Here is a 144,179-nt window from a genome sequence, read left to right as displayed (position 1 = left end):
TCAGAGAATGTACTAGGTGATACAAGGTCACTTAAAGAAATCTTGAACTGATGTGGATATTTCAAGAGTTCAACCGGGCCATAGATTTCGTAATCAGTATTGTCCCATGCTACACCACCAGGTATAGGAATGGCTGTGATGTTCACTGACGATAGTTATCTTTTTTCAATGTGAGAGGATCTGTGAGGTTTTAGAACCAAGTTGATGTTCTGACTTGCTGTGTCCATTGTACTGTATTTTCCATCAATCATTCTTCCCAAGCTTAAAACTGAAATCAGCCAGAGCAGGTGGAAAAGTACACCTAACACAATCCACAGTTCAATCCATGGTGAAATCAGATATGTTTCTTCAAGTTGATGAAAGAGTTCTGTAATTTTGTCTTTGAAAGTTTTGTTTGCTGGCTTGTCTCCATTTTCACTTGGATCATCAGAAAAGTCATCGAAGTTGATAAAGTAGCCAGATGCAGTTCTGTCAATTGTTGGAATTTCTTCCGGATTTTCATTAATCTTTTGATTTGCTTCTTCCTTTGCGATATTATTATAGTCAGAGGCTACATCATTGTAGACAGGTGTTTCTTGACAAACTGTTGCAATTTGGGTTTCAAGAGGCACAAGTTCCATGGCTTTGTTGCATAGTCCTTTTTTATTCACTGCAGGTTTATCAAATGTGATTAGTCTTTTAGTTTGAACCTCTTGGATTGTAGCAAGGTTTGGTCTTCTGCTACTTCTTGGGAGTCTACTGGGCCTACTACTTATTATCGGCCGCATGGTTGTGGTTTTACCAGGTCGATTGATACAACTCGGTTCTCCTTTTTACCAGCAAGGGCCGGTAGTACTACTGATCTTGTTCCACTGATAGCTAAGACAGGTACTGCTTTCTGTAAGAAGGCCCAAATTCCTTCTTCACCACGATCTTTTCTCTGACCAGATCCCCAATCTTTGGAATCCAGACAGGTCTTGCTGGGACAGGTGGTTTTTCTTCAGTGGCCGTTGACTTTAGCTTTGTGTTACTTAGACTTCTTCTTGTTTCATTCAAGTCCTGTAAAACAGCCAAACGATCTTTGAAATCAAAAGCTTTTTGTTCCACCACTGACGTCTGACAATTGAGATTTTCGATTATCATTCTTGTACCAAACAAAAGTTCATACGGAGTGATTCCACCCAGAGAATTTTTTGGCAGATTGTTAAGACTACGTTGGACACTTATTAGATGTTTGACCCACCCATCACCCAAACCTAATACCCTCGCTGTTATAGATTGCTTTATGTCACGTTTTTTTCTCTCCACTACCGCATTTCCCTCAGGATGGAATGGACTAGAGTACCGCAATGCAATGCCCAAGCTGGCCATGGCCTCCTTGTAAGCTCGAGAGCTAAACGCAGGACCCTGGTCAGAATGTAGCATGCCAATTTCATATGTGCCGATAAAGACTCGCAAATCTTTTATAACAGTTCTGGCGTCAGCCGAGCGCTGGGGCCACATCCAAATGAATCTCGTCTTAATATTTATGGGATCGCATTTGTCTGGTCGGACGCCTGCGTGTAGATAGTCTAATGCTGTCTAATAGAGGTGTCTGGGCTAGTCTTACTGTGCTATGGTCAGAAATCTGGTACGGTTCATAACTGCGATCTCTATTGCAGTCCTGACCATTCATTGCAAAGTTATAAACTTGCACGCTCATTCCCGGCCACCAGTATTTTGATTGCAATTCTATTAGAGATTTCAGGATCTCTTGGTGCCTCAGACCCATTCCCATGTGTGCTTCTTGAATCAAGTAAGCCCTCCGGTTCGTGTTTGGAATTACTCTATCCCCCACTCCAGGGATTTGAGCAAACGGAACGGAGTTTGCATCAATTATGTATGTCTTTCAGAGTGGACAGTTTAGAGGTGACGCCGCATAATTGCCTTCCATTGAGGCTCTTACTGCTAGTAGCGTTTCTCCATCTATTTGTTTTTTAGAACGCTTTTTTGTAGCTACGGAAGCCGGTTGACCAGGTGCTGCTGTGGCTCTGTAAGCCAATGAATTCCCTGCAACGTGAACGCCATCACGCTGATGATTCAGTGTATGTATCATGTGAGTCTTTTGTAGTTCTTTCTGCAAAAGAACTACTTGTTCCCATAGTTTTTTATATTTTATTGTGCCACCTGTCTCATCTTCGTAACCGTTTTCAATCCAGGTCTGCATGAAATTATTGTAAGATTCGACGCAGTAATGCGAATCGCACACTATTAGTGTGGGGAATTCGCGATCTGCATTTTCAAGCGCCATCTTCAAATTTTGTAGTTCAGCTCGCTGAGCTGTACATTTTCTGGGTGATTCAGTCTTAGTGACCATCGGTCTGAATTTACCTAAGCGCCAGCGACCTTTAACAATCGCGCACACTGCATTGTAAACTTTTTATCCACAACGTAGGGTTGTGCAAATCTGTCTGTGTAGATTACACAGCTGTACTGTTCAAGAGGTAGAATTTCGTTCAACAGAGGACATTCTTTTTCGTATTCTAGATGTTCTAGCTTTTTCATTTTGGGATCAAATGCGTGTATCACGTCAGTTGCAGCAAGAGAATTAACCCATTGTATCCATTTTGGATCTAATGCCATTGCATTTGTAATGCTCGGTCTTGTTACTGCCTCCAGGGCTGATACTGCTGTTAAAACAGATATCCTCTTCCTATGAGCTAGGGCTTTTTCTTTTGCTACAGGCGTTTGAACCGCAGTCTGAATTTTTTCAGTAGAACTGAATTTCATTTCAGCTTGTGTGTACAAGTGCGATTTATAAGCTATTGGTACCGTTTCTCCCTCATTAGAGGTCAGGTATGTAAATCCGCATCTTCCTGGGATGACTCGGATTACAAGGTTGCGTTCGTTTGCGCATGTTTGTAGTTTTGTTTTAGTTAACATATCTGTCTGTAATGATCTTAAAATTTCTGTGTGTTTTTGAGTCCAATTAATTGGTTTGAAATCAGGTTTTATTAATTCGTAGTGTGGTTTAACCCTCTCTGCATAATTTAGAATGTAAGTTCTTCTGAAGTTCAGGAAACCTAGAATTGATTGTAAGTTTTTCAGCGTTTTGGAGCTTGGAGTACTGCACACTTCTCTAAGAAGTTGTCTGCTAGGCTTTTGCCTTTACTTGATAATTCATTTCCTAAAAATAGGACAGTTAGATGGGCAATTCGTGATTTTTTAAAGTTAGATTTGTACCCTTCAGATGCGAACCCAAGTATAATGGTATTCACTCTTTTCAAGTGGGTCTCCAGGTCATTGTCTTTAAGATAGATGTCATCGACGTAAGATAATGCCTCATCATCATACATCTGTAGTAACTCTGTTACCCTGGCTGAAAATAATCCTGGGCTATTCTTGAATCCCTGTGGGAGATGACAAAATTGCTTTTGGCCCCCATGCTGGAGGAAGCGGTTAAATACCTGCTTTCTGGTGCAATGTTTTGACAGAAAAAAACATTTGAAATATCTAATGTCGTTTTATATTTTTTGCGCACGATATTATTCATTAGTGCTGCACTGTGTGAGTTTTGTACTGCAAATGTTTTGCAACAAGAGTTTAAGTGTCTGTAGTCCAATACTAGACGATATGAATTGTCTGGTTTGGAGACAGGAACCAAAGGATTGTTCATTTGTGAGGTGCATGTTTCAATCACCCCCTGATATTCAAGTTGATCTAAGATCTCTCTGACTTGTTTTTTAGCTTCTTGCTTAACAGGATACTGCCTCTGTGCAGTAGGTTGATTTTTTAACTGGATTTTATGGTGAGGAGAACCCTCATCCCATCCTACATGATTTTTATATAATGCAGGGGCTTGGGCCATTGCCCATTGTCTTGCATATGTGTATTTTTTATGAATTTGAATGTAAATAGAGTAGGCAGGCATAATCATCTCTTCGCCATGTGGGCACTCCCTAACAAACTCTGGTGGCCAGTCTTTCTCTGCTAGAAGGATATCATAGCCTTTAGATAGATTCTCCCAAAAGAGACCTCTTATTTTCCTAGTTTTGCCCCCTTCTATACGCAATGTTATTTAATATAATTTGTGGGGCACGCTATCTCTGGTGTCTGCAGTTTCCACTTGAATGTATTCATTCGTGTCGACTGTCTCTAGAAGATTCATTAGGATCTTGCGAGCTATGGTCACTTCTGCTGTGCTGTCTAGCATTGTTTGGGCCCACTCTCCGTTCTTGCGTTGTGTCCTCAGGATCCTCGGCATGTTTTACTTTAATGCTTGCTACCTTCTTTTTTGGAAATTGTAATTTTTTTCTTTGATGAGCAGGTTCTTTGTCTTTGGACTTGACGCGCTCTTCTTTATGTTCTGACCGTCCTCTTCTTTCCGATTTCTGTGAGGAAGTCTGAAAAGATCGAGAGGGACGTGTATCAATATCTTGATATCTGTCAGGTTTTCTCAAATTGTCCCTATTTCTAAGGTTATATCTTTTTTCAGAGGGCTCCCGTTGTGGAGACTTGCCCCTCCTTTCTGGAGATCTATTTCTTTGTTGGGGAGACCTTCCTCTGGTCTGAAAATGTTTTTCTCTGGGAGTGGTTTGCTTATTAACCTCCCACTTCTTCTTTTGAGAATTGCGATTATTTTTAATAAATGCTTTTTCAGGATTTTCAGTTAGTTGGGGTTTTAGTGGTTTTCCACCCTAACTATCTCTACCTAATTCTTCATTGGATTTTTCAATTATTCTGGCGAGTTCAAAAGGTTGATCTGCTATATCTGTCTCTTTTAATTTTTGGCGGATCGCCACGGATGCTGCTTCTCCTTTTATGTTGGCTAGTAGTATAGCCGAGACTTGCTTAAAGTCTTTCAGTAATTTCATACCTAGAGTTAAAGCAAGTTCTGGAACGTATTAATTTTGAATCTGTCTTAGTACATCTGGTATAACGCCATAGACGGAACACCATGTGTTTTTTGTGTAGATTGAAGCAAAGACTGTTCCCCAAGTGTCACAGTACTCCACATGTGGTGCAATCCCCATTGATAGGCAGATTGTCAGAATTCTGTGTTTTTCATGAGGGGTAATATCAGGAAATACTGCCTCTATCTGAGTAATTTTTTGAGCTAACCAGAATGGAATTTGTTCCCGTTTTGCGGGTATTTTACCAATGCGTGATTGTATATTCTGCGGTGTTATTTTATTTGTGTTCCCCTGGTGAGGGGTGTGTTGTGGAATTTTTATTGCTGGTTGGACTGTTAGAGTCCGCATGACATATTGTACCAATTGTCTATGTATTTTAATTAATTGTTTTAGTTGAACTAAAAGTTCTCTGTCTGACATTTTTTCAATGTCAGGATGTGGTATATAGCTGGCTAGAACCGGCCATGTGGCTCCTGGTCTACCTAGTGGACCGAGCCTGGTAACGTGATTTTGATGTTTTAGGGCGCCATTAAACCAGAGCTCATGCTCCTGGTAAGTTAGTGGAATTTCAACGTCCTCAAAAGGAACGTATTCCTCTGGAGGTTCCTCTATTTTGTAGTAGTGGAAATCGCGTGTCACAGCATTTGCTGCTGGAAAATGTATCCATGAATAGAATACCGTTGTCTGCCGATATTCATGTGTTTCGACAACAAATATGACTGTACCACCTCTCGATGATACTCTATTTTCTATAGGTTTTATAGTTATGGTTTTCCTTACATTTACCGGGATTAGTATTGCACCCGGTCATTTTGTTGGAGACTTGTGTCTTCCGCCAAAGGTTGAGTTGCTAATCTAGCTCTCTCCCTTTCTTCGTCACTTTCCGACATTTTACTGACTGAAAGTTTGCAGATCAAGTTTCAAGAAAACAAAGATTAGGTGCACAATATTTTGGAACACTGTATCCTTCAACGTTGACTAAACCAAAAACTAATACATAGGAATCTTTTCCTACTAAGTTTTGACGGATATTAACCTTTTACCCACTCCAGACGTCTATTGGAGTTTTTACGGGAAAAGGGGTCTGTGTGAAAAGCACGACTGAGTTACTCTAGTATCTAGCGTTAAATTATCGCCTTACCAAACGTTGGGTGCCATGTAGTGTAGTTCCTATATTCCCAATAGGCTCTGCGCATTGGAATAACATAAACGATAGTGTAGACGTAGGACTGAGGTCGACTAGGTCTCTATTGAATATGTTAGACTTAATTGTGTGTGTGCCAGCTAGCTCAGAGGTCACTAGAAACTTTCTCGAGTAAACAAGAAGGTGTTAACTTTCCTGAATGGACAAGAAGGGATTAGCTTCTGACAACCATATAACATGACAACTTTGTTCCCCCTGAAATAAGGAATATCTCCTGAGTCGCGAAACAATAGATATCAATTTTACTCAGTCAATCGTGCATGCTTCGTTTCACCAGAAATGCAGAGAAATAGAGAGACGGGCTTTTTCAATAAAAGGGTTATTTATTGAGCAGTCTTCTTTCTCATGCAAGAGAAATGAATTGCCACAATTACAATACTTGTCATAAAGTAAAGTGCGTACAGTAAAAGGAGTATTATGAAATAATACTGTAAAAGCATTTATATGGTGTCTAAGCCATAAGATACTTAAAATGGATAAAATACATACAATGATAAAATAATGACTAAACGTACTCAACTGGTGTTTCTAAGATACGCCTACCCCAGTGTACCTAACCTAAGCCTAGTACAGGAAGGAGTAGATGAGTTACAGTTTTTGCCAAGAATCTGAATCAAGATTTCTCTACGGGTCTAATCAGCTCCGTACCTTGGCTATAGAATGAAGGAGGTCTTGTATCTCTCTCTCAGGACTCGATCTCCCAGCAACACGCGAGGGTGACAGGGAAACACTGAAGCTGGATTTCTCGGCAGGAGAAAAGACAGCGTCTCTCTCAGTGCATCAACAGGGAGGGTCGGCTTCCTTCGGCACTTGCATCAGCAGGGCGTCAGGCAAGTAGATAGCCGATCTGCTCCAAACCACCGTGTGTTGCTTAAGGCAGATGTTGGTATATTTATACCTGGAAGGTGCCGAGTTTGACGTAAAGTTGGACATAAGACGTCACTAGGAACTGGCAGTTCTTTCAGGACTCCAGGAGTTCTTGGACAAATCAAAACAGAAGCAGGGGGAATTCCCGGGCTGCTGGAGGCTTGGTTTGTTTAAAGAACGCGTTGTACTTTCTAGGAGTCTATGGGAGTAGCTTTGCCGTATTTGGAGTGCATTGGCTATGACTTAATATGGATATGATTCTTATGCCTTTATAAGGATATGATTTGTTATAACCACATAAGGGCATAAATCGGGAATATCTAATTAGAGTCCTAGATACATTCACAACAGCTCTAGAGAGCCATCTGTGCAATTGAACAGTGTTTGGTGCATTAAACTGACTTCAATCACCCGACTGTACTGTAGCTTTCAATGCATCACGTTATTGAGGAGACTGTGCCGATCCTTGAGTGAGGAATGCTGTGCAGTGCTTTAGTGAGGGACACTAGGCAGTGCTTTACTGAGGAGGCATTGTGAAGTGCTTGTGCTTTCGTGAGAGCCGCTCTGTGCAGTGCTTTAGTGAGAGACAGTTCTTGCAGTGATTTAGTGAGGGACACTGTGCAGTGCTTTAATGAGGGACAGTGAGCAGAAATTTAGTGAAGGACACTGTGTGGTGCTTGACTGAGGAACACCGTGCAAAAGTGTGCAGTGCTTTAGTGAGGGACACTGTGCAGTGCTTTAGTGAGACTCGCTGCGTGCAGTGCTTTAGTGAGGGACAATGTGTAGTGCTTTATCGACAGATGCTTTTTTAACATTTTTAAAGCATTTTGGGGATGCTCAGCAGCTGTTGCACATTTATTTGAACTTTTACATGCTTCGTGTGATATTACATTTATTTATTTTTTACATTTATGAGATGCTCAGTGCGGTGCCGGGTTTATTTGAGGTCTCAGTGCGGGTGCATTGAACATGGCTCTAGCGAGCCGCCTGTGCAATTGGACAGTGTTTGGTGCATAAAACTGACTTTAGCCAATGGGGATGTACTCTAGCTTTGAATATGTCACTGCTCGGATGCCATCAGGGAAGTGACGCCTCAACTTCAGAGGACTATCCTTTTCCTTTCAACTGCACTCCTGGTCTGAACCCCCTACGTATAAGGTCAGAGTTCAAACCTTCACTAAACTTGTTTGCAGCTTTTATTTTTTATTCTTATGTCACATTTATTTTTGCGGAGTTTTATATAGCGCGAAGTAGACCTGAAGGTATTAGAGCGCTTTGCATGAGCACCGGTTATGTTACAGACGGACACATTTATTTTAGTAAGGCATGGGGAGATTAACTGATTTGCCCAGAATCACTGAATGTTGACTGTCCCTGTCGAGACTCAAACATGTTTCCCCAGCTCTGAGGTCGACTGCCCTAGTCGTTAGGCCATTTTCTCTACCCTAAGTCAGATAAGTCTAAATGTGCATTAGAGCCACAAACAAAATGTGAGGCATACCCCTGGAATAATTTTTAGTCATGGCTAATGCTGCTAAATGACTTGGACTCTCTGTTTAAACCACCACGGAAAAAACAAGATCATTTACAACAACACTAGCTCTAACTTTCACAAATGTGAGACCGATTGCATTGCAAATGCTTGTTCTGAAACGCTGCTTGACTTGTTTCAGGAATTCTTTGGGGTCAGGTGAGGGCTCACCAGTCCCAAATTTGGGTTTCTCCCTTACTGGGGTAGAAGGCGCTTGGCTCACTGGATCTCATTTAAGATTGACTTCCTTTTCTTTTCTCATTTCTTTTGGGACCTCAGTCTCCTAACTGTAGGGACTGGATCCCCAAGATCTTTGGGTTGCGCGACCACCCAGTCTGGGATCAGACTAACCTCTGAGAGGTCATTGTCTAGGATGCAATCTATGGGGGGCAGAAATGACTACAACCAATGCCAGCTAAGGATACCCTCTCTTTCTAGGGCACTAAGGCTATAGGCCTGACTGTGACTTCCTCTGGGACTTCCTTTACTCTTCTTATTTACCCTGGCACATACTGATCTGAGGACACCAAATGTCAACCCCTTTGGTATGATTGGCACCTGTGTCTCTCAGGCCGATGGTAGGATCCCATTCACCTGAACGGAGTGGAAGCATTTACTGTCACCCTCAGGGATCACAGCTTACCATCTGGAGCCTTCTCCCAGTTAAATGCTAAGAAAACCTCCTCATCTGAGGAGTCCTTCTCTATTGATACACTAGACAGCCCAGTGCTAACCACCTTTTTGGAACAGGCTGGATCACCTCTGTAGTAGCCACACTGTTGGCAATCAAAACACAGCCTGTTCTCTATGAGTTGTTTTAGCCCTGGAACCATGATCCTCAGGGCTGGAATGATTACCAGGTTGAGATTCTGACCAGCCTCTATTGTGCCTAACTGTCACTAGTTGGGACCTTTACAAAAATCTAGAAAAACGTTTAAGACTTTTCCTAAGTCACCTAAGCCTTTTAAAACATACTAATGGATAGTGAGGGGGGGGGGGGGGGGGGGGGGTTTACACAGGCCTCAATCCAATTAGAGAAATCGAAAAAATTCAGAACAAAATATTTTTGATGCTAAAGTCAATGAAGTGGAATTATTGTGTAAAATCAATTATGACCAAGCAGTACTGTGAAACACAGGTTCAGGATCCCACCGCTGCCACCAGTGTAGGAAAGTAGAGTATCATGTGAAGTCCTCACCATGTAATACTACCACAATACCCTAAAAATGGTCCTTGTATTCACGCTAATAAATACTTAGCTCAGTCCTGGTAGAGTGGCAAAGAGCAGTCAGGCTTTACTAGAGGAACATGTGTTAAGCATTTCAGAGTACCAACATGGACAATAAGTAATTGACACAAGGCAAGAGAAATCTAACACCAATTTATAAAAATAGAGTGTATTTTTATCTTTGTTTAGACACCATAACAAACATAATAGCATACATATAACTGGAGTTTTAGATTTTTGAAGCAATATTAAATTGGTGCATGAAAATGATACTATTGTAGTCAATGAAAAAGCCACGAGTGACAATCGGTCACTTGCAGGTCGAGCTGCATTGTACTCTTGCAGGGTAAAGGTGATGCGGTTCCCAGGACCAAGCCACGACAGTCAGTTCAATTTTACTTGGCCCATGGAGCCCGGGTACAGAGTTGTCCTGGCTGTCCGTGGTGCTGAACTTGAGCCGCAGGAGAGCCCGATGGGCAACAATTTTTTGGAACCTGTGAGTGTTTTTACCTGCAGTTTGCAAGGGACTACTGGCACTAGTCCAGGGGAGTCTGAGGGTGCTTCTGTCTTTCACAAGGGTCCCTCTCTTTGGGAGTGCAGGGATTTAGCCAAGGACGAGGGTCGTTCACTCATTTCCAAGCCTGTTGCCACAGGTACAAAGTATCCCTCTTTTGCTTTGGTGCCGTGGGCATAGTCCTGTTGTCTGTGACATGGGTCTCCTCTTGATCCTTCCTTGATGCAAGTTATTCTGAGGTTCTGGTGTCAGGCTGTAGTGTAGTTCCTATATCCCTGATAGGCTCTGCACATTGGAATAATCTACACTATAGTTATGGCTTAGGACTGAGGTCAGTATGCCTCTATCGAGTACATTAAACTTAATTACTTGTGTGTGCCTGCTAACTCAGAGGTCACTAGAAACTTCTCGAATAAACAAGAAGGGATTCGTTTCTGAAAAACCGCATAAACATGACAACTTTGTTTCCCTTAGAATCGGAACAGTCTCAGAATCGTGGAAACAATAGATAACAGTTTCGCTCAGTCAGTCGTGCATGCTTCGTTTCTACAGAGTTTACACAGAAATAGGTAGACGGGCGTTTCAATAAAAAGGGTTTATTGAACAGTCTTATTTCTCGTGCAAGAGATATGAACTGCTACAATCGTAAGACAGAATGCGAAGTATAATACATAAAGCGTTAGCAGTAAGATAAAATAATACTGCAATAGGATGGTTTGTAGCTATGACATATATTCATAAAAATACATACATAAATAACACAGGTTAAAATGTGAAGACTCATCTGGTGCTTCAAGCTAGTTCTACCCCAGTGTACCTAACCTAAGTGTAGTACAAGGTAAGAAGTAGGTGCTGTTTTTCTATAGTCTAGTTTAGCTATAGTTAGGATTGGTGTTGCCAAGATTTGTCAAAAGTTTCTCTACGTTCTAGTCTGCTCCATGCCTTAGAATGAGAGAAGTTGGAATCTCTTTCTGGGTCTCGTCTCGATCTCTAACACCCCACAAGGGGAGTCAGAAACACTGGAGCTGGATACTCTGCGAGGAAGATGACAGGGTCTGGTCAGTGTGTCAGGCGGGGACTCAACTTCTTTCCGAACTTGCCGTGGTGAGCCGTGCAAGAATTCAGCCGTGACTTGCCATGGCAAGTGAGGGTATATTTATACCTTGGTGTTTAGAAATGCCAGTATTGACGTAAAAGTCAGGCAGAAGAACCTCATGAAGGAACCCCTAAGGAATAGATGTTCATGCATAGTAAATGAGTTCTTGGAGAAATCAGTAATCCAAGCAAGGGGAAGTCCTAAAGGCATAGGAGTCTGGTTTTCCAAGAACTCGTTGTGACGTGTATGGACTAGGGTGACCAACTGGCATTGGTGCAAATTCAGGACGGTGAGTGTAAAAATTCAGGACAAAGGGTCAAAATTCAGGACACAAATTCAGGACAGGAGGTCAAAATTCAGGACAAAACTTCAGGACAATAGGTACGTTTTACAGACACATCAGAGGTCGCGCAATAGTATATAAGTAAGCCCAGCCATTTCCAAACATATTCAACCGTTTGCAAACCTATCCATCATGTATCCTTCCATCTATCATTTCACTCATCCATCCCTTCATCCATCCCCTCATCCATCCTTTCACTCATCTCCATTATCCATCCATCCACCATTTCACCCTATCCATCTGTACACTTATCCATCCACTCTTTATCCCATCCATCCATTCACTAATCCATTCAGCCATTTACCCTTTCACCAATCCAGCCATCCTTTCACTTACTAATCCTTCCACCCATCCACTATTTTAGTCATCCATCCATCCTCCCTTTCTCTCTCCATCGACCCTTTCACTTAGCATCCTTCCTTCCTTCCATCCATCCACCCACCCATCCATCCATCCATCTACTCATCCACTCATGAATCCATCCATTGATCCTATCACTCATCCATCTATCATTTCACTCCTTCACACATCTATTCATCCTTTTGTCCATCTACCCTCCCTTTCACTCACTCATCCATCCTTACATCCACCCTTTCACTTGTGGTAAATATTTAATTACCGTCCTAATTTCTATGCAGGTAAGTACTTAAAATAAAATAACTCAATCGGAAAGAAAGACGCAGAGTCCGTGGTGTTAGAGTTCTTAGGGGTTTTATTCCTTCAAAAGGAATGGTTCTAGAACCGGATATCGGATTCCTGACACCACTGGGGTTCAGGAAGGGATAGAGCATACTTTATTGACAATACATAACTTTTATACTTAATACACATAATGAAAATCAATGCAGAAGGCGTAACAGCTGAGAGAAACAAGATAAGAACACACACGTGTTAGCAATACGTAATCAGAAGGCGTGAACTAGGGCGTGTACAGAGGTGTGTGCTAGAAGACGTCATATGAAAGTATCACAAGTGGGTGGGTACATAGCAGAATCTTGCAATGTCAGCAGAAATCTGAAGTCTAGATGCGCGCGCAGCTGCATGACGTGTGACTGACGTAAAGCTGGAGGGTGCAGGGGACTTGACATTTACACTAGAGGAAAGAGACAGAAGTCTGGCATGTCAGATCAACTCGTACCTATATCATATCTGATATCTGATGTTTGGGAACCATATTATCTAGAGGGAAAGGTCTCTTGGGCAGAGGCTATCCTATACTGACTATGAATGCGTGCATATGTGCCTACGTGTCTGTGTGTAGAGCGAGGGGGTCATGGGCCTACCATGATGACGGGAGCTATGAATTACTTGCATGGAGACAGAGAGGCCGGGCCCTTTGCTCTGCAGCCGGGGATTTGTTATCTATTCTGCTGGACTGGAATGTGTTTTCGGGGAGCTGAGCTTGGCTATACTGATAGCATGAAGGTAAAACACTGTCTTTGGCAGGCAGGCAGGCCGAGCCAGGCTCCGCTCGCCTCGCAGGGAGTAGGACAGAGTTCACGGGTGGGGGCATCCCACGTTGCAGTTTCAGGAGGCAGAGATGCTTTTGAAAAGAGGCTCGATGACAGAAAACAGGGCCTAGCTCGCACAGAGCCAGGAATACGTGAAAGTGCACCATACAAAGACGGTGGCAAGGCATATTTAGGAACGGAATATCCGACCCATTCAGGGTGGGTCTGAAAGAGGACATGTTAACGTTGGACGCAAATGTATTTGCGTCTTCATAGCTGGCACAGGAGGGAAGTTACATGCACTTTAAACTCGTGCATGGAGACGGTGGGGTACACGTTAGGGAACATTTCTTGACCATAAAATTTATATTTCCTCATTCTCTCCTTGTTCCCTACGGACCCTTCATGATATATCAATCGTCATTAATCTATTTATTTGAGTGGTTAGCATCATCTGCTCATCTTTTTTCACATGGGATTTAGAACGTTGACTTGAATGGGGAGTGCAGGATGTGGCGCACAAGCCGCAAATCGCTGGCCCACATTGTAAACATAGACAGCAACTGAACACTATAAGTAGTATTGTTCCAAGGAGTGACAGTATTTTCCAACCCCAGGCTGAAATAGTAGTCCAGAGCCAACCGGACCAAGTCCAAGTGCCTGGATTCTGATGTATCTGACTAGCTATCTTATGGAGACGGGTAATAGCCTTATATACGGACGGAGCATTATCTGGGATGAAAACGCAACAAGCTGACCCGAGGACCTTACAGGCTCCTCCGCGATCGGCTAGTATGACGTCAATAACAAGACGATTTTGAAGAACGACAAGTCTCATAGCAGACTGTTCCTCAGTCAAGTTACCTAGGGCGGAAGTAGTCTCTTTTACTACTGCTTCGAGAGTTCTGGTTAAGTGACGTATAGACTTACTATTAAAGATAGCACCTAAGTAGGGAAAGAAACCTTTATTGAAATGTGTGAATTTTTCCCATGCCGTTTCCGTATAGTCGACAATTGGGAGATCTCTTTTGGGTCTGTGAACTAGGCGGGAATTTCTATGATAATCTGGTGGAGCTAGGAAAACAGGTGGCAGTAAGAATCCAATGTAACAGGTCCCATCCCAGTCTAGGGGCAAACGTACATATGCTGTCTGACCACAAATGAAATAGGAATGACGTGTAGTTTTGAATGTGGACTTGCCCTTATCGTTAAATTCGACCACAGTAGTACATTTACTATGACCCAGGTGTATTGAACCCTTCTTTCTGATACATAATTCACCCTTGACTGGTAGTACTGACATAGTGGGCAAGTCTGGCTCGGTTTCGGATTTAACATTCAGAATCATGAGGTTAAGTGTAAAATTTCCTAATCCATATACTTCATTTTCTAGATCAGTTCCTGTTCTTATGGGAAGTCCCTCCTTGTCAGGATAACATACTCTATGGAGAACTGTATTCAGGTTTCCCCATACCCAGTTACCCTGATACACTACGGAATTTGAATCTAAGGAATTAATTAAACTGAACCAAGCTCCACATGACCCATTGTGAGTGAACGGGTACGGGAAGAGGGGCAGAACTCCCTTGTATTTCTGGTAGGGAGGGAGTCGGCCACATATCCAACAATTTGTAGCGTTGCTGGTCTGATGCGAGTGGTGTAACATACTAATGAATGTATTGTTGCGCAGCGCAAGTCGGTAGGACAATTCATGAAGGGGTAACTCACTAAAAGAATGCTCGGCAGTGTCATTAGAAGAAGAATGTGCACGCGTAGCAATAGGAAAATATATATGTAGAATTACACTTGTGACAATAATCGTAAGACTTAAAGAAAACATAATCCATAAGGTAACAATACAGTAACTTTTGAGAGATTTGCAATACCGTTGCTTCTTGATCTGTTTCTCTCTATCTCTCTCTCTATTGGGGTCTAGGGGATACATGTCAGAGACTATTTAACTGATTCACCTAGGGGAGGACTTAAACAATTAAACTGTCTGACTCGCTAGACCGCAATTTCAACTTGTACTCCTCTTGCGGAGTTTTCTCTACCATGGGAGGTTTAAAGTCACTAGAATCTGGGCAGTCCTTTGAGGGGGTGGAAGAGTCAGTTTCTGGCAGCAGTAGTTCATTACATTTTTTGACGTGACTTGTATGTATCCACCCTTTTCTGCCCTCCACCTTGATTGCAGTCCTCGTGGTTAGAAGGACGAGCTTCGGCTCCTGCCAACGGGGCTCCAGCGGACTCCTCCTGTCGAAATTTCGTATCAGCACAGTGTCTCCAGGACGGACATCGTGTGGCTTCACATCAGTGTTGTCGGGAAAAGCTGCGGCAACCTGTGAACGACATGATTGGAGTGCAGACATCAAGGAGGCAAGGTAATCTGTCAGCATGTTACAGTCGACATCGGTTATTTTCTTAGGCATGGGCGTCCCCCACATATTTGGTGGCCTGCCGAAGACCACCTCATACGGGGATAGCCCTGATCTCGAATGAGGAACCATCCTCATATAGAACAGTGCAACTGGCAAGGCGACTATCCAGTCGACCCCTTTCTCTTTACAAACTTTAGCAAGACGGGTTTTCAGTGTCTGATTGTGTCTCTCTACAAGGCCAGCTGCCTCGGGGTGTCGGACGCAATGGAATTTCCACTGATATCCTAGCAAGAGGGAAACATGTTTCATGAGCTCGGACGAGAATGGCTGGCCGTTATCTGAGTACACGATACGAGGCAAGCCGTACCGTGGGAAGAATTCTCGAACCAGCTGCTTGGCAGTGGTCGGGGCAGTGTAATCTGGGACTGGATATGCTTCTGTCCAACGGGAAAGTGCACAAACAACTACGAGGACGTACTTGAATCCTCGACAACGTTCCATCTGGATATAATCCATCTGGAGGACTTCAAAAGGGTGATCGGGAGGATGAAATCCACCTTGCTCTACAGGGACGCTTTTACCTGGATTGAACTGACAACAGATCATGCAAGTACGCACTTTCTGTTTTGCTGCTGCTCGTAAATGTTTGTTGAACCAGAGATTCTGTAAACTGTCTAACATGGCTTTTTCTCCCAGGTGGGCTGGGCTATGTGCTGTATTTATTATGACTTGAACCATAGAGTCGGGGAGAAACCATGTAGATTTTCCCTTCGTCATCCATCCCTGATCTGTCTGGATCCCTCCTAGCTCAGTCCATTTCTTGATTTCGTCTGGAGTAGCATGTGTCTGAATATCGATTACATCTAGTGTGGGATCCCTAACTGTCATACAATGTGTCGGTACTATTGTCTTTGTCACATCAGTTGTCTGGGTGTGAGTCAATGCGGTATGTTTTGCGGTTTGGTCTGCCAGGTCGTTACCCTGGGAAATAGAGTCAGTAACTTTAGTATGCGCTTTACACTTCATGATGGATATGCCTGAAGGCAGATGTATTGCTTCTAACAGTGCTTGAATGAGCGGACCGTGTTGGATCTTGGCACCGTGAGAGGTCAAGAAACCTCGTTCTTGCCATAACGTTCCGAAGTCGTGTACAACTCCGAAAGCATAACGTGAATCTGTGTATATGTTAACATTTCTGTTCTTGGCCAGTATACAGGCTCGAGTCAGAGCGATAAGCTCTGCGGCTTGAGCGGACAGTGTATCAATACGGTGTGTTTCTTTGACTTCAGTTTCGGTGGTCACTGCATATGCGGCCACTAATTCTCCTGTACTTGTTCTCAGACATGAACCGTCCACGTAAAGTGTCAGGCCGGGATTTGTCAGTGCAACATCTGTTAAGTCTCGTCGGGGCTTTGTTACTGCATTAATGATTTCCATACAATCATGCGGGGCTGAATCCGTCATAACCGAGGGTAACAACGTGGCAGGATTTAGAATGTTACAACGTCTGATTTCTATGTGTGGCTGGAATAGTGTCAGTTCATAACCTGTCAGTCGTGCTATAGTCAGGTGTTGAGTCTGTGTTCGGTTTAGAAGAACTTCTACAGAATGTGGAACTTGTACTGTCAACTGGTGTCCTAATACTATTGAATCGCTTTGTCTGATTGCTAAGGCTGCCGCTGCAACTGATTTTAAGCACGCAGGCAAAGCCTGGGCTACTGGGTCTAATGTACTTGAAAAATAAGCACAAGGCTTATGTGAACCTGCTTGATCTTGTGTGAGGACAGACAACGCTGTACCATCACGTTCTGTAACAAAAAGTGTGAAAGGTTTGCTGTAACATGGTGTCGCTAGAACTGGTGCTTGACATAAAGCTTTCTTTAATTCCTCAAAAGCCTGTGTATGTTCCTGAGTCCAAGGGAGGACAGTCGAAGTCGCTGCCTCCTGTGTTGTCAACTGTATCAGTGGTTTAGCTAGAAATGCATACTGAGGAATCCATTATCTGCAGTACGAGGTGAGGCCTATAAAGGCCCGCACTTCCTTTTGTGTCTTGGGTTGTGGTAACTGTACGATTAACTGAATGCGATCAGGTGTGAGCTGTCTCCCCCACTTGTTCAGCAAGTGCCCAAGGTACACTACTTGCTGAACACAGAATTGCAGCTTCGAAGGAGACACCTTGTGTCCCTTGTCAGCCAGAAAGTGTAAAACTGTCAGCGATGCTTGTTCACATTCGGGTTCACTTCGTGCGGTGATCAGCAGATCATCGACGTACTGGAGTAAGGCAGTGTTAACTGGCATTTGGATACAGTCAAGTTGTCTTTTCAGTGCTTGGCTATAGATGCTGGGGCTTTCTGTGAATCCTTGAGGTGCGCGTGAAAATTTGAAGCTTCGGCCATTTAAACTGAATCCGAAGAGATATTGGCTCTCTGGATCAATGGGTACACTGAAGAAGGCGTTCTTCAGGTCAATTACAGTAAAGAACGTCGCTTCTGAATCAATAGCAGTCAATAAGGATGAGATATCGGGAACCACAGGATACTGTGGTACAATGCATTTGTTCAGTTCTCGTAAATCAATCACCAGCCGATATACTGGCGGTGCATTGGGATCGGTACGTTTAAGAATCGGAATGATAGGGGAATTACAGATATTGGAGTCGGTTTCTACGACCACTCCTTGGGCAATGAGCTCTTCAATGATTTCCAGTAAAGCCACTACAGCATCGGGTGGTAACTTGTATTGTCTGATTCGGGGTAAAACAACTCCTGGTTTGAGTGTGACACGGTATGGTGTAATGTGCATACATCCTACATCGGTTGGGCCTTGTGCCCACAGGTGTTTCGGTACATTTTTCAATCTGACATCAAACTCTCGTAATACATAGTGACCCTTAAAGTCACGTAGGAAAAGTCTAACTCCCTCCGGAGAACAACATATCACTGCTCCTAGAGCCTTCAGTGTCTTGATACCTAATAAGTTTTCTGGACATGACTTCGTCAGTAACAGGTCTGTAACACGTGATAATGGACCTACTGCTAGGGGAACGGGTTCTGATACTTCATTTACAATAGGCTGTCCTGAAAAACCAAGGGAAACGTTCTGTGAGCCTGAGAGGGGTGCCCCTGGAACTTCGTCGTGACTGATTGTGGTGCGACTTGCCCCTGTGTCAATTAGAAACTTTCTGTCTTTTCCTAATACTTGACTATGTACATAAGGACCCTCTTGATCTACAGGAATCTCAATAAGAGGCAAGCCAACCTCCCTCTCTAGGCTATTTCATGTGTATCGCTGATAATCGGGATAATCAGATTGGGCATACTGGTACATCTGCTGCGAGACTTGCTGGGTCGCGGCAATGGGCTGTGGCTGTGATACCGCTACGGTCTGCGCTGTATGTGGGGAAGCATGCATAGGCTGTATATTCTGTGTAGTCTGTTGCTGGACCTGGTCTGGTCTAGGCTGACGCGGTCTTTCTTTAGTTTTACCTGTTGCTATATTGTGTTTCAGGACTGGACATTCGTTTACGTAGTGACCTGGTTGTTTGCAATAGTTGCATGTCCCCTTTACAGGAGCTGCTGAATTACTTGTCTGGGTCACACCCTTTTTCTGACCGTCAGCTGGGACTGACTGGGCAACTAGCATTTTCATTTTCGTGTCTTTCATACGTCTATGTTCATGTTCTTGCTCTTCTCTAATTCTGTTCTGGTGATATTGTAACATTTGTAACATCTGAGATGGCGTATTGGCTTGCCATGTACTTTCGACTTTATATACACGATTCTTAACCTGTGTCAGGGAATTCTCGACTAATTTGCTTACAAAAAGGTGTGGGTATGACTCGCTGCTTGGTTTCAGGCCACTATTAATAATAAAACATTTCTCGAATCTTGAATAGAAGTCACTAGTATCTTCATCGTGTTTCTGTTTACAAGCTGAGATTGCGTCCCAGTCTTCCTTTTTAGTTGTCAGTAATCTTGGCAGAACCTGTACTATTAAACCTGGTAATGCTTTAGCTTTGTCCCCAAGGCCCAGCCCTGGAGTACGACCGTTTTCCTCGGCTTCTATTTCAGTCCATATAATCTTTTTGTCTCCCACCTCCCATTCTTTTTCCTTCAGTTTCTCGTAAATGCCCGTGGGCAGCAGTACTTTTAACAATTTCATAATATCCGTATACGTGTACTCTCCCATCAGTAACATGTCCTTAAGTTCTCGGTGAAAACCTGCCGGGTCTTTATCGTGACAGGGCACTAGTTTCTTCATTTCTAATAACTCCAATTTTGTTAAAGGTGTGTACACAAACACACGTCGTAGGGTATTATCGGCATTCATAACTGGGTGTACTTCTCGTAAAGGATTCTGCCTGTCAAAATGAAACATTTCTTTTCTTTCTGGGGGCGGAGCTGGAACGTATTGTGGGCCTAAGAAAGCGTTATATCTGTGCCGTTGTTCTAGAATTATTTGAATTAACTTGGTACTTAGGCCTCTCCATCTATTCATAAGTAATGCTTCTAATGTATCAGGTAAAGGACCTGGATCAGAATGTTGATGTCTGTATAACGTGATGAGATGCTGAATCATGTACATACCAGCTAATTTCTGCTCGTCTGGGGAAAGGTTCAAAAATGTCTGTGCTACCGTATCATCATTATATGTGCTAGTATTGTCAGCCCATAGTACTGCTGACCGGGCTAGTTCTTGTTCATCCATAGAATTGAGCACATGGTACCCCATTCGTTCTTGAAGAATTTTATCAGTAGCCTGAAACAGATATTCAGGAGAACTCGTTTTCGAGATGCCAGAGAGAAAAACTCTCTTGCTTTCTGGACGAATGCCTTTCTTAAGGTAATTTCCCTTACCTACATATGCTATTATTCCTTTAGCCGAGTCTTGTTCCTCTGGTTCGTCCTCCTCGGAGGAGTTATTCCTGTCACTATCTCTTTCCTTTTCTTGTTCCTTTCTTTCGTGTATTTCTATTACTTCTTTCCTGATCTTTTTATACATACTTGCTATACAATTCTGTTTATCGTGTTTTCCATCGGCTATATTCTGACCCCACTTGTTTAGTGCATCCATCTCGTCCTGGTCTACCCCAGGCCTGTCTCGTTCTCTTATTAAACAGTTTATAAAGAAGCGTAATATACAACCTTGAGTGTCAACTTTCTGGTGAGCCAGGGCCTCTTTAATACTTTCAGGATCTTCCCCAGTCTGGATAAAATGGTATATTCTATCTAGGTATTCAGTCATTCCTGGGAATAACACTAAATAGTCTGTAACTTTTCGTAAGCGTAGAGATGCTAACAACATCCTGTCGTCTTTACCGGGTACTGGATCGTATCTGCAAATTGGAAGGGGTTCTTTAAGCATGTCGAAACTTGGTGTTCGGGGTGTACGGTTCTTTAATATGTCCCTTATGTTTAACCTATGTGTTTGTGGCGGGGTCTGGTGACCTCCTGTCGCACCTCCTGAGGCGGAGGCTTGAGCATGACTTGTCTGTGGAGTCTGTGTAAGTAACTGAACTGGTGTTTTACCAGGATCAGGCCCAAACGGATTCAGTGTATTCATCTTAGGTGTAGGAAGTGGTGGAGGAACAGGTGGAACAGGATTTCGGGCAGGTGAACTTTGTTGCGGTATGGGCTGGGCATTGTCTCGGGGTGGGTTGCCACCACCGTCACCGTCAGTAGGCGGTACATTAGTACGTGAATTGGTGTAAGCGGGAGCTACATCGTCTAGATAGGAGGCAAGGAATATGTCTTTTGTGGTCCTGTGGCTTACTTTAGTCGGAACCAATGGTGGCGGCAGATCATTCGGTATTTCTAGAGTGGCCTGAGGCGAACCCTCGGTCACTAAATACATGCCATTGGCAAGAGTGTTTCGCATGCGGTCTACTTGTTCTGCTTTTACTCGGATACCTTCAATAACTAAGTCGTTCTCTCGGACTTCATCTGACTCTTCTCTATGTTTCTCAGCTTTTCGGAGTGCTTTTTCTGTACGCTTATGTGACTCTTTACGCCACAACTCTATGGCATCTTTCTGGGATTGTCTGGCTTTCTTTTTCCATAGCGCTTCCTCTACTCTCATGATGCACTCGGCATCCCATGTTCCTGTAGCAGATCACCTGTGTCTCTCTTCTAGGTGCTTGGTATAATCGGCCCATAAATCTAGATACAGTATGGCATCTATGCCATGCTTATGGTACATAAAATTTCCAGGAGTATCCCTAGGGGGAATAGGAATTTCTTCCTCTAGTATCCCTTTCCTAGTTCCTATCTGTCTTAATTTATTGAAAAACGGCATTTTGTTACGTAGTGCTGGTCACTCGATACTTGTTACTTATTCTGAACACAGCTAGTTACACAAAAACACAGTAATGTACGTCAAACAGTCACTCATACCACGACATTTATCACATGAAACATTTTGAACACATATGGCCTACCCTTGAGTTTCAGAAAAACAAGAACAAAAATTGAAATCTTGAATACTTTATGTACTGCTAAACAGCACAGATACACTGTCTAAAACAGTGCAGACCGTGTTTGTGTACCCAAACCCGTCTTTACCGGATAAATAATAATGCACCCGTCTAGATGCGTCCCCAGCAACGGTACTCACCGGGAAGCACGGAACAGAAGGCCTCGGAAAACTCGACTGGACTGGACCGGACTGGACTGGACTCGACTCGATACGTGAATACTTCGGAACTGGTGGGCCTCTTGACACCTCGGACCTTGCTTCTTTCGGCTAGGCTCTGGTCGGGATCCTCCGCACTTCTCACCGCCTCGTCTGGGTGCTGATCGCAGTCTCCGTCACCTCCGTAGGCCTGAGGGAGATACAGGAAATCCTGCGGGTACGCGTAGTTGTCGGTCTAGACTGTGGCAGGGGGCACAGGCTGCAACGCACCAACCGGCGCGTGGGGTGGGGGAGGGGTCCCTGTTCGGGCGCCAGATTAATGTGGTAAATATTTAATTACCGTCCTAATTTCTATGCAGGTAAGTACTTAAAATAAAATAACTCAATCGGAAAGAAAGACGCAGAGTCCGTGGTGTTAGAGTTCTTAGGGGTTTTATTCCTTCAAAAGGAATGGTTCTAGAACCGGATATCGGATTCCTGACACCACTGGGGTTCAGGAAGGGATAGAGCATACTTTATTGACAATACATAACTTTTATACTTAATACACATAATGAAAATCAATGCAGAAGGCGTAACAGCTGAGAGAAACAAGATAAGAACACACACGTGTTAGCAATACGTAATCAGAAGGCGTGAACTAGGGCGTGTACAGAGGTGTGTGCTAGAAGACGTCATATGAAAGTATCACAAGTGGGTGGGTACATAGCAGAATCTTGCAATGTCAGCAGAAATCTGAAGTCTAGATGCGCGCGCAGCTGCATGACGTGTGACTGACGTAAAGCTGGAGGGTGCAGGGGACTTGACATTTACACTAGAGGAAAGAGACAGAAGTCTGGCATGTCAGATCAACTCGTACCTATATCATATCTGATATCTGATGTTTGGGAACCATATTATCTAGAGGGAAAGGTCTCTTGGGCAGAGGCTATCCTATACTGACTATGAATGCGTGCATATGTGCCTACGTGTCTGTGTGTAGAGCAAGGGGGTCATGGGCCTACCATGATGACGGGAGCTATGAATTACTTGCATGGAGACAGAGAGGCCGGGCCCTTTGCTCTGCAGCCGGGGATTTGTTATCTATTCTGCTGGACTGGAATGTGTTTTCAGGGAGCTGAGCTTGGCTATACTGATAGCATGAAGGTAAAACACTGTCTTTGGCAGGCAGGCAGGCCGAGCCAGGCTCCGCTCGCCTCGCAGGGAGTAGGACAGAGTTCACGGGTGGGGGCATCCCACGTTGCAGTTTCAGGAGGCAGAGATGCTTTTGAAAAGAGGCTCGATGACAGAAAACAGGACCTAGCTCGCACAGAGCCAGGAATACGTGAAAGTGCACCATACAAAGACGGTGGCAAGGCATATTTAGGAACGGAATATCCGACCCATTCAGGGTGGGTCTGAAAGAGGACATGTTAACGTTGGACGCAAATGTATTTGCGTCTTCATAGCTGGCACAGGAGGGAAGTTACATGCACTTTAAACTCGTGCATGGAGACGGTGGGGTACACGTTAGGGAACATTTCTTGACCATAAAATTTATATTTCCTCACACTCATATGTCCATTCATTCACACTTGCACTTATCAATCCATCAATCCATCCATCATTTCACTCATCCACCTACCCACCCATCATCCACCCAACCACCCGCCCACCCACCATCCACCCACCCACTCATCCATCCTTTCACCCACCCACCATCCAATCCACTTATCCATCCTTTCACCCACCCACTATCCACCCACCCACTCATCCATCCATCCATCCTTTCACCCACCCACTCATCCATCCATCCATCCTTTCACCCACCCACTCATCATCCATCCATCCTGTCACCCACCCACTCATCATCCATCCATCCTTTCACCCACCGACTCTCCATCCATCCATCCTTTCACCCACCCATCATCCATCCATCCATGCTTCTACCCACCCACTCATCATCCATCCATCCTTCCCCTCATCATCCATCCATCCTTCCCCTCATCATCCATCCATCCTTTTACCCACCCCCTCATCATCCATCCATTCCCTAATCATCCATCTTTTCACGCACCCCCTCATCATCCATCCATCCACCCTTCCCCTCATCATCCATCCATCGACCCTTTCCCTCATCATCCATCCTTTCACCCACCCCCTCATCATCCATCCATCCATCCATCCCCTCATCATCCATCCATCCATCCTTCCCCTCATCATCCATCCTTCCTCTCATCATCCATCCATCCATCCTTTCACCCACCCATCCATCCTTCGCCTCTATCCATCCCCTCATCCATCCATCCATTCCCTAATCCATCCATCCATTCATCCCCTCACCCATCCCCTCATCCATCCATCCCCTCACCCATCCATCCATCCTTCCCCTCATCCATCCATCCCTTCATCCTTCCCCTCATCCATCCATCCTTCCCCTCATCCATCCATCCTTCCCCTCATCCATCCATCCTTCCCCTCATCCATCCTTCCTTTCATCCATCATCCATCCTTCCCCTCACCCATCCATCCATCCCATCCATTTATCCTTCTCCTCATCCATCCATCCATCCATCTCCTGATCCATCCATCCTTCCCCTCCATCCATCCACTCCATCCATCCATCCATCCATCCATCCATCCATCCATCCTTCCTCTGATCCATCCATCCTTCCCCTCCATCCATCCATCCATCCTTCCCCTCCATCCATCCATCCATCCATCCTTCTCCTCATCCATTATCCTTCCCCTCATCCATTGTTCCTCTCATCCATCATCCAGCTACCCTTCCACCCATACATCCAGCTATTTACATTTTCTCTCCATCCTTCCCCTCACTCATCAATCCATCCATCCTCTCTCATTAGCCATTTATTCAATCTTTCATTCATCCATTCACCCTTTCACTAATTCATCTAGCCATCCACCCATCCCTTCACTTACTTACTCGCCGACCTTTCCATATTAATTTTGAGCTGAGCCCTTTTGAGAAGAGGCCCATCATGAACTTCACCCTCGCTGCAGGGGTCGTTCCAGGACTGGGACAGAAGCCACCCAGGGAGGAGACAGGATCCACCACAGGTGGGGGTGGACTGGAGCCACAACATGGGGGGACAGGAGCCATCCCAGGCGTGGGGTGGACTGGAGCCACCACATCGGGGGACAGGTGCCATCACTGAGGGGAGGGCAGGAGCCATCACAGGAGAGGGAACACAGGGGTGGGCATGCAGTATTCTAGTATCATCTTGGGCTCCTCTCCTGCACAAGACAACGAGAAGACAGGCTCTCTGTCCAAAATGCCATACCCCACTGTGATGTACAGTACTTACAGGAGATACTCTAAGAGAACTGATTGAACTGATTGTCCTCCATACTTTGTTAATCAGTGTGGGTGCGATTGTGCCATTTCTTTATTTTCTTACATTATAGACTGCATGTTTGAAGAATCGAGGTATGCTTACAATTTAGTGACAGCAATTAAGCTCTGTGAAGAGAACCACGTGCTGCCTCGGTGTAATCAGGGGTGTAATCTGGATGTTTGGGGCCCTGGGTAGAAATGGAATGTGTGAGCCCCCCTCTAAATAGCAGAGACATGACACATTCAGGGCTGTTTGCATGTGAATAGATGTCGCAGCTCCTGAACCGGCATCCCCCCCCCCTCTCAGTCACCTTCGAAGCACCTCTTAACAGGTCATCAAGGGCTGGAGGTGTGAGGGTTGCCATCCCACTGTGCCTCTCCAATGCTGCGGCAAAAACAACAAGTGATGGACCGAATGTGGATCAATGTCACACATTCCCCCAGTCAAAAGATCTGGGCCCAAATCCATTGTCCGGTCCTCGGATGCTTGATTCCGTTCTGGGAAGGACATGGCTTTTGTAGTTCAGACTGGACTGTTCCCATGGGGCAACAGGGTCAGAGCTGATTTGCATATGGAGTGCAAAAAAACGATGGATTTGGGCCCAGATCTTTTGACTGGGGGAATGTGTGATATTGATCCACATTCAGTCCATCACTTGTTGTTTTTGCAATTGCCGCCCTAAGTGCGCTGGGGATGCCCAGACGTGGGTCCCAGGCACTCCACACCACTTGGAGTCAAGCTAGCCGGGCTGATGAGAGGTGTTACTTCGAAACCGGTCCGGTCCTCGGAAGCTCGATTCCGTTCTGGGAAGGACATGGCTTTTGTAGTTCAGACTGGACTGTTCCCATGGGGCAACAGGGTCAGAGCTGATTTGCATATCGCCATTCTCTAACCCAGGGTGGTGTGGAGTGCAAAAAAACGATGGATTTGGGCCCAGATCTTTTGACTGGGGGAATGTGTGACATTGATCCACATTCAGTCCATCACTTGTTGTTTTTGCAATTGCCGCCCTAAGTGCGCTAGGGATGCCCAGACGTGGGTCCCAGGCACTCCACACCACTTGGAGTCAAGCTAGCCGGGCTGATGAGAGGTGTTACCTCGAAACCGGTCCGGTCCTCGGATGCTTGATTCCGTTCTGGGAAGGACATGGCTTTTGTAGTTCAGACTGGACTGTTCCCATGGGGCAACAGGGTCAGAGCTGATTTGCATATCGCCATTGTCTAACCCAGGGTGGTGTGGAGTGCAAAAAAACGATGGATTTGGGCCCAGATCTTTTGACTGGGGGAATGTGTGACATTGATCCACATTCAGTCCATCACTTGTTGTTTTTGCAATCTCCAATGCTGCGGGGCATCTGAGGAGCTTTGGTGCAGCATCGGAGTGAAGAAAAGAGGTGGTTGCAAGCTGTGCCGGCTTTAGGGTGGAGCAACAGGTGCCTTGTTAAAATGACGGACAAATGGCGTCCGTTAAAGATTCCTTCACAGACAACGGACAGACGGACGAAATTACGGACTGTCCGTGAAATTTACGGACGGTTGGTCACCCTAGTATGGACGGATGTAGGTGGCAATGCCTGTATTTGGTTAGCATGGATAATGCCTAAATAAGGGTAGGATTTCTATGCCTAAATAAGGGCAATGCGAATTTTGCCTATATAAGGGCGTAAATCGGGAAACCTATATACGGTATCTAAATCGACACACAACACCCACTCCAGTTTTGTATTAATGACATTACTAAATTCTAAACATGCTAAACATATCTAAAATATAGCTACACATGAATTGCTAAAAACATGTCTAAAACACATTTATCAAAAATGCATTAAAATTGTTGCTTATGCATAAAAATGCAATGTGCTGTACATATTAAAGCAATGTTTCATTCTAAGCATTATTTGGCATTGAATGCTAAATGAATGAACATGAGTGTATACATTATTATGAAATGACTCGTAAATACAGAAGAAAAAAGCAGAAACTATTTCATGGCAATTTACATGAAATAATTGTTATTGACAAGGTGACATATTGTCTCTGGAAGTGTTTCAAAGAATTCTGTTCTCTATGAATAGTTCTACTATAAGCAGATTACTTTGCCAAAAAAGAAACATACAAATTTGGACAAAAAAATTAATCATAGGAAAAAGTTCCAAGTTTATTCTTTGTTTTGAAACATGAAGGCCAAATTCAGAGTCTTCCCGGTACACTGTGTGCTGAATCAAAAGTCAGTGTATGGGGATGGAGAAAACATGAAATCTTCTAATCCTGTAGACAAAAAGTCGTCTACCGTTGTAGGTGAAAGTTGGATTACCTCGTTTAGAAGACTTACCGCACATAGATGAGAAGCATCGCCTTCAGCATTGATCGTATCAGCAGTGTTCTTATCAGATGTTACCTGCGTGCCTGTTGTTTCCTCTTGTATCTCAGCAGTAGCAATTTGGGTCTGTGAGATCTCAATGAATGCCGTCATCGGGATTTGTAGCTGCTGGGGACAACACAGAGCATCGGCCGTTACGGGGTCCAGCAGAGTATCAACATCAGTTGGCATGACTGATGGGAGTGTTAGACAGATGTCTAGCACGCATTCTTTACCACAAAGCTGGCAGCGTAGAACAGGTAAGATGCAATCTTGCCTGATTGGTCTGAATGATAGAAACCATGTGGTATTTAATTCTCATAGATGAGGTAACCCTAAAATTTGGACGATGCCCACACAACACTTCATCTCTAGTCGAGCTCTCTCTATGGTGCTTGGAGTGACACTGGTGATTTGGCTTGCCATATCGTAGCAGTAGGAGCAAAAACAGGATCCCAGCAACGAGTGCTAAAAGTAGTGGCAGTCCGCCAAACACAGAGTGCATGAAGTTGGGAATTATTCAGAGGAATGCCTGAAAAGGTGCTAACAGTCCTGAACACCTGCAACACAAAATAATAAGTTAGTGCAACACCCCCCCCTGCCTGTACGCTGGGTACGCGGCGGGGAGGGAAACAGTGTCAGGGCAGCAGAGAAAGAGGGAGCTCAGAGGGCGGGAGAGGTATAAGTACCTCTCCCCCGCCCTCTCCTGCCCGAAGTGACGTTGGCCTCGGGAACCCGCGAGGATCCCAAACACTGGGAGGCTGACTCGTCGTGTGCCATCCTGTGGCACTAAGTGGGGCCGCCTTCTTAGGAGGGCCCCCTGTGTGGGCCCGGGGGCAGCCCTACATAGTGCCAATATCGGCACACTCCCCATCCCTCCCACAGCAATACTTCAGAGAAATAATCAGACACAACTCATTTTTAGTGGAGAAAATTGCTGCAGGTTTATTTGCATAACAAATATGCCAACATGGTGGGTTATCTTACGGGCGATCCCAGGGCAGGCAGCCCCTCGCCACCTGCCCACCTGATGAGCCAATCTGCCCGGTGGCCCTTGCCAACCGGTGTTTGTCGATTTGCGGGAGGGTCTAGCCCCTCCCACCGGCGGACCGCCAGTCCACCTCTTACTCACGCCCCTCCCAGCTCAGGGGGGGCAGAGAGTTGCAGGCAACCCCGGTTGCTCAGGTCCACAACCGCCCGAAGGACTAACGGGGCGCCGTCGCTCCTTCAGGGTCCAACGTGAGAACCTCCCTGTGGATTTTGGATTTTGCACCCTTACTGTGCTCCTGCAGAGGGTACCCTTACTGTACCTTACAGCCTCTGGATCGCCCTGTAACTCCGCCACAGCACTGGGTGTGGCCACCGTCACCCCAGGGCCCCCCACCACTGTAGACCTAGTTACCTACAGCCTGTTCATTCAAAGGCCTCCCTCAGATCGAGCAAGGACATGTCCTTTCCTCCTCTGGACATCGTGCTGACCAGCAACCAAAAGCCCCTATCGGTTCTGCTGCTCTACAGGCCTGTGAACTGTATCAGTAATGTCCCTGATCCTCCCAACTATGACCGCAAACTGTGCGCTGGAGTTGACCCTATTAGTGCTCCATCCCCTCCATTTCAGCACTGCCAAGGCCAATCGCACCCTCCTGGGCATGACTCACTCGCGCCCCCTGCACACAGAAAGGCCTAATTATGTGTAGCTCAAAACCTTGCATTTATTCCCGACAGTATATCAGGGTTCTGTTGAAACTTAGCTTGCTTGACTGCCTAGTGCGCACTGCTCCTTCCCAGATATGATTTTTCTACTCCGTTTCCGGCCGCCAAGCTGATGGCCTTGCCAGCCCCAACCCTGGGCAAACTAAAAGAAGCTATACTGTTACCCATGTGCGCAGCTGCTGTTGCTAATGCTGGTCCCATACAGAAACAGTAAACTAGATGCTGTACTATATAATTTACTCATGGTGAGGCACCCATTGGCCATCATGCGCTTACGGAAGTCCAGACTTGACAATACCGTTGCCCCTGACCACCTGGACAGGCCCTCTCCCCTGCTGTGTGCAAACCCTATAGTGTGTCACAAGTACTGATCTTCAGATAACTTCTGGAAATGACCCCTGGGCACCCCCACAAGGAGTACCATACAAGTCTTCTGCCCATCTACCATTGTGGTTACCCCTCCTGTCACCTATGAGCTGAGGTCAGTAGTTGCATAAGGTAATTGAGCACAACGGCGGAGTCTCGGGCTCCCGCCACGGGTTTTCTTGGTAGGCTACAGCGTCTGTGGGCCGTTACTTAGCTGGTGTTGTAGGGGGTTAAAAAGTTTGTGTACAAGTTTGCGAATTTGGTGCCCGAGCCCCCACCCCTCAGGGCCACGAGCATGGGACAAATGGCACCCACGTGAATGAGGATCCGTCCCCCCTCCCCTAAGTGCCACAAGCGGTTTAAATGGCACCTAATTTAATTGGAATGCCCGGAATAGACACCATGCGTGTTGGTGGCAGCATGTTAGAAGAGCTTATGTAGATATTAAACAATAGTTTGTAGTATTGACCGCGCCGCAGGGTTCTTAATGGCGGTTTTTCACCGATGCTGTGTGTGCAGGAAAATAGGTTTACGTTTGTTCTGGCATGTCGATTCTTAAAGGAGAATGCTACTCTTGCGATGACGCAGATTACATCATTCAACCGTTCTAGGTCCACACGTAGCGCGCTAACCGCGACCGTCCGCAAGGGTCCCTTGGATGGCACGTTATAATATACCTAGGTTTTGGCCCGCTTGTAGTTCCCCGATGTGCATGATTTTCTGTTACATATAGCGTGTTCACCGCGCCCCCGCTATGGTTTCTCATATGGGTATGGAACTCGCAGGGTGGGCGATTCCCTCCTCTGCCCCCGGGGGCTGGGATCGGAGCGTCGCGGCAGGCCGGTGGGTCTGACCGCGTGGTTGCTGACAGGTATGGGGATGAGGCAGTCACGGAGGCCCCGGTTTTGAATTGTGTGGCGGGAGTGGGGCCGGGCCGGTGCCAGCGGCTACAGTGGTGCTTAGTTGCAAGGGAGGCAAGTCATTAAATGTATTTCTAGGCCGCAAGCTTGTGTTCGGGAGGCTACCTGGACAGGCATGGCAGCGTTTTAGGCTCACGTATGATAATCGGTAACGGTGGCTCCCCGTTGATAAAAATTGTCATTTCCCGTTACACTCATGTACTGAAGCACGATCAGTTAATAACTTGGCACTAAACCCACTGTTTATGGTGAAGGGCTTGAACTGATGATCATAATAATGTATGACCTTGATTGTCTAACCTGTTAATATGTTCTTTTCCTTCGCAGCAAACGGGCCCCAGTAAATACTGTGAGTGCCCCCACGGGTAATATCGTGAGTAAGAAAACAAGTATATTTCACTTTTTCACATTGATATCTTCACGGACGGGTGCGCCTTAGCGTGTGTACACTGCCGGAAGATTTATTAGAAGGTCCTGACGAATGCAGAGCGATTTTTTGGCTCATATGCAGAAACATGTTGACCGTCTCACTTAGGACTATTGGTTCTCAATAAAAGAACCACTGTATAGTCCTATTTTCATTTCCTTTTTAACCAATGCGAGTTGGACTCTTAATAAAGTTGTTGATAGTCATAACTCGGAATTTTTTAACTTCTGCACACTTTCACACTCCTTTGGTTGGCACTATTCAACACACATTAAACCCGCATCCTGTTGCTGAACTTAGGCCCGGAAGGGCTGAGGGTTTACAAAAGCTTAGTACCAAAGCAGAGAGCAAGCACGGACGACGACGTGTACGCCCATGCAATCGACGACCTCAACGAACATTTCAGACCGGCGGTATGTGTGTCAGTGGATAGATTCAACTTCCAACAAAGGAAGCAGCGCCCGGGAGAGACGGTAGAAGAATATGTGGCAGCACTTAAACGACTCGCGGCCACATGCAAGTACGACAACTGGGAGGAAGAGTTCATCAAGGACCAGGTGGTAATGCACACCACATGCACATCTGTGCAAGACAAACTATGGGCCAGCGGAGACACCACCCTAAAAGACGTGATGGTCATCGTCAAAAGGGCAGAGTTGGCAAGGAGGTGCGCGGATGCGACGAAAAAGGAGACAGGCGTCCAGCACCATGGTAAACAAAGTGGACGATGAAGAGCCCCGTAAGGATCACCAGAATAAGAAGGCAGCAGACAAGGGACACACCAGGTGGCACAACAACATTGGTCCCCCGGGGAAGCGAGTGGGAAGCAACAGGAAGTCTTGCTATAGGTGCGGAAGCTGGTCACATGAAGCCCACGACAGAAAATGCCCGGCGTTTCGCGCCAAATGCATGTACTGTGGAATAATCGGCCACTATGAAAAGGTGTGCAGGAAAAAGGCCTCCAAGCGCACGGTAAGATTTGTAGGCCAAGACAACGACGACCAGGAAGAAACAACGGAGGAGGATGTGGTCACAGTACTATGTATATACGACCAGGTACTGGGCGTAGATGGACAAGTCCTAAGCATCGACGGCAAAAGAACAATGAAACCCATCCTGGAAATGACAATAGGCGGCATCACGATCAGCGTGGTGGCGGACACCGGCTCACCATACACCATTGTCCAGAGAGCAGTATGGGAGGAGAAATTTGCACCGCACTTAGGCCCGGAGTTGGAAAAGCTAGACATCCGCCCAGTCACATACAACGGGGACCGTATACCTATGGCGGGTTTCAGACCGCTAAACTTTGAGTTCCGTGGCCGATCCGCCTACTGCAAGCTCTACGTGTCGGAGAAAGGCCCCTCGGTCCTGGGAACGCTGGACCAGGGCGACCTAGGCATCAAGTTGGACCCTGGAGGCAAAGAACAGATATTACTAGCGGAACCAGGAATATCGCCAGACCTGGAAAAGTGGAGGAGTGCATTCCCCAAGGTATTTGGAGGCACGATGGGGAAGTTAGGAAGATTCTCACACAAAATAATCCTGAAAGACAACGTGGTGCCAGTGGTGCACAAGGCCAGGAATATTCCTTTGGCAGTACGTTTTGCAGTCCGGGAAGAACTCTAGGACCTGGAGAGGAAAGGGATCATCGAGCCCATCACGTGCGCCGAGTGGCTGGCGCCCTTGGTGGTAGTCAAGAAACCCAGTGGCAAGGTCAGGCTGTGCGTCGATTTACGGGAGCTGAACAAGAACATTGTGGTGGAAAGGTTCCCCCTACCCAGAATAGAGGAGATGCTGGCCAGCACCAGGGGCATCAAATGGTATTCCACCATCGATTTGACCTCCGCCTACCACCAAATTGCCCTACACCCGGAAAGCCGCCACCTCACATCGTTCATTACCCCATTCGGTTGTTATCAATTCCGCCGCATGCCGTTCGGGCTGGCCTCGGCGGCAGCAGTCTTTCAGAAGTTAATGCACCAACTCTTCCAGAAGACCTTCGGAGTCCAATACTTCCAGGACGACATCCTTGTGATGGGTCGAGATAAACCAGACCACGACGCAAAACTCGAGAAGGTGTTACAAATCCTAGAAGGGAAGGGCCTCACGGCAGAATGGTCCAAGTGCCGGATAGGAATGGAATCGGTGACATACCTGGGGCATGAAATTGGAGTACGAGGAGTGACCCCAAAAGCTGAAAATGTGAAAGCGATATGTGAGGCACCTCCACCAGCCAACAAAGATGAAGTCAGATCTTTTATCGGCATGGCAGAATATTACAGCAAATTTGTGCAACACTTCGCATCAAAGACTCATCACATGAGGCAACTGACACAAGAAAACACAGAATTCTACTGGTCAGAGGAGGCACAAGGAGAATTTGAGGTGGTCAAGAAGAAAATAGCGGAGGCTATTCCACTCCAAGGCTACGACCCTCAAGGGAGGACAGTGCTGACCACGGACGCCAGCGACAAAGGACTGGGTGCCGTCCTCATGCAGGACAGGGGACATGGACAAATGGACACCATAAGCTTCGCATCGCGCACACTGACCGACACGGAGAAGAGGTACAGCGTGATAGAAAAGGAGATGTTGGCAGTGGTGTGGGCTACTACCAGATTCAGGCAGTTCCTGTGGGGCACACGGTTCCAATTAAGAACGGATCACAAGCCCTTGCTGAAGGTGCTAACGTTGAGTGTGCATGCCGATGCAACACCCCGGATCTCCAAGATGTCACTGAAACTACTCGAGTTCAGGTACGACGTGGAGCACATACCAGGAAGCAAGAATAGAGTGGCAGACTATCTTAGCAGGGCGGCTGCAATGGAACCGAGTGAGGAAGACTATGCAGGAATAGAAGAATGGGTGGCGCTTACAGAAGACCAAGAGACGTCCATCAGCCTCCACGAGTGGAGACAAGCATATGAGGAGGACCAGGCCCTGAAGGAAGTAAAGGCGCATATCACCCAAGGATGGCCCGATAAGAGGCTGATCAGCGGAGAACTTAAACCATATTTCGAAATCAGAGAAGAACTGTCAATGGACGACAAGGGAATATTTGTGCACAGGGGGGAAAAGGTGATTCCTCTGACGAACCTCATCAACAAGCTGTTGGACACACTCCATGAGGGGCACCTCGGAATATGCAAACTGAAATTGAGGGCCAGACAAGATTACTGGTGGCCAGGAATGGACATAAGAGCTGAGAGACATGTCAGAAACTGCACTCGATGCCAGGGGGCCGACAAAGCCCTCAAGCCCTTACGTCCAGCACTGGGACAATTTGATCTCCCGAAGAACCCATGGGAGGAGTTGTCTGTGGATATCCTGGGCCCGATTCTGGACATACGGGGGATCCAAAAGTATGTTTGCGTCATGGTGGACAGGTACTCAAAGTGGCCAGAACTGAAGATTGAAGAAACCATGGACGCAGAAACTATCATTAAATTTTTGGCTGATACGTTTGTGAGGAAAGGAATTCCAAAGACGATTCTCAGTGACAATGGGCCCCAATTCAGGTCGGAGAAGTGGAACAACTTCATGCACAGGAACGGCATCCTAGCCCGACACACATCCATATACCACCCCGCCGGGAACGGCCTAGTGGAACGGTTTAATAGAGTGGTGATGGGGTCGATCCAAGCTGCCATATCTGATAACAAGGACTGGGAAGTAGAGATCTGGCACATGGTGTGGGCATACCGGATTACCCCCACAAGCACGGGATATAGCCCATTCCAGATACTGAGAAGACGTGAGCCGTTCACCCAAGACAACAGAGTGTGGAAAGAGAAAACAGTAATGAGTGAATGGTCCCCAGCAGTAGTACGATCCAACCTTGAGAAAGCCCAAGCAGTCTACACCAAGCACTACGACAACAGGAGGAATGTGAAGAACACATGTCTAGAGAAAGGAGAATGGGTACGAGTAAAGTTGGCCACGATGCAGAGGAAGGGAGAAAGTAAATATAGCAAGCCCATGCAGGTGAAAGAAGTTCTGGGCAGAGCTGCCCTGCTGAGTGACGGGAACGTATGGTCGCAGGACCGCATGGCGAGATGCAACAAGATTCTAAATTGGGACCAAGGTGTAACAGACTTGGAAGATGAAAGGAACGAAACAGCTGAGCAGGAACCTCCAGAGACAGTACCTGAGGAGAACGGAGAAGACCGAAAAGGACAAGAGACAGGAATGAGTGAGCAGGAGCAGATGGCTGGAGAAGGATTGAACGAGAGAGATGGAGGCGCAGCTGTGCCAGTGAGTAGAGGAAGAGGTGAAAGAGAGACCCACAACACCCCGGTAAGACTGACCCGCAGGGGTAGAGGGGTGGTCAAGCCAGCCAGGTTCAGAGACTATGAGATGAACAGTGGAATGTAATGTTATTGTTGCTGTATTGGAAAAAAGGGGAGATATGTAGTAGCGCGCTCTAGTGTATGCACGTCACGTAGGTTACGTGACGTGCCGGCGGCCATCTTAGGATGCGCGTGCATCGCGTTTCATTGGCGCGATGAGCCGGTACGGGCAGTAGAGACTCGGCGCTCTTTAGGGACGTTAATTACCGGAATAAATGGTTAACTAACAACGTGGCTGCAGTGTCATCTTTGGGGGCAAAGAGGAACATTACAGCCTGCAGCCGGTACAGAACCTTCTCCTGTACTGGTGTGTTGTATCCTGATATTACAATTAAAAGTTGAGTAAAGAAGTAAAAGAGTTTTGCTTCCTCCTTAACAGAAGGTTGCTCATGTTAAGCGCTCTAATACCTTCGAGTCGAGTTTGCGCTATGTAAATCTGCCCAAAAAAATAGACAAAGTATCACCCTGGGTTCATTGGAGTACATGGTGGGAGAATTCCGATTTTATGTAGGTGATGGATTTTCGAAATATTTGTGTTGGCTAGCTAGTGTTGAGGAAGAAGAAAAATAAAAGGAGCTTTTTCACACAACGAGAAATACTTTATCTGTGATCCCTGATTGTGCTCCCAGAGATTCAACACTGACTTTGGGGACTCACCTGGAGGGCACTGGTGTGGCACCCGCCCCTATTTTCAGTTTTGAGCTCTCTCAGTTTATTGCGACTGTTACTTAAATGTGGGAGAGGGTGTGGTGTGTTTTGCCAATAAGCTCTGGGCTCCCTATAAAAGCTTATAATGTCATCACTTCCTTCTTAGTTGGCTTCATATAAGCATTAATAAAACCAGTACGATTAAGAGCCAATTTTTGATAATTTAGTGCAGCCTAACCCCTTGAAAATACAGTGAATATTTTAGCAACATGGCGCCCACAGCTGTGTCTTCTGTCTCCATGGTGATTGTCAGCAGTCTAGTTCTTAATGAGAACGCTGTGTCTGAGGATCTCGTCCTCTTTCTATTGCCATGGCGAGGAAGTAATTGTAAACACGCCTAAATTGAGAATGCAAGAACGCTCTGCGGGCTTGTAGTAGGGACAGGCACTGCACAAGAGCTCAGCCTGTGAAGATCTGACAGAACATCGATTCCCTGTTTGTAGCTTGACTGCAGGTAGGTCTAGCCGGCGAAGTGACGCTCACACAGTAGAAGTATGAACACAGGACCATTGGGTTGTAGGGACGCCAACTGCTATGGATCTCTAGATATGCACTTCGAGGGTATGGCTGCATATCTTCTGGGTCTCACGTATTTTGCCTAAGCTGCTATCAAAGGGAGACCCCCCTCCAACTCGAAATACCTTGTTCTTTTAAATACTATGTTCTTTAAAGTGTTTGGTACCACCGTTTTGTTGTTTCTAAGCGCTTAAGTAAACACTGTTAAAGCAATTATAGCGGTTCTTTATCGAACTTGGAATAATTAAAAGGCGGGTTGTCGTTGGAGGTCGCTAACTGATGTCGGAGGCAAGCCGCAAGAGCGTGACAATTCGGGCTATGTTTCTTGCCCATCTGGTCTCGAACGTCCTTCTGCAAGTAGACCACAAGGACAGACCTGCTGGCGCGGTAGCCTCCTTCCTGGGTTTATTGATGCAGATGGCCTCTGAAGACTGAAAAGTGTGCTTCAGAGGTAGTGACGTAAAACAATATGATGTAGTTCCTGAAACTTCCGTATCTCAGTAATATTCATAGGCGTTAGTGTGAATTAGATGCCCCGGAAGAGCGAACCCTTACATACACCCTGTCCCCACCGGCCTTTGTTTTGCCCCTTAACAGACGATTCACCTCTAGGAGTCCCTCTGGACTGCCAGGTTGCGGATGCCTAATACTAATTATTTTGACATATCATGCCCACTTTTTTTTAGGATTAAAGTTTATTTATTATTATTGATGGCAATTTTGTGACGAGCTAGTTTCGCATTTCGGCTTCTCTCCTGCCCATCTTTCATGTCCTTCCATCCCAGTCCCCGCAAACCATTGTTTTGTCGGCGTTGCCACCAAACGTTCTTTTAAACTGCTTTTTTGATAATCAGTACTTCTTGTAAAACCATACATCCTGCCTCCAGAAATCTGTCGGTCTCAGATGTTTCTTCTGAAAGCTAGCACCAAGCCAATAATTTGAGAGCAGACTGCCGGCTTTTGTCACCAACAACCCCTAAACCCCTCTTTCTGTAGAAACTAATTGGGAGGGGGAGTGTAGTCCAAAGAAAGTGACATTATCCCAAATGTTATTTTGTATCGCAACTCTAAGTCAGAGTGACTGCTTCCTTTTGGGCTGCTTGGGAGACGGCACAAGTGATGTGATTTGAGCTTTAGCTGGGAGAAGAGGGCGCTGAGAAATGTCTTTCGAAAAACATGATTTAGGAGTTTTTGAGCAAATTGACCGGTTTCACAGATTAGGTAAACATCTTCCCAAGCCGAGTGAGTGTTTGTCCAACAGATTACGGGCACGAATGTTTGGCTAAATGTAAAGAAAAGATTTTCCTTTGATTTAGCAAAATCGCTTTCAGTGGAGAGGTGGTCTGGAGGGACGAAACTCCAGGCTATAGTGCCCCAGAAGTAACCTTCACCAATTGTCCACTTCCACCCTGCGAAGGCTTGCATTTACCATGGTAATGACAATTTGTTTCACGAACTCTAATTAAACAAGCATTTGCAATGCAATAGGTCTCGCATTACTGAAAGAGAGCTGTTGGCGGTGCTAATAATAATAGTGCAGCGCAAATAGCTCAAACTTTCAGTAATGCAAGACCTATTGATTTGCAAATGCTTGTTGTAGAATATGAAGGATAGCAGGAGAATGTAGCCTCATAGGCTACTATTATGTGAGTTTTAAACAATGTATGTGTCTTTAAGAACTTAGAGACCACTAGTATCCCATCATGCCTAGCAGAAGCCAGCTGCCTCAATTCTTTTTTTTCCCGGCTCCTGGTGACAGGATCTTGGAGCACTGAGCTCGGCCTTTTTAGTCCTTTCCTCTTCAAAATTCACCATTGGTTTTTGTTTCAACTACTTCATTTGATGTCTTTGATTCCTTTGCAGTTTCTGCCTTTTTCTGATAGAAAATTGGGGTATTTTGTCAAATAAAATGCCTTTTTATTTGACCAAGTGACCTGCCTGGGGGAGCAAGAAGACCAAATCAGATGTCTACTTTCTCTGCCTTCTGGGCAACATTTCAGTGAAGATTTTCAGCATACAAGAAGTTTTCAAGCGTACCCTGGGGAAAAGGGAGAAGCAAATATCGTCTGAAGGTGGGACCTCAGAGCAAGGAGAGGGTCCGTTCTGTACCAGGGCCCTGTCATTTACCTTTGAAGAGCGAGGTGCGGGTCAGTCCTCTACCAGGGCTGTGCTGTTTACCTATGAAGAGCGAGGAGAGGGTCGGTCCTCTATCAGGGCTCGACCATTTACCTCTAAAGGACGTGGAAGGTCCAAAATGTTGGTTTCTGCCCCAAAGCAACTTTTCTGGTTGACGTCGAGAGGTTCGACGTCGACACATGGTAACTCTATGACCATTACGCTGTTGCTGCACAGATCGACGTCAAGGAATGGGTCGACGTTGAGGAGTATATCGACATGGTGTCAATGCGTTGTTATAGGAGGTTGACGTAGAGGAGCATGTCGCTGTGTAAGCGCATGTCACCGTCTAGGCATCAACAAGGGCTGACATTGAAGCATTTCGGTGTTGAGGCGTCCCAGAAGGTTGAGATCGAGGACCATATCGTCTTTTAGGCAGCGAGGATGGTCGGAGTAGAGGCATAACAACATCGTAGCGTCTATGAGGTCGGCATCAATAACCTTATTGACGTCGAAGACATTTTAAAAAAAATAATCTGAAGTCGCCTCGTTCACCTCTGCCACTACCATCTGCTTTCAACGCCACGCCAATACCTCTGCCTGGGAAGGTACTTCTCCCAAGAAGATGCTTCATTATTTGCACCATCATATCTTATAGGTGTTTTCACCACTGAAGTCATGTCTGTCGATCAAAACCAGATCATGCACAGGATCTAGGCTTCGGTCACAATAAACGTCCTCCTTTTCTACAGGGAGATGTATGCTGACTTTATCGGCTTCTGTACATCTCAAATTTCTTCGGTGGATGGCATTAAAGATATAAGTTCTGTTGTCTTTTGCTTCAGTAATGTTTTGAGGTGCTTTTCCTTCCAGGCAGTTCTGGTAAGAGGTGCTGCGATGCTCAACATACTAGGTCAGCACAGACACCATACGTTCTTTAGTCCCGGTCCTCTTAAACTACCACTGGAATTATGTGGCATTCTGGCCTCTGCTATCTTTGTTCCAACAGGGCGGGATTCTCTTGTCCTCCGCTCCGAAATGTCTCATGGTTCATATTGGCCATCATGCACCTACTTCTGCCTCCTCTTTACCACCTGATAAGGAGAGCAAGTAGCTAGAACCTGTCGGCCGTAAAGTTGGTAGCATGGTTGCAACCACCACGAAAGCTACCAGTGCAGCTCCTTTCCTAGACTGTTATGAGACCGCACTCTAGTAATCTATTCAGAAGTTGGCTGTTGATTTTCATATGGTTCAATGAGAATTCTTCCTAGATCTAGTCAATACTGGCTTCATGGTACTTAATCAGGTAATCTCTGCCAAATCTTATTCTTCGTTGGCGGCACAAGAATATTGCTATTACATAGCCTTACGAAGACTATCATGGCTCCGTTTTACGACTCCTAATCCAGAATCTCAGCAGATGATACTGAATTTTTGAAATTCAGATTCATCCCTCTTCAGCAGCCATACTGTCGACAAGTTGGTGCGGATAGAATATAAAATGGAGATTCGTATGGCTCTCAGCCTGGAAAGGCCCAATGAACAATAATGTTCCTTCAAGCCCTACCAGCGCCAGTTTTATCCTCATAGGGTTTATCTCCCTCAGTAGTAGCAAGGTTCATAGCATCCGCAGTAATAACACAGGGGTAAACAGACAACAGGCGCTAAGCCGTGATCTTTTTGTTCCTTCTCTTCTGTTACTGTCTCCGATTGGGGGTAGCATCTCTCAATTTTTCAACATGTACTTCAACGGTTGTGAACGATTTGCTCGAAAGTCAACATCCAGCTGCAAAAGCTTATGGTGGAAGCCCCATCTCACACATTTGCTCCACATATAAAAAAAAACATTCTAGGCTAGACACGGGTCAACAAATGGATTTGTTGAGACACTTTTCAGAGGCGAGCAGTGCATCAGGTCTATCCCCTTTTACACCAGTGAGATTGGCTCTGCTCTGTAGACCTCCAAGACGCGTACTTCATGTAGCAATCACCAAGAAACATTGCAAATTCTGGAGGTTTGTCATGGGGCAGGACCTCTGAGTATTGAGTGCTTCCATTTTGCCTCCAGTCCGCACCCAGTATTTTCTCAAAGTGCAAGCATTTGGGGCTGTCCTCCTCAAGATACACTGAATCTTCATCTACCTCTACCTAGACGATTGGTTATCCAAGGTGTCTACTCCGCATGAAGCCTAGATGCAGAAAAAAACCTTCACAAAAAGACTCTTGGGTTTTGAATATTATTTAATAGGTATCGTCTTAGACTTACGAGTCCTCCACCGACCATGCCACCGAAACATGCTCTCATGAAGTCACTAATCCCACAGTGACATCCATGTCGCCTCTTCTCTGCTCCATAGCCTGGCGCATCTTCCTCACTCCGAATGCATGACTTCCCAGCGTCTTCTTCAGAAGTGTCTCAAGGAGCGGTGGGACAAATTGTCCAGCATCTAGAAGGACAACATCATCTTTCCTCATGCACAGGTCCTTATAAGGTTGTTGCTCTCCGGACTACCTGCTTTGAGGAATGCCTTTTCACCAATTGGTTCCCTCTCAGACTAATGTTAGCTGCATCAGAGCTGGGCTGGGGAATTCACAATTATCTCCAGATTCTGGGCATGTGGTCTCCGAGAGAAATTACCTATTGTATCAATCTCTTTGGGCTCCTAGCGGTCCACCTAGCGCTACAAGTCTTTTGCCCATACATTCACATACCGATCCCGGCTTGTTCACACGGACAGTTCTACCACCATATTGTACCCCTACAGACAGAGAATGAGCTCCACACCGCTATTCCACGAAGTGTAGACAAGGTGGCAACGGCTCATAGCAGGACTAGGCACCTCTCAGCAACTCACCTCACAGGTGTACAAAAGGGTTGGGCAGACACCATCAGCAGAGTGCTACAAGAAAACAACTTATGGGTCTTTCACAACATTGTAGTGCAAGGTGTCTTCAGGCTGTGGGGCTCTCTGCACTGTGATTTGTTTGCCACCTCAGGACTTTAAAAATGCTAAGGCTTCGCCTCCAGATATTCCCAACAAGAAATTCACTGGAATGCCCTGGGGGTTGACTGGTCTGCAAGATTCCTCGAGGCCTTTCCCGCAGTCCCACTAATCCTGTCAGTACTCGTACTCGCGAGCCAGAATTATTTTAGTAGCTCTGTAGTTGCTGCCTCATTGTTGGTTCACACATCTCCTTAACCGGTCATGGCGTCCACATCTCAAGCTCCCTTGCAGGCCAGATCTACTAATTAGATTCAGAGACCAGATAGTTCAACAAAGTCTCTCTTCTTTGATTTTGGTATATCAGTTCCTGAGCTGGTGCACTATGGACACTTTCATCTGCCACAAACCGACTTGGACATCTTCAAGGAGCTAAAAAGCCCTTTCTCCTGTTCAGTATATGCCTTGAAGTGAATGTTGCATCTGGGGCTCGTCCAAGAACGTACACCCTAAAGTGTGCCAGGAAGATGTAATTCCTCCCTACCTTCTCCTTTTGGTGATATATAGCTTACAATTCTCTTCCATAATGGTTCACTTGGCAGCCTTACTGCCTACAGAAAATGTCTTTCACAAGCCTCTTTTTTCAAAATCTCCATTATCAAGGATTCTTTAGAAGGGTTGTAGTAGGGTTTTTCTTCCTATTAGATGTCCTTTTCCCTCCCGGAGAGCTTAACATAGTCCATTTTCCTCATCTTATGCAGAATTCTTTTGAGACCATTGATAAGTCATCCCTGAAGCATTTCTCGTGGAAGAACATTTTCCTCATAGCAATTGCACCAGCTTGCAGGGTTCATGAAATGCAGGCATTATGTTCTTAGACAACCTAAATTCCTATTTACGGAGGCAGCTCATAGAAACTGAGGGCACCTTCAAGAATAATAAATCATAAATCCAAGGCCGCTACAGATTAGTTAAGTAGCTAACATCAATTTATTTACGCCAAGTAGTCTTTCATAAATTGAACCATATATGCAAAGCACAATATGCAGCATTAAACACGGTTATTGACCAAGGGAGAAAGATAAAGTGTGGAAAAGAGTGCTCATGTGAAGACTGAGGGAGGAAAAGTAATTCAGAGGCATAGGGTAACAATTTCAATCATGTTATGGCAAAAGGGAACCAAAAAGTCTATCAGAACTGGTATCCCTAATATATGGGGCCTCCCCTTACGAACAAAATCAATTATAGAATTTTTCAAAAGTTCTCATCACAGTGTAACTTCATCTGTGGTTGGGGGATAGATATTGGGTGCAGTCCCATCCAGGGGGTGTCGACGTTTCGACCCTAATGCACAAAGGTGAGTAGATTCCTCTGCTGCAGGTCTTCCTCAGGACAGGGTGGAGGGGGAGAACCCAGACGAAGGTCGCAGTGAGAGACCATAAGAATTAATGGTTTTTACGGATCGAATCCAGTACAATCTTCAAGGTTGGGGTTGAATCCCACAAAGCCGCTGGGTTGAAGTGGCAGGAGTCCTTTAAGTAGAGGGCGCAGTAGCGAAGTTGTTTCTCAATGCTAGATCATCTCGCTGGGGGAGAGAGGGAGAGAACAGCCGCATCCGTCGGCGTCTCAGGGAACTGCACCTCTCTGACCTACTGGGTTCTTGTAAAAAGGTCTCTGCTTATTCCATAAAGCGCGCTCCACTTTCCTGCTTTCCACACCAAGCTCAGTGGAACCAGTCTTATCCACCTAGTGGGTAAGACTGGTTCCACTGAGGTTGGCGTGTTGGGAGCATTCATCTTTCCTTGACACGATCAGAGTAAACAAACAAGGACTGCATTTACCAAAAGATGGCCATCTAAGAAGAGTTGTTTGTCAGCGCACATGCTCACACTGGAAGCTGCAGTGTGTAAAAAAAAAAAGTGAGTTATGTGATGCTGCAACACATTAAAAGGAGAAGGAAAAGAAATACATTTTTTTGTCCAAAATTGATGCAATCTATGAATATGACCTAAGGAGGACCTCTAATGACCATCTCCATCACCAACACAAGAGATCCCACCTTCAAAGTACACTATGCCGGAAATGTGTTTGAGAATTTATAAAACTACAAACCCTCTTGAATAACAAATTAGAAAGTAAAGTGAATCAAATTGAAAAAGGTGCACGGATCAGCCCAAGACATGTTAAAAACCTTCACCTGAAGGCCAAAGTATGCAGAATAGCAGATAGTCAATTATGAAACAGCAATGCACAATCTACAATTAGAAATCATAAAAAATAGGCAGAGAGCAACCATAATAAGTAAATTTTCTGTGGACATAGGAGACTTGAGAAAGTAAGCATAGGTGTTACAGGCTCAGTCATCATCTAGAATTGACATAAAAAGTTTTTAAAGCGCGTTGTATTGACACAAGACCTGTTATCAGATGCTGCCAGTAAACAAGGTAAAGTAACAATAAGAGGCTGAGTGATACTTTTCCTCTTTCACACAGGGTGTGGCCTGCCAAATAATAAAAAGATTGCCACAATTGACGTGACTCTCAGAAATTGGGGCTGGGGAAGGAAAATATTACTGACTAGACTTTGTTTTCTGCTAATGTGAGTCTTATGGCAAACGCTAACCGTGATGTACAAACAACAGCAATCATATCTAAGTTAAAAAAAAAATGAATGGTAGAAGATCGATTGGCAGGGATTGTCATGGCAGTGATTGGGCAGAGAGATTCTGTCATATAATTATATTTAGGATTTTTGCAGTGCATTTCTCCAATTTTTAATACTCTAGCATAGAAAATCCACTGTCTCAGTGACCCTTTTAATCTGGATTTCTCATTGACTGTAGGTGTTATGGGGAGGTTTTGTTCGGTTTGGTAGGTGCAACAATAGCTCTGTATGATGATAGGTTTAGTGATGCATCCCATCGCTTGAAAGGAATACCACGCTGCACTGCATTGTGGAGGCATGGTTTTGTGTCCGGTTAAGTCATTTATCACAATTCAGGATGGTGTATGGTTGTTTATTGCCTGGCCAGATATGTTCGGTTGGCCATTTTTTAAGGCTTTGTTGCCATGCTGTGCACGTGAAGGTACAGGTAGGGTCTAACGTGTTCTGTTGCTAATGTAGTTGTTGGAGCATCTATCAGAAAAATGTGTTGATGAGCTAAGGGGTATGTGGATCAGGATGGTCAGATGAGTTGTTCGCTTGGTTGGTGCTCTCTGGGATGAGGACTGAAGCAGCTGTTCATGTGGGAATGCTTTGCCAAGGTATGAGGTTTGTTGCTGGCATGGTCATGGTATGTTATGTTGTCAATAATCAATGTAATTATGTGTGAATAATTTGATGTAACTTTTAGCCAGCATGGCTGTGATAACTACATTGTTTTTTAGCGCCATGTTGTGTCCAGGAGGGTGTACCTAATCGGCTTAATGTGCGCTGCTGTTACTGTGGGTATTGATGAATCCTGAGTTGTATTGTTAAGGAGCATTGCTTTACCAATTTGATGAGGACATAGAAGGGTCTTTCTGGTGTGTTCTGGTGGGGTTGACAGTTATGTGTGTGACTAAAATGCTGGCGCACATGAGGTAAATAGAGTTAGTGAGTTACACAATATGTATAGGTAAGGTTTTACAATACATAGTATATTATGGTACATCATAGGCAATGCTTTACACATTATTAGTTATCACAGTATAATATGTTCTAACATATTCTGTAACATCATAATACACTATACTTAATGGAGGCGATGTATTTTGTTGGGACGAAAGAGATGGGTAGGATACAGAATCTGCTTATATAATCCAGGCTCCACTGCTGCTTTAGTGTTTTGCCAGTGTTTGTTCTTTGTGGAATTCATCTTATAAGGACCTACATTTCCGAAAAGCTATGAATTAGGATGTGTAAAAGAGCTCTTTACCTCCTAATAGGAAGAGGAAAATGGCACTCAGATGTAAGAGACAGTAACTTGACCATGCATTGGAGTTACTGCCCCTAGGAAAAAAGGGAGGTGACTGCTGTGAGTGGGCAGGGCATAAGGGATGGTTTTGTTGTAATTGAACAAAGAGGCTTTTGGTAGTAGAGTTTAGACCAGTATGAATGAGCAAAGACTCATGCTGGGAATGTTGATGCATTGCAGTGTATGGGCAGAAAAGCTTATAGTGACAAACTTATTTTGGTGGACGAGGTGGCGTAGGACATGACACTGCTCCCAATGTTCTTTTGGGCTCATAGTGGAGGGTGTCCTACTGCTGTTAATGGGTGGACATGCAGGTTGGCAATCCGTGACATTGCTGTTTATGGAAAAAAATTCTATTGATCGCAGGAGATTTATGTTATGCAGATTTGTAGAGCTCACCATCACCAGGGAGGGTATCCTGGCACTGAGCAGGTGTGTGCCTAGCCAAACCTATGGCCTAGTGTACTACTTGAAAAGCTGTGTCATCAGCTTCTTACAGAATTTTAGACGTGAGGAACGGGCTATGTAGGACAAGGCTCGGCTGTCGGATCTTGCTTTCCTTACGCATGGGATGTATGCAAGTAAGAGTCCAGATGAGCGGAGGTGTCCAGAAAGTTTGTGAAAGCAGATGCGCATGTTGAAGTATGCAGGACCAGTGTTATGTAGTGCCTTGAAGGTGTGGGTGAAGAATTTGAATTATGCTTGTTTGTGAAAGGGGTACCAGGGTAACTTCTTCAGGTGTGGTGTGATGTGAGTTTGGTGTGGGAAGTTGAGTGATTCTGGCTCCCTATTTCTGAATGGGTTGCAGCCATCTGTTTTTTTTAAATGTTGACTCTGTGTGTATGAAATAGTGGCCCAGAGTGGAAGTAGGTGTCTCTGCTCTGAATGTTATGAGGGCTTGTTTGACAGAGGGCGGCACTGCAAATTGACAGAGGCTCAATGTCTGTGTGAGAGAAAGTTTCCTAATTAGGGAGAGATGCTCTAAACTTGTAAACAGGCTCAGGCCAGCTCAGCTGTTTTGCCAGCCCAAACATACTTTCTAAACCCTGTCAGTGTAACCAACACACTGATCTCATTCACTAAGATTTTTCTTAGTAGGTTTAACTTACTCTCTATTTTCCAGGAGTAAGTCACATCTGATCATAAAAAGAAATCTGTGTGAATCAGACCTATTGGATTTCAGCCTTGCATGTGAAATTATTTTGTCCACTGTTTTATAAACAGCACACCCTTCAGTCACGTCAAGTTTTATTACACCCAGTTGAATGAATCTGACTATGCGTCCTGTGTCATGCACCCTAACTTGAGCATTTCTGCCCATCAACACTATTGCCACATCTGACACTCTCTGCCTCTCACCAAACTAACCCACATTAACAACACCCTCTTCCTCCATGTCTTCACTCAACTACCATATGCCAACTAGGCTAAAAACATCAGTTTGTAATCACTTTTCAATCTCCCTGTACCTCGCTCATATACCCAGTCTGCTCAGTCAGCCTATTTACCTTCACAACCACACCTGTCCCCTATCCAAAGTTAACTTTAAGGACTCACTGATTGGCATCTTGTAAGCATATGCGTAATAAAGCTTTGCTTCACAATGGAAACCAAACCCTCCGGTTCTTAGTACACCTAAGAACTCACTGACAGCAAATAAACTATATGACAAAAAGAAAGGAATTGGCACAAATCCAAATGACTGGAAGGCATATTTTCACAACTGTAGACTTCTAGTCCATTTGCAGAAACTTCATTGCCAAGGCAATTTACTACAAAGCTATTATCGCTGAAAGCTCCAAAGCAAATGAGGTATACAGAAAAGTAATTGACGGAGTGCTATTTTAGTCTAGACCACTGGTAACTATGCAGGGCCACATCGCAGTCCATCGTTATTTTGGACACCATGCCACCTCAGTTTGGACCCAGCCGTATGCAAAAGAGTCCTGACCCTGATCCAATGGGAACAACCCAACTTCACAAGGAAGTGAGACGTTTATAAAAATAAAGGGACATGCAACTTAAAGAGAAGTTACAATTGAAAGCTGTTTGCACGAAGGTGAAAGAGAAACAAAACTCTTCTGCTGGAGTAGCACAAAGGATGAGCCACGATAGTTAAGGGCTTTTTAAGAATGGCCATCTACCAGATGTCAGAATTTGGCATCATCCGGCATGTGCCAGTGGTGTCTACCATGGAACATTTATCTTCTATTTTGAAAATGCATTTGTTATTTATTATTTTTGTTAGAAATTTGCAGTAAAGCAATGTCATAATTAAGTCTCTGGTCTTGCAGTAGAATTGGCACTGAAATATCACAAGGTTCACATTCAACTTCTACACAGAGCCTCTGACTCTCGCCAACCATTCCCTCAAAATGTCCCACTGAGGAGATGATGCACTATTCAGTCTGAAAGTCTCTTCAGACAAGGGGGCTGATAGTTGGAAAACATAACATTGCCCATTCGTGGGGAGTGGAAAAACCGCCACAATTAAGAGACTGGGCATGATCGCTGAGAAAGTAGTTGTGGGGAGGGGCTGTCATCAAAAGTGGGCAAAAATATGGGGACGATTGAATGAATATAGAGGCAGCCCCTGTACAGCTATTACAATACCAAATGTCGATTTACTGTTTGTTAACCAGCCCGTTGTGCCTGTTGTGCCTGTGAATGTTGAATGACCGGGAGAAGAAGCTGGAGGGTGCTTTTACGAAGGAATACTATGAAGGCCTATCGTCCTTACTGGGCTGAACCATGCAATAGTAGATTTTTGATTACTTTGATTTCTTTTTGCTTTATTGATTTGATGTCTCTAACAATAAACAGATTTGTGTAAAAAAAAAAAAAAGTGAGGGTGTTAAGTACCTATTTAAAAATTTGCCTAACTAAAACAGAATTGCCATAGTCGACCACTAGAAACTAGCGCAGATCCAGGAATGGCCTGCTAATCATATTCTAGGCTTATTCACTTGAAGTCTTCACAAATCACCTGGGTTCATTATCGGACAGTTACCACGTTTTCCTCCAACATTGCCACAAAAGGCACAGAAAGCCTTGCACATTATTCTTGGCAGAATAATACCTTGCATTACAGATTCAGACTTCGCAAGCGCTGTTGAAGCTGTAGCTTTCTCACCACATGAATTGTGGCAGCTTGCTTCTTGCTGACATCCTAGATACCACACAGACTAGATGGGAAGGTTCATCCTGTGTGATGCAGACACCTCAATGTTGTGGCTTATGCATTGGCCTAGTCAAGTCAAGTCAAAATTTATATAGCGCACTACATACCCAGAGGGTCTCAAGGCGCTTGAGGAGGAGGGGGGGAAGGGGGGGGGGTAGGAGGGGGGGGGTTACTTATCGAATATCCAGGTTTTAAGCTGTTTTCTGAAGGCTAGGTGGTTTTGGGTAAGGCGGAGGTGGATGGGAAGGGAATTCCAGGTTTTGGCCGCTAAGTAGGAGAAGGATCTTCCCCCCCATGGTGGCTTTGTGGATGCGCGGAGCAGCGGCGAGGGCTTGGTTGGACGAACGCAGTTGGCGGGTGGGAGTGTAGAAGGAAAGGCGCGTGTTGAGGCAGTCAGGTCCAAGTTCGTAGAGGGCTTTGTGTGCGTGCGTGAGGAGACGGAACGTTATCCTTTTTGTTGACGGGGAGCCAGTGAAGGTCTTTCAGGTGACCGGAAATGTGGTCTGTGCGGGGGATGTCTAGTATGAGTCTGGCTGAGGCGTTTTGAATGCGTTGGAGTTTTTTCAGCAGTTTTGCGGTGGTGCCGGCGTAAAGGGTGTTTCCGTAGTCCAGACGGCTTGTAACCAGTGCGTGGGTGACCGTTTTTCTTGATTCGGTGGGGATCCAGCGAAATATTTTTTGGAGCATGCGTAAGATGTTGAAGCATGATGATGAGACGGCGTTGACTTGTCTGGTCATCGAGAGAGAGGAGTCCAGGATTATGCCCAGGTTCCGTGCGTGGTCCGTCGGTATGGGAGCTTTTCCTAGGGCGGTTGGCCACCAAGAGTCATCCCAGGCGGAAGGGGATGCACCTAAGATGAGGACTTCCGTTTTGTCCGAGTTCAGTTTCAGACGGCTGTGCTTCATCCACTCGGCTACTTCTTTCATCCCTTCATGTAGGTTGGTTTTGGCGGTGATTGGGTCTGTGGTGAGTGAGAGGATCAGCTGAGTGTCATCAGCGTAGTAGATAATGTTGAGGTTGTGTTGACGTGCGATGGGGCTCATGTAGACATTAAAGAGGGTAGGGCTGAGAGAAGATCCTTGTGGAACGCCGCAGATGACTTCGGTGGCCTCTGACTTAAAAGGGGGAGGCGGACTCTATGAGTTCTTCCAGCGAGGAACGAGATGATCCAGTTCAATGCTTTTCCTTGAATTCCGATGTTGCTGAGGCGTTGTATTAGGGTGCTATGACAGACTGTGTCGAAGGCTGCGGCGAGGTCGAGGAGGATGAGGGCGACTGTGTCTCCGTTGTCCAGTAGAGTTCGAATGTCGTCTGTTGCTGCGAAGAGGGCGGTCTCGGTGCTGTGTTTGGCTCGGAAGCCAGACTGTGAGGAGTCGAGTGATTTGTTGGTTTCGAGGAAGGCGGCGAGCTTATTGTTGACAGCTTTCTCCATGACTTTGGCAGGGAATGGGAGGAGCGAGATGGGGCGGTAGTTTTTGAGTTCGGTGGGGTCAGCTGTGAGGTTTCTTCAGAAGGGCGCTGAGTTAGGCGTGTTTCCATTTTTCTGGGAATGTGCCGGAGTTGAGGGAGCAGTTGATAACGTCTCGGAGATGGGGTGCGATAATGGAGTCTGCTTTGTTGAAGATGTGAGGGGGGCATGGGTCTGTAGGGTATCCTGAGTGGATGGAGTTCATTATGCGAATGGTGTCTTCTGTGGTGATTGGGTTCCAGTTGAGAAGGTTATTCGGAGGAGGTACAGGTTCGGAGGTGAGAGGGGTTGACTGGTTTACGGGTTGGTTGTCAAAGCTGTTATGAATGTCGGCGATTTTGTCATGGAAGAATGAGGCGAGGGAGTCGCAGAGGACTTGAGGGGGTGATGTCGTTGGAGCTGGCGGTGGGGTTGGTGAATTCTTTGATGATGTTGAAAAGTTCCTTGCTGTTGTGGGCGTTGTTGTCTAGTCGGTCTTTGAGTGCTGATTTCTTGGCTGTCCGGATTAGTTGGTGGTGTTTGCGGGTGGCATTTTTGAAGGTGGCTTGGGTGATTGTGTTTGGGTCTTTTTTCCAAGTTTTTTCAAGGGAGCAAAAGTTTCTTGGATTTCTTAAGGTCATCATTGAACCAGGGGGCGTTCTTGCTTCCTTGCTTGATTTGATGTTTTTTCAAGGGTGCTAGTTTGTCGGCGGTTTGGGTTAACCATTGTGTGAGGTTGATGGCGGCTTGGTTAGGGTTCGTCGAATAGGCAGGGTTTTTTTGAAGAAGTGATGTGGAGATCTGGTCGATTGTGATTTTGTTCCAATTTCTTCGCAGAGTTGGTTGAGGGTGGTTGTGGATCGTGGTCTTATTGTAAATGAAGTGGATGCAACTATGGTCCGTCCAGTGGAGGGCTGTGGTGTGAGTGAAGGAGATATGCTTGCTGGAGGTGAAGATAGGGTCGAGTGTGTGTCCTGCGTAGTGGGTGGGGGTGTTAACAAGTTGTTTGAGTCCGAGGTTGGAAAGATTGTCCAGGAGGGTGATAGTGTTCCTGTCGTTGTTCTTTTCCAGATGGAAATTGAGGTCTCCCAGTAGAATGTATTCTTCTGAGGGGAGGGCGTGTGGGGTGATGAAGTCAGTGATGTCTTCGCTGAATTGTGTACGGGGTCCTGGGGGTCTGTAGAGGAGGGTGCCTCTGAGTGTGGTCTTGGGGTCGGTGTGGATCTGGAAGTGGAGGTGTTCGGCGATAGCGAGGTTGTCTTCTGAGCTGGTTGAGACGCGGATGGTGTTCTTATGGACGATGGCGATGCCTCCTTCTGTTTGCTTGGTGCGGTCCTTACGGATGATCTTGTAGCCGTCCGGGATGGCTATGGCGATGTCTGGAGCTGATGAGGCATTCATCCAGGTTTCTGTTAGGAAGGCGATGTCCGGGGAAATGGTGTCGAGTAGGTTCCAAAGGTCGATGGCGTGTTTGTGAACCGAGCGGGTGTTGAGAAGGATGCATTTAAGGTGGTTGGTGTTGGATCTCTGTTTGGTGTTTGTGGATTTGGTGTGGGTCTTGATGGAGTCGTACTTGCAGGAGTGGCAGGTGAAGGGTCCATGGGTGTGTCCCGGTGCGGCTTGGGCACAGTTAGGGAGTCGGTCGGGGTTAAGTGCTAGGAGGGTGGATGAGTCGTATGTAATGCGGGAGGGGTGGGTGATACGGGGACCAGGGGGTCTGGCGCTGGGCGCGGTCCAGGCGCGGATGGGCGTAGACGGGCTTACCTTTGGCGCACCTTCGGCGCGCTTAGGGCACGATCGCTGCGCGTGGACGCTGCGCGTAGGTCCATCTGTCAAAAATGGATAATGGAGGGGGGCGGGGCGAGGGAGGGTCGGCGGGGGGCGGGGTAGGATGGCCAGTAGGAGCTGGAGGGAGCGGGGTGGGGCCGCGGGGGAGCAGTGGCGGCGTGGACGGGCTCAAGGCACAACAACAATGCTGGGAGGTCGTGGGCGCGATCGCTGGCACCGTCAGGGGCACACAAAGCGGTAGCAGGCACAAATTAGCTGGCACACAATTACAATAAAATTAAAATTAAATTCACTGGCACACAATCACAATTAAATTAAATTCAATGCGGTCGCAGGCGCAATTCTCTGGCACAAAATGCAGTCGCAGGCGCAATGCAGGCAACGATACCAGGCACAGTGGCAGGGTGCAAGATGGCAGGGCAGGAAGGCAGGGCAGGATGCAGGTCGCTGGCACCAAATGGCTGGGGCAAGCTGCTAGAGGAGCGACCAGTTCTGACTTTTAGGCCAGCAACATATTCAAGACTGGTGCCATCACTTTCAAGGCAGCAGCTAACCAATGTCTAGTTGCCCAGTGGAAAAAGTAACCACCTGAAGAGGCCAATATGACACAGGGCCGGACTCAAAAGGCAAGGAGACCAGAACAGGGGCCAAAATGTGCCCATGATTTGCAATAAACACTCTCTGAAACTCAGGCTTGCTGATCTCATCTGAAAGTAGGGTGGGAGCACTCATATCCCAGCACCTGCACTCAGTGAGTGGGACAGAGACCTGAGAAGACTTTAGGCAGAATTTCCAGCACCTCAAAAATGACTTGTTCCTCTCTACTGATGAAGGCATGAATCCAGAAACACATGTCTATAGTTACACAGCACAGGCTGCACCAACAAGGGTGTAAAATTAAAGACCACTACTGAAGTAAGTGTCATCATGCACTGCATTTACCATGATGCATTTGAGGCAAAGTGAGTGCTAGGATGTGAGGCGGTGTGCTCCGACCCTCCTGTTCTCCTGATCTCGTCTGACGTTTGCAAAAGAAGCAAGGACTCCTCGTATGAAGGATCACTTCATCATCCTACGGTGAGGATCTCCCTGCACCTCCACTTATGAGCCAAGCAACAAATTAACAGCGATGATCAGCAATAGGAAGGGTGTGAGGCATCTAAACCACTGTTGGCCCCAACTGTAAGTCGTCAGAAAGTAACCAAACAAATTGATAACTAAAGTCTACATCATCATGCCAATAGCTGCAGAAGCGCCATATAAGTGTTTGGGAGGAGCCCTCATAAGAAATGAGGGGATAGCATGAGTAGACAATACTAGTAGAGCTTCCTTGGCAGAGGAAGTATTCAGTCAAAAAGCTGTAATGCTTTAAGTTTTGGGGTGTTGAAGCAGGTGAAGTTAAGGCGGTACAATAGGTAAGTATGGTTTGCCAGATATGCAAGAACTTGACAGCAGTGTGAGCCAAGTTGTGCAAGATTTCTTCCATTGCCATCACGGCCAACGTTGCTGAACCCAGAGGGCAGCGGGGGGGGGGCGGGGGCAATACTGATTTCTTCCAGGCTAACGCTATGAGCTGCTGTGCAGCATTTAGCATATGGCTAATGAGTCTTCAATCTGCGTGGATTATAGCTTCTAATAAAAGGGGCCGGATGCCCAGTATAACAGTGGTATACATGTAGGTTAATACACAAAATAGCCCAGCACACTTTATACACGGAATGTAGCAATTATACAATCAAGACATTGCTGAGGATCGTTTGGACTGGAACTTTACTATCTGGGATACTCTCTGTACTAAAATAAAAGTCACTTGTCAAAACTACATGGAATGTAAACCTATGGGGAAGCGTACAAACTGACTCTAAAAAACTACCCTTCCCTAAACATACACGGCACGGAAACTGCTCTGTTGGCTGTGGTTTGAGGAATCCAAATGTACCATTGATCAGGGGGGAGCAGTGGCTATCATCCTCTTTCTATTGCAACTGAGCCGAACGCCGAACCTGCCAGTGTAGGGGCCGGGGGCAAGCGCTTTCTTCTGCACTTTTGGGATTCCCCCCCCCTGGCGAGCTGAGCCGAGCACCCCTGCTGCAGCAAACCCCTCCAAAGGGGGCCACTACTAGAGAGAGGAGAGCTGCGAGTTGCAAGCCCTGCATCGCGGCGGGTGGAGCCGTTGGGAGCCGCATATATGTTTTCAGTGCGGCAGGAGCCGCAAACCCTTTTACTGGGCAGGAGCCGCAAATCGCTTTCTGGTGCGGCGGGAGCTCCCCGGCGCTCCCAGTGCCCCAGGGTGCCCCTGGTCACAGCAGGTGCCTAATTGACGCTGCAGGTTGCCGCTCGCTATTTGGAGTTGCTTAGAGCCCACAGGTGCCCTAGGAGCGGCAGGGCAGTGCAATGCTCAGGTGTGGCAAACTTGGCTGGGTGGCACTGGGCTGAGAGTTGATAGAAGATACATGCACTGACTGACTGACGGAGTCCACACCGGGTCCTGCAGTCAGCCGAACGCGGAAACTGCGTGCAAGGAGCGGGGGATCAGAGCCGAACGTGAGGTAGGCGGTGCCCAGAACCCAGAGCTGGTGCCCCGTGTGCGGAGAAAACAACTCCACTTTCAAGTCACCAATCACCGCAGGAGAAACCACAGCGAACAGGAGTGAGCAACCGGGGAACAGCAGAGGCGCGGGTCGGGCCGAGCTGCATCCGGGCTATAAAAGGTAAGCCGGGGATTGAGATTGGCCGGGACCTGTTGGTTTGGTCTCCTGCGCGGCTCTCTGGCTTCCTCCCACCCCAGCCGCTTTACCCTGCCTCGCCCGCCCACCGACCCCCCCTTAATACTCAATACTGATCCACCAAAGCAGCTAGTGGGAAAACTTTCAGTGTGGTTTCTCGCAACACTGCCACACAGCCCCAGGCATTTGTGGACTCTCCGCACTCCGATTTCACACTAGAGTTTGCTCCAATCCTCTCTGACAGTGTACAGTGGACGCAGTTGCAATTGCAAAACCATTCACACGCGGCAATCAGGAGACGCAAGGCAGAACTTAAAACGAGGTCAAAGCCTCACGCAGCAAGTGCACACAACCAGGAGGACAAGAAATTCAAACCTAGTCCAACATCAAGAGAAGTCACGCCCCCACAAATCAGCAAGGCGGCAAAAAGCAAAGCTGCTCTATCCCCTAGGAAGAGGGAGCTGCAAATCTGGACCAGGCCCCAAGGAGGACCAGCAAATAGGAGACACACAAATAGTATCAGCACCCGCAACCTCACCAGGAAAGGCTTCCAGCTTAGACGAACCTAAGGCCAACAGGATCAGTCTCAGCACTATAAAGAGAACATCTTACACAGACAGCAACAGAGATATAAGAGACTTCCTGTACCACATAGTACCTGACGAATCCAGGGGGGCGGCGTGCCCACCATGCCTATCACGCATGGGAGAGACCATTAGACCCGCCAGCATACCAACGGACGCTGAAAGATTGGTAAGACCCCACTTACCAAGACGCCCAGCCACCCCACTTTCGCCTGAAATAATTATTTCTCGAGGGGACAAGAATACCAGAAACAAGAGATTTAGGACCCCATTTACCAAGACGCCCAGCCACCCCACTTTTGCCAGAAATAATTATTTCTCGAGGGGATAGAATACCAGAAACAACAGGTTTAAATACGGTACTAGCTATGCCAATCCATAATAGTCCACTTAGCTTAGCCCCTCAAAGACTAGGGGATACGCAATCGGCCCCCGCAGCTAATGGAACCAACGGAGCTAATGGAGCCAACGGAACAAAAGCAAATACAATTAGCAAAACAATACAAACACTAGAATCAAATTCCTTAAATCTCAGTGATTTCGCACAAGATAAAGACTCTTGGATTCTTAGCCCTCGAAGTGGGGAAGTGGAAAAAGAACAGAAACCGCAATAATAGAAAATCACTTAGCGCTAATTAATGAAGCTTTGATTTCAACGGCAAATGCGGCAATAATGCACACAGACAAACTTGACGCTCAAATAAACATACTACAAACAGTTGCAGGCCTAATTTCAGGGATAGACTCCAAATTGGAACACTTGAACGCATTAATACATGGAGCCCAGGCTAACACCATATCAATAACCAAACCGGAGAGCTGCGGCTGCAGCCCTATATTGCTCAATTTAGAAAAACTTCCAGATATAATGAACACGCTAATCGACCACCTTAAGACTGAAGTCAGCAGGCAACGGAACAACTCACATGCCCAGCAAAACACCAAGGAGCCTCACAATATAAAAGAGATACAAATTAGCGACATAGAATCCGCGCAAGAAACAAGAAGGTCTGTGACCGAGCTTTTAGGTAGGGCTGAAGACACTGGAATAAAAACCAGCTCCAACCCGGATAATAACCATGGTCATCAGAACAACCCAAAGCTGGTAAGCCCGGACACTCGTCATCTTTCCCGGAAAAAGAAGAAGAAATTAAAAAAGCTTAACAAACAGAAAAAAACATCCATCGACAATGGCTCCATTCGGAAATGGCTGCTGCCTGAAAAACAGGAGACCATCGTACACATCGATGATCAATATGAGACCAACCTCAACCAATACCGAAATCATAGACAAAAACATAGTACGCCCGGGCAAAACTATGCCTGAAATCAACCCGATCATCGTGGACTACTTATCAGACCATCAGTTGGATCTTATGGACCCGTGCCCACATAAAAAAAGTCGGCACGCCCACCAAATTCAAGGACAACAAGTCGGGGAAGAACAGCAGGACTCTCGGGGAGCCTGGGAAGCCAACCAAAAAAGCCCCCTACTCACTAAACCATTGAATATAAGAACGAGTAGCAGGAACCAAGAAACCCCAAAAATATATAAACCAATTACTACGACAGTACAAGATCTTAGGGCACCCCAAGACAACATGGAGCGTATCGAGATTAGTGAGATGAAATTTAGGCCTCCGAGACCAGGCTCTGAGACGACAGTGCAGCAGATGGTGGTTACATCAAACCAGGTAGAAGCTTGTTCGGACATCCGGGCACAGGCAACCACAAACTCTACAAAGGCCCAGGTCCTGCAGGAGAAAAACACCTTACAAAATTTGACATCTACAAACCACTACGACCGGAAAATACTAATGTACCCTGAATATGTTTCACAGGGCAAGTGGGACATTCTTAACCGCAGCAATTTGCTAAAACTCTTTTCAAACATCCCCGGTATAGAAAAGACAAAAACAACGGACATTGAGAGGGTTTCTTTTCTCACCCCAGGCCCAAACGAGACAAATGAGACCATAGAGCTAACTTTTACCAGCCTAGCCATGGCTGAGGCCTTGAAAAGAAACCAAAACCTACTGGAAAGCTGGGGTATAAAAATGGTGACCCAGCCTGTGTCAAAATATCCAATGATCTTAAAAAACAGCGACTTGAAGTACCCATTAGCCCGCCAGGAACAGAATATTCAAATGAAGCCAGCCATGAACGCCTTGTCCTATTCAACGTCACAAGTCGAGTCCATTCTGCATGGGACTAAAGGAGGCACTAGTACAAGTTTTACCAACGAAAGTTTCATCAAAATAACAACAAGTCTGGGACAGGGCACCCGCTCTTGCTCAATTAGGGGGAACATCAGCAAAGACTGGTCTTGGCTGCCTCAAGCTTTAAACCCCAGCCCCTAACACTGATCGTCCTGCAAGCAATGAGATTTCTCAGTACCAACCGAAAATTGACTCAGCTAAGCACACCAACTCTGTGCTCACCACTCGCAGTTTGCACATCATGACCTGGAATGTTGCAGGGATTACAAAGCTTATGCAAAATCAAGCGGCATTGGCATTCTTGGAAGGAGCGGATTTAATTTGCACCCAAGAAACATGGGCAATAAAGCCAATATCAATAAGGGGGTACGTAGAGTATTGGAAACCAGCCATCAAAGACAACATATTTGGAAGGCCCTCAGGAGGGATATCCATTTACATCAAGCATTCATTAAAAATTCATTTCACAGAATTAAAATCTACATCAAACATGCTTCTGGCGGGCATTGTAAAAGGCCTCTCCACGACCACCGGCCCACTTCCAATACTTCTAATCAACGTCTACTTTAACTCTTATGGGCCGGGCGCCAAGGATAAACTAACCCTGCTGATAAGCCAGATAGAATGTTTGATCTTACAGTTTGCATCAATGGAAGCTATCATCCTTGGGGACCTGAATACACACAATATAGTGGTCATTACAACAAAAAGCAACCACTCTGGGGCCACAGATGCTTATAATGCCCTGATGCAGACCTACAACCTGTTAACAGCACACTCTCTGTTTTTAAGGATCAAGCCTACATACAACAATCAAACAACAATAGACTATATCATACTAAGTAAAAAAAAATACAAAATCTAATGACTAACTACACAGTGCACCCGCGAAACGAAAGTGACCACACTGCCTTAACAATTAAATTGAACCTCACGGCAGACACCAGTCACACGCTACGCTGCATTGGGGAATCTAATGGAGAAGAATTGCAAAAGCTATCCAGGAGAATTAAATGGGGGCCAGCGCCAACCAATAAGTTTGATGAATGAAAAAAAACATGGGCTGGCTGGCCATTTAGCGCGAATAACAAGGGTGCCATCGAAAAATGGGATTGGCTAGCCAGCAAATTAGCCTCACTGCTTCGAGGAGATACAACAAGCATAACCCCTGACATTTACCATATACTTTTGGAATTATTCCAGCAATTAAAGAGAGCGCTAAACGCCAAACGCAGAGCTTACTGGAAAACCGGCACAGTATCGGCCAAAAGGCAACTTAAAGAAGCCGGAAAAAGTCACTCAAAGACGGTGTGGGCCGTGAAATGCGAATGTATTGAGGCAAAATGGCTGAAAATCTTTGATCTGCTAAGACCCTGCAAATCCCAAGAGTTTTGGAGATACCTAAACACCTTAACTCAAGGAGACAATCACAGAGAGAATTCACTTGATGCACGCTCCTGGGTCGGTCACGTAAAAACACTGTATATAGAAGATCAAAGTAGATCTTCCTCAAATAAAGGCCTTAACGCGAGTGAAGAACTAGACATCGCCACCGACACTTTGGAAACATTGGACGATGACGCCCCCAGGAAAAACTCTAGTCTGTACAATCCTAAAAAAAGTTAGACATAACGGGGCACCGGGCCTCAATGGCCTGCCCGGCTCCCTCTTTAGGGCAGACATAGATTTCCGGACAAAAAAGTTGACCCAGCTATACACAGAATGTCGGTTCTTGGGAGACGTTCCAGATTCCTGGAGAGGGTCGCTTCTGCACCCAATACATAAGAAAGGGCCCAAATCCGATCCCAAAAATTACCGCATGATTGCCCTGTTGGACATCGAGGGGAAGGATTCGCAAGTCCCCTCCTGGCGGAACTATCAAGTTGGGTCAGCACAGATGGGCTTTTGCCCTTCTTCCAAACAGGGTTTAGATCCGGCGCATCAACGGTGGACAACATAACTGCTCTCTCATACCTTATCCAACAAGCTGTGTCTCGCAAAAGCCTCCTTCTCTTCGCCTGCTTTATTGACTATTCTACAGCGTTCGACGACGTAGATCGCTCCATCCTCTGGCAGAAGCTGGCACGCTGCAACATCAACCCAGCTCTACTAAAAGCTATTCAATCCCTGTATCTAAGAACGTGGGTCAGAATTAAACTCTCATGCGATTCTGCTACAGAAAAAATCTAAACGGACCGCGGCTTAAAGCAAGGTTGCGTCTTAGCACCGTTGCTTTTCAACTTATACACTGCAGACATGGGCCAAGCTTTGACCGGAGCCACTCTAGCAACACCTAGGATTGGGGGCGCTAAGATCCAACTAATGCAATATGCCGATGACTTGGTACTCCTAGATCATACCAAAACAGGCTTACAAAAAGCACTCACGGCACTGGCAACTTACAATGTCAAAAATAAGCTGGTGGCCAACCCGTCCAAATCCAAAATAGTAATTTTCGGGCATTATCCCCCAAAAGAACTAGTAAAATGGAGGCTTGGACAACTGACTCCAGACTTCACAAAAGATTACAACTACTTGGGAGTCTGATTCAGCGAAACAGGCCGCCCAGGAATCCACCTCCACAAAATTCAAACAAAAGGGAAAAGCATCACCTACGCCCTCTGTAAGCTACACGCCTCTCTACACAGCCCCACAACAACGGCCACCCAAAGAGTTTTGAGGGCAAAATTAATGCCATCCCTTAATTACGCACAGCAGGCGTTTCCAGGAAAACTAGCTAAAGACCTGGAAAAAATAACTGTACGGCATACAAAAAGTTATTCCGCCTGCACCAGGAACACTCTAGTGCGACTAGAATTCAACTTGAACCAACAAAAACTGGAAGAGATGTCCTCGCTGAGTAAATACTTCTACCTTACAACAGCGGCACAAGAAAATACAATGAAGGCAGTGTTCAAAAGCATCTTCTTGGAACTTGGCAACCCATGGTCTGCTACTCTCGCCGCGGCCAAAGACTTACTGAAATTAGCACTGGAGAATTGGGACCCTGAGACAATCAAATACTCTGCCATCAAAAGTACAATAAAAACGCAAGTTTGTCTGTGCTCTCGTACCCTGGATTTGGAATCGCTGGCAGAAAGAGGCCTCCACGAGTCCCAAACCCTCCCACACACAGAGCATAACCCCAAACTCCATCTCATGCAGGCAGTGGGTCGACCAGCTTTACACAGGATTTTAGCGTTCAGACTGCACCCTCTACCTCTCAAAGAATTATATATCACGGAGTCTACCAGAACGGCTCTGCAAATATAAGCGTCCTTGGCTCACCTCCTACTTTGCTGCCCGGCCCTGCGCTCAGACCGCAGAGTTTATCTTAGGTCCATTTTGCTACAACTGGGCACACGACTGTAAAGGAGGCAGTCCACCAACTGTACACACTGAACATAGTCAAGCAGATGGCCATGTTCGGTAAATTCGTCCAACAGATTCGCATGAAACTAATGTCTACTCCCTGTCAAACGACTAGATAAGAATCTGCGATGAGGCATATAACACCTTGCACCTAGACTAACACAGCCATCTGCTCAGCTTAAAAAAAAAAATGCTGGACTGAAAGACCATGGACTTTAGCCCTTTAGATTTTCATTGCATCGTTTCTCTTTTAAATTGTTTATTTTTTGTATTATGTTTTTAATGCAATGGTTTTGAGTAACCACACAATAAATTATTAATTAATTCATTCATTCATTCATCCTCCTTGATATAAGCTCAGCGTTTGATATGGTGAACTTTAACATACTAGGGGAGAGACTCAGGAGGAGAGGCGTTTCTGGGGTGGCTCTCAAGTGGATTCAATCTTACCTAGAGAATAGGACCTTTCAGGTCTTCTCAGGGGAAGCTACTTCTAGCGCTCTGGGACTCAATTGTGGTGTCCCCCAGGGTTCCTCCTTGAGGCCCACTTTATTCAATGTGTATATGCAGCCTCTGGCTGACATCATTATGCCATACGAGATAAAAATCATCACCTACGCAGATGATACCCAACTGGTAATCTCCCTCAATGGCCCCCTAACCACTTCTCTGACTTGGAATCCTGTATGGAAGAAGTGGCGTCTTGGATGGAACACTCCTGCCTTAAGCTAAATGGGGGAAAGACTGAACTGATGCTACTGGGTAACACCTCTGGCGTTGATCTTAAAAAGATCTGGCCAAACTGTCCGGGACCAGCCCCTTCTCCAGTCTGGCTTGATAGTTCCCTTAGATTTGAAGACCAGGCGATAAGAGTAACTGGAGCGTCCTTCGGTGCTATGAGATTGTTGGGCAAGATCCTCCCCCTCCTACCAATAAGTGCAAGGAGATCCCTAATTCAGGGCCTGGTCCTCTCACGTCTGGTCTATGGGAACTCTTTATACCTTGGAGCACCTGCTGCAACGCTAAGGACACTCCAAGTGGCGCAGAACTGTGTAGCCACATTATTGCTTGGGGTACCGAAAAAGAAATCAGCCCTAAGAAAGCTACACTGGCTTCCGGTTGCCAATAGAGTCAAATTTAAGGCCTTGTGCATAGCACATAGGACTTTCTGGAGCAGTGGCCCAGCTATTAACATAACTCTGATCACCCCCTATCTCCCTCGAAGGTGCCTTCGCTCTGCCCATCTCCACCTAGCAGTGACCCCGAAAATAATTAGAGCCAGAAGTGGAGGTAGGTCATTTGTCTATAATGTGGCCAGACTGTGGAATACAATGCCCCCCTCCCTTCTTGCTGAATCCCATTTGCTACCCTTTCGAAAACTCCTTAAGACCTGGCTCTTCAGGCAACTTGGTGCATAGTCCGTTGTAAACCCCTGTCTAGCTCCGGGATGCCTTCGGGTGGCTGCGCGCTATATAAAAGCGAACAATAATAATAATTTAGTCATGTTAACTTTAATCCCTGAGACGGCTCCAAACGCAGAGAGGCCTTTAACAACCTCTGGTAGGGAGGTCGCTGGTACAGTGATGGTAAGTAAGAGGTCATCCACAAAGAGGCTTATCTTTTGATCTCCACCATCAAAAGGAATCCAAACTATTTCTGTGGTTCTCAGAATGGTGATTGTCAAGGGGTCAACCACCAAGGGGAAAAGGAGGGGTGATAGCGGGCACCCCTGACAAGTGCCCCTGGCATTGTGGATGGGCGCTGTATACTGACCGACAATGCTGATGGAAGCTGTTGGGCTACTTAGGAAGCCATGATCTTGGTAATCCTATCTGGACCCAGGCCAATCTTGCCCAGGACCGCTCAAAGGAAAGTCCAACTCACCCGGTCAAATGTCTTCTCCACATCAAGCGAGAGGTGACATGCTGGAATGTTATGGTGGTGGGACATTTTGACTAGGTGGGCAACCAGACGAATGTTGTCCACACCCTGTCTGTTGAGTATAAATCCTACTTGAACAGGATTGATAAAGCCAGAGAGGAATCGTTCCAACCGAGTGGCCAGGATCTTTGTAAAACATTTTGCATCGGTGTTCAGGAGGACAATGGGGCGATAAGAAGAACAGTATGTGGGGTCTTTTCTAGGCTTGGGTACAAGTGCAATTTCACCCGTTGCCAAGGTTGGTGTGAGACCTGTGACACGGCTGAAGGAGTTAAAGAACGTCAACAGTTGGTCCTGCAAGTGTGGAAGAAATAGCCAGTAGAATGTGACAGGGAACCCATCAAGAAATGGTGCCTTTCCACGTGGCAGGTTCCAAACTGCCCAGCGCAGCTCCTCCAGAGTAATGGGAGCATCAAGGAGTTCCCTTTGTTTAGGATCAATGGGATCCCAATCACAGGCCTGTAAATAAGTGCAATCAAGTCCTGGGGAATGTTTTCCTGCTTATATAGGGTCTGCTAAGTCATGTTTTGCCCTTTGGTTATATCGTTCAGTAGTAGCCCAAGTTATTGCCCCAGTCTGGAATTAAGCTATGTGCATCCTAGCTGGGTGCTGGTGTAGTTTACAAGCAAGCATTCACCCTAATATGTTCCCCTCCTCGTTAAAACTTTTGTTTCAGGGCTGGGAAAGAGCGTTCAGCCTTGTTAGTCCTATACGCCTTCAGCTGGCCACGCAGGATTGCTAGCTTGGCGTTTGTTGTGCCTAGTTGGGGTCGTATGATCACGGGTCTCCAAGGCCTTGATCTCAGTTGTCAAGTCTGCCTTCACTAGTCTAGATTCCTGCACCCTGGTAATAGCAATAGTGGCCATCCCCCCTGAATAGTTGCCTTTATCTCATCCCAGAGCGTGTGTGGAAAGGTGTCTGGTAGAGCGTTTAGGTCAAAATAGTTCACAAGGCCCTTATGGATTTCCGCTACATCTACTAGGTCTCTAAGGATGTGTGGAGGAAGGCACTATTGCGGGACTGCGTGTTGCTGGTCCACACCAACTCTACATGGGCATGATCTGAAATGGAAATGTCTGAGTTGGCTGCAGTATCTAAGTCCCTGAGTAGGGAGTGAGTGAGGAAGATGTAATTGATGCAGGAGTATGAGGCATGCACATGAGTAGATCGAGTAGTCCCACTACTCCGGGTGTCTTTAGAGCCAGGCATCTACCAACCCCAGGTCCAGGATGTTGCGTTTAAGCTGAGCAGACAACGCTCCAGTACTCTGATCTGTTGCTGTGCTTCTGTCCAATTCTGAATCCCATACCAGGTTGAGATCATCACCCACTGTAGTGTCCCCCTCCACCCCAGACAGTTGGTCCCGCAAAACATGCTGGATTTAGGCATCCTGTGCCTGATTAGGAGCGTAGCTATTGAGCAGCGTGAGTGGGTGCTTACCCCTTAAGATATGTAGCGTTAAGAAACGACCTTCCTTCAGGACACTAGTATAGTAGCCTGCCTTGCATAAGATGTCCAACCCCAGTGTTTTAGTGGTGCATGCACCCAGTATCAATGCAGATATTTCAGATATGCCATGTGGCGACTATCCACCCTCAGGAGATGAGTTTCCTGGAGGAGACCAGCTTCTGGTTCCTGCTGTAAGAGGTACCTCCACACTTGCTTGCGCTTACTAGGTGAACTTAAACCCCCAGATGTTTAAAGAAAGTAACTTAGTGTGTGATGTTGTCCCCATATAACAAAGGAAGCTCTGACGCCATCGGTGCCCAGGGCTGACAAGGGATGCGGTTATTAATCTGATGAGGCAGTGTATGGAGCATAAGCGCAGGACCCGGGTGCAATCCCCCATGAAGTGCTTGCCCTGAAAAGGAAAAATAAACCGCAAAACCAAACCATAATGGTCCAACGGGCCACAACATAGTCCTCTGCATCCCGTGGAGATCAGTGTGTATGCGCACAGATCCCGTCAGATATCACCCTACTGCAGTGCGAAGTGGGATGGGCGGGCTGCAGGGAATTCATTGCATGTCAACATGTTATGAAGTGTGGCATGGACCCCCACTTCCAGCTTAACCAAGATGCAGGCCCACAGGGCCCACAGCAGTGGAGAGAATGTCAGTCTGTGCTAAGAGCGCATGTTCTTTGCCAAATCGTGAGGGTCCAGTGTCAGAGGTAGACGGAAAAGGGTGTCTCGCAATGCTTTGGAGGTTGGTAATGATGTCCTGCTTGGTCTCCTGAGATTCAGTCTATTTTTGCTGCTTGTCCTAGTAGGTACACTGTACTCCACATAGGGCATAGGCTGTCCCCAGTGGTCTTACCGGCCAGTGAAGAGACTGGGTGTGAGTGTTTGATTGGTTCAGATGCTCCGTCCATTACCACCCCCTTTTGTACCGCTTTTGACCGCCATAAGTGTGGCAGGGTATGCTCAGACGTGAGTCCCTTGCTCACTTTGCCACTGGATTCAAGCAAGCCGGGCTGAAGACGGCTGGAATGCCAGAAACCGGTCCTCGGAAGCTTGTTTCCGGTCCAGGGAAGGCATGGCTTGGCAGTTCGGGCTGGACTGTTCCCATGAGGCACAGGGTCAGACTGATTTGCTTATAGCCATGTCTGAACTGGGGTGGCAGAGTGGGCTAAAGAACGGTGATGCATTAAACCCAGATCTTTTGACTGGGTGTGAGTGTTTGATTGGTTCAGATGCTCCGTCCATTACCACCCCCTTTTGTACCGCAGTGAAGAGACTCCACCAGAGGGGGCATCCTTGATCCCCCATCAAGTGCTTAGCTCCGGACAAGGAGCGCATGGATCACTGTACAAGAGACCGAAGGGGTGCCCCCATTGATAGCGAATGGCCAGTTCCCTCACTCTGTCTGTGATTGGTGTAAAGTTTGCCTCTTGCACAGAGTGACCGTGGAGAGATCTTGATAAGCGGGACCGTATGGCCTCGAAACACCAAGTCTGGATTACCTCTGGTGGCCCGCAGGATGAATTCTTTTTCAGTGACAAAGTGGACCCACGTCAAGATGTCTGGAGCCGAGTTGGGGCGACCAGTCACTGGTGTCACTTGATGTGCCCTGTTGAAGGCCGGTGAAGAAGCATTCTCCTCTCCCTGGATCACGTGTAGAAGTTCGTCGGTGAAGGCCATAATGTAATCTCTCTCTCTCTCTGCTCCGCAAGGTACACCTTGTATGCTTCTATTTTTGAGATCCTCATGCTTGCCCTGCAATTTGACCTGCTGTCCATGAGGGCCGCCTCTCTAAGCCAGAGCATCGCCTGATCTTTTGCGCGTGCATCTACTGTCCGCTCCAAGTCATTCTCGCCCCTTCAATTTCAAAGACTTCTCGGGGAATAACCTGGACGCAAGACTTAAAGTCCACCTTGAACGGTCAGATTCTAGAACGAATTTCCTTGAGAAAATTATCCATATAATACAGGGATAAGGGCACTGTTGCAGAGTCTCCAGGAGCGGCCGAAGGCATGCTCTCTGCAGGTGCTCCATCAGCTGCATACAATTTGCTCCATAGCTGTGGTTTTTTTGGGGGGGTTTAAGGTAAGGCATGGTGTTAAGTTGTGGTTGTGCAGTTGCTGGGACTCTGAGTAAAGTCTATGCAGTATCTGCACCCCGCAACTTCACAGATGGCACGCAGCAGGTGCAGGTAGGGCTGTGTAGCATGCCCCTTATCCTAGGCCTCTAATGGAGGAGAGCAGATGTTGATGCACCATTCCCGTGATGGCAAAGCCCCTCATTACATTTATATTATGACGCAGTGCTCGCTGCAACTTATTCTCACCATTACAACTGACCCCTACATTACCCATTTTTCGTCATAAACCTTTTCCTGCCTAGCACCTTCATAGGGTTTATGACCAATTTAGAAAGTACAAATTTCTCCTCTTTGGGTTTGCGCTCTGAGTATTAGCACGTCCCAGAACTATCTGATTTGTAATTCGCATTCCGAACCTCCCCATTTTGCCTTTCTAAGTGTCCCAGGCGTGTAGAGTTGAATAGCTTTGGCTCCCAAACATCAATGACTGATATATAATTTGAATTCCAATCCTTCATTTTGTAAACGGTACAAAGACTGACAACAGCTCGGTTTGTTTTAATAGCTTTGAATACATATCACCAGCAACATATTCGGAATCCTATCCTCTGTTTTCAGAATCCAGTTGACATCGCTCTATAAGGTCACCGTTTTTGTTGTCGCAGTCATAGGGGATGGGTTGAGCTGAATCATGGTGTCAGGATGTAAAGTAGGTCGATCTTTGAAGACGACATTAGCAGATGCGTTACTTGTGCGTCATCTCTCCAGCTGTTGACTTTCTTGACAGCTGGCCTTGCTGTCCTCCCTGGAAAGTAACACTTTAATATTGCATATGCCGTCAACAGAATTGTCGCTAGGCATTCATACAACAATTATCCTCATTTGACTGCGCAATTGTCCTCATTTTGTCAAGCTTAGAAGTGTGAAGAGCTAAGCCCTGCCAGGAAACAGAGTTACTCTGTGCACGTGCTCAGCCCTTGAGTCATCGTCACACTGGCTCACGTGGCACTGCCTTGCAACGTCACTAACACGTCAAATAGCTGGTGGAACGAGTGCAGACTGCCGGTTTGTGTAACCTGCAGGTGAGAAGTTCGAGTTCCGAGGCCGATAAAATAAAAACCTTTATTTCACCTAATTTCCATTTGCTTGTTCATGGCTTATAACTTTGCAGTACATAGGGGATGAAAATGTGCAAGTATCGCCCAGAACTTAAAAAAAACAAATTCATTGTTTCCCTAAAGCACATCGTCAAAGATCTGTTTTCAGTTTTGTGTTAAAACCCAGGTGATTGAATACGAAAGTCAGTGCATTCTTAATAACTGACCCTAAGGCGTCCTAAAGGTCTGTTTCCTAGAGTTGATTACCTACGTTTTGGGACACAGGTCAGCGGCCCAAAAAACAGGCCAATGCTTCCTGAAAAGTACACCTGATATGATTTGAATATTGAGGGGCTGATTGTGCATTTGGGGACTCGAATTTGACTTCACATCGTCCGGGGTTAGGCCAGTTCCTGTCGCAGGTGAATTGTTGCTCGGAGAAATGTGAGGGCTCTTGCTGGTAGGAATTTTGTTCCAAAGCATCCCTTCACACGTATGAGGAAAATTTGTGCTGTTAGCCAAAATATGAAGGTTCACAAGGCATTCTGGATAAGGACACAAGTGAGATCCTCACAAGTCACACCACCCTGAAACTCCCTGGCTGTCTAGTTCTCATAAATGTCAACATTTGGTAGGTTTCCCTGGTTGGTAGCCAAGCCTGGTCCAAATACTGCAGATACCTTCATTCACAGAATGGGTCGATTTTGAAACGTTGGTGCTTCCTTATTGTGTTTTTGGGGCTTTCTTGTGGTATGCAATAGGTTCATCCATTGAAATGTGGTAATTTTTTATTCCAGGAAGTGTGGGTACACAGAATAGTTCAGAATCTGTTAATGATCAACTGAATTTCTTTCCAGTTTCGGCTTTAAGACGTAAGCCAATGTGCAAGAAAGAACACATTTTGCAAAATACCCTCTGAAATATATGATTATATGGGTAACTCAAAGTCAGAGCTATACAAATAACTAATCCTAAAACCCCAACATTTTGTATATTTTACCTATTTTTTGGTTCCCTTTAGGGGAGGCCACAAATACCTTTTAGAATTACCTACGGGGGTGGGGGGAGCAAATGTGGCCTGGGTACATTTTGTGAATTTTTTTAATGAAGTCTTACTTAAGCAAACTGCCCTAGACATCAAGTATGGCTCCGTGGCAGTGGGGCAGGGGGCTTGATGGGGTGTTTTCGCACTTAAGGGGTTAATTACAGCTCATTTCACAATTGGCAGCCAATGGTACCATCTCAAAATGAAGGAATTAAGAGATGGCCGCCGTATTTTTTATCACTGTTCTTATCAAGAGTGATTTTGTGGCCTCTCCTTAAGTCCCTTGTTTGTGAAAATATTGCAATAATTGTACCGGGGTTCTGCTCTGCTTTTTACAATGCTTATCTGCCTTACTCAAAGATGGCTACTTTGTTGTGAGTAGTTATTGAAGAAGAATAGTTTTTTCAGATCTCTTGATTTTATTCCCAGTAGGTCGTGTAGGACCTATCAGACCTGCAAGAATATTACTTTTAGGAAGATAGGGAGATTTACATCCTTAAGCATAATGTATTTGTGTCAAGGGAAGGAGATGTGCTTCAACCTGTTTTGAACCTCCAGGCATGAGCTCTGTTTTACTCTGTTCAGGCACACCAATTTGTCATCCATTGACATTCAAATTGCTTTACAGTGATGTTTAAAAGCTCTGAGTCATTTTGGTCGTTTCCTGAAATGTGGATTAATAATTGGGCATCATGAGTCTACGTAGGACTACTGTGTTGCATGAGTGAATGTTCTTAATTTTTATTACTGATAAGATGCCTCGGTGCGTGGAGAGCCTGCTACAGAGAGCTGTCTGAGATTGCATCCTGACTCTGCCTCCCAATTCATCCATCCTAGTCTCCGAGGTCGGTAAAAAGCCTACGATTGGGGGAAGTGTGAACAGTGGCCATTTTATTTTAAGAGCGAGGAGATCCTTCAGTGTGTGGTGTGCGTATTATGTACTCCCCATATTTTGATCTCTCTCTCTCTCTCTCTCTCTCTCTCTCTCTCGATATATATATATATATCTAATAGCTCCCTAGCTCCCACAGTGAGGTGGCTTATGTAAGAGTTAGAGGAATTGGGGTACAGTAAGGGACAATGGAAAATGTATGGGTAGGTGGTGAGAGGTCTGTCTTGGAAGTGGAGGTTTCCTTTCTACGTTTGGGTCTATGTTGGTATTTGTAGAGAGCCAAATTAGCTTAAGACCAAAGGAGTGCCGGACAGGCCCCCGGGAAGATAGAATTATTGGTTGGAGGTACAGGATTGCTATACAATGGTATATGTTGTACGTGCTTTGTGTCACTCTCTGCCTTGTCTTATTTGTTGATCCTAAAACCTCAATAAAGCTCACTAAAAATAATTTACAAAGAGAGAGACCTGTTTAACCGAGGGTCCAAGAAAGTGTGAGTTGGGTGCACTAGATGGGTATTTGGAAAGGAAGTCTGCAAGAGAGAAGAACTAATTTGGCCTTTGGTCCTAGAACATCATATCTTTAATTGAACAAGCATTGGCTAAGTCAATAGGTCTTGCCTATGCAAGATCTATTTGGCTTTGCCAATGTGTTTTAGTCATGTTATACACCAGCATGAATACTCTTCAGTGTGGATAAATGTTAGTGATGTGATGTGGAGTGGTGTAGAGTGGAGTGGATTGTTGTGAAATGTCATGGAGTGGCATGGAGGTAGTAGAGTCAATTGAAAAAACAGGTAATTAGGAACAGAGATAATTGGTGGACATGAACTGACATCAGACAGTAATAACTATATCTGAAAGAAACACGTTAGTGTTAGATTCCTTACCTTAGAATATCCCCAGGCGTCAGTCTGGATCCGGAAACTTTTGCGTAGCAGTACCCTTGCGCGTCGGTAGGCGTCGTCTGCAGGAGTCCCCTGCGGCTCCGCGTCCGTCGTTGGCGTCGTGTGCCGTGATGACGTCGCTGGAGTATATAGACACCGCCTCCGCGCGCTGACGTCAGTTCTTCTTTTTTCCGCGCCAGTGGACGCAGATCTGAAGAGCGGTACCCGGTCTTTTGACCAAGTTATTTCTATCTTTGTGCCTGGTATGGATGCCCGGTTTCAAAAATTGTGACGGTTGTGACCGCACGATGTCGGTCACGGACCATCACCGACTCTGTCTCCGGTGCCTGGGCCCCGACCACGACGTCGACGCCTGCGTCGATTGCCGGGCTCTGACTAACAAAGCTAGGCGGGAGCGGTCCCGCAAGCTACTCGAGCTCCGGGTGTCGGCCCCGCGTCGAGAGCGGTCTCGGTCCGTCCGGAGGTCCAGGGAGCGTTCGAGGGAGCGGTCGCGGAACCGCGCCGGGCGCTCCGGAAGTCGACATCACTCGTCGAGTTCATCAGGTAAGAAACACAAGAAGTGGGGCGTCGTCATCGTACCCCCGACTCCCCCCGACGCTCGAGCGATGCGGCCGGGGGTTCGGGTGACCCCAACCCCGCGGCTCCGCGAGAGTCGCCGGCGCGGCCTGCCCCATACCCTCAGGTCCCTGGGCAAGGTGCGACGCCTGAGGAGATAGAGGCGTTCCTCGTGGCCATGAGGGCCCTATCTCCTCCGGCGGGTTCCACGGCGCCTAAGGGCCCAGTGAACCCGTCCGGAGGCCCTAGCGGTTCAGCTGACCCTACCTCGACGCCGTCGGATGCTCCGACACCGGCACCGCCGGCGGCTCCGACACCGGCGCCGCCGGCGGCGCCGATCCCGGCGCCGCTAGGGCCTTCGGGGTCGACGCCGGATGGACGTCCATCCAATCCGACGCCGATTCCATCGGGGTTACCCCCGACGCCGCCCCCGCGCGACGCCGGTTCCTCGGTGCCGGCTTCAGGCGGCACCGGTGCTCCGGCGCCGGCGTCCCCATACCCTCACCGGACGCGGAGTCGGACCGGCGTCGCTCGACGCCGGGCTCGACGCCGATGGGGCCTGTCGACCTTGTGGAGCCGGTCTACATGGTTGACACCGACTATGGTGATGATGTGGAGTACGGTGAGGGCTGGGAGGGGTCTGAGGACCCTCTGTCACGTGAGTGTCAGTATGACATGGACTGGACAGGTGATTTGGGGGACGCCAGTGGTTTGGATGACTCTCCTAACCCTGGTTTTGTCTCTCCTCCTTCCGTGGCATCGGAGGAGGGAGCTGCCTATTCAGTGGTGTTGATGAGGGCTGCCAAGGCCTTAAACCTTGAGCTCCCCGTCGCGGCCGTGAAGCCTAACATCCTCACTGAGGTCTTCAAACCGCGGTCATGCCCACAGGAGCCTCTGCTGCCGTTTAACGAAGCCTTATCAGACGTTCTGTTGGGCACTTGGTCCAGGCCCTCTTCAGGTGCGCCTGTTGATCGGAACGTGGCCAGACGCCACCGTCCTTGTCCGGACGACCCCAAGTTCCTGTCCACCCACCCCACCCCTGAGAGTCTGGTGATCCAGGCCTCTACCTCCCAGTCCGCATTCCCGTCGGCCCCGCCCGATCGGGAATCCAAGAGGTATGACCAATATGGCAAGAAGGTCTTCTCGTCCCTGAGTTTAGGACTGCGGTCTTGCAACACCGCTTGCCTCTTGGGCCGCTACACCCACTGTGTGTGGGATACGGTCGCGGAGCTGCTGCCAGAAGGCTCCATGGAGGTGCGGGCAAAACTCGGCAAAGCTGTAGCTGAGGGCCGAGATGCAGCTAGATATTCTATTCGATGTGGTCTTGATACGACCGACTCGCTAGGCAGAGCGATGTCCACGACGGTGGCGATTCGTCGCCACGCCTGGTTGAGATCCGCCAACTTCTCGGCAGATGTCCAGAATACTTTGATGGACATGCCGTTCGATGGCTGTCATCTGTTTGGTGACAAGGCGGACCACGCGCTGGAACGCTTCAAGGACTCCAGGGTCACGGCAAAGTCCTTGGGTCTCTCGACCCAGCGCCAGCAAACGGGTTCGTTTCGCTCCTTTCGTGGCCACGGAAGGGGCGCCCCCACACGTGCTGCCAGCCACGCACCGCAACAATCACTTCAATGCGGTGGCGGCCATGGAAACCGCCGTGGAGGCGGTCGGGGTCAACGGTGGGGTCAGGCCACATCTCCCCCCGCAGCATCTGCCTCAAAATCCTCCTAGTCCGTGCTTTCAGGCCCACGTGACGCCAGTGGGTGGCAGGGTTCGCCATCACCACGCCCGCTGGCGCACGATCACATCGGACAGGTGGGTGCTGCAAATCGTCCGAAGGGGCTACTCCCTCCCCTTCGAGACCACTCCTCCAGCCATGCCACCGCAGAACCACCGTGTGTCGGGGGACCACTTGCAACTTCTGCAGGAGGAAGTTACGGCCCTCTTGGCCAAGGGGGCCATCGAGCGCGTTCCTGGGCCAGAAGTAGGACGTGGTTGCTATTCCCACTACTTTCTGGTACCCAAGAAGGACAAAGGGGGCCTACGTCCTATCTTGGATCTAAGGAACGTCAACGGCTTCCTCCGGAAGGAGAAGTTCAAGATGTTGACTTTGGCTCAGGTCTTGGCTGCCCTAGACCCACAAGACTGGATGGTAGCGTTGGACTTGCAGGATGCGTATTTTCACATCCCCGTCCTGCCGGCCCACCGGCGTTACCTGCGGTTCACGGTAGGCCAGGAGCACTTTCAGTTTATCGTGCTCCCCTTCGGCCTTACCAGCGCCCCACGGGTGTTCACAAAGGTGTTGGCGGTGGTCGCAGCCCATCTGCGCAGGTTAGGGGTTTCAGTCTTCCCCTACCTAGACGACTGGTTGTTGAAGGCGGGCTCGCCCCAGACTGTCGTCCACCACCTCCAGATGACGGCAGACCTCTTGCACGGCCTGGGGTTCTCCATCAATGTGCCGAAATCACACCTGTGTCCCTCTCAAAAGCTCCTTTTCATCGGAGCGGTGCTGGACTCGGCGCAGTTTCGGGTTTATCCTCCGGAACGGCGGGTCCGGGATATTCAGGCGTTGATTCCCATCTTTCAGCCGCTATCCCGGGTTTCGGTCAGGTTGACGCTGCGGCTGCTGGGGCTGATGGCTTCCTGCATCCTTCTGGTGCATCACGCCCGGTGGCAGATGCGGGCTCTGCAGTGGGACCTGAAGTTTCAGTGGGCCCAGCATCAGGGCAACTTGTCCGACCACGTCTTGATCTCGGAGGGCACTGCGAGACAACTGCAGTGGTGGCTTACGGACCGCGATTGGGTCAGGGGCAAGTCCCTCTCCCTTCCCCAACCGGAGCACTTTGTCGTGACGGACGTGTCCCTCCAGGGCTGGGGAGGCCACTTGGGAGAGGCGGAGATCAGAGGCATCTGGTCTCCGGCGGAGTCCCGGCTCCATATAAACCTGTTGGAGCTGCGGGCGATTCGTCTAGCACTGAAGGCATTCCTCCCCTTTGTCAACGGGAGTGTAGTGCAGGTGTTCACGGACAACACCACCGCCATGTGGTACTGCAACAAACAAGGCGGGGTGGGGTCGTGGACCCTTTGCCAGGAGGCTCTGCGCCTCTGGCAGTGGCTGGAACGTCAGGGGGTGACTCTGACGGTTCAACACCTGGCAGGTTCTCTGAACGCCAGGGCGGACGAACTCAGCCGTCGGTGCTCGATGGATCACGAATGGCGTCTGAACTCGGACGTGGCGCAAGGCCTCTTTCGGCAATGGGGAGAGCCTTGGTTAGATCTATTCGCCACAGAAGAGAACGCGCAATGTCATCAGTTCTGCGCGTTGGAGTTTCCAAGACGGCACTCGCACGGCGACACCTTTCGGCGCGAGTGGAGTTGCGGTCTGTTATACGCCTTTCCGCCTATACCACTTCTGCCCAGAGTGCTGAAGAAGATCAGGCGCAACCGGGCCCAAGTTATTCTTGTGGCTCCGGACTGGGCTCGAAGGTACTGGTATCCCGAGCTACTCAGCATGTCAGTCGGTCCCCCGATCCGCCTGCCCCTTCAGGAGGACCTTCTGTCGCAGCAACAGGGGACGGTCCCCCACCCGAACCTGTCCAGTCTCCACCTCCATGCTTGGAGATTGAGCGGCGGCAGTTGAGGCCATTTGACTTGCCTCCTGAAGTCTGTAATGTAATTCTGGCAGCCAGGCGTCCCTCCACGAAATCGGTATATGCCTGTCGGTGGAACAAGTTTGTGGCATGGTGCACAGCAAAGGCTGTGGATCCTCTTTCTGCCCCTCTCTCCGAGGTTCTTCTGTTCCTTCTCTCTCTTGCCCAGCAGGGCTCTGCTCTGGGCACTATCAAGGGCTACCTTTCTGCCCTTTCAGCCTTTCTTAGGCTTCCTGATCAGCCTTCTTTGTTCAAGTCCCCAATTGTAACGAGATTCTTGAAGGGCATCACACACATGTATCCACCTGTTCCGTTTGTGATGCCTCAGTGGGACTTGAACCTGGTTCTAACCTTTTTAATGTGTGCTCCCTTTGAGCCCCTTCATTCTTGCCCTCTCCGTCTCCTGACTTTAAAGACGGCTTTCCTGGTTGCCATCACCTCTGCCAGGAGGGTGAGTGAGCTCCAGGCTCTTTCTGTCAAACCTCCTTTCTTGTCCATCCATCCTGACAAGGTGGTTCTGAGGACTAGACCTTCTTTCCTGCCCAAAGTAGTTTCCGCTTTCCATATCGGGCAGTCCATCACCCTCCCTTCCTTCTTCCCGCCTCCGCATCCTTCAAAGGATGAAGAGCGGCTCCATCGTCTGGACCCAAAACGTGCGCTTTCATTTTACATGGATCGCACACGCCAGTTCCGGGTGGATGACCAACTGTTTGTTGGCTACGTGGGTGCGAAGAAGTGACGGGCGGTACATAAACGGACCATCTCACGGTGGGTCGTTCTCTGCATCAAAGCGTGCTACTCTTTGGCTCGGAAGGAGCCTCCTGTTGGGCTGAGGGCCCATTCCACTCGGGCCACGGCGGCTACTACTGCCCTGGGCCGGGGAGTCCCCTTGCAGGACATTTGCCAAGCGGCTACGTGGGCCTCGCTGCACACATTTGCGAGGCACTACTGCCTGGACAGTCAAGTCCGGAGGGATGGCTTCTTTGGCCGCTCTGTCCTCCAGGACTTTCTGGTGTAGGAATGTATTGGTTCGCAGACCCACCACCGGGGTTGGTTTTGCTGGGGTATCTATTCTAAGGTAAGGAATCTAACACTAACGTGTTTCTTTCAGATGAACAAGTTTCTTACCTTCGGTAACGATATATCTGTAAGAAACATTAGTTAGTGTTAGATTCCTTACCGAACCCACCCATCCTCCCCGTTCTGCGAACTGATACCTAGGGTTAAGGTCATCCCTTTCAGGGCCCTAGTTTCAAATGGCACCAGTGTTGGTTCTCTCATGGCTCTGCGTCTTCTGGCGCGGAAAAGCTGTGTACAAAGAACTGACGTCAGCGCGCGGAGGCGGCGTCTATATACTCCAGCGACGTCATCACGGCGCACGACGCCAACGACGGACGCAGAGCCGCAGGGGACGCCTGCAGACGACGCCTACCGACGCGCAAGGGTACTGCTACGCAAAAGTTTCCGGATCCAGACTGACGCCTGGGGATATTCTAAGGTAAGGAATCTAACACTAACTAATGTTTCTTACAGATATATCGTTACCGAAGGTAAGTAACTTGTTCATCTTAACAATATGCATGGTACAAAAATATATATTTATTTTATTTTATTTTGTTCAGATATGGTTTAAAAAGCATGCGTTTTTTGTCTCCTATGGATGGTGCTAAATAGGACATGAAAGGATTGCTCTGATCCCTGTATGAAAAGACACGTTATCAAGGATTTCTAAAAGCTGAAAAAGATGGAGCTGTTTTAAGTTCCAATAGCAAACTTTTCCAGAGTGCTGTGGACCTGAAGAAGCTTTTGCCACCCCAAGTGGTCTGTCAAAGAGCAGGTGCCTCCAAATTCTTGGTTGAGCCAGACCGAAGGACCCTCCTAGGAGCACCATCGCTCTTCGTCAACTGCCTGTCGGTCGGCTGACATGACACAGGATCCGGAGCATCGTCAATCTAAGGCTCCATCTCCGGCGCCTGACTCCGGGATGACTCTGCGTCTACGCCCGTTTCCAGGAGCCGGGGTGTCCCCTGCCCAGCTTTGTACGTTCTGCGAAGCCCTCAGCCGTATATTTGGGCAGTCTGACTCCGCTGGTACGCCTTCAGGCCCCTCAGAGTGGGTTGGGGCCATCAATTCCGGTGGCTCTGGCCCCGGCGCCGGAGGGCCCCAGTGGATCCAGGCCTGGATTGACACTGGTCGACCTTCCATGGCTCCGCTCCCATCCATATCCTCGAGATGAACCCTGAGCCCAGCCGACTTCGGATCCGACACTGTAGGTACTTTTGTTCCTTTGTTCATCCCAGTTGTTCCCTATTACCCTGAGGGGGGTGATGAGGACTGGGAGGGGCTGCTAGACCCTTTGATAGACCAGCTGGAAGAACTGGACTGGAGAGAGGAATTGGGTGATGCCAGTGGTCTGGACACCTCCCAAGACCTTGGCATGCTTTCTCCCCCTACCCTGGATATGGAGGTAGGAGCATCCTATGCTGTGGTAGTGCGTAGTGCAGCCAAATCCTTGGACCTGGAGCTCCCTCCATTGGCAGTCGGGAATAACCTCCGGACAGAGGTGCTTCAACCTGCGGCAACTTCCTCAGAACCCCTCTTGGCCTTCAATGAAGCCCTCACAGACATCCTTCTGGGCACTTGGTCCAATCCCAGCACATGGGCTCCAGTGGAATGGACAACTGCCTGCCGCCACCGCCTCACCACAGGTGATCTCATTTTCGTCACCCAACACCCTTCCCCGAGAGCTTGGTGGTCCAAGCTTCTTCTTCCAAGGGTGCATTCCCTTCTGCTCCCCCAGACAGGTAATCCAAGAAGCTGGATTATTTTGGGAAGCGCATGTTCTCTTCCTCCAGCTTGGCACTGCGGTCCGTGAATACCGCGTGCCTCTTGGGACGACACTCCCATACTATCAAGGATACGGTTGTGCAGGTGCTCCCCCAGAGTCCGGAGGAGGCCCGGACCGTCCTCTCCCAAGCCGTGGCAGATGGGAGAGATGCAGCCAAATTCACAATTAGCTGTGGACTGGATACCACCGTCTCATTGGGCAGAACTATTGCCACGTCTGTAACCCTTTGGTGCTACGCCTGATTGAGGATGTCTGTTTTTTCGGGGGATGTTCAGTCAAATCTGTTGGACATGCCCTTCGATGGCCGTCGCCTTTTTGATGACCAGGCAGGCTCGGCGCTGTAGTGCTTTAAGGATTCTCGAGTTACGGCCAGATCCTTAGGCCTCGCTGCATCCTCCAATCAACCACAGTCTGGCTTTCGTGGCTATGGAAGGTGCACTCCACCACGTCAACCCAGTCCAGCCACTGGTGCACCCAAGCTGCCCTGCCTCTGCGTGGCAACGGACGTGGGACCCAGCGACGCGAGTATAGGAACCAGCGGGCGGGCTAGTCCACCATTTCCCCCTCTGCAGCAGCCTCCAAGCCCTCCTAGTCTGTCCTTTCAGGCTCGTCAGAGGCCAGTGGGTGGCAGGATTCGCCATCACCTACCTCACTGGCAATCCATCATGTCATACAGGTGGGGTTTGCAGATAGTCCGAAGGGGCTACCCCCTCCTTTTCAAGACTACCCCTCCCTCCATACCACCGTCTTTCGATCGCATGTCGGAGGATCATTTGGTGCATCTATGCCAGGAAGTTTCAGCTCTCTTGACCAAGGGAGCTATTGAAAGGGTCCCTGCGCCAGAAGTAGGTCGTGGTATTCCCACTACTTTCTGGTGTCCAAGAAGGACAAGGTCCTGCATCCTATCGTAGGCCTCGGGCCCTCAACCGCTTCCTCCGGAAAGAGAAGTTCAAATTGCTATCCTTGTCTCAGGTCCTATCTGCCCTCGACCCTGGAGAGTGGATGGTGGCGTTAGACTTGCAGGACACCTATTTTGTCATCCCCGACCTGCCAGTCCACAGATGCTACCTACGGTTCAAGGTAGGCCACAAGCAGTTTGTTTACCATGCTCCCCTTCGGCCTTACCAGTGCCCCTCGGGTGTTCACGAAAGTGATGGCGGTGGTCGCAACTCATCTGCGCAGAGCAGGGGTTCCAGTCTTCCCCTATCTTGACGACTGGCTGTTGAAGGCGGGCTCGCCCCAGGTTGTCGTCTTCGACCTCCTGCACTTGCTGGGGTTCACTATCAATGTGCCGAAGTCACACCTGACCGCGAGGCTGCTGGTCTTTATAACCTCCTGCATCCTGCTTGTGGATCATGCCAGATGGCATATGTGGGCTCTGCAGTGGGAGCTGAGGTTCCAGTGGGCGCAGCATCAGAGGAATCTCTCTGACTACGTCCAGATCTCTGAGGGAGCTGCGCAACAACTGCAGTGGTGAACAAATCAGGATTGGGTCAGAGGCAGATCCCTCTCCCTTCCCCAATCATACCTCATGGTGGTGAGCGATGCATCACTCCTGGGATGGGGCAGCCACCTGGGAGAGGCCGAGATCAGAGTAGTCTGGTCTACGGCGGAGTCCGTGCTCCATATCAACCTGTTAGAGCTTCGGGCAATTCGCTTGGCACTGAAGGCATTCCTTCCCTCCCTCAAGGGGAAAGCAGTGCAGGTGTTCAGACAACACCACTACCATGTGGTACTGCAACAAACAGGGCAGGCTGCGGTCGTGGACCCTTTGTCAAGAGGCTCTTCGCCTTTGGACATTGCTGGAACATCAGGGCATGACCCTGGTGGTTCAACACCTGGCAGGCTCTCTGAACGCCAGAGCCGACAAACTCAGCCGTCGGTGCCTGGTGGATCACGAATGGCGTCTTCACTCAGAGTTGTTGCCAGGTCTCTTTCAGCAGTGGGGAGAGCCTTGGTAAGATCTGTTCGCCACCGAAGAGAACGAGCAATGTCAGCTGTTTCGCACATTGGAGTTTCCAAGGCAGCGCTCGCTCGGCGATGCTTTTCTTCTCGAGTGGAACTGTGGCCACTTGTACTCTTTTCCTCCTGTACCACTTTTGCGTTGAGTGCTGAAGAAGATCAAGCGTGACCAGGCCCAAGTCATTCTTGTGGCTCCTGACTGGGCACGAAGAGTCTGGTACCCAGAGCTCCTGAGTATGGCTATCAATCCTCCGATCAGACTGCTCCTTCGGGAGGATCTTCTGTCGCAGCAGCAGGGGACAGTCCTCCACCCGAACCTGTCCAGCCTCAACCTCCAAGCGTGGATATTGAGCGGCGGCAGTTAACAGCTTTTGAAATTCGTCCCGAAGTCTGTAATGTCATCTTGGCAGCCAGCCGTCCTTCCACTAAGACTGTCGATGGAACACGTTTGTGGCCTGGTGTACAGGAAAGGCTGTGGATCCCCTTGCTACCCCTCTTTCTGAGGTTCCTTTGTGCCTTCTTTTTGTAGCCCAGCAAGGCTCTGCTCTGGGCACTCTTAAAGGCTATCTGGCAGCCATTTATGCCTTTCTTTGGCTACCAGATCAGCCCTCTTTGTTCAAGTCTTCTATTGTTAACAGGTTCTTTGAGGGAATTATTCACCTCTTTCCTCCATCTCCTTTCATAATGCTGCAGTGAGACTTAAACCTGGTCTTGACTTACCTTATGTGTGCTCCCTTCGAGCCTCTTCACAACTGTCCTTTCAGGCTCCTTACTCTGAATACTGTTTTTCTTGTTGCCATCACCTCTGCTTGCAGAGTGAGTGAGCTTCAAGCTCTTTCTTCTAAGCCCCCTTTCTTCTCTGTGCATCCGGAGAAAGTGACGCTTCGAACGAGACCCTCGTTTTTCCAAAAGTGGTTACACCTTTTCACGTTGGACAAACCATTACTTTGCCCACCATTTTCCCACCTCCGCACTCTTCCAGAGAGGAGGAGAGAATCCACCATCTGGACCCTAAGCGTGTGTTGTCCTTCTACCTTGACCTGACTAAAGATTTCCGGGTGGATGATCAACTTTTCCTTGGCTATGTGGGTGCCAAGAAAGGGTGGGCTGTCCAAAAGCGTACCATCTCAAGATGGGTTGTCCTTTGTATAAAGATTTGTTAGGCATTCGCTAAAAAGGAACCTCCAGTGGGGCTGCAGGCTCATTCCACTACAGCTACGGCAGCAACTACTGCTTTATCACATGAAGTCCCACTTATTGACATCTGCCAGGATGCCACGTGGGCATCTATGCACATGTTCACCAGACATTACTGCCTGGATAATCGAGGTCTGAGGGATGGCTACTTTGCCCTTTCTGTCCTCCATGCCTTTCTGGTGCGAACTTGGTTCTAGACCCTCCTCTTGGGATGGTATTGCTGGGGTATCTATTCTAAGGTAAGGAATCTATAACTAACAATCTCTTTCAGACAAATAAGTTACTTACCTTCGGAAACGTAAGAGACATAGGTTAGTTCTAGATTCCTTACTGCCATACCCATCCTCCCTGCTCTGCGAACTGACTTCTAGTGATAGGAACTCCCTTTCATGGCCCTAGTTGTGGTGCACCAGTGGTCAGTGTCTCACACGGCTCTGCGCTTATGGCGTGGAAAGTCTTGTTAGAACTGACGTCAGCGAGCAGGGGCAGCATCCAAGTAGACAGCGCAACGTCATCCTGGCAACCACAACGCCGATGACAGACGTTGAGTCGACAGACGCCTCCTACCGACGCGAAGGGGTACTGCTAAGAGAAAAATTCCCCAGATCCAGTCTGACACCTAGAGGTAATTCTAAGATAAGGAATCTATAACTGACATATCTCTCTTGTAGGCCACACATAAAGCCTTAAAGACAATGTGGTTCATGATAGACCACAAGCATTTTCAGTTCACTGTGCTCCCCTTTGGCCTTACCAGTGCCTCTTGGGTGTTCATCAAGGTGATGGCGGTGGTTGCAGCTAATCTGCAGAGATTGGGGAGCCAGTCTCCCCCCCCCCTATCTCGACGACTTGCTGTTGAAGGCAGACTCACCCCGTGCAGTTGTCCTCCAGACTATGGAGGAGCTCCTGCACTTGCTGAGGATCCCTATCAACATGCCATAGTCAGCCCTGACCCCTTCTCAGACGCTGTGTTTCATCAGAGTAATTCTGGACACAGTGCAGTTTCAGGCTTATCCTCCTGAACGGCGAGTCCAGGGTATTCAGGCTATCATACTAATGTTTTAGTCTCTATCCTGGATTTCAGGGAGACTGAATTCTGAGGCTGCTGGGCCCCATGGCCTCCTCCTTGCGACACATGGCCGCTGGCATATGCAGGCTCTGCAGTGGGACATAAAATTCAAGTGGGCACATCATCAGGGGAATCTCACCGACATGGTTCAGATCTCGGAGGGCACTGCAAAAGATCTACAGTGGTTTTTAACAAACCACAATTGGGTCAGCGGCAGACCCCTCTTCCTCAGACAACCAGGTCTGACAGTAGTGACAGATGTGTCACTCGTAGGCTGGGGTGGCCTTCTGGTAGAGTTGAAAATGAGAGGTCTCTGGCGGAATCCAGACTCCACATCAAACTGTTAAAGCTTCATGTGATCTGACTGGCATTGAAAGCCTTTCTACCCTTCGCCAAGGGAAGGCTAGTGCATGTCTTAATGGACATCACCACTGTCATGTGGTACTGCAGCAAACAGGGCGGGTGGGGTCATGGACCCTTTGTCAAGAAGCACTACGCCCTGGACATGACTGGAATGTCAAGGCATTTCCCTGGTGGTTCAACACCTGGTGGTCTCTGTGAATGCCAGAGTTGATGTTCTCAGCTGAAGATGCCTAGAAGATCACAATTGGCGTCTCCACCCTGATGTGGTGCAAGTTCTCGTTTAGCAGTGGGGAGAGCCTTGGTTAGATCTGTTTGTCCCGACTGAGAACGTGCAATGTCCGCAGTTCTGCACACAGGAGTTTCTAAGGAGCCTCTCGCTCCACGACATTTTCATCTTTAATGGAGCTTTGGCCTCCTGTACCCTTTGCCGTCTATACCGCTCCCACCCAGAGTTCTCAAGAAGATCAGGAAAGATCAGGCCCAAGTCATCCTTGTGGCTCCGGAATTAACTCGGAGAGTCTGGTATCTCAGCATGTTGAGCATAGCTATCGGTCTTCCGATCAGGTTGTCCCTTCGGGAGGATCTTCTGTTGCAGTAGCAGGGGAGGGTTCTCCACCCAAACCTGTCAAAGCTCCACCTTAATGTTTGGAGATTATTCAGCGACAATTGGCAGCTTTCAACCTTCCGCCCGTAGTCTGTAATGTTATTTTGAAAGCTCTGCATCCCTCAATCAAGATGGTATATGCCGGTCATTTGAGCAAGTTTGTGGCATGGTGCATAGCCCAACAAGTTGACCCTTTATCCGCTCCCTTTCTCAAGTTCTTTCATTTATCCTTACTCAGTCCCAGCATAGCTCTGCATTAGGCATGTTGAAGGGGTATTCATCTGCCATATCTGCCTTCCTACGGCTGTCAAACCAGCCTTCCCTCTTCAAGTCCCCCATGTAAATTGGTTCCTTAAAGGTTTGCAACACCTGTTTCCTCCAGCTCCCTTCATTATGCTTCAAGGGAACATTAACTTGGTTCTTACCTTACTAATGTGTGCTCCCTTTTTAGCTGCTTCTTGCTTGTTCTCTTAGGCTTCTCATCATCAAGACAGCCTTTCTGGTGGCAATTACATATGCCCGGAGGGTCAGTGAATTTCAGGTATTGTCATCTCAGCCTCCATACATCTTTCTTCCCAGACAAACTGGTCCTTTGGACCCGAGCATCATTCTTGCCAAATGTAATTACCCCATTCCATGTTGGCCAGTCCATCACTTTGCCTACTTTTTACGATCTGCCTCCTCCCTTTAAGGGAAAGGAGAGACTCCACTGGCTGGACCCAAAAGGAGAGTTTTTGTTCTACCTTGACCGCACAAAACCATTACGGATGGACTCAACTATTCGTGGGATATATCAGAGCCAAAAAAGGTAAGGCCATTCAGAAACAATCTCCTGATTAACTCTGCTCTGCATTACGATCTGCTACGCATTGGCCAAGAAGTAACCCCCAGAGGGTTTGCATTCTCATTCCACCAGAGCAAAGGCTTCGACCACGGCGATAGCGCGTGAAGTTCCAGGCCTGGACATCTGCCAGGCTGCAATGTGGGCCACGTTACATATCTTGACCAAGCGTTACTGCCTGGACAATCGGGACAGGCACTTAGCCTGTTCGGTCCTGCAGGACTTCCTAGTCTAAATCAAGCTTGCAGACACACCTCCGGAGAGGTATTGCTTGGGTATTTATTCTAAAGCACGGAATCTGCATCTAGAAGTCCCTATCCGATGAACAAGTTACTTACCTTCAGTAATGTCTTATCCGGTAGAGATTCCTTACCGACTCACCATCCTGCCCGCTTTGCGAACTGATTTATAGGCACAGGGCCCTAGTTCCACACACCAGTGGTAAGTGTTCTTGGTGGCTCTGAGCTCCTGTTGTGGAAAGTCATGAGAAGAAACGGCTGTCAGATCACTGGTGTGGCATCTATATAGGCATTACGTGCCTCACTTCCGATGTGGACGCCGCCGATGATGCCACACAGAGCAGTACCACCTACTGGGGCACAGGGGTCCTGCTCACCAAAAATTTCTGGATCCAGTCTGGCGCCTGGGGATAATTCTAAGGTAAGGAATCTGCAGCTAGCTAGAGTCTCCACCAGATAAGACATTACTAAAGGTAAGTACCTTGTTCTTCAATACATGTGAAAGAGTCACTCGGACAGTGATGCAGTTCCAACCCCTTGCTCAGCCAACATCGCTTCTCCAAACCTTTCCCTCAACCTTCCACTTGCACTTTACTGGCTTACTGTTCTCTGTACACGTTTGTGCTGAACATGCCCATTATTTCAATTTACATACTAGTGGTTCCGTTCTGTATTTGCCCAACCTAAGATGCCACAGCCTGGCATTGGCATGCAGTGAGTAAACCCATTGTCCGATGTGTGAAGCTAGTCTAAGATTTGACAGCTCTTTTTAGGTTTTCATATTGTTTTTTAAAGAGGTGGCTGCATTCGTGACCAAACCGCCCCCCCCCCCCTTACAGTAGTTCATACTTTACTTCAAAGAACATCTCCTCTTTCCTATGCCTGACATTCCCTTTCAAAGCGCATACATTCCTGTTTTATTATTGTTTGAAATTCGTCACCTCTTGAGCTTCCCCATCAGCCATCTTAGTGGAACTTGTCTGAGATTGTTGTGCATCTCTGAAAGATGCCTGCCTTTGGCTGATACTCCGAATTAACGTGACACTATTAGGTCTAGCTGGCGTAAGCAGCGCGAAGCGCTGCTGTCTCCAGCGAGATCTATTGTTGGAAGTGGGACAGGTGATGGGCACGCGCATTGCGATTTGAGCAGGTGTACGCGCACGTACACCCACGCGCTGTGCTCATCTCCTGTCCCGCTTCTGAGGTAAGTCGGCCTCCTTCAATAGAGAGCGCGCGTACACACCACACACCACACACCACACACCACACACCACACACCACACACCACACACCACACACCACACACCACACACCACACACCACACACCACACACCACACCAAAACACACACCACACACCACACCAAAACACACACCACACCAAAACACACACCACACCAAAACACACACCACACCAAAACACACACCACACCAAAACACACACCACACCAAAACACACACCACACCAAAACACACACAACACACCAAAACACACACCACACACCACACACAACACCAAAACACACACAACACCAAAACACACACAACACACACCCCCAACCCCACTCACCAAGCTCTTTTTTTGCTGAGCTGCTACAGGCTCCGTCACGCTCGACTCCCCTGAAGTTATCTTCGCCGCATCACCTGGCACACGCGGGGCTTCACTCACTCATGGGAGCCCCGCACTTGCATCGGTGGCCTCAGCCGCCACTTCAGCTCCTCCTTATGTCTGCCGGCACACGCGGGGCTCTCCCTCAGGTATGGGAGCCCCGCGTCATCCCTGCTCCTCTGGGCCAGCCACTCCGTGGGCGCGGGCTTCCCGCAGAAGGTGGAAGTCCCGCCCCACGACCGGCGTGACGCTCCCGAACTTCCGGTTTTTGGCCGGCGGCGGTGATAGATTAACTGCTCTTGTTTAACTTTATGATCGGATTACACTGCACATTTGTGTAGTGTGTTTATATTTTATATAAAAAAAAAGTTTACAAACCTAAAAAGAATAATCATTTGACTTCTCCAGCATCTGGTACCAACTGATATTGGAGGCTGGCGCGAGCATGGTGCGCTTTCACTTTCACACCGTGCTTAATCTTTAACTCATGCCTGTCTGTTATTATATACGCGCGGGCGCACTCAGACAACAATGGCGCTCGCAGTTTAAAGACCCTCATTCATCCCCATTCCGCCCCCGGGTGCTGCACTTTTTTCTCTGACAAGCGCAGTATCATGGGGTTTTCGGTCGCGTTCACATCTTTATTATCCTGGACACGTTCACATCTTTATTACCCTGGATGCTCGCCGTAGACGCAGTCTCGCTGTTCTTGCAGCTGGAGCCGGGTGGTGGGAGAAACTGAAGACAGATATGGGCGGCAATAAACTCTCATCAAGGCTTCCTGTTTTAAGACTTAGTTCCTGGGCGTTTTAGGGACCCTGAGGCCGGTCGGGAAGGCAGTTCCCCCCCCACATAGCAAGCGAGAGCCAGAGAGACAGAGGAGGCGCCACCACCCGGCCCAGGAGAAGCCACGGCTGCCCTCAGCATCTGGCAGCATGAAGAAGGACGTGAGGATTCTTTTTGTAAAGGGCATCTCTGTCGCTCACAATAACAGGGCACTCTCCCCGGCACCCCCCTGGGGATCACTGTAACAGGTGACTAAATAGGAAATAGTCACGAGAGCCTTTCACTTCACTCACAGTCACTGTGTTAGTGATGCATTACAACACCATTTTCGTAGTGTTCGATGGAAATGTGCATGTAGTGAGTGGGTGGCAAGTTGTGTGCTTGAGTGTCCTTGGATGAGAGCGCCTTGAAGAGTCTGCTTAAAGCCGTGTTGGTGCGGTACTAGGCTAGATACATAAACAACGGCTCTGGGGCAAAATATGCCACGCGCAAACAACTGTCTAACTTGCAGTTTGTTTAAGGTGAAGCGGTGATCTTTCACTTACTGAAACAAGCATTTCATTACAGGAACGGGGAACCCTCTGCTTTTGTGTGTTTCTGTGTGATTAATGTCAGAGTGCTAGGAGCCTATAAGTGCGCACTCAAGTGCTAAATGAAACCCTTAACTCAAGAAACAGATCTCTAGACGTTGTGGATGGTTTTATGTGTTTGGTTCTTCAGTGCATTCGTTGGTTCTTCAGTGCATTCGTTGGAACCTTAATCGGTCTCATTTGAGTCTTTGAGTGTTTTCGTTGGTGCTCTGGTGCAGTTGGGGCTGACCACCTGTCCTCCTGAACATTTAAGCCTTGCTTGAAAGGGAACACATCTAGCCTGTGATCTGTCTCTAGCACTTCATCCTTACAGGCTGTTTTCACCAGACCAAGGCTGCTTATTCATCCCTGTTAACAGGAATGTTCATTTTGTTATTTAGGCGGACCACTTACAATGCACATTTAACTTATGTGATGTTCATTTCTTTGTTGCCTGCGCCGTTTACAGTCTTAATAGGTGGGATGAAATCTGAATAGGATACAGCTGAGTGGCATTGATTTTTTTTTTCTAATCAAGACTAAACTCACATGGAGTCAGAGGTGTCAAAATGATACTGCACTTACTCCTAAATCTGAACTATAAAATGACAAGGATATTCATCAGCAGTTTTATGATGAATATCGACAATCTGTTCTCTTCCATTATGCTCCCTTCATTGTACACACTTTTTTGTTTACACTTTATTTAGGTTTTCAACATACAAAAACTAGCCTGTACAGTCAACAGATGTAAAATAGGTACTTTCCTATTATATATGTCACAACTTGTGTGCGTGTTGCCTGCTGCCCTCATTTTGCAATCTGGTGCTCTTTTACATTTGGGCGCATTTTAAAACGCCATGCGCACTCCAAGCGCAACCGTGGGCGCTAATATTTTTTCGAAACCTGCTTGTTCTGTTGCTACGAATGACAACATATGTAACTGGGAGCATCTACTGTGGCAGCTTCGTCTGTGAATTGCTTGCAGTCTGAGAATGAGTGACTTTATTTCAGGGTCTCTCCTTTTAACATCTGCTCAAGGGCCAGCAAGTATGTTTTTGATGCAATAATGTTACTTTTTTTCCAGCGCCGTCCGCCTCGGCTGCACTTATTTATTTAAATATGTTCTCGCAGAAGCTGGAAGGGCGCTGATGTATTAGACTCTAACTTATCATATTGTTGGTGCAAGCACACAGCATGATGATTTGTATCTTTGAGACCCGCATCCATGAGCCTTGCGATCCCATTCTGTGAGCTGAACCTGGTTCCATTTTATCTCTGGATTACTGTCCTAGCTCACAAATAGCGGACGCTCCAGTATGACCCACCCCACACCCTTCTTTTTCATACTTTAACTTTTAGATAACAGCCATCCTTCAGTATTTGCCAAGGGTTGGATAAGTATTTCAGCTTTTTAATGCTAACTAACATTTTATTTAAGAAGTTTGCAAAATAGCATGTAAAGATACCACTGTCCTCCAGGTCACTGCACAAGTAGTTTCCTGTCCTGGACTTGTGTGTTACCCAATAGAGCATACTGGATGTTGTAGTTGTTTGGAATCTATAGACAATTAGATTAACATCCCCAAAATCATTAATTTCTAGATGGAAAGTTCAGGCCTGGATATCGTGCTGCCTTCATTCGCTTTCTTGCCATTACCAATCTTTATTTTAGAGATATAGCTAGTAATTGTGTTTATGGAAGACTGCTTTTCCAGCACCTTGTTTGCAGCCCCTCCACCCCCCCATTGCCTTGTTTACCTTGTCTGCATTCTTGACTTCTACTGGTGGATTTATGGGGGCCGGGTCAAAGCATCTAATCCCTATAGCTGTTGCCAAGGGAAATCTAAGTACTGGTGGTATTTGTTTGTTCCATGTGTGCCTCCCACTTCTACTGGGTCTTGCATTGGGCTCAAACTCATCCCCACTCTATCTCTCTATCCCCCTTAATCTATCTATTGCCCTCACTCTAGCTATCGCCCTCACTCTATCTATCACCCTCACTCTATCTATCGCACTCACTCTATCGATCGCACTCACTCCATTGCCCTCACTCTATCTATCGCCCTCACTCTGTCTATCGCCCTCACTCTGTCTATCGCCCTCACTCTGTCTATCGCCCTCACTCTGTCTATCGCCCTCACTCTGTCTATCGCCCTCACTCTGTCTATCTATCGCCCTCCCTCTATCTGTCTATCGCCCTCACTCTGTCTATCTATCGCCCTCCCTCTATCTGTCTATCGCCCTCACTCTATCTATCGCATCACTCAGCACCATCACAGCATCACTCAGGGGCACACCAACATCACTATGCGCTACCACAGCATCACTGAACGGCACAGCATCACTCGTCGCCACCACAACATCAATCTGTGCAACCATTCAACAACAACTGGTTCAAATATGTTCTCTCAATATTTCAAGCTTTATTACATATGTCACAAAAATATGTTAATATTTCACTTCTGTTCTTGGATTTTCGTCACAATAAAATACACTGAACATAATCCTCACAAAAGTTATTAACAAAAGTTTAAGCTATTGCCATTATAAATTACAATAACTTTTATTTAAGTATTAATTGTTTAAATAAATAAATTAAAAGCTATTGTTATTTGTAAAATCAATACATCTAAGTCACGTAAATACAGCACATATTGCATTACAAATGCTATAGATGTCAAATTTGCGAAAGTTAAAACTTTTGCCATTGTAAATGACAAAGCTATTAATTTAGCTATTTTCAAAACCAACACATAAATAAAAAATGTGTCATTTACAATACCAATAGCTCAAACGTTCCTAATGCGAGACCTATTGCATTGCAAATGCTTGTTTTATATTGTAAGAGTCTTGGCAGATAAGGTTTAAGGCGGAAATGTGGGCCTTGACCTAAGGCCCCAGGCGTTCAGGCACCCCCTGATAGAGACAACTCCGTCCAGCAGCGTCTCTTGCCCTTATGACCTTGAATAATTCTTTAAAATGTTGTTTTGAATGACGTTTTCCTTAAATGTATTTTTTATTTGGGTGATGTGTGGGAGTCTATTACAGCTATTTTGCATAGAAATGTTTGTTTTTCAACACCATGCAGCATCAATTAAAAAGGTTTCTTTTATTTCAAAACTAGACCTCACAGTTGAGAAATGGGAGGGGTCACAAAGATTGTTTGTAATAATATCAGTGAGCTGCTGTTATATTATAATATTGAAAACACGTCACTATCCCTGAATATTAGATGTAAATACATTTTTAATTTGGACCAGTGTGCCTGTGCACTGTCAGTAACCTGGCCAAAGGGGGCATGAAATAGCTGAGTTTGGATCAAAAATTCAAAGCTGTTCTGAACAGGGACCCGCAAAATATGTTTGACACAGGGCCCCTGAAACCCTTAAGATTTTCCTGAGTCTTTGGATGCTGAAGCTTCATTGCAAGCAGGGCTAGTGGCACAGAGTCTGTTGTGGGAACAGCCAGGCTTTAAGAGTGTGTCTGAACTTGTGATAGATGCATATTCTGTTCTTCCTAAATGGCTGCATCACTCTACTGGCTGGCGTTCAAGATGCCCATCTAATAATACTGCATGCTCCAACTCGTCGCATCAAAGATCTGGGAAAATATGATAGCATAACATTGACTCTAACAAAACTGGACTTGCTCCATCAGCCCACCTTCATCAAATTTAAGACCTTCTGCACTGTGTACAGAGAAGTCAATTCAAATACCCTTTCATATTTGGCTTACAAGACAAAGTCCTCCATTGAGTCATGGAGGTAGTGTATCAACAGTATGCTGCCTTTACAACTCTGGAGTTAAATCCGGAGTTATCATATCGAAGTCTTTGCATTTTAGGTACATCCTGTGATGTAAGTTAGTGTTAAGTGCCCTAATGTTAAAGTGTGTGTGTGTGTTTGTGTGTGTGTGTGTGTGTGCGTGTGTGTGTAAAAATATAAATAAATATATAGTTATATATATTTAATATATAGTTATATATTTATAATTGCTTTGAGCTTTTAGGGGTAGCTAGTGGTGTTTAGGGTTCAGTGATGATTGTAGAGGTTCACCATACAATTTTACATATACTGAAGAGGTGAGAGTATGGGGCTATATCCCCCATTACAAATATAGAAAAGTCTATATGATTAAAGGGATAAATATAATTACATTCATAAACGTATATATTAATACATTAATTCATTTTAAAATATGTAATATTAAATTATTATAGATTCTATTTAAATGCAAATTGAATTAGTGTAATTATTTTAACATATGCCTTTTAAATTCTTTATATGCTAACACTATTACTCACCAAAAGGTACTTACAAGGTAATAACTCAAGATGTGTACCCTAACAATTGACATTCAGAGCAACATCGCCGGACTGGAGCTCAAGAAGTCTAGACTCTTGCTACACTCCAAGGGTTTGGAACTCTTATCCAGTCCCATTCATGCCAGGACAGACCCTCTTCTATTTCAGGAAATAGCTAAAGTCTTTCCTCTACAAGCAGCATTTTGTTGAAGTGCAGCCTTGCGGTCAAAATACCGTACTGAGTAACGTTTGTTTATCCTCCTTTCTTCCCACTCCTAACCGGGTCACCATCCTGCTCTCAACCCAGTGCTTACCAAAGCCCCAGGCCTTCACCTGTAACCCTCACCTTTATAAATGCTAGTACATGGACTGCTTTTCTCTTCCTCCTGTAATCGAAAACTATTTCTCCCTCCTCCCAATTGCCACTCTTTGCTACCTCATGTCACTGCCCACTTCTAAGTCCATCCGCATTTAGGTCGCATCCTACTAGACAACGCAGCTGTGTGGCATGCGAAAGACATCCTGTAAAGTTTCAGAAAATTGACCTGGGAATGAATTCTGCCTATCACTTTCCATTGGCTTTGTGGTTTGTAACTCACGTTTTCTTGCTTTCCATTTGGTGGCTTTATTTGCTTTAGGCTATTCAGCTTGAGTTCGTATCTCCCATGTGAAAGCTGTGTTTACAGTATTCTTCCATGAACTTGTTTTCTGTAATAAACAGGCATGTAAATCTTGTTATTAGCTCTTCACATTTGCTGGGCATTCAAAGACCAAGGTCAAATGTCAGGTGCTGTCTTCAAGGGCGCTTGTTTTTATTGTTACTGAAACATACGCTCCTCCTTTTGTTGCTAAGGTACCTCTGAGTCTGTCTGAAATCCATTGATTGTTTTGGTACGCTGTACGCCAATTTATGCTTTTATTTGCAACAGGAGCATGGGAAATGTGTCAGTTTGTGTTCATGCTACATTCACTTCATTGTATGTTTTGAAAAAAAATGTTGTCATTGTTTTATTTAAATCCTTGCGTTCATATTGGACTGTATGCCAATGTTGTGATCTTTTTTTAATTCGGTTTTCCCCATTTGCTTGTTGTCGAGAGCCGAAAAATATAGATATAATTATATATTGTACATTCAAAGAAATGGTGGCATAAAAGCAAACCAGTCAATTCATCATCCGGGCTGGTGCCTCTAAAAGGCCAATAGGTGTCTTGTGTCAGACCCATTACATTTGACTGACTCACTCCAGCCAGTTTGGCCTTTCCACAAATCACAATCTGTTTACGTGCCAGTGTGGCCGCGAACACATCCATGCAGACTGCTGCTGGGTTTACCGCATGATGACGGAGCATACTACAGAAAGCTGTCTTAAGGTCGCACAACAGTTTCTCCACAAAAAGTGTTCTGCGCCTGAAAGGAGTACCTCGAGAGACAGTGATTTATTTGAGGCCTCACCACAAGGAATCCTTAACCCTTTCGATGCTGATGACGACGAGCTCAGCTCGTCATGATGCACGGTTGAGCTGTGCTGATGACGAGCTGAGCTCGTCATGAACAATGGGAAAGTGGAGCCTGCAGCACAGGAGGGGAAAACACCTAGCAGCCAAGGTGTTAATGCTCCCCTTTCCTTATAGCCTCCTTGTAGTGACAAAGCTACATCGCTCTTGGCAACCACCATCGCATATGCCATGGAGCTCTCACATTTCAGCAAAGGGGTAGAGGGTGGGGGACTCGTACAGATTAATGGATCCTTTTTTAGAACAATGCAGATGTGCCGGAATCCCAAAAGGACTGTTTCAAAGAACAATGGTCCCAACCATTAAGAGGGATAAACAAAGCAAAAAATACACACCAGAAATCAAATCTATATTAGCTGTCCAGCCGGACAGGTTTTAATAACAAATATAATTATATGTTTCAAAGATGGTAAACAATTTCCAAGTGGGACACAGCCTGTGTCCAACTACATGCTGTTGGTACCCTTGTGCCTTATTCGGGGAAAATGTTCTTAATCCTCCACGGTAAGGGTTCTCTGTCATGTGGACAGTGCTCAGTTTGTGACAGAATGAGCACTGGGGGCAAAGTTATGATCATGCTAAGAATGTCTGGATTACAGAATACCAAGGCCGCATAGTCGCCCCATGCCTCTATAACCCACCACCAGACCTTAATTTCACTCTTTCAGTTTCTTTTAAGTCTTTGCTTTCTCTCCTTTTGTCGCTGTTGTTCCATCTTTCGCCTCTCCTATCATGTATCCCTTTTGTGTATTTTTCTGTCTTGCCCTGGGACAAAGTCTGGTGAGTTAAAATAAGTTTTATCGGGTCTCACCGGCAACCACAGTCTCAAATTAAGCACTGGATGGAAATGATAATGGGAAAATCAACAGAGCTTTTTCCAGTTAATGACTGGCTTCCAAATAATGGGATCAGTTATCTGGCATTCTAAATCCTTTTTTATTTTTTTATTTTTTTATTATTGAGATGGTTCCGGGTATCACAAAAATACATTAATCAACAGGGTAAAATCAGGCAATGAAAGTGCAAAATACATCTTATAAATACAGTTGTAGGAATCATAAAACCTGGTTTGTTTCGGACAATAATACATAGGGGAATACAATCAGCGTCACCGATAGATCTTTAACCTCTTGTTCATCTGATTTCTCTCCAATTTTTAAGCGGAGCCCATATCTTTTTACCAAATTCTCTCGACCTCTTTCCTTTGAAATCATACAAACATTCCTCTATATTATGAGTTCCCATCAGCCTAGTTAACCACATCTGGAAAGTGGGAGCTACAGAGTCTTTCCAGCCAGCCGAAATTAAAATCCTAAAAACAGCCATAGATAGAAAAATAAATGCTTCAGCCTCGTACTCTAGTTTTAGGTTTTCGTCCCTGCCTATCAAAAAAATAGTAGGGGATAGAGTGATCTGTTGCTCTAGCAGCCCCGTTAAAAATGTCTCGATTTCTTTATATACTGGAGTGAGATTCTGACAATTGTAAAACATGTGGGGTAAATCTGCTGGGCTTTGGTCGCACCTAGGACACCTATCGTTCTCTCTCTTACCCCACTTGAACAACTTGGCAGGCGTGTAATAGAAGTTAAAAATAGTCTTGTAGTGCTGTGCCTTTAAATTTGAAGCTCTTAATATTTTCTTATTCATTGCAAGGGCAAAATCTATATCTATATCCGGATCCCCAATTCTTTCCGCCCAATCTGATTCAATTTGTCCGATGTCATCCCCCAAACCCTGCACTAGATAGCTATACCCGATTTTAATCTTCATGCCACCATTCCTAACATAATTCACAATTGGATTAGGCTCCTGAATTGAGATCCTAGGTCTGATAGATTTAACTGTTTGCTCCAATTGTCTATATAAAAGCCATTGACTAGCAGGTATACCAAATTTTTGCTGAAGTGTGTCAAATCCCAAAAGTTCATCCCAAAACATAACCTCCCCCAAACAACTAATACCCAACTTCTTCCATAACCTACTATTACTATTCTGTCCAAGATGCACAAATGGATTTGACCGCCACAGATCTAATATGCTATTAATTTTCGGAATCTTCAGGAATCTCATTATTGATTTCCAGGTGCCCCAAGCGCTAAGCATCACTCTGCTTTTACCCCTTTTAAAGTACCTACAGTTTATTTCTCGTGTAAGGAGCCCCAGTGCTTTTCTTCCTACTAGCAGTTCATATATTGTGGGGGTTCTGTCCAGACCAATCGATACAGTTATATCATCATATTTAAATAACACATTCATTTGCATCATTAGACACACCCAGTGATACAGTCTCAAATTTGGTGCTGACAGACCGCCTCCCTCCAATGATGCTGATAGACGAGCCAAAGATCTGCGTATTTTCCCATATTGCCATACAAATTGTGAAAAAACAGCTTCCATTTTCTTCAACAGACCCTCTTCTACTAGCAGAGGTATGCCACGAAATAAGTACAATCTTCTCGGAAACATTGACTTCTTCAAAACATTCACTCTGCCAATCAGAGATAAGTGTAGAACATCTATTCTTCTTAATTCTTTATCTATTGCTGTGATCAAGGGTACATAATTTTCTTGTATGATTTTCTCCACATTGCGTTAATCCTCATCCCAAGATAAACTGCAGATTCCACATACCTCTGGTCGACTTTATAGATATTATTAGTGCTGATTATTATGGTTTTTTCTTCATTCAACTTATAACCAGAGCGGATTCCAAAGGCCTTAGCCAGTTGACTCAATTCTACTATAGCCGTCTGCGGGTTGGTGGTGACAATTGCCAAATCCGCATAAGCCAATAATTTGGTAGTATGCCCCTTTAATATGACAGGGGAGATTTTATCTGAAGCTAAGATTTCCCTAATTAGGGGGTCTATATAAAGTGAGGAGAGCAAGGGCATCCCTGACGAGTGCCTCTCCTAATTACCAGCTCTTCCGACTGTAATCCCATGGTTGTAATTCTAGCTACCGGGTCGAAGTACGTAGCCTTTATTGCTTTCCTACATTTCTCTCCGAAACCTCTACTGACCAAAACTTCCCACATAAATTCCCAAACCACACGGTCGAAGGCTTTTTCTGCATCTAGGAGGATCATGGCCATTTCTCCCCCCGTGACAGCCGTAGCATCAAATAGCGAGATCGCACGCGAGGTGGGATCCGTAGTGCCTCTCCCTGGAACGAATCCATGCTGCCACGGAGAGACAAGTTGGCCAATGATCCTCCCTAACCGCTTTGCCCACACCTTTGAATACAATTTGGTATCCGCATTTATCAACGATATTGGCCGATAAGAGCCCGGATTTTCCTCAGGTTTACCCTTTTTATGGAATACTACAATATTGGTCTGTTTCCAAGAGTCAGGGATCTTCCCAGAGCAAATTATTCCATTAAAGAGATCTACGCGCAATGGAAGAATTTCCTCCCCTAAGGTCTTATATACTTCCATAGGTATCCCGTCTGGACCTGCAGCTTTACCTGCTGCAAGATCCTGTAATGCAGCACTTATCTCCTCCAGGGTTATATCTTTTTCCAACTGCTCCCTATCTTTATCCTCTAATGCCGGACATGCAAGTCCGGACTCTTGCCTAGATGGTACCCACCCGGCCTCCTGATCATATAGTTTTTGATAAAAATTTCTGGAACACACCCATTATCTCTTTCGGATCCGTATATTCTATTCCATCCATTATCTTCAATCTTGTGGATGTTGTTTTTATTGGTTTCTTGTCTTATACGCAGCGCTAGTGCTCTACCGGCTTGTTCCCCTGTCTCATACCGTTTTGCTCGAGACGTCTGATAATCTCTAATCTCCTTTTGCGTGACCACTTTTAAGCTGTCTCCCTTGATCAGAGCCATAGTTCTAGCCGTTTCACTACCGTCCTTGCCTAATCCTATTTTCTCTGTATGCCGATTCTCTGAAACTACTAACTCTGAAATGAGCTTCTCCAGCTTGCTTCTATCCTCCTTCCTTAGCCTGGCAGAGCAGCTGATAGTCTCCCCCCTTAAAGATGCCTTGAAGGCTTCCCAAACTCCGTTCCAGGATGAGCTATATCTGTTTATGTCAAAAAACTCCTTCGCCCACTGTTTAATGTGCTTAACAAACCTATCATCGTTTAGTAATTTCCTTTCGAATGTCCAATTAGTTGTTCTCCTAGGTATATTATGTACTTTGTATGTCATTATCAGAGGGTTGTGATCCGAGACAATTCTTGGGAGCTTGGCGATTCTAACTTTGCATAGTTCCCCCATCGAGATAAAGAAATAGTCCAACTTAGAATATTTCTGAGCTGGATGTGAGAAATAAGTAAAACCTGGATCCCCAGGTACTTTTTCCGCCCAAACATCGGTCAGACCATGCGACAGTAAAGAGAGCCTAATGCCCTATATACCTTATGTTTGCGTCCTGTATATTTGCCTCCCTGCCTCCAATCAGCTGAAATATTCATGTCCCCACACAATACCATAGGGGTACCCCAATTAGCCAGCTCCTCTTCTAGCTCATCAAATACTGCTGGATCATCTTCATTTGATCCATAGATCACACCCAATGTAATGCCTAGATCCAATTCCGCTAGAGCCCATCTGCCGGACCCATCCGTTTTGGTAAGTCTCACCCCCCCCACATTACATTTCCCCATAATGGCCACCCCTCTTATTGTAGATGATTGTGACGAGCATCCTAACAATCTATATCCTGGCATATTCAATAACTTCCTTTTAGCCCAAGGCAAATGGGTTTCTTGTATGCACAGTATGTCAATATTATTACATTTTGCAAAGTGGCTCAATCTCTGTCGTTTCTTACAGTCATTTAGAGCCCCTACATTGATGGTACATATCTTAATGTTTGACATTATTAACATAGTTTTTACTTCTAACCTGTCTCTTACCCATGAGTCTACTATATGTCGACATCCAAACCCATTTCCATCTCAAAGTTTTTCTCTTTTTTGCTCCCCCCACCACTCCCTCTCTTCCCCCGCCTCCCCCCCTCCTCACTTCCCCTCCCCTCCCCCCCTTGACCCCTCCAGCCCCCCCCTCCCACCTCCTCTTTTCAGAGGCGCTCAGACCTGCCGGTCTGTGCACGTGATGGTTCGCAGTGAAGACCGAGGAGATTTCTAAGTAACCCATCATAGTACCTGTGACCCTATTGTCCCCACCACCTTACACAACCTACACAAACTACCACACCAAACCACACCCCACCCGTTATTGCTGATTTACATTTCGTTAGCTTTTGAAATTAATTATGTCTGCCATAGAGTTACTCCTGTTCACATCTGCCGAATAAACTAAGCCCCTTGTGTGTCCAAATATTCCTTAGCTTTCACTTCAGAGGAGAAGTACAAGGTTCTTCCAACGTTAATTATTTTCAGCTGTGCCGGATTAATTAAGTATGCCTGCATACCCTTGTCCTGAAATGGTTTTATCATCTGCCTTAATCTCCAGCATCTCTCCACCGTGACGTGGCAGAAATCCGGGCGGACAAAAAAGGAGAAGCCATCAACATTCTTTTTAAGATCCGGTCTTGCCCTCTCTGAAATTGCTTGCCTCAAGTTAAAGTTTCCAAGAAATATTAAAATTGCTCTGGGCTTATCTTCCTCCTTGGCATTTTTGTGAACTTTAAAGGGAATGCGATGCGCCCTCTGGATCTCCTTTGCCCAATCCCATCCCTTCAACTCCGTGAAAGCGTGTTCAAACAGCTTCACCACAAAGGCCCTCATGTCTGTGTCTTCTGAACCCTCCGGTATCCCTAGTACACGCAGGTTATTCTGTCGGGATCTATTCTCCAACGCCTCCAGCTTCCATTGCACGTCTGTCATCTGTTCACCTTGTTGATCTACCTTGCTAGAGGCAGCTGCAGCCTCTGCTTCTGTCGAGACCACTCTTTCTTCCAAGTTGGTGACCCGTTCTCCCAGATTCACACACACCTTGGCCAATTTTCTTACAGCTCCTTGTATTTTCCTGACCGCAGCCTGTGATTTGCGACTTTCCTGTCGAGCCTCTTCCCTGTGGTTTTTCCCGAGGCAAGATGGCGGCCGCTTAGGACGGCCGGGAAGCAGTGAGACCGGGGAGTTGCCGGTTCGGATGCAATACGCTAACCCGATTTAAGATACCACACCACCCACGGATTGCAAGCGCCGAGGACGGAGGATAGTTTAAAGGACATTAAAAGGAGCGCATTAAACTGCGAGGGGAAAAAAGAAAAAAAAAAACGCCGTATGCTCCTTACCTGCCACCGGCCGCTCAAGCGGCTTCTATGGGAGCTAGCGCAGACCACAAGGAGGCTCACGTCGGGAGGCGTAACAGGAGCAGGATTGCTAGCGGAGCTCGCGGAGTTTGTCGAGCAAGTCAAACGAAGTTCACGGAGCGGGCAGAGCCTGCAATTAAGGAAGCGGCGGAGGCTTTGGAAATCCCAGCAGACGAGCGTGTATCAAAAAAAGGAGGAAAGATCACGGAGCACCCTGGAGGCGGCAGCAGAGACAGAAGAAAGAAAGTGGGACTATACAGTGTGCGGTAAGGAGCAGTTTGGGGACAAGGAAAGGAGGAGGGAGATTATGGCTCCCAAAATGAGTGCTAGTGCCAAAGCTGCTGCAAGAAGGAAGGCTGCAGCTGAACAGGCAGAGCTAATGGCAGAGAGGGAGGTAGATGGCATTAAGAAGAAAAAGCAAACATCCCCTGCCAAGAGAACAGCGCAGCAACAAGGAGCAGCTAAGGGTAATCATGGCACTAACCCGATTTCTGACATTTTCCAAAAATTAATTAAAGATAAAGACACTAATAATGAGTTCTTGGAGGAACTGTCAGTGGAGGGTGGTAGCCCCAAAGGCATTGGTATGACTGCAGAGAATGTGGATATGCCTGCTCAGTGTAATGAGCCTACAAACAAAGAGGAGTACATTAAGGGGAAAACTGATTTAGTGGAAGAAACTGAAAATAACACTACTGTGTCTCCGAACCCGGTATCCGATACTACCGATATTACCGATATTTCCCCCCTGGTGCTGGAAGAGGAGTGGAAAAAGAGGCCAGCGAAAGTACAGGCGGTAAAAAGGAAGCCCCCAGCGAGGCTTTCTTTTCAGTCTCAGAGGGGGGGGGAATGGTCAGATGAAGATGAGGATAGCCTGGAGGTAGAGGCTAGTGGTTCAGCCACCGACAGTGAGCCAGAGAAGGAAGATATCAGCCCTCCGACAACCGCAGTTAAATCCAATATAGGTGTAAAAACACTTGGACAGAAACGGGATCATTCGACGATTAATTCCGTGTTGGAGAGCCCGGGAGGTGAAGCAGCACAGATGTCTCTTCTTGAGGTGATACACCAGGAAATAATGGCATTCTAAATCCAGTACAGTCATTTGTACACCTGATTTTGGAGCTGAAGCAGAACTTGGTTTGTAGAATTACTGTTCACTTGCATTACACTTGGAACTGATGGTGTTTCACCTTCTAACTTTGACACAAATGAATTGATCTTTTTGAAATGTTGGCACGTATTCCTGGCTGAGCACTCTATTCAATATAAAATGTATTGGGCAGGTTATCTTAAAGAAAGAGTAATACTTTTCATGTTACCGGTTTGTTTTCTGCTATTTATTATTACCTTGGCTTGTTCATAAATTCTAATGTGTAAGGCAGTATCCTAGTTTATGCAACTGTATTTTAAAGATTGAGACCTCATTCCAACCCTCCACACTCATCCCTAGAGTGAGACCAGTTTCCAACATGTCAAACAGATCAGCTGCTAATGGGGTCATAAATATAAATAAGTGCACATTTCAAAAGAGGTGAGGATGTTCTTTAACTGTTTTCCATAGTTATAAACCTTATGTTACCCTGATCCTCCATTTCACCTGAGCATGTGGAGGAAGGAAATAAATGGAAAGACACTTTTTAAGACCACTTGTGTGACTCCAAAGCCTGTGTTAGAAAACATACTCCCTTTTAATTAAACGTGTGGAGTGGATGAGGTACAGCCAACACTGAGTGATGTGGAGGTATGCTGAACGCGAGGACCATTATTAATACCTTTTCCTTTTTTCCTCTATAAAAAAATTGTTTTATTCAAGGGAGGACGAGGACAGTGCATGGTTGCCAGCAGCAGGTAGACACCATCCAGCTTTCAGAGCTGCGGGAACAGGTCCTCTTCCTTCTTGGGAATGTCTCAGGCTCCAGGTCGGCCTGCTGTCGATGAAGCAATGGACGGTTCTATCTACCACGAACGGCAGCGCCTCGAGCTCTGTGCCATCCACGCACTGAACAATGTCCTGCAGTACAAGCACTTCAGCCAGGAAGCAGCTGAGGAGATCTGCAAGAGGTACTGATGATGCTTCTGGCAGAAGATTGCTGAGAGGCTTGAAATGCTCTGCCTTATATTGATTGGCTCCATGGAGCAATGTATGTTAGAATTTCATAAAACTATGAACTCTTTCAGGGATGTACATTGAAATAATTTGCACATTGTAGACATTTGTAGTTTCGGCCATATAACCTGAACACACTTATTTACTGCTAATCCAAGATGCCTACCAACCCTACTTGGGAGATGGCACACTAGAGCAAACTATTCAGTTTTCCTGGAACTGTGCACCGTCTGTCATAAGTTCTTGCTGAACTGGGGACAGTTTAGGACTTAAAAAAAGGTTGTTTCTAATGAAAGCTTGAGCAGCGGACTGAGATGGGTAAAACGATGTGTTACAGAGGAGCTTCTTTTCCCTGCCTTCCCCTATTGCTTCTGACTGATGTAGGGTAGGATGCAGAAAGGCAACCTTGATGTCCACCTTCCTACTAGAAGGATGTTTTCATCCCAACTTGAAAGCAATGTGCCTGATTGAGGAAACATTTTTCCACAAACAGGTCTGTTTTTCTGATGGAAATTAAGCTACACATATGTTTGGTACTAAGTGACACCTAGATGTATAATAAAAAATCAATTAGTCATATGTAGCCCATCTAAACACTCCAGAAAATTAAAATAAATTGCTCCTGGGGAAAATGCATGGTTAGGGTAGAGTTTTTTTGGTCTTGCCTGACAGTGGAGCCGTCTGCAAGATCCATTGTTGCCAATACTTTAACATACATAGAGTGGGTCTACGCTCATCCTCAGCGGAGTTACTCTCTGACTTGATATCATTGACCATTTGATGTATTTTTTCCTCTTATTGATTCCTCAGAAGTACAATCATCACTCACTCAATTTGTAGAGCATCCGTCCTTTAAACAGTGCTCATTGTATTTCTGTGTGTTTGTACAAACTACAGTTTAGCACCTCCTTCTTTGCAGCTCCATTTTAAAGTACTAGATAGCTCCCTTTCTCTATGTGCTTTGATATTGGTAAAGCTATCCTAATTTGCTTCTGGAGGAGTGCACGTTACAATAGCGGCACTTACCATGTTGGAAGGCCTGGTGCCAGGCAGTGTATCTTCTATATGCACCGCTTAAGACAGCCAGCATGGTCTTTCTTTCCTTTCCATGGGCCACTCCTACACTTTCAGTTTCTTGTTTGTCATGTTCCAAGCAGTACTGCTCCAGGTATAGTATCAGAACCTTAAAGTGGAACCTGCAGTGAATCCGTGAAATACTTTGTTGTAGGTGCAATACAAGGGGAGCACCTAAACACTCAATGATGTGTTGCCTTGTTTGTGTCACTTTTGGATCCGGTCATGCCTGAATAAAAAAAGTGTTACTTGTGTTGGTTATACTCCAGATTTTATTTGTATCCTTTTAATTTTGTCTTCGTATTTTGCCTAAATGCAAATAATGCCATACCAACATAGCCCCCTGCTTTGGTAACGCAGCTGCTTATATCTTTTATTACATGGCTGTTGGGAGTGTTGAGTAGTTTAAACATTGCAGTCTGTTGACAGTGTTCACTGAGTGGTGGAGTCTCTATGACTCCGACATTTGTTTTGCATTCATACATGGATTGTCTTAAGGGTTTGCTCCCCATCTGCCATTCCATCCTGAGCATACTGCCAATTACTGTTCATGGATAGTTTTGCTAATTGCATAAAATGGTTTAAAATCATTATAATGAAAGATCTCAAAGTGAACACCCAAGCCAAGCTGAAGAACACTAAATTAGATAAATAGGCAATAAAAGGTACATTTTCCTGATACAATCTATTTCGTGCGTTTCATCACGGTTCACAAGTGTGAACTAGAGAAAAATGGCTGAGTTGAGCCCTTATATTTGCTATCTGTCTCCCAGATACACCAGAGGTACATGCCTGGTCTGGTGACTCTGTACTAATGTATCTGCTGCAGGGATCTGTGTGTGACCTAAGGTCTGTTTCTATACTCGGAGAGTCCCCTCAGCCCATCGAATTCAATAAAAATGAGCACCACGGAGTTGAGTAACAATAAAAATCCCTCCTGCACCACAGGATCTTCATTGATAGGTCACAATATTACAATAATTCCCCACTGCATGCATAGACCTCTGAACTCTTCATCTTTAAAATCTACCCATATAATTATGCACACAGGGTGCCATTGTCCATGTGATGAGCAACACCCTTCGGAAGCCTATCAAAGGTAAGATGTTTCTGAAATTTAGAATAATGTATTCTTATAAAAGATTAAGTGCAACGTGTTAGGCTTACATTGTAAAGCTGTGAAATTAAACTGCTGTCCCTTTAAGGCTGTAGGGGATTCCACTGCCCACGATGCATTGTACTGTCAGCTGCCTCTCGACTTCTGTTTTTGTTTTCAGGCTCTGAGAAAGATTCTAGAATACTTGGAGGTTTCACCTCAGATTTTCAGGGAGATTTCGCTCTAGAACAGACGTTTTCAAACTTTTTGTTTCCGAGACCCCTCTGTCAAAATCTTTTAGATGTAAGGACCACCTCCTGACAAACATTTCTAGAACTTGGCACTCCTCTTCATTGACAACTCTCGACAACCATAAACACCCCCAATTCCCATAGCAAATCATTTTTACAGTGGGGAAATAATATTAAACAGTGTTTAGCAAACCAAAAGTCAGTGACCGTGGGGACGTGATCAAAGGTGTGGCTAAAACAAAGAGCCTTATTAATGAGGAATTGACGTAGGGCAGTGCTGTCCTACGCCAATGTGAAAGGGCAGGAATGCACCTTATTTATGAAATGTGGTGCATTCATGTCCTTCCCCCCTGCGTTGGTGCACAATTTGATGCCTAATGCCAATGTAGGTAGGATTGTGTTTGTGGAGGAAGGGGCACCCTCCTGCACAAAAACAATCCACAGAGGGGTTTTCCTCTCTGTGTGCTGCAGAATGCAGCACACATGGAAAGAGGAAATACCTTGTAGAAATGAAAACATTTCTCCTCGTTTCGCCTGCTATTGGGAGGAGTAAGGTTTTGCCATTGCCATAGGTTTACATGATTTTGTAAATCTAGGGTAGCGTCAAAATCCATAGATGTTGTGTGGAACACCCATTGCATTGCCCATGGAACGCCTACTTGACATAGAGTAAGGCAACGCAGTGACTTGCACTGCTTTGTCTTACTCCATATCTATGAGGCAATGCCAAGCCACGCAGGGTGACTTTGTGCCGCCTCATACATATGATTGAGACGCTTGTACCACCGGAGCTTCAAAAAAAGTGAAGCTTCGGCTGCGCAGGCCTCTCATAAATCAGCCCTAAAATATTTTGTTAGTTCTTTAGGTCTTTTACCATAAGGTAGCTGCATATAAAATAATGGGTAGCTTAAATGAAAAATAGATTTTAAAAAGTTGTTACTTAGAGGGAAATGCAGTGTAGTACATTATGAAACCTCTATTAATTAATGTACTGCAGAGGTCTGTGTGTAACCACAGAGCCACAGAACTACATCTGGCTGGTGCTGTGGAGGTGCAGTGTCTTGTGTATTTTTAGTGCTACGAAGTCACAGCCTCTGACAGAAAGTACTGTGAATGTGTAAGTCATTATTTTATGCTTGCATTACACACATTATAAGATAGATTGCTACAAACTTTTCAAATTGTTTTAGGATAAAAGGGAGCCCCCAAAATGTAGATTTTACATGACCATAAGGAAGGCAGTTTTTTTTGGTGCAGAACTGTCCCTTCAACACCTCCTCAGGGGTACTAAGTGCTGTGTAAATACAACTATGATTAAAAGCATGCACTTCACAGCTTAGTTGTTAACTCTTAGTACTATCCCTTGAAAAAAACAAATCTTTTCCGTCACAATGCTTGGAATGAATCGAGCAATTAAAGCCAGAACTGCTCCTAAGCACCCTTTACGTTTGCAGATTATCTCATAACACAGGTCTGCATTTCATTCAGGAAAGAAGGCACCCTGGCACAAAGGATTGTTTTACCTGTCTGCCGGGTCTCTTCATTTCACAGCACAGAAGCCTCAATTAACTTCAGCCGAAGCATTTTAAGGATCAGAATGAAGTGTCCCAGACTTGTCATTTTCCAAAAGGAAGAGCACATGTTCTGGATTCCGGGCAGAAATGAGGCCTGGAAATGATCGACACTCTTCCCAAGACTCCACGCCCCCCCCTGGGGGTTGCGCCCCACAGATTGAATACCTCTGCTCTAGAACCTCCATGCCCCCGTTACTATCATCCAAGTGAACCTCTTTATCTAAAATTGCCATCTATGTTTTGTCAGTATGCCTTCACTATTCATTGATTACTCACTAATAGTATTCACACATTTTTTAGGTTCAGCACTTCTCAATATAAAGAACAGGCTGCGCAATAGAGACATTTACCCATTTTGCGACCTTGGCTCTCCTTTCTGCCCTCTTAGCCGTAAACTGTGACTGTAGTGTAGCAAATGGGAGGGAGAAAAGGCTCATCGTCGCAGATAATTTCCATTGAGCTTAAGACTGGCCCATGGGAAAGTGTGGGTTTACACAGCATTAAAACACCCCCGTAAGCTCTATTAAGATTCTAAAGCAGCCAGACGTACCCTGGTCCAGACCTGTGCACTTTGTGAGTCCAGTGATTGAGTACCCCCTTATTTAGTTGAGTCTCTAGACAGTGCTTGCTATTCTATACACAGAACCTGCCAGTTGTTAGTCGCAAAGGATCAAGCCACAAAAAGGGGCATTTACTTATGGCTGTGACCAACAGTGGGAGATGTCACAAGCTGTTTATATCTGCTTTTATGAAAACGCTCAGCTTCTATTTAGCACTCCATAGTGTCAACTTAGGCTACTTGTAAGCGCAGCTGGTATATATAGATAGTGTAACAGAGACACAGCCTATACTCTGAAGTAGAGTGGATCAGACCAAAGACCCCTCTGTGGAAGGAATAAGCTCCACCAAGTGGAGACCACTCTCCTGCTTGACAAGCACGCCGTCAAAGGAGCATTGTTGCCTCAATAGCTGGGGCTCTGAAATGGCCAAAAGAGAACTCAAGGCACTGTACAAAACACTAAACCAAATGCAAAACAGTCCTGGGGAACATGCTGTTTTAGTTGTGGATTTCATGTGCTTACTAGTATAAATCGACATGGATTTTGGCAGAATCCTGTTGCCAAACTTAACTTACCTCTTTTTCCTTGATGATCAGAAAATTTGGTGACCCGAGAAATTAATCAGTGTATCAGAGGGGACTTCGCACACAAAAGGTTCCTTTTTAGATGCTAACAAATACAGTCACTGGTCTAATTGTTGGCACGTCCTCTCAGTCTGATGTCCCAGGGCCTGACATTCTGTTTGCTTTTACGTTACAGTGATCATGCCAAGTAGACTAAATGGAGAGAAACTGTAGAGTACAAACAGAACAGGATCTGTAAGGGCACATACACAAATAGACCATAAGTACATTATGTCTTGCTCACGCCTTTAGTGCTTGGAACGCCTGCAGCACCCATGGAAAATGATGCAAGAGATATACTTATAATAATGTTAACACTTTTCTGGAGATCATATTTTAAATATGGTGATCTCCTTTACCCACCCTGTATACACAAGAATATTAGAGAAGTTGAAAAGTTCAAAATTAACCACCACTTTGATAAAAAGAAGACACAAGATGTCAAAAAGATCAACGAGCTGTTGATCTGTCGATAGAGTGAGCCTGAAATGTTTTTTATATTATCTCCAGAAACATATACATAAATGGGTCTAAGGTTGGCAGGCAAATATGCAGTAGCCTGAATGAGTTGCCTCCCATTGTGGCTAGCGGGACAAGGGTTTGAAAGCTGTCATGCGAACAGTGCAAATTGTAACACTTTGAGATACATTCCTTCAAATGTGGTCCTTGAAGCATCTTAAATTCTTGGCAAAATAATTCCTAACAGAGGTATGGCACTGGATGTTAATTCTTTTTTGGCTGATGAGGTATTGATCTTTACAGGAAACTGGGAATAAATTTATGATTTACTTTCCACCTTGGAACAAAGGTGCAAATTATTGTTGGTTAATTTCATACCTTTTTATAAACCCCACTAAATAAATTGTTCAGGTGCAGGGAATTGTAAAAAGCTTGAATTTATTCGGCCTAGTTGCGCCTTGTTACAGTTGTTTCTTTTCAATTGACTGTAATGATCATTCACCATTTTTAGAGTCAGTTTAATAACTTCTCTCTCCACCTCACACTCTCTAGCCCTACCCTATGGATAAAAGCATTATGTATAAATTAATGCTTTTCTCTGAGAGACCAATTCCAAAAGATGTATATTGATTCCTTTGTTTGGCACATGCCTCACATGCAGAAAACACAATTGGGTCCCCTATTTTAATTTTTTTGCTTTTACTTTTTTTTTGGGGGGGGGGGGGCAGATACATTTTCTTTCTGATACTTCTACCTGCAGAGTCTCAACCTGCTGAATGTTCCCATGCACTAGCCTGAATCCGTACATTTTTCATAGCTTTCCTGTGCTGGTAGGGTGCTCTAGATCCACCTCCGTGATGGAAACGGCACCAGGATGATGCCACTGGAACCATATACTGCCACGTCTGTTACCTTTTTTTCTGCGCCCTTTAATATAGGTTCAAAGCTGCTCTCTGTGTTTCTTCAACGTTTCAGCATGTTTTTTTCTCAATTTAGGAAATCGGGCTTCAAACCCTGTAACAATTGCAGTAGGCAGATGTCTATCTGTGGTGCTTTGGATCAAAGCACAAGTAGAGATCATTCAACAAAACGGCCTCATGCAACCTAAGGCCATAAAGGAGCACAAGGCCCAATTGTTATGGTCAATGTCTCCTTAATATTGTGTTTCTCTCCTTCATCTAAATGTTCCAAAGAGGAGAAGAAGAGGTATAATTTAAAGAATTTGATGCAAGAAGACGACTCGTGTCGCCTGTAAAAGTTGAGACGTAGGTCACCTTGATGCACTCTGTCTTTTGTGTAGTCCTCTTTGGAGCAAGATCTAATGTACATCAACATCTACGACGCCGGAATCCAAGAGAAGGCCCTGGCCTGGACCACATCCTTCCTTGCCAGCAGAACCCAGAGCGTCCGCCTCCCACCCTTCCGGTCGAAAGCCACCGAGATCATCTGCGGCGTCCCTCAGGGATCCTCCCTCAGCCCAACGCTGTTCAATATCTACATGGCACCGCTCACCCACGTCGCACGACAACATAGCCTCAACATCATCTCCTACGCCGACGACACTCAGCTGATCTCCCTCACCGAAGATCTCCGCACTGCCAAAGCCAATCTCCACAGAGGAATGAAGGCCGTCGCCGACTGGATGAAGGTCAGCAGACTGAAGCTGAATTCGGACAAAACGGAGGTCCTCATCCTCGGACCCAACCCATTAGCCTGGGACGACTCCTGGTGGCCCACGTCGCTAGGCACTGCCCCTGAACCCACCGACCACGCACTCAACCTGGGGGGTCATCCTTTACTCCACCCTCTCCATGACCAAGCAAGTCAACGCCGTCTCCGCGTCCTGCTTCAACATTCTCCGAATGCTCCGCAGGATCTTCAAATGGATCCTCCATGACAAGAGGAAAACCGTCACCCAGGCCCTCATCATCATCAGACTCGACTACGGGAACGCCCTCTACTCAGGAAAATCCACCAAGCTCCTGAAACGACTACAACGAATCCAGAACGCCTCTGCACGACTGATCCTCGACACCCCCTGATGCAGCCACATCACACCCCATCTGAGAAGCCTCAACAAGAGGATCACCTTCAAAATCCTCATCCACGCACACAAAGCGCTACACCACACCGGACCCACATACCTCAACGACCAACTCGGCTTCCATACCCCCACCCACAGCCTCTGCTCTGCCAGCCTCGCCCTCGCCTCAGTTCCTCGTATCCGGAAAACAACCGCCGCCGGCAGATCCTTCTCCTACGCAGTAGCCAACAACTCGAGTAAAGAACTCTTTAAGACGGTCAAAAAATTAGCTAAAATCCCAGAGAAAGGGATTCAGAGTAATAATGCAGATTTCTGTAATATTTTAGGCCAGGCTTGTGTTGATAAAGTGCAAGTAATCGATGACACTTTCTGCAACACTCCTATTGAGCCCAATGCTAACGCCTCCCCCATAATCGAAACTCAGAATTTCTCTTTCACCCCACCCAGTAGGGACCAAATCTTTCAAACTATTAAAGAAATTAAATCAGGAGCTCCCTCTGATCCTCGTCCCCCCAAGATCTATCAACTGTATGCAGAAGAGCTCAATACTCCTCTAATAGATATATTTAGGGGAATTATACAGCTCGGAAAGTTTCCAATGGCATGGAAAGGAGCATCGATGCTTCCTTTGTTAAAAAAACCTCACTTTAGCACTGACGAAGCTAACAACTATCGTCCAATCTCTAGAATTCCATTCTGTGCAAAGGTCCTGGAGAAAATACTTAATATCCAACTTTCCTCCTTCATCTCCTCAAACAATCTGCTGGACCATTCTCAGAATGGATTCAGAGAAGGGCACGGGACTGAATCGGCCCTGGTAACTGCTAGTGAGGAGCTCAGGCAGTCTTTGGATGGGGGTGGGAAGGCCGCCTTGATATTGTTAGACCTATCGGCGGCCTTCGATACGGTCAATCACAATATCCTTATCTCTAGACTGTCTGAGCTGGGCGTGCACAGCTTGTCACTAGAGCTACTTCTATCTTATTTGACTGAACGATCGTTCAGAGTAGAAGTAGGAGGTACCAGCTCACAAATTTGTAATTTACATTGTGGAGTGCCTCAGGTATCCTCCTTGAGCCCTACGCTCTTCTATGTATATGTGGGCCCTCTAGCGGCCTTAATCAGACAGTATGGTTTTTCAGTAATCAGCTATGCCAATGACACGCAAATTGTGGTGTCAATCACCAACAACGAAAACGAGGTGGCAGACCGTTTTAACACCTGTATGTCAAAGGTGAATAGCTGGATGCAAGCCAACTGTCTGAAATTAAACGGTAGCAAGACAGAGGTTTTACTCTTGGGAACTAATCCTCCGGGTTGGTCGCCTGCATGGTGGCCCTCTGAGTTGGGTGAATGTCCCCAACCAGTCTCCAAAGTTAGAAATCTTGGGGTGATTTTCGACGATCGGCTAACATTTAATAGTCAGATCAATGCTCTTACAGCCAGGTTCTGGTCCACTCTTAAGTGGATCAGAAAGATTCGAGCTTTTATTCCCCCAGAGTAATTGAAAACAGTGGTAATTGCCCTCGCAATATCCAAATTGGACTATGGCAATGCACTGTATCTTGGAATTCAAAAGCAATATCTAAGCAAGCTTCAACGTCTGCAAAATGCGGCAGCCAGACTAATCTTAAATATTCCCAGGCATGAACCAGTGGCTCAGCGACTGGTGGCACTTCACTGGCTACTTGTTCAGAAAAGAATAGCTTTCAAGGCACTATGCATCACATTTAATGCCCTTCACGGTAGAGGTCCACTCTAATTGACCTCCAGAATAAAATACTATGCTCCTGCTAGGAATCTTAGATCTGTCAGTCACAAGTTGCCGCAAGCACCCAGATTCAAACAAGTTTGTTGGGGTGGCAGATGTTTCCTGGTAAGAGTGACCAAACTCTGGAACCGCCTACCCATTCCGATCAAAAGCAGTCCGAACCTCATTATGTTCAGAAAATCTTTAAAAACCTGTTTTTTCCAAACCGATATTTAACACACATGCATCTGCTTTGACATTGATTTTTTTTTTTAGTGTCAGCGCCAAGACGCCTCCGGGCATTCGTTGCTCTTTATACATTTTTAAATCAAATCAAATCTACCTCGCCGTCAAGACCTGGAACCCTTCCTACCAGCCTACGACAGACCCAGGACCTGCTGGCCTTCAGACGACTTCTCAAGACCTGGCTCTTCGACCAGTAGTGCCCCCCACCCACTCACCCAGCGCCTTGTGACCCTCATGGGTATGTTGAGTGCTTTATAAATGCAGTGATTGATTGATCACTTTGTTAGAGATGTCTCAACCGGTGGTACCCCCTACTCCTGTGCCTACCACAGGTCCCATTTCAAGCTATCCACCACATCTTCCATTTACATCGACGTCGCCAACATACCTGTTCCCGGTACTGGTAGCTGATTGGGCTCAATTCCTTAGTGCCACAATGACACTGTTTAGGAAGGTTGAAGTCCCCTTTGGTGCGCCTTTGGACCCCATGGTTCTACTTTGGTTTCCTCCTTCTATGCCATTTGACCCCAGGTTTTCCCTTAGGAAACACTTCTGGCGTCAGCCGGGTTCATCCCCTTCTGCAGTGGCGCTCCCCCTGGTGTGGTTTCTGATACCTACCCTGGCACCTCTACCTGTCCACAAGTGAAGCGCAGCGGTTGGCAGAGGAGGCTAAGCACAGAGAACTTTCACAGCCTGAGCTGGTTCAGCGCAACTCTATTGGCAAGCTATGCACAGCATTTTTTTGTTGGATTGGGACCCTATCTAAATCTCAGAACCTGTTATGCATGGGATGATGACAGTAGTGAAGTGGCAACATTGTAGCCTTGTATGATGACCCTGTGTGTCATTTGGCTCCAAAAAATGCCAGTGGGCTGGGCTGGACACATCTTTTAAATCAAGATGCAATATCTTGCCGGCCCTGCCCCTCCAGACATTACATCTTTCCATTTAGTTCTAAGGAATGCTTGTTAGTTCTAAGTAAGCTCATAGAACCGCCCCTGGACACAGTGGCAGATAGGCCAAATAGCTGACCTCCGCAAAGTCATAATTTTTCCTTCCTTTTAATGATGCCCTGTATGAATCCCTCACAATTGCAGAGTAAAGCCCATCTAGTTGCCTACTGTGAATCAGCTTACTGCCAGGGGGAGTAGACCTACCGTGCAGATACTACCTTGCTCTTGTTCCATCTCTCACCAGAGTATCTGGAGGTGCAGGCTTGGTCCTGCACAAAGCAGAATACAGGTTTGTCCATTCAGCCCCACTGGACAGGAAATCCAAGAAATTGGATGCCGCAGTCAAGAAAGACTTCTCAGCCAGCAAGTTGGCCCTTAGGTCTATGCATGGCAGGTTTGTTCGCCAGCTATGCACAAGCCTTATGGGATATTGTGAGCTTGGTAGCTCTCAGGCTTTAGATCACCTTAAGGACAACTTTGGTAAAGTGGAGAGGGACAGAAAAAGATGCTTCAAGGCAAATTATCAGTGCAGGCCTGGCCACGGATTCCATGACCACAGCCAAGGGTTTATCCATAGCCTTGAAAAGACCTGCATGAATCCATTTGTCCAGGGTCTCTTAAGATGTACGAGTGACCCTCATGGTTATGCTATCCGATTGAGCCTGCCTGTTTGGGGATAAGCTTGACTAAGCCATGAAGAGTTTCAAGTCAGGGAGGCAGTCTCCTGTGCCCTTGGTCTCATATCCCCAGTGGGAAACTACAGACGGTACTAGAAGATTTGAGACTTTTCAAAAGGCACTCCTTTAGGCAGCTGCAGTAGTATGCTGCAGACACTTTGCGTTCATCCTCCTTACACATGCTTATACCCAGGCAAGCTGGCCCTCAGAACTGAAGTGACTCTCCTTCCTAATGTGGTGACCCGTTTTCATTTTGAGCAGTCGATTACCCTTCCACCTTTTACCCCCCCCCCCCCCCCCCCAAAAAATATCCCACTAGGAGGAGGAGAGATTGGACCCAGGAGAACTGTTAAGTTATATTGACCGCACAAAGGAGATTAGGTCTGATGACCAGTTCTTTGTGGGGTATGTAAACAACAAAAAGAACCAGGCAGGCCAGAAGAGGACTCTGTCCCATTGGATCATTCTCTGCATAAGGAAATGGTATCCCCTTGCCAGAAAGGAAGTGCCAAAGGGAATCCAAGCTCACTACACCAGAGCGAACACCACTGCTGGTGAGAGGGCTTCCAGTGGCGGAGATCTGTCGTACCTCAGCATGGGCATCTCTTCCAAATTTTGCTAAGCATTATTGTTTGGATTTAGAACTGAGATGGAATGGCCATTTCACAGGCTAAGTGCTCCCAGACGTCCTTGTTTGAGCATTCATTCAGACCCTCCACCTCGGAGGCGGTACAGTTTTGGATTCTATTGAATAGGGAGAACTTTTCATCAGAAGAAAAGGTTGCTTACCTTAGATTACAATCTTTCTGGTATACCTGCAGATTCCTCACTGATTCCACACACCTCGCCGTTCTGAAGGATGCTCATAACCCACCATTTAATAGGTTACCATCTTATTGTTGCACTGCACTGTCACAATTGGTCTCTCGCGTTCTCATCTATGCTGCTAAGGGGATGGAAAAAATGGACGGGGAATTGACGTCAGTGAGCCAGAGTGGGCACAATATGGCTTCAGTGACGTCTTTCTGTCGTCAGTGTGGTACTGAGGTGGAGCGAGCATCCCTTGGAGGCAGAGGAAATCTATGAAAAGTTTCTCAATCCAGCCTAGTTCCTGGGGATATTCAATAAGTGTGGAATCTGCAGGTAGACAAGGTACCCACCAGAAAACTTGCTAACACATGCAAGTAGCTTTTTTGTTCATACTTTTGGAAATGTTAAAGACTTTGGGGCTACCTCAGAGTAGAAAGATGGGCATTAAAACACTCCACATCAGTGTGAGTCCAAAGGAACTGTTTGTAACGTTGACTTTGCGTTAAATTAGTCATTTTTTAAAGTATTTATTTCATTTGTCTTATGTTTAACCTGCTGAGAATCGGCTGTAGCTACTAGGACGCTACAATTAATATTTCCATTCACTTGGTAGGTCATTTCATATTGTCATTTGCTTAGGTGACCTATTTTCTCTCAATCACAAAAATTACCATGACGTTGGAACTAGACTTTTGTGCTCACCATGCATATACATCTGGCAAGCCATACGCACGAGGGAGGTACACGGTACACTAATAAATCAACCGCTAGTCCCAAGTATAACTCTCTGTAAAACTGCAACAACAAAAAAACAACATAATTAAGGTGCAATTCATGTCTGATTTCTTATTAAATTCTCTTTTACACCTCAGATGGAGGGCATTCACTTAACTTCTAGTTCTAGATCTTATGCTCTTAAATACAGCATGAAGTAGTTGTGGGAACTGGTGATTTTCTGGCGCAGATTAGCTAGCAAGCTTCTTTGTTCTTGTGCCACGTATGAAGTGACTGCAGCCCAGTTAAATACCATGGCACAGTGTGCATCAGTCCTCTGTAAATATATCTTCTCTTACAATGAGTAAGGCACTAGTGTGCTCCTTGGTTTACCTTTAACACCTCTTTTTTTTTGTTTTTTATTTGTGCAATTTTGTACATTCTATGCCTAAGAGTACAGCAATGTGTGGGCAATTGTCAGATGTAAAGAAATTCTGTTGGGCAATTGTCAGATGTATAGAAATTCTGTAAAACGTCCCATAGACGTCATATCTTTAAACACAATGACATACTATTGTTACAAAATAAACAAATGACTGCTTGTATTCTCTGCAGCTTCAGTTTAGAAATAAAAAACATCTTTGAAAAACTTCTCAAACTTCTTCTAAATGAGCAAGAAGGAATAATTATCTTTTGTAATGAGATACATTGGGTTGTATCCAGACTCTAAATGCCCTTCTGATGTAGTAAATGTAATCTGAAGATCAGTTTTTGATAGTAATGTCATAAGAATATATATTTTGATCGTGATATTAATGAGTTCAAGGCATGATGGATCTTTGTTGAATTGACATCTGATGGCATGATATTTGGATAGGTAGTGGACATTGTTGTAAAGAAGATAGCTTCTAAATCTGACATAGCAAAACTCATCTTGGAGCAGTGGTCATTAACTATTACCATTTGCCTACATTCAAATGTATCCTGGTGTGATGAAAGCACGGTGTAGAAACCTGAATTGGAGGACTGTGGGGTATGTGCAGATTATGGTCGTGGTGAATATGTATTAACAGTTTTTGTCACCATGCCTCCTGCATTGAGGTCTTTAACCCTCATTATGTGCTGTCTCTTTTGGATCGGATCCAGGTTTGTGGTAAATGCTATTAACACCAGTTAATCCACTATTCGAAGACAAAAACACTTAGTCAGAACTTGGTTTCAGTTTTTATGACTCCATGAAGAGAAATACAAGGTTCTTGTTTCAGAGCACTACAGACCTAGAACTTGATCAGACACTACTGCCCCCATCCCCTCGGTCCCTTTGCTTTACTGAACAGTTGATTGTCAAAAACAAACAATGAAAACTATGCACTCTGGAGGGGAGACCTTGCAGACTGTTCAACTTCAAATATTTCCTCCCTCACCTCCATCAGAGCACAATGGTTGGGGGTGAAATGTCTACACCCTCACATACATGTATTTTTTTTTATAATAAAATTAAATTGTTTGTACTATCTATGTCACAGAAAGACCAAGCAACCTGATTGCACAATAATAAATCATACATAGTGGTCCTCAAGTGGTTCACTTCCTTTCTTCACAACAGGTCGCAGAAATTCAAGAGCAACAACCGGATGTCCTCGCCAATACCTGTAACGCTAGGCGTCCCCCAAGGATCCTCTCTATCCCCAACTTTGTTCAACCTAGTCATGGAACCTTTCACCACCTTGCTACAAGCATCCATTGTACACTTCCACATGTACGCCGATGACACCCAACTTTACCTCAAATTACAATCACCCAATGACATCCTGCTCCTGAACTCAACAATCAGATGCACCCAATCCTGGCTTGCCGACAATCACCTCAAACTCAATGCCCTGAAAACAGAGTTCCTTCTGATCTCACCCCCAGCGAAGATATCCACCACTCAACATTGGCTTAAACTCCTAACGGCACTCAATGTCCAACCCACCATCGTGGACTCAGCAAAATCTTTAGGCATAACACTCGACACCAAACTCAGCATGCAGCAACATATCAGCAAGGCAACAAAGGGAGCGAACTTCCAGATCAATACTCTGAGGAAACTTAAACCCTACCTCCCAGCCAAAGACTTCCAAACTGCAGTACAAGCACTAGTCATCCCACGAATTGAATACGGCAGCACCGCCCTCTGCGGACTCCCCCTAACTACAACCGCACCACTAAAAGCTTCTCTAAATGCTGCAGCGAGACTCATCACTGGGTCAAAAAAGCACTCCCACATTACCCCTGACTTGAAATCCCTGAATTGGCTGCCTTTTGAAGCCAGAATACATCTGAAAATCGCCTGCATGACACACAAGGCGGTACACCTAAACTCACCCGGCTACCTTGCTCAGAAACTGACAATCTCTGGGGGAATTAGAAACACGAGAGGTACAAACAATCTTTTGCTGAAACCTCGAAGATTCCGGAAGGAAAAAACATACAAGCGCTCCTTCTCGGGAATGGCGCCTACAATTTGGAACTCACTCCCTCCCGAAACCAGGCTTATCTCCTCCACTACACTCTTTAAAAAAGAAGTAAAAGCTATCCTCATGGCTAAATACACTTGAACTACTTTCTCGAACCCTATTAACACCCTGCACCGATCTGAACTACATGTTTGACCCCTTTACTTATTTGTTTGAGCTGTCTTTTTATTCACATGATTGGCTTTGCATTCATTTATTTGTACTATTTGTACTGTGTGATCTATTGATTTACTTGTCTGACTATGTTCCCTCATGTACCCCTCTATGTAAAGCGCTCTATCTGCGAAGATCTTGTTCGCGCTATATAAAACTTTTAAAATAAAATAAAAATAAAATAGAGCACTACAGACCTAGAACTTGATCAGACACTACTGCCCCCATCCCCTCGGTCCCTTTGCTTTACTGAACAGTTGATTGTCAAAAACAAACAATGAAAACTATGCACTCTGGAGGGGAGACCTTGCAGACTGTTCAACTTCAAATATTTCCTCCCTCACCTCCATCAGAGCACAATGGTTGGGGGTGAAATGTCTACACCCTCACATACATGTATTTTTTTTTATAATAAAATTAAATTGTTTGTACTATCTATGTCACAGAAAGACCAAGCAACCTGATTGCACAATAATAAATCATACAGTGCCTCCCACCTTCCTTGTTTCTTTTCTCTGATTGTTTCTCTCTTGCGCATTCCTTCAGGTTGGCTCCAGACACTAGGTGGAATCCTCATCGCAGCGTATTTGGTACAGGAAACTATGATGTCAATGTCATTATGGCTGCGCTGCAGAGTCTGGACTATGCGGCTGTTTGGTGGGACAAAAGGAGGTGAGAATTTTAAAAAGTGCTTATGGTGCCATCTCAAGTCTTGCCCGCAGAGCCATATGGCTTAGGAAAGAATAAGGGTGGGGAGCAGTTAATGGGAAAGACCTAGATGATTAACACCCGATTTTGCTCAACTGAGCGGATCTACGGGTGCTAGTGATTAAGCTTTTGGGTGCTTCTCTGTGAAAGACATGCTCTGTTTACAGTTGAGAAGCCGCCAAGGGCCATACTGTGTCGATTGGGACATATAATAGGCCTAAAAAAAGTGGTCCCATAAATGAAAGAATAGTCTCATTCTGAAAAAAATGGTGGCAGCTCCGCAGCATTGTGACATATTGTCTTTGAGGTGTGCGGAATACATTTTCTGGTTTCTGCTGGCATGGTTTGTGTATTTTAAATGGTATACACCCGTTACAACGCATCTTTTACTCCGCACTACCATTACAACGCGACTTTTACTCCGCATACCATTACAACGCATTGCGCTGGGGGGCGCTCTAGGATAGGGAATGAGTATAATTTACTATCCAACACCTTCCCTAGGGTCCACGGGGACTGGAGTTAGAATAGTAAATTATACTTACCACTATCCAGCACCTCAAAGCGCTATGCGTTGTAATGTTATGCGTTGTAAAAGTCGCGTTGTAACGGTATGCGGAGTAAAAGTATGCAGAGTAACATCATACATCCCATGATGACACCAGCCCTGCTTCCCCCAAAATTGACACAGTGATCACTGTCCTCGACTCCACCACAGCGTACTCCATGGGTGCCACCTGCTGACTGTGCAGTAACAGAGAGGGTTGAATGCTGCAAAAAATGTCCCATGAAATAAATAAAAATTACCCACGGGACAAAAGGAATGGCCTATACACTGGCCTATAAGTGCGGCCCATCTGGCAGTGCCAGATTGTTGACATCCCAGTCTGACGCTGGGGCTGTATCATGAATAGTTAACTGGCTCACCGCAGAGCCGTGAGCCTGACTTTTTGCATTTGAGGTGTCTAAAGGTGAGAAATAAAGTCTGCAGACCGGTCCTGAATGTCTACAAATGAATAAAGCTGGACCAGTTTAAATGTGGTCATAACACACACAGTGCTTACCTGATTTTGAGTTGCAGTGTTGTCTTTGTGTTATAGAGAACAAGCACTGAGTTATACCTTGGGCATTCAACACCATTTAACCTGGGATGAAGGGTGGGTTGATGGAAGAAGTACCAGATAATGATTTGCGATAAATGTTTCTTTGATTAAATATGTGAAATCAAGCATTGAGTAATTACGTAGGATATGTGGCCACAAGTTTAGATTTTATAAATGTAGACTGATCAATTGTGTTATGTTATTACTGTTACATTTTCTCTCTAATGTGTATTTTCCCATTCGTAATTAGTGGCTGTGAATATTCTCTAAAATGTTTTGTTTGGCATTCCCTGTTTACAAAAAAAAGAGAAAATGTCACTTATCTGTCTTCGCATCAGGAGAGGAGGTGAGCATCAGATTAGATTACATTTTTATCAAGAAGGGGAGGATGATCAGCACATGAAGGAAAAGAAAAGCAGTGGAATTTGCTCTTCCCATGGAATTTAGAGGTGGAAGAAGTCTGAGTCAATATAACATCACCACTCCCCCCCTCCCCCCTAATTCTGATGATGCCGAGTCTGCTACATTTTTTTTTTTAATTACATGATATTCACTTTTATGAACAAACAGCAACGTTAAAACTTATATTCGGGTGTTCAACATTACATCAGTTTGGAATTTTGTAAGTTCTCACGATGTTTATTTAGCCTTAACATATTCTGAATCGAAGTGCTACATGGTTGGTGCAAGTCTCTTCTGTAGAATCGTTCCCAACTGCTCCTCCCTCCGGTTGTGGATTTTTCACTCAAAGAATTCCATGTATTCCTAAAATAGTGGGAATCTAACCAATGGCTTCTGATCCCATGGTCCGCCAAACTTTATCGAATGCTTTGGGAGAGCCACGGCTGATGTATACCACAGTACTTTATTGTACCTCTTTTGACAGCTATCCTGTGCTAACTTATGACTGGAATGTAATAATGTGTGACAGACAAATGATATTACTTCCGGAACGAGAAACAGTGGGCCCAATGAACAGGAGGTCAAACTCTTTCAGATACACCCTTGGTGCTCAGGTCTTCATCCTGTGCACCTCAAGTTCCAAGGGCTGACCAAATGTATTCTCGCCCTCAGAAAGAGAGTGAGAATTAATGGCTGCCGAATGACTGAGGAGGAGATCTGGTCAGTCTCTTCATCTCTTTGCTCCTAAGTTTAAAGGATACAATGAATGGGTGACTGGGTTGTGCAGTCAGCCCAATATTTAAGAAACGGCAATTATGCTTTTCGTCTTCGCTGAATTTTATGTGGCTTAATCAAGGCTTTCTTTAGAGGTTGCACAGGTTTTCAGATACATTTTCCGAAGGGGCAAATGCCTAAAAGCTTCATCTTTCATACCCTTAGACCCCAAGACATTTTGGGTTTAGAAGTCCACAGCTTGAAATCCATGATGCAGGTGACTTTTTCTAGTTTCTTGACACTGCGAACCAGGCCCCATCATTACAATCTAAATGTACATTTTTATGCAGGTGTGTATTCATGTTTCTTTTTGAGGTAATCATGGCATTTTCAGAAATGAGCTCTTACTAAAACCACCAAAGCACACTAGGGCTACGCAAGTACAGCTAGCGGATTTTGATAGTGTAAGGCTTACTCCCATCAGAAACTGCCGCTGTTTAAAGCATTCAGATGATTTGGACCTTTATCGATAGATGTGGATTTATTAACACTTTTGTAAAGGAATGGCATTTTAGCAATAACTGCAGTGCACCATCAGTCTGGTGATTGTGGGCTTGCACATACACTGACTACTGGTGTTATTAAATGCAGATCAATACAAGTGCGTATATTTTTTAAAATACACATTGATGAACACATGATTGATTTGTGATCACGACAAGAGGCTCAAGGAACCGAGAACATGCAAAGAGTTTTACACAGGCCATCTTGATGGCAATCTCCCAGGTGTTGCTTCACTTTGGAAATATTCGCACGCATTCATGACTCGCTGCTCTGCTCCTTAAGCAGTTCAGCCAGTGGCCTGCAAACAAGATCAGAATTGAGATGTCTAGTATCAGCACTGATGGAGAAATAGTTACTTGGTTGACCAACATTTTAGTGGATGTTTTACTTTTTTTCCTTATGCTGTAATTTCCTTCCGTTAGAGAAAAAGAGACTGAATCACACTAGTTTCCCTAAGCATAATGGACGTTGCCACAAACACTGTAAAAGATAGTGTAAGATTTGAGAAAAGGCTATAAATTGATAGGGAGAGAGACATGAGTAGTTTTCTGCATGACCAAAAGTCCACTGAGGTATGTATAGTAGTTGACAGCATAATGAAATAATGCATCTTAATGGTAGATAAGGTGAAGGAAGCAATGGAAGCAATAAAATGAGATATCTGAGGAAGTAGTGGAGTTTGGATGGTTCACCCCCGTCTGCAATAGGATATCAGTGCATGCATAAATTCTCTGCAGGCGTTTTGCAGGTGATCGATCACTCATAGAGTGATTTAAAAAACTTTTTATTTTCCTTTTGGCTTTTGGATTCGTGTCCAAATTTTAAAAAGACAGGAGATGAGGAATACCCAAGTTTGTAACTCATAAAAGGTTTAGTACATACAGTTTGGGAGATCAGATGCCAACAGTGTTGGGGAGTGGACTAGTGGTTTGGCTAATATGTAAATTTGGTTGTGAGGGATGATCTGAGATTAGAAAGTAGTATTGAAGATGATCGATGATTGGGGACGGGGTAAATTAGTGGTTTGTATGGAACAATGCATAGGTGTTTTTGCCTTTTGTAGCCCTTTTCTGACTTACGATAGATAAGAATTTTTATGGTATGACTGGTTAGTAGAGAAGTTGGCAGGTCAGTAAATGTACTTGCTCTAGGCCTGGTTAAAACGTTTGTTATACCAGTGTAATATAGCATAATTTGGTAATTACACAAAATTCCTGAAATTGTGCTGTTTTGCTACATTGCGTATTTATGTTGCATATGTGGTAACATTTTTAACCACAAACGCAGAGAAACAACACAGAATGCATGCAACTATTGTTCGTGGTGCTCTTTTGTTTTTTTGCACTATTGTTTTACCGCAAAATGCATCCTCCATTCCAAAATACATACAAGGACAAATTTTGTGCTAAAATGCAGTACCAAATGTAGTTTTGCATTTCGCATAATTACCTGAAATACTGTGATTTTCTGAAATTTTGCTCAATTACGCTAAAGCAAGCTATGTAAATTTCACACACCTAGTTTGCACAAGCCCCTTGTTTGAACCTCTTACTTGCCATGTGTTCTAACTGTGGAGTTGCAGTGATTAGGGTTTTTTGGAATAGGGTCATACGTGGTGCTGGTAAAACTCAGACAAGATTATTAAAATGGACTGCATTAGAGGCGATGTACTCTCAAGCCACCCAGACGTTCGACTGAAACTACCCGGTCATGCAGTGACATGATCCAGAACGTCAGGTGTCAAGACAAGCCTTAAAGAGGCATGCATTACAGACCTATTCTACCCTGTGTGGTGCTTCCTGCATGCACTGGCTGTGCAGCAGCCGCGGTTGGAGTTTTTCTACATTGTATACAGTTTGGCTCTTTTTCTGAGGGAGCTATGTTCCAGAAGAGTTAGTTGTGCATTGAGGGTATAATGAGGCTTGGATTTTTAGGACGGCCTGTATCTTTCTATGTGAATGCATGGTCGCAGCTATAGTACTGGGCCCCACAGGTAAAAGTGTGTTTGGCTGGGTCACTATGAGGTAGATGTTTGTGAGTCTTTAGATACTTAAAGTTGCTTTCGCATTTTCATTCTTGGCAGCCATGCTACTTCTAACAAGTGGCCCTTTGAGAGAAGGACTTCCTTCGATTCCTCCATCAGAAGGTAGATCATTGCTGGATTAATTCTTCAAAGACCTGAGCTTTAGTAAGAGACCAGCTGGTGCTTTTCTGTAATTGATGGAGCTTTATGCACAGTAGAACAAAGTGGATTAATGATTCTCTTCAGTAGCTGCAGCAAGGTTCAGTTGGTGCGCTGGTCTGACATCTTTCGACCTTGAGCTCATTAAGGGGCAGAAAATTATTGAAGCCCTTATTAACAGTTGTAGCTTTTGTAAATTGACCTTCGAGCTAAAATGAGTGACCCTGTGTGTGGCCATATTGCAGGCTTCTGGCCTAACTATATGTTTTATTTTTTTTAACCGCATCGCTGCGGCGGCTTTTCCCGCTGTGCGCGGCAGATTCGAAATTACCGCGTTACGTGACGAGCTGGCCTTGTCATCCGCGCAGGACAGGTAAGCGCGATGACGAGCCCAGCTCGTCAATAGCCTCGAAGGGGTTAATTCAGCGGTCTTTTGGATTCTTTCGGCTCTCTTCCTTGAGGTGCTGTTTCAGCATTATTTTAGCTTGTTTGTTTCCTGAAGTTAATGATGGCTGAGGGTCAAGTAGTGGATCTGTGTTAAAGATTGTCAATGCCTTTTGCAGCTGAAGTGTGGTGGGAGTCTTAGGTTTGAAGGTTTTGTTCCAAGTATTGTCTGTCATATAGCTGCTTATGCTGAACTTTATTTTGATGGCTTATTACAGTGAGACACTTGTAGCTCTCTCTTCGATGGAAAGTTATCCTAAGTCTGTTTCAGGTATGGATGTAGTTGTTGATTGTGGGTGACCTATATTATTTTTTTATAAATACTTCTCTGTATTCCTTCAACTTTGGTGTGCTGCACTGCATCTAGAATGTTTTGTTTCCCATTTTGGTGGTTTTCAAAAATCTTATACTTACAACCATGCCTTGTGCTCTTTGAAGGACATCATCCAAGTGGTTTCTGCAGTGGAGCTGGATGGACATCATTGTTAGGTCAAGATAATTGAAGAATGTTGCTACTGCAATGGGCTAGTACCCTATGGCTAGAGAGTGTTCTTTGATTTGGTTCCAGAAATGATGATGTTGGACTTTCGGAGGATTGTTTTTAGTGGATGTTACAGTAATGGTGCTTGGAGCCTGCATCTCTCAAAATTGCTTTTATCTCGCTAACCTCTTTTTGTATTTTGTAATTGGAGTGTCCTGATTGCCCATCATTGTCTTTTGTGTAAACTTGTCGCTTTAGTTATAGAGCGCTGGAGCACGTCACTGTTGTTTTTTATTGTTATTCAGTGTTTCAGTTATGTTTATTTCCAAGTAGTTGGGTTTCTGCACAGGTTTCCTGACATGGAGGACAGTGGGCTGTTTGCGGCAGTGCAATGCTGCAAGGAAGAAAAAACAATGGTGATTGTAGGAAGGAGCGCCAAAATAGTAGGCAACATGCCCCTCCCACATTGCCATCTTTCCTGAGACTAAGCCTTATAAGGCTGATTCTGGTAAGACATGCAACAGGCATGCCATAGCTAAACCTAAGACCAGCCAGTTGGCATACCTTCATGCCTGGGCCAGGCCTAATGTCAGAAGCACTGCTCCACAGTTCTCTTCCATTTTCTAATCCAGAGACTCCCAAGTGCTTTTGCCTCCCTTGCTATCTCGCTTACTTTCTTCGCTCTCCTTTACCTCTCAGAGGCCACTTGTTTATGTAATTTCATTACACCCGGCTCTTCTTCTGATCCTTGTTCAGCGCACATGTTCTCTTCCTTGGCCCTAACATTTGCCCCAGCTTAAGCTAGTTTTGCATATATGCATCTAACTACAATCGAGGTGCATTCTGTTCAGGAAAAAAGCCTGTGTAGTGCTTTTTCTTAAAAAGCTTACAATGGGTCCTTCTGTTCTTGTCCATTTTCGCTGCTCTTGTCAAACCGTTAGAAAATCACATACTTAAAAAACTAAACAACTGTCATACTTCCTTGAATCAAATTCAATTCAAATTCAAAATAACTTTATTCGGTTTTCAGTATGAAAGCCACAAAAGTACAAATTTACACAGTAAAAACCATTAAAAACATTAAAAGTTCATGATATGTTAAAATTAAGGTCTCTTATACTAAACAATGCGTTTACTTGAGTCCATATTATGGCAAATTCTGAGTTTTCTCATAAGTTCATACGATGTTTAAGGCACATTCTAAGGTAGTGTGCCACAGATTTTGACACTAGGGTGTTCTCCAAGAACTGCAATGCCAGGTATGCTGGGCGACATCTTCTGACCTTCATTACTTTTAAAATTGGTAAGATCCACCTCTTGCGGAATGGCGTATAAAAAGTACAAAAGAAAAGAACATGAATTGTGGACTGAGGAGAATTGGAGTCACAAGGGCACGCTGTTGTATTATGTGTCCAGTTGTTCTGAGTAGGAAATGAAACCATGATACTTCCTTGAATCAAGTAATGTAGTTGTTCTCTTCCAGGGGATCCTCATCAATAGTCATAAGCATTAGAATATTCCCGCCCATGCGCGGGACCCCGGAAACAATATATTATATGTGCCCCACATATATATATAGATATATAGATCTATATATAGATATATAGATATATATATATATATATATATATATATATAAGCAATTGCAGCCAAATAAAACAGCAGAGCTGGAATATGCTGTGAAGAATTTCCACCATACATGTGTATTTGCATTAGAAACATGAGAAACAACACCAATGCTTGTTTAGAAACTGTTTTAATGCTTAGAAAGCAGTAGAAATTCTTATAACACACTGTAAGCATATACAGCTCCCAGGCTGCATTGCAAATACCCAGTCTAAAAAAACTGAAAAGCTAACTTGTAGCTGCATGTACTAAAACTGACGCCGTGCCTTTAAGGCACCTCTGCCCCTAGCTTCCCATCATGCCTCAGGGGTTACAGTTAGGTCAGTTGTTCTTTCCGGCACCTTCAGGAAGGACCCTGGATACACAGCTCCACATTTTTCTGCCTTTTTCAGTCAGAAAATCTTCTAAAGAACAATTTTTTGATTTACTTTGACTTTTAACAACAGTGTCAAGTAAATAACTGCTTAGCAGTCGATTTTTTGTGAGGTTTTCCTGTCAGGATGCCCACACTATTTGATAAATGCCCTTCTTGTGGCCACAAGAAGGCAAAATCAGACTCTCATGAGGTCTGTATTTTATGCTTGCCAGAGGATCATGATCCTAAAGACTGTTCACATTGTAGAAATCTGTCTGACAGGACTCTTAAAGACAGAGAGAGGAACAGGCTCTATGGTCTGGCCCAGAGATCCATCAGGGGAAGATCTACAGAGAGGAAGAGTTCAAAGAGACCCATAACTCCCTCCAAAGGCAAGTCAGAGCGTCCATCAACCTCAGCGCCGGGCTCGGCGCTGAAAAAACAACATCTGATGGACAGTTCTAGAGAGAAAACTCCGTCGACGTCGGGACCGGCGTCGATGAAATCGTCGTCGAAAAGAAGGTCACAGACGACGAAGAAAGCTCCGCCGTCGTCAACTAGGCGACGATCGGCCTTGAGAGAAGCCACGAGATCGCCGTCGACGAGAAGATCGGCGTCAAGACATAAGTCAACTCCGCCGTCGTCAACCAGGCGACGATCGGCGTCGAGAGACAGATCACACTCGCCGTCGTCTCAACGTCGACAGGCTTCTAAGAGTGTGACACCTCCGCCGACGTCTCCACGGAGGCGCTCGGCGTCGAGGAGCAAGAGCCCCCTCGGACGCTCGCCGTCGAGGAAGGGATCATCGTCGACGGTGCGTCGGCGCTCGACGTCGAGGATGTCTGATCCTCCGCCGTCGCCACGTGTCCGGTCGACGTCGAGGGCATCGTTGACGACAGGACAACGTCGATCGACATCTCCGTCGCCGGCAGACCAACGTCGGTCGACGTAGAGACCTCAGTCGACGGCAGGGCAACGCTGCTCGACGTAGAGACCTCCGTCGAAGGCAGGGCAACGCCGTTCGACGTCGAGGGAGAAGACTTCGTCGTCGGCTCAACATCGCCGGTCGACGTCGAGGGACCACAGGTCATCGTCGAGGCGTTCGACGTCGAAGGTGATCACTCCGTCGACGCCGCAGAGGTGTTCGACGTCGAGGGAAAGACTTTTGAGAAGTCCTCCAACACCAGTGAGACGAAGATCTCCTTCAGTGCCTTCAACCGTTCTAGTGACGCAATCGGCTTCTCACCATTCCTCCTTAAGTACCTCTGGCTCATCGAGGTCCTCTTCTAGGAGTAGGAGTCCGTTGCCCCAGCGACGGTATGTCACACAGACAAGACTCTCGCCAAGATGGAATGGTCCGTTGAGTCAGTGGAAGGATTCTGGAGCGACGGAGAGGCTACGAAGATATGGAAGCCCACACCACAGGTCACCTCTTCAGAGGCTGGTAGAAGAGGCAGACAGACAGAGTCCTACCAGGCACCGATCACGCTCTCGGGAGAGGAGAGCGGAAAGGTCGCATACCCTGAGGGTCTCCCGATCACCACGGAGGGAGCAACCCAGATCTCGAACACCGAGAAGGGAGGAACGGGCGGAGAGATCGAGATCTCCCTGAAGGGAGCATCCGAGAAAATCACGTTCTCCTCGACGGGAAGAACGACCGAGAAGATCACCAGTGAGGAAGGAGAAATCTCACCACAGGAGAAGGAGAACTCCATCATCCTCTTCTTCATCTTCATCTAGATCTTCTAAAGGGGATTACTCTCCAACGCTGGCAGACAGCCCTCGCTCCAGAGCTTCCCCGATTGACGACGTCAACACGTATCTGGACGTCTTACAAAGGGGGGCTCACAAACTAAATATAGAGATGGCTGTTCCAGAGGTGTCCACTACTGTGATTTTTGAGACCCTTCGTCACAAATCATATACCCGGCCTTTACTCCCATTGGTTCCAGGGATAATGGACCCAATCAAAGAGGTTTTCCTCACGCCAGCAACGATCAAGGCGGTACCGGCACGTATCCAGAAGAAATATAGGCCGGCCGAGTCAGATCCTATCTTTGTTAAGGGAGAGCCTGCGGCGGACTCAGTCATTGTAGCCTCGGCTAAAAAGAATCACACTGTCGCTCCTTCTTCTTCGGTCCCTCCTGACAAAGACAGCAAGACGCAAGATTCTTGGGGACACAGGGTATGCAGCACAGCCGCTTCATCCCTGAAAGTCTCTAGTGCATCAGCCCTTCTGGGAAGGTACGATAGAGCCCTATGGGACTCCATGGAACGATTCAAGGAGAAATTGCCCAAGGAGGACCAGAAGGACTTTGAGGAGACAGTGACGGAGGGATGTTTGGTGGCGAACCAAATGATTAGTTCATCTGCAGATAACGCACTTCTAGCAGGACATGCCTACTCACATGGGGTATGTGCGAGGAGATCATCTTGGCTGCATTTAACTGGTCTCAAACCAGATGCCCAGCAGCGCACCCTCAATCTACCTTTTTCCGGATCTTCACTCTTCGGGGAGCATGCCGATCAGGAAATGACCCGTATGTTTAGACACAGTGAAGGCGGTTGGTCTGGAGAAAAAGAAAGAACCGTTCAAACGACGCTTCAAGACCAACAAGAACCGGGGAGGCCAACAGAGGGTTCAAACCCCTCAATGGTCTCAAAACAAGCCACAAGGAAAGCCGCAATACAGAGGAGGAAAATCTGGCAGAGGCAGAGGCGGACATCATCAGTCCTCTACCATGCCTAGAGGAGGCAAGGCCTGAGCAGTGGCTTCCTCTGGCGCCGTTACCCACTCCAGTGGGAGGAAGTGCTTTGCAACACCTGGCAGAGTGGGTCAGCATCACAAAAGATCGGTGGGTGCTGAATATACTGCGCAATGGATATGCGCTACGTTTCCGGAAGAGACCACAACCGATTCCTCCAAAAAAGACTCGCTCGTACCATCTAAAACTCCTCAAAAGGGAGGTGAACGTCCTCTTAAAGAAAAACGCAATCGAAGAGGTACCCCCATCCCAAAGGGGGAGAGGAGTGTATTCAAGATATTTTCTAGTCCCCAAAAGAGACCAAGAGGACAAGTTCAGACCGATTTTGGATCTTCGAATCCTCAACAAGGTGGTGGTCAAAGAGAAGTTTCGCATGTTGGCACTTCACCAAATCTGTCCTCATCTACAAATTGGAGATTGGATGTGTTCGGTGGATTTACAAGACGCGTACTTCCACATTCCTATAACACCAGGTCATCGGAAGTACTTGAGGTTCCTGGTAGGGAACAAGCATTACCAGTACAAAGTGCTTCCCTTCGGTCTCAAATCCGCACCAAGGGTATTCACCAAATGCATGGCAGTGGTAGCGGCGTGTCTTCACAAAAGAGGTCTCTTTGTGTACCCATATCTAGACGACTGGCTCTTGAAGAGTCCGTCCCCTCGTCAAGCCACCAAAGACTGTCACCTGTGTCTCCAACAACTGCACAGGCTCGGCCTCCACGTGAACACAGAAAAGTCGGTCCTGCATCCCACGCAAACTATCCACTATCTGGGAGCAGTTCTAGACACAAATTTAGGAAGAGCGTTTCCTTCGCAGGAGAGACTATCTTCCATGGGGCAGAAATGCAAAAAGTTACTTCAGTTTCCTCGTCCAAAGGTGCGAGAAGTAGCATCTCTACTGGGCTCCATGACGTCCTGCATCTTCCTAATACCGAACGCCAGGTTGAGGATGCGGCCTCTACAAGAGTCTGTGGAAGATCAGTGGGACCAAGCGACAGGAGATTGGGAGGATCGAATCATCCTGTCTCAAGCAACATTGACCTCAATACAGTGGTGGACTCGCCCTCGGAATGTCCTGCAGGGAGTCCCTTTTCAGCAACCTCTTCCTTCGCTGTCTGTGGTGACGGACGCATCTCTAGAAGGCTGGGGTGCTCACATGGGTCATCTTCAGATTCAAGGTCGTTGGTCGACCAACCTCCAGACATACCACATCAACATGCTGGAGCTTCGAGCAGTTCATCTGGCGCTCAAAGCGTTCCTTCCAGCAATACAAACGGACAAAATCCTGGTTCAGACGGACAACACTACAACTATGTTCTATCTGAACAAACAGGGAGGAACTCGATCTCGCCCTCTGTCTCTGGAGGCCCAGACAATCTGGCACTGGCTTCTGGCTCGGGGACTGTCGGTGGTGGCAGTGCACCTCCCAGGCGAGCTAAACACAAAAGCAGACGCGCTCAGCAGGCACTTCGAAGATCAGCCAGACTGGGTGCTAAACGACGAAGTAGTCAAAGAACTCTTCCGTTGCTGGGGTCGTCCAGACATAGACTTATTTGCGGACGACGGAAACGCCAAATGCCACGCCTTCGCGTCCAGGTTCCACCGGCCAGGGACACAAGGGAACGCTCTCCTGCTGGAGTGGACAGGAATGTTCGCCTGTGCGTTTCCTCCTCTGGCACTGATTCCGAAGGTGGTGGCCAAGCTCATCAGATCGAGCATGGACATGATCCTGATTGCTCCGGATTGGCCGCGACAATGGTGGTATCCAGACCTGTTACATCTGTCACTGTGTCCACACAGACTCCTGCCGTGCAAGCCAGACCTGTTGAGCAAAATGAACGGGAGGATCCTGCATCCCAACCTCCCGTCGCTGAACCTGACTGCATGGCTCCTGAGGTCTTGCAATATGGACACTTAAATCTGCCTCCGGAATGTATGCATATTTTAAGAGAGGCAAAAAGACCTTCCACAAGGGCGTCTTATGCGTTCAAGTGGAAAAGATTTTTCATTTGGTGTAAGGACCATGGCTTTGATCCCACCAAAGGACAAGAAGAGGTAGTCCTTCCATACCTCCTTTACTTGGCTACATCAGGGTTGAAATACGCTTCTATTAGGGTTCATCTATCCGCCATAGTAGCGTACAGGAAATCACCTACACAAACACCTTTTTTTCAAGTCCCAGTGGTTAAGGATTTCCTTCAGGGGTTAAAGAAGGTCTATCCCCCTGTGAGAAATCCTTCTCCTCCCTGGGAGTTGAACCTGGTTCTCTCCAGGCTGATGTCTACACCGTTTGAGCCTATACACAAGGCCTCCTTGCAGCATCTCACTTGGAAGGCGGCCTTCTTGGTGGCAATAACCTCTGCTCGCAGGGTTAGCGAGATACAAGCACTCTGCACCAAGGAACCTTACACTGTGTTTCACCACAACAGAGTGGTAATGAGGGCTCATCCATCTTTCCTTCCAAAGGTGGTCTCGGATTTTCATATAAATCAAACGATTACCCTTCCTTCGTTCTTTCCTAACCCATCGACCCCAGCTGAGAGGTCGTTGCACTCGTTGGATCTTAAACGGGTACTAAAGTTTTACCTAGAAAAGACGAAGGACACCAGAAAGACAGACCAACTCTTTGTCAATTATGGTTCAATGAGGACGGGGTTTGCAGCAGCCAAAAGATCCATCTCCAGATGGATTGTCTCCTGTATCAGACTAGCATACCAGCTGGCTGGTAAACCTTTGTTACAATCACCCAAAGCTCATTCCACTAGAGGAAAAGCAGCCACAATTGCGTTTTTACATGACATTCCTATGTCAGAAATATGCAAGGCTGCAACATGGAAATCAGTCCATACCTTTACAAGGCATTATTGCCTAGAGTCTGATTCCAGAGCGGAGTCTCAAGTAGGGCAAGCCTCCTTGAGAAACCTATTTGGGTAGAATAAGGCCTACTTTTTGGGCCTACGAATATAAATGTTATCTGTTGATTCCTTTGCCCGCAGGGATGAGGTGAGGCTCGCTACTCTATTCTAATGCTTATGACTATTGATGAGGATCCCCTGGAAGAGAAGGATTAGTTACTTACCTGTAATCCTAGTTCTCTTCCAGGGGTATCCTCATCAAAGTCATAAGCAGCCCTCCCGCCTCCCCGGGCAAAGGACTTTGTTGATTAAGTAGGAGATGTTTTAACCTGTTATTACCATGGTTTGGTTTTCAGTCTCCGAAAAGAACAACTGACCTAACTGTAACCCCTGAGGCATGATGGGAAGCTAGGGGCAGAGGTGCCTTAAAGGCACGGCGTCCGTTTTAGTACATGCAGCTACAAGTTAGCTTTTCAGTTTTTTTAGACTGGGTATTTGCAATGCAGCCTGGGAGCTGTATATGCTTACAGTGTGTTATAAGAATTTCTACTGCTTTCTAAGCATTAAAACAGTTTCTAAACAAGCATTGGTGTTGTTTCTCATGTTTCTAATACAAATACACATGTATGGTGGAAATTCTTCACAGCATATTCCAGCTCTGCTGTTTTATTTGGCTGCAATTGCTTATTTTTATATATATATATATATATATATATATATATATATATATATATATATATATATATATATATATATATATATATATATATATATATATATATATTTATATAGATATGTCTATATATATATGTGGGGCACATATAATATATTGTTTCCGGGGTCCCGCGCATGGGCGGGAATATTCTAATGCTTATGACTTTGATGAGGATACCCCTGGAAGAGAACTAGGATTACAGGTAAGTAACTAATCCATATCACTCAATCAGGATTTTGTCCATTCCAGAGTATGGAGTCTGCCTTGTTGGGCATCTCAGACAAACTCTAGGTGACTTTGGAGCAAGGAGTAACATGCTACCCTGTTCCACCTAGACCTCTTGGGCGCATTTGACACAGTCCCTCATTCCATCATTAAAACCCGACCATCTTCAGCCTGTTTCCAAGGCACTGCACTCAGATTGCTTCAGTTATTCCTTGCTGAACCCTCTGAGTTGGTATTTATTTCCCTGTGCCAGTCACATGCCATGCCATTCGACCAAGGGGTTCCTCCCTCATCCCTACAATCTTCAGTGGGCATGTGTTCTCCAGGCTTGCCAGATTAGTTCTCATGTCCTCCCCTCATAGCCTTTACAGAAGACACTCAACTGACCAGCAGCATAAATATTAAGAGCAATAATATCCAATCTCAGTTTCATACTTTTCTGTCTAATGTATCTCACTGGATGAGGAATAACTCAGTTGAACTAACCTCAGACAAGACAGAAGTCCTCATTTTGGTCCAAGTCCTCATTTTGGGTGACTGCCATCTGTCTGTACATCTCTAATATGGTAAATCGCTTTATCTGTCCTGTGGAATCTGCTTAGGCCGTCACCAGTTTCCCATCTTTTGCCAAAATTGAACTGATCTTGTTCACAACTCTTTGTACATTATAAAACACATCATGTTTACATCCATAATCTGTTTAATGCACATTCTGCTGCTCCCCACCTTTGTGCCTCTCATATCTACCTTCACTGTCTTCCTAAGATACAGAAGCATCTTGGGGGGGCTGCACATTCTCCTACCTAAACTGAAGTCTTATAAAGTCTCTGTAATCTTTGTTTTTTTCCCTCTGTGGCTAATATGCATTTCCCTTCTGTCTGATTTTCCCTGCATAGCGCCAGGATACCCTCTGGGATATCAGTTCTGCTCTACAAAAAATGACATAGACATATATATATAATCCCAAAGTACTCAGATTTAAGGCCGCACTCCGTTGCAGTTTGGTGAGCAACATTTTGATTTATTAAGTATGCAGGTTCTCCCCCAGTCAATAATTCCTCAGGCCTTACGCGTTTCAAAGGTTTTGTCCTTATCATTAGAGGCCACACATGCAGAAAGTAGTTTCTCGACGCTACAAACACTGCTGCCTGGTTTTAACCACTAAAATATAGACATATATATATACAAATTTGTCCCTTATCATAATGCTTGCCTGCGTACCGGAATCAACGTGGCCATATCCAGGTTTAAAGATGGTGATCTAATTCCTTTAAGTTTTAGGGGCACTTGCCTGAGAGACCACACAGCAAAATAGTATGACTTATAGAAAAGGTAGTTTGATTTCTGAGTGATTTGTCAGCAGCTTTGGAAATAAATTCATGCCTTTCAACTACTGTGTGTACACCCTAGACCAGTAGTTTTTAACCTGTGGTCGGGGGACCCCCAAAATAATATGAATGGATTAATAAAGTGTATATAAATATAGAAGGGAAATGTAAAATTGAAAACTGTTTTGTGAATGGATATAAAATTGGAGGCTAAAAGTTAAGTTAGTATCCTCATATTGATTAATGGGAGAAGTGCAACTTCATTAAACAGAATATAGTATGGATGACTAGTAACCTCAAATAAATTTAGAAAAGCTCCAACCTTCCTATTAAAATGTATTTTTAAAAAATATATATTTGTGAACTAAATAAAATATTTAATGCATTTGTTTTAATGCTTATTTCTCTGTATTTTTGTATATTGTTTTGTGGTTCAAATCATCAAACGCTGAGGCAGGGGTCTCCGTCCTCCAGTAATGATTCTGTGGGGGTCCTCAGACTCAATAATGGTTTAGTGGAGGTCCACAAATTCCAATAATGATTCAGTGGGGGTCCACAGAAATCAAACGTTTAAGAACCATTGCCTTAGGCAATGAAGACATGAGGCTGGGGCTGCCGGGAATCTATGCCACAATTCCATTACAATGGCGGAAATAATGGCATAATGAAGGAATTGTCCTGGACCCACTTGAAAAGTGTCCTGTACAGCCGCAAATGTAATAAATTCTTCATTGAAGAAGAGGTTTCCCAGTGTTTTACATCCTCCAGCCTAAGATGTCCACTGAATTAGTTCGTACCCAGAAAGCCGCAAGTCCCAAAATACAAGGTCCTGGGCGAAGGGGGCTTTCCCCATGACCACCCAGGTAGCACGTTCCCACGTTGATGCTGTATGATGTATCCTGTATGGAACAGAATCCCCTCTCCTGCCCCCAACATCAAAAGTTGTGGGAGCGATGTTACTCTTGTCACACCCATCAAAAGGGATTTCTCCCAGTCGCCCTCAGCCACACACCGGTGAGCCGCACACTGAAGCTGGGAGGCCATGTAATACTGCTCCAAATTAGGAACTGCTAAGCCCCCATCATCTAACGATTGAAACAGGAAGTCCCTCGCTATTCTGCTCTGGCCCAAATTAGTGTGGTAAGAAGGGAGTGTAGCTGCTGAAATACCTGTTCCAGATGTGACCTAAACATCTCCAAGATATCACTGTGTGTACTAAGTGTGATTAAACTATTTAGGAAATTAGTTAAAAGTGGACCCTGAAAAAGAATCGGTATGGGACCAGAAGGAAAAAGAAGAACATGTTTCCCAAAAATATATATTTTTATATTTTTAAAATTTAAATGGAAATATTAATATTTTCATAAATATTATATGAAAAGATACACAACATACCATTTTAACAACGAGGGTACATCTATAATGTCATGTTCGACCTATGCATGATGTACAAAAGTTTTGGGAACTAATCACACATACTTATCCATTCATACATGGCCTAATTTCATGGTTCAGCATATATCAATTGTGATTTTGTTGATATAAAACACGGATATGTGTACCAAAGATAGATAATTTTGAACAAAAAAAATAACAATTCATCACAAGTGACAAGACATGGTCATGGCTGTCATAGTTCATGTCTTCACACGTTTTGGCTCAACGCCTTCATCAGGTAGCCATGATGGTCTAGTAAAATCTTGACATAAATAATAGGTCATTTTACTATATAGTTGCAGTGAGAAACTAGTAGGAGAATTAATGGTTGAACAGATACCAATAGTGGACTGTTAGTTGTACTACTGTGGATCTCAGTTTTTAATCTCACCCAATGGTAATATCACAATGTGCCATAATGTGTTCAGATGCTTAACGGTCAATCACTTTGATTTACTCGTCGAAAAAAAGACGGATCTATGGGAAACTGTGGTAAGTCCCAAGGGTCAGGCGATGATCCTAAACACATTCATTTTGTTGTAATCAAGACTTCCTTGAATGTGGATCGACTACACTGGATATTGTTCCCAGGTGCACGGGTCCCGATTTTCACATGTGCATTCCTCACTCTGCGTGTAAACATCCCAACCCTGGGGGGCGAAGATGAAGGCTAGGACAGCAGTGAGTCTCTCGCCGAAGTATTCACGCTAACAGTCGACCAGAGTGATCTCCCTCCCTGTGGAGCAATTCTCTGTAGGATTTCAGGGTGTAGTTCTCTTGCCTGTCCCTTACCTCGGTGACCTGTTGAGCCTGTAACTCTTCCACATGTCCCTCCCACCCCAAACCCCGAAGGAGGTCTGCATGCAGTATGCGCCTGACCTCGCAAGAGGGTCCTAAACAACATAGCTGAATAACCGCCTTCATCCCCTCCCATTCAGTCGACCTCAAATGTGTTGTAGACGAATTAATGTCAAAGAAATCTGTTTAAGCTTGGTTCAATATGTCCCGCCACTCAGGATCTTGAAGAACCGCTGGGGACAGCCTCCAAGCTAACAGTAACCGGAGGTGTGGTCTGATAGATAGCAAGATAGGTGGGAGATCGAACGGATGCTAGGCCCCAGTGAGGCAGTCATGAGTATATTGTGCAGTCTACTATCGGTGCCATGTATCTGAGACTAACATGTAAATTCATTTGCTGTCGGGTAGAAGGCCCTCCAAATGCCATAAAGCCCCAGTTGATCAGTGGTCTCCCTAAGCGCCGCGGTCATCCTTGGTTAGGTGTTCAGTCAAGGAGGGTGCCTATTCAAAGTACCATTCACTATACAATTGAAGTTCCACTCACACATGACCAGAGAGTCCAATCCTGTGCTATCAAGTCACATACTTTTTGATAAAACATCTATTTGTCCAGGTAGGGGCTATACGTGTTGACGATAACAGTATCCACGTCATCGAGTCTCCCTTTTGCGAGGAGGTAGCAGCCTTCCACATCTGCCTCCAAATAGGAGAGGGCAAAAGGGACCCTCAGGGCAATCCAAATGAGTACGTCCCTAGAATAAGTTGAATAAGTAGCAGTGTAAGTCTGGCCCCTCCATTTATTTAGCTTTTTTCATGGCCTCCTCATTGGACAGGTCGGTCTCCTGTATACAGGAAATATCAACTTTGCGCCAATTAAAAAGTAAAAGTACCCTGCACTGCTTTTGGTATGAGCCAAACCCATATACGTTCCAGGTGAGAGGCCTATAAATTCCAGGCTTATCTGTCATAAAGTTCGAAGCACATAACCGCTAGTAACCCCACCCACAAAATGATGGCAACTACAATAGTTAGAAGGGAAATATGAAAGAAAAAAAAATACGGACACCCTTCCCATCCCAGACATTTATAAGGTAATCACCACTTCCTACAAGCCCAACACGTATGAAACCATGCAGTAATATTTACTCATTTTCATTTTCGTGATACCATACATATACTTGTTAATTAAAACAGTGATGTTTATCCACACTTTTTCATACTGTACATCTTATATTTGTGCTGCGTTTTTTGATTTGCTCTCAACGTATTATTTGTAACTTAATAAACAACATGAGTTGTTTAAAAGAGCTAGTCATTAAAAATGTGATCAAATAGGAACTGTGGAATGGCTAATACAGCAGCGTCTTTTCATTTACAAGGTTAAAAAGTATGTAAGAGAAGAGCACTTTTTGAGAATGAAAACATTTTTGTCAAAGTCCTCCCATCTCCATCCTCCGGCATCTCATTCAAGGCATCCTCTCCCAAGGTTATAGCCTTATGGCTAGAGTGGTTGACTTTGAAGCTGGGGAACCGGGTTCGAGTCTCGACAGGGACGCTCAAAATCCTGTGTTTCTGGGCAAATAACTTAATCTTCCCATGCCTAACAAAAATTAATGTGTCCGTCTGTAACAAAACTAGTTCTCATGTAAAGCGCTTTGATATCTGTTATCTTGGGGTTGAGTTTGCACTATATAAAACAAAAAAACTAAAATTCCTAATCTTTTTAATTTTGGTTTTTCTTTCTGTAAGGTCATTGGAGAAGCTGGTCCTGTCCGAGATCCAGGGATTCATCTTAAATATCCTGTCAAACATCTCTTTGGGTGTATTGTCTTTGCCTATCAGACGCAAGCACTGGATTGCTGTCCGTCTAGTGAACGGCCTTTACTACAACCTGGATTCCAAACTGAAAGGCCCAGCAAAGATAGGCGACGAGGCAGCGCTCAGGTACTTGTCTCGGACATTACCTTTATCTTATTACAGAATCACTCTTAAAGCAATATTATTAGGAATAGGATGATATTTGGGTAGCATTAACTTGGGCACAAGGACAGTAGAAACGGTTGCTTACAGTGGCGCTGTAGGAAACAGGCATGTACAGAAAGAAGCGGTTGCATATTTAGAGAAGGAGTGCCAATTATTTACCAGATGGATGCTCAGTAGTTGGTTCTTCTGGAATGTGCATCAGATCAGACAGTTGGATGGTTGCCATCAATCTTCTAGCTCCATATTCCAGGTTCCTGGTACAAGGCAAGAGAATGTGTGTTTCAAGCTTTTAGGTTTACTTTTATTTTATTCATTCACAGTAAGACTCATTAAATGCTTCTGTTTCCTCTAGCCTTATGTAACATGGCGTCCCTTATATTACTAATACCACCAATGGAATCTCCTTACCTTCTTCTCAGCTACGTATTCTAGAAACCTGACCTGGAAGTGGATGCACCAGCCTCAGTTTGGTTGTGAAATGTGTTCTTACTGAGATCTTGCTGGGCTTTTCGAGCCTCCATGTCACCAACCTCCGAAATTGCTTTATTAGTCAAAAGCAAAATAGCCTGGTGCTGGTGTTGTGAGCTCAAAGGCCTACATTAGTTCCCCTGTGATCTTCAAGTATAGAATTACATTTTCGCTACCTTCTTTCACCACAAAACTACCCATTGTTATTCACCCTGTTTATTTTCTTTGGTCTGTCATTCAGATGATTTTCACCATAAAAGGCAGGCATACAGAAATTGCTCTGAATTTCTCCAGTGGATTCAAAATTACTGGCGTTGTTTTTGCAGTACGCGTAAGGTCAACCCTGTGTTTGTTATGAGGATTTTTGAAAGACCCTGAACGCACCTTACACTTAATGCATGCTTCCCAATGTACCCGGTCTGATACTTTTCTAATTTGTTTAAGAGGCTTTATGTGATTATGATCACTAATGCCTTCTGAGGCAAACCTTTCTAGGCAGTTCTAGTAATCAGTAGTGCCCAGATGATTTTGACTTGGTGGGAGGGGGGGGGTCTATGCTGATATCAGATACCTTTATTTTGGAATTAATGGTCCCTTTTTCTATTTCCAAATCACCCCATTGCATGTCAACCACAATTTTAGCAATAAAAAAATTTCAGATGTTGGGTAAAATACCCAGCATCTGATAGGTTTCCAGCTCAGCCAAAAATAGATCCAGGCATTCACCTCTGTACATATTTTTATTTTAGCATGTCATACCTGGGGGGTATTTATGAGATTCTATAGTTCCCTGTATAAAAACGTATCCCAAATGTCTTTATAATATGCAAGGTTTACCGCACCAAGTCACTGATTATAAAGAAATTACAACAGAACTCAACTGCAATAACTTATTACAGTTGAGTTCTGACGTCAGAATGTCTGCTGCAAGAGGAAAGGCAGGTCAGGTCACAGAGCATAATTAAGGCAGCAAAGGGAACATTGCTTTTCTTTCTTCTGCTATGTTTTCCTAGCTGAACCGTGCTAAGCAGAAAATAAATATTTATGACAACATGCTCGTTTTCTGCACTCCTTGGGTAATTATAGAAAAGGTATAATCATTCTGCATGTTCCTATTGCACCTTTACAAAAAAAAACTCACTGGTATTAAACTGCTTCTAATTCTTTTTGCTACAACTATCTGACAGCCTTGTTAATGTTTAATTTCTCATTAGATGTTCTATTTGTATTCTTCCCGTGTAGAAAAATGATCTCTTTTTCATATGAAAAAGCTACGCACCAAGGATTTAAGTGGTTTGTGAAAAAGGTGATGGTGTGACAATGTATTACAAGGAATCACGTACCCCCTTTGTACATAACCAGGATATTGCAAGTCACCTCAGAAGCATCCTTGTTGCTCTATATGGTCACAAAACTCCTCAGTAACTTGCAATATTCTTCTATTGTACAGTAGGGGGTACTTTATCCCACATATAAAAAATAATAAGCGGTCACTTTTTCCATTAACCATGGACCAGTTTAAACCGAGGACATGGGCGAGTTTATAAGATGAATCTAGTTTAACTGAGGTCTGTTCTGCCTACACCCATATAAAAAATTCACACCCTTCCAAAAATTGCTACTGTAGGCTCTTGTTGTAACATAACGTTTACTGAAAGTAATCCTATTGGTATCCGCTACACTGCAAACTAGTCCAGCAAGATTTCATAATAAAAACGTCTTGTCTTCTTTGCCATGTGTTTGTGGCCACAGACCAGTTATTAGGGTTGCCCAAGGTTGCTGTGTATGTTTTCAGTTTTTTTTCTGGTTACAAGGCAAATATCTTTTAAGGTTGTAAGAGATTAAAAACAGTTTACCAGGGTAATGGAACTCAGATGGAGAGTGCACATTTGTATTGTTTGTTTGGTCTCTTAATGGGGTGGTGCTGAGCGGCTACGTGGAGAGGTGAAGGTAAGGTGTTAGTGGTGGGCATTTTGTTGAGATTGTTGTAAATAATTGCATGTCTGACCCAGAGAAAAAATTGGCAGAATTACTTTTTCAGATGTCTCACCTTCCTCTCTCATTTTCCCCCTAAAGAGAATTTCTGCACAATTTCATCTCCGAGGGGCCTTGTGAAATCCTTCTTGTTGTCCGAAAAGATGTAGAAGAGACAGGGAAATGGATGAGCACAAGCTGACTGACGATTGGGAGTTTGGAAAAGGACGATGCTATGCAAGAAGACCAAAGAAATATAGAATTCATAAGCAAAAACGAACCCCTACCTCCTTCTGCCTCACCAGTGCCTATGATTAAAGCCTTCCTGGGATCCAGGGACACATTTCTTCAAGAGATGCTGTTGCTTATACAAGTTAGTCTAAAGAACTGATTCAGGCGGACATGTGATTTGGAAGAGTAAAGCGCAAACCCAAAGCGACAGCCACAGAACTGATTCAGTGATTTAGCTCAAGTAACATACCCATGAACTGAGCCAGTAGCAGCATTGATCATAAGCCTCCCATATGTGTAGCAGTAAATAAAGAATGCAATAATATAATGTCTGTTGTTGGGTTACACACACATCTGGACAAATGAGATTGTTCCTTACAGAAAAATCTACATCTCCTTTCCTCATTCACAAAAAAGGCAAAGTCATCTGTTTGGATCAGGCCTTCATTGACCTGTCCAACTCTGCATTTACAACGCATCTTATTGAGAGAAATTGGCTAATCATAAGTTGTTTGTGTTAATGCTTTTTCTGCATCTGAATCACGTGTGTCTGCATGCAATCATGCATACTATCAGACTTGTAACATAGTTTTACATCATCAAATATATCCACCTTCTTAGGAGGACTTTGGAGACCTTATCCGAAAGAAAGTGACAGGCTATTGGCATGAACACTATAAAGCCTGCCATCCTTGTTTAGAAAGTCTCAGACCATGACTGCCTGGACTTCCTGGATTGTGCACATGGTCAGGGGTCTCTATCTCTTAACATATTCTTTCTTTTCTCCCTACCAGAAGATGTTTTGTCTGTTGACATAACTCGAAGTTTCAGTCATGCAAAGGTTAGCCAGTTAGTTTATCCTTTCAGTATGTGATATTTGAGTGGTTAAGATGACTTTTATGTAGTGAGATCATCTCTATTCATTGATTGGCCTGGTGGTTGGCCAGCATAATGCAGTTATGTGTTGAGGAGATGCCATCTATTTTGGGTCTTTGTGTTTGAACAACAGCCAGAGTGAGTACTTTGTTTGCTGAGGGGTCCCTTTGTTTGTTGCTTTTCAATTAATGGTGAGGCCATTACAGCGTGAAGCTTCTCCCTAGATGCTATCTTTGGATTTGAGGTGCGTGAATAACACTCCTTGAGCAACTTCTGAATGCAGTGCCTCGGGTTGCTCTAGTAATCATCTTGGGCAAGACTTTTGGATACTGAAACAATGGCTTATGTGTTAAATTTGGGTCCTGGATACTGAAATAAGTCCCACCCTGTGTGTGTTGCTTTGGATTCTAAAGGGTGACATGGCGCTTTGAGCTAAGATAATTTGATTGAGTTGCCATTCTTTGTGTTGATGTGGTTTAACGCAATTGGGGATGAGACTATAGTCTACTGAAAAAAGCTCTGGATTCTAGTTGCTGCTCCTGTTAGGGTATCTTTGGATAAAGTCATAGTGCTAGGTGATGGGTGTTATGAAATGCCATTTAGGAATGCTCGGTTGATTATGATGAGTGAGGTTATTCTGTACTAATGCTTGGTTGTTTTTTGTTGTTGGATGTGGATTTTGGGGCCTTGCCCAAGGCTTTGATTGTTGGATGCCAAGGCACTCTCCTGTGTGTTACCTTTGTATTCTGGTTGATGATTATGGATGCTGAGGTTCTGCTCCTGGATATTTTCCTTAATTACTCCATTTTCTTCTGACTTCATTAACTAATGGCCTTAAACCTTGATTACATCATTATGTGTGCACATCATAACAAACGGATAGTTCCACAAATAGATGTGTTTTTGAATTACGCCATTCTTTTTGCTCACTGTGTTGCTAATGGATGTGCACTTGGGTAGCACTGCTTGTGGGGTCCCAATCCTGGATATGTTCTTTTTTACACAATTCTGGTTGCAGAGGTTGAATGCTGACGCAGTCATTGAATGTTCCCCGGTCTGCTTACTTTACATTGTATGTGCTGTTTATGGGTGCTATTCAAAGGTGATGCCCCTGGCTACCCCCTGAAGCCTCTAGATATTGAAAGTCTTTCTGGGTGTTGATTGGTCCTTTAAATAATATTGATGATTTCATACATTTACCAGTTATACACTCTGCCTGCTTTTTGTGGAATTTGTGTCTACCTCAAATAACTAATTTTTTTTAGACCAAGGGCCAGATTTAAAAAAATGTTATCCGCTAAGCCAAAGGTATTCGATCTGCCAGATTTTAAAAATGACCGCCAAGCTGGTGGTGTTTTCTAAAGTATTGGCAGGAACCTCTGGCACAGCGGTTCCTGTCAGCGCTTATCTAAGTGTGATGCATTGCTCCAGCAACATGACAGCGGCATCCATCAAACTTAATACTTTTTTATCCTCAAAAAGAAAATCCTAAATTGAGATTCTGTAATTGAAAATAGAAAAAATGCACCCCCCACCCCCCTGCCATGGCGAAGAGAGAATTGAGCAGTTTTCACTGCCTCTTACCACCAGGGTTTTCCTCGTAGTGATAGGCAGTGGAAACTGACCTGTATGTCCGCCCATCTAAATTAGGTAGGCGGACATAGAGGTCAACATCCAACAGATTTTACTCCGAAGAGCAATTGGAGGGGAGTAACCACGGCAGAGACCGAGTAGTCTCCACTGTGGTTACACCAATGGTCAACCCGCTTCTAAATCTGGTGAGTGGATCATTATCTTGGCGGTAAGGATACTCTGTTGTGACTGAGTATTCTTACCGTCAAGATATAAATCAGGCCCTAGGCTTTCCGAAATGGTGCACCGATTTAATTCACAGCAAATATCTAGGTGTCCCCTAAAAGTATTTGCTGTGTTCTGGTTCACTTGTGGATTTCCAGGCACTTGATTAGAGTTATACTGTGAAAGGCGGCAGCAGAATAGTCTCATCTATTGGTTACAGGTTGTTAAATGACCTTAGGTCACACTACTTCAAATGGGGTGGGCCTACATGCATTTTTTTAAAACCTTTGTGAATATCCTAAAACCTTACAATTTAAGGGATCAGGAGAAATTTGTAATTAGTTTTCTTTTTTTTTTTGCTGGAATGTATGTAGGTGTTTCTTCTTTGAGAAGCTGTATTTCCATTGGCTTGATGTGTAAGGTTTACTTTTTATTAAATGCATAATTTAATAATAGGTCATGACAGCATTTTACATGTGTATGTTTTGTTTAATCGTTTGATTCACCTCCAGTTAATAATTATTAATATTTAGCAAAGTAACTTAATGTAACCATATAGAGTTTGTTTGGAACCAAGAAGTGTACATAAGCAAGGAATGTCATGAAATGTCAGGATACCAAATTGATTTCAAGAGCTCATAAAGCTTTTTTCAAAGAGGTGAGAGCTTAACCTATTGAGTTATTCCTCTAGGTAGAATGATCCCCTGTGATGTAAGTGCATATGTATAGTCAGGCTTTTATGGTGTGACCTTATTATACTTCAGAACCAGAGTACTATCACTGCTCAGCAGGCACTAATACTTTTAAGCAGGTGAGTACTGACAAACTTCTGTTGGCTACAAGTCCTTTATGACAGCGAGTAGCTGTAGATCACATTGTTCATTTGACAGTTAATGCACATCTTTGTTCCCTCAGGGAAAAACGATTCTACCAGCTGGTTCTAGTGCCAGCAGCTTTTGGTTATCTGTAGTTTGGTGTCAGGTGGATATATGCATTCTTGTCACCCACCTCAGACAATATTACTGTCCAGTAGCCCAATTCTTAACATATTTCATGTATCAGGCCTTAAATAATATTTATGTACTCCTATGATATGTTATTAAATATTTATTTAAAGTGAATGTTACTCTATTGGATATTTTTGATGATATATTTCATGTTTGAACTTCGTGTTTTTTCTTTCCTAATTGCTCTCCGTTCTTCTAAGTTTCTCTATGCTCTCTCCTTCATGTTCTCTTTGCTCTCATTTGTTGCTTTCATTTTGTTGTCTAGTATTCAGTTATCTTCTGCAAGCTTTGTGCATTACTTCCACCTTCTAGAATGACCAGATATTGTCATAGGGATTCTAAAATGGATGAGGCCATAGGCTCTTTATAGGAGCCGAAGGCCCTCTTCTCTCTATTTTCTTCTGTCTTCTCCATTAGGATGAAAAATCTACTGTGGATAGGAGGGTTACATCCCTGGGCCACAGTTTATATTGGGTGTAACCTGACTGTCTTGTGAAGGATGGTTCACGATCCCTACTTTGCTCTTGTGCACCCTGTAGAATAGCCTTTAGGTGTAATTTTGAGACCAACCCATGTTTCACCTCACCTCACAGCTTAATTTAAC

The 144,179-nt window shown here is 45.7% G+C and overlaps 1 protein-coding gene across 2 annotated transcripts; it reads left to right on the top strand.

Annotated features, from left to right (window-relative positions):
• The first annotated feature begins 36,599 nt into the window (after positions 1–36,599).
• On the top strand, positions 36,600–143,689 carry JOSD2 (Josephin domain containing 2). 2 transcript variants are annotated; one of them, XM_086947761.1, is made up of 5 exons: positions 36,600–36,749; positions 100,741–100,988; positions 117,084–117,209; positions 136,989–137,183; positions 139,767–143,689. In XM_086947761.1, the coding sequence occupies exons 2-5, from the start codon at positions 100,831–100,833 to the stop codon at positions 139,864–139,866; spliced, it is 579 nt and encodes a 192-aa protein (XP_086803887.1). In that variant the 5' UTR covers positions 36,600–36,749; positions 100,741–100,830; the 3' UTR covers positions 139,867–143,689. The 2 variants fall into 2 exon arrangements, with proteins under 2 accessions (XP_086803887.1, XP_086803888.1); XM_086947762.1 differs by lacking the exon at positions 36,600–36,749 and adding an exon at positions 69,521–69,611 and having other exon boundaries at positions 139,767–140,223.
• The last annotated feature ends 490 nt before the right edge of the window (positions 143,690–144,179 follow it).

The sequence above is a fragment of the Lissotriton vulgaris genome, chromosome 12 (assembly GCF_964263255.1).
Source record: "Lissotriton vulgaris chromosome 12, aLisVul1.2, whole genome shotgun sequence".
Classification (NCBI taxonomy): domain Eukaryota; kingdom Metazoa; phylum Chordata; class Amphibia; order Caudata; family Salamandridae; genus Lissotriton; species Lissotriton vulgaris.
Note: the sequence above shows the minus strand (reverse complement) of the source record. Positions and strands in the feature narration are given on the sequence as shown.

Bases quoted from the DNA above. Each gene is read 5' to 3' on its own strand.
- JOSD2 (XM_086947761.1), top strand. From the start codon at position 100,831: ATGTCTCAGGCTCCAGGTCGGCCTGCTGTCGATGAAGCAATGGACGGT. The intron at 100,989-117,083 runs GTACTGATGATG...GCATTCCTTCAG, and splicing joins GCTGAGGAGATCTGCAAGAG to GTTGGCTCCAGACACTAGGT. The intron at 137,184-139,766 runs GTACTTGTCTCG...TTCCCCCTAAAG, and splicing joins GGCGACGAGGCAGCGCTCAG to AGAATTTCTGCACAATTTCA.